Below are 126644 nucleotides of genomic sequence, written 5' to 3' on the forward strand. Positions count from 1 at the left end.
ATATCAATATTGATATCTCCTCCAGTATCCTAATTACTCAATTCCTTAATTTCCTCAACTCCCATGGACAACTTCTTCACTGCACCATCCGTACACTAATGATGTGCTGTCCTAGGAATGGCAATCCCCTTCAGTTCTCTATCATTTCATCTCAGCTACTTTTGTATCCAGCATGAATGCAGTAATTTCTGTAACTCTTCTGGAATGAGATTTGCCAGTACTATGGGGTATACAAGAAAGCCAATCATATTCATACATACATACATATACACGTTAAGAAAACAATCACATGCTATGATTACACACAAATAATGAATAAATGACAGTTCTCTCACAACCCAGAAGAACACTAGCCCCTGCAAGCCTTGAGGATGAGAAATATCCATATCTGAGGTAACTCCTAAGGCAAAAGTCGATCTTTGAATTGGGGATTTGTCTGTAGTAAAGAAGATGTAACTGCAATACACATTATTCCAGGTGCACTCTAATGATTTTAATAATTAATGGCCAAACAATCTATCAAATAAAAAGTATTCTTTATAAAATAAACTTGTAAGTCTAACAATAACATAACTAGTATTATGGATTTTTAAACTTATTGCCAGTCAAATATCAATTTGGTTCAATGCATTTATGAATCATCTTACATAAAACATCACTTCATCCTTATCAATTTGGTATTTTACACCAAAGAGCAGTATAGAGCAACTACACTTTTAATTCTTATTCATGCAGTTTCTAGGCATATCACCTTAATGACAAATATCAAATGGTTCTTTCATTAACGTATGATCTACCTTAGAGGGTAAAACATTATGATTATCTCCCTTTAAATGAATCACATTATAATTTAGTTTGGATTTACAATCACAAATGATCTCATTCAAAATCTCAATTTCCCAAAGACCATTAGCTGCCAGCACCTCAAATTATAGAGGCCACTATTTTAAATTAGCTGTATTCCAAAGATTTATAGTGGAAGTTTCACATTCTTATCTCCTTTTTAAATATCTCAGCATTTGCAAAAATCTTTAAAGTATAATTTTGAAATTTACAGTAAAGATATTTTATTTCAGTTACAAATTTGTTCTCTAATTAGTTTATAATGCCATAAATTTTTACAAACCAAGAAAAATATTTCCTTTCTTTATTTGTCTAACTTTATCTCTGTAACCCCAATCTGACTACTGAAATGACAGAAAGTATCTTGAAGTTTTTTTGTCTTTTTCTTTTTAAATTCCTAAAACCTTATCTTGTGCTAGAACTCTGAAATGGGAGTAAATCTGTGGTTATTGAGAAGGAGAGTTTAGCATCAGATGATAGAAAGCTGTGAGAGCTGTTTCAAGTATGAAACTTCATTAATCTTCCCCACTGACCATTCTAAACTCCTTTTCTGCATGTTTTTTCAGCAGACTTTATTGCTCAGCTGTGTTTTCCCCTTAGAAATCTTCCAATGTAGCAGAATCTACAAATACACCAGACATGACACAACACATTATCCTGAGAACCTCATAGGTGGGAAAAAAGAGGTTTTCTACTATCGGGGTACTGATGTTTTGCCCATAAACACCAAACCCTGGTCAGCAGTTTATCTGACTTACACATAATGGTCCTTCCATCATCAACCTGGGGTTATCCTTAGTGAATAAGTGTACTGCTGACATTAAGTGAGCTGTTTATCAAGGTCACTTAGTCAACTAAAAGGACATTAGGACATGGGAAGACACAACACAAATATCTGATAAAATATTGCCTCTGGGCAGGTCATGTGGTTCAACTGGTGGCCTTTGCATTTGAGTCCTGGATCACAGTGTCATACTCACCAGTATATCAGGGTGGCTGCCACCAGATACAGGTATCTAGTTTATTTCTAATGGCTGCAGTAGGGTTACAGAAAATGCAGGGAGACACAGATAGGCAAAGATTGAGACAAAATATTAATGGCCAAATTTAACAGATGGCAGCATTGCCTCAAGAGTCCTTAGGTAATCAATCTTGTAGGGCTGCTAATTTGCTCATAAAGGTAGCTAGGCTTATTCTAAATCTACTCAGAACATTCTGAGTCAGGGTGTGGTAAGGACTCCTAATGCCCCCCGAATTACGTAGAGTTCAAGCAAGGGAACAAATATTGCGTTCCACTGGATTGTTAAGGTTCCTCACCATACAGATTGATCTCATCTAGCTCAGTCCTCACCTACTTTGTGCCACGAGTGCCTGGGTCCATGGCTGTCGTCTCATCTAATCAGACTGAGTGTGAGGAGAGAAAAAATGCGGGCCAGGTGGGAGATGTAATGAAGAAACTCCATTTATTAATCTGAGGGAAAGGGTTTATATTATCTTTGAACTAGGGGAACAACAAGCATATTTGCAACAATAAGTATATTTCTCCTGGGAACATCACCCAAAGCAACAAGTGTACTCCTCAGTTCCTTGTAATCTCCAAGGTTATCCTGTTCTCAAGAGACAGTACAGGGGGGTGGTGAACCAACATCCTGAGTTTGCACAGCCATTGGATAGAGGACAATGTACAGGGAAAACCTGGACTGGCCTGAATCCTCTGACTTTTCAGCCTGGCCCTCAATATCTCCCCCTTTTTTCTGTACTAACTTGAGATAATGAAGGGATGCCTGAAGCTCACCTAAGATGTGGCTAATGTATCTTTTTTAAAAAAGGGAAGAAGGAAACATAAAACTAATACAAAACATAGCCAAGGTAGCAAATGCAACAGGAAGCTCAATACATTATTAAAAAGATTAAGTTGATGTATCCAATTTAACAGTTTGGTTGCAATATCTCAAGGGTCAGTGCCATCAATATGAGAATCAGCTATCTCATGTTGTATGTGGGATAATTGGATAATTTCCCACGTAATATTTTCAGAGTGTCATGAAGCTGATTCAGTATTTGTTGAATAGTCACGTTATTGGAATTTGAGCACAAACAATGAGTCACACAGATAAAAGAATAGTAATGATCATATTTCAATATAAACATTATTTTCAAGGTTCCTAACTCAACTTCTAAATGCAATACAGATTGCTCTAAGAAATTGACTTTATACAATATATCTCTATCAATAGCTTCTTGTGTTTTAAGCACTAAGCTTATATTTTTTTTTGCTAAGTCATTTACAAAGGGTACAGTTTGAATTTCAGATTGTAGCACAACAGATGAAACAGTAGTAGATACAATAAAAGAAGCAACAATGATTAAACCAGTAATAAGGATACCAATGAATTGTTCTGATTGACTTAAGGAGGAAGTAATAATTTGAGAAGCATGTTCACCAGAGTTCTGAAACTATTTATGTGAGATGTTAGTAGGGAAAATAGCAAATGATGATTGTTCTACCGAAAGTACAATATAGTCGTTAATATCAATATGCTGTTTGAGAGTACAATTGACACAAGTAACATTCTATTCAAAAGTAGTATTAGATTTAGCAAAATTTACATATCCATTAGACAAACTGCTATAAAAAGTGATGTAAGAAGAAAAAGACAGGGGTTCAATACTGTTGCCAAATTTTGAAATACATATAGGTGTCCTTGATGCTAGAAATCTGAGGGTACTTGTAACATTGGCTGTGTTGTGGAGAAAGGGATGTTCTTGTCTTCTGAATATACGGGTGTTATTAGTATATATAGTTCCCAATTTCTCCACATGTGTGAGGGGTCGCAACCAAGGTGGAGAAGGAAAATAAGTCTAGTGCTGAGCACTCTGTACATTATATACTCGAGCAGAAAGTAAAGCTACTATTGCTAAAAATACAAGTTCAGGAGTCTTCCTTTGCTCAATGAGAGGGAACTTTCACTTGACTCCATGTGGGAAGGCAACTCATCACTGTAGATTGGCTCCTTCTGTGCTTTCCCCGAATCCTCATACTTTGCATTCGAACTGTGAGTTGTGGTACACTCTTAGACATTTGATTCCGGTATCCTGACAGGTTTATCAAAGTTTTCTGAAAAAATACAAGCGTACCCTGGTGCCCTTATTAGTAATGAATCTGGGCCTCTGGATGTTTATTTTTCTCAAGATGTTTTTCAGCTGGAGTGTACCCATCTTTATTAATATTATTAAAAAATCAATAGCCAATTGTCAATGAGGGGTAATAGCCCAGATACCCCCCCTTTTTTTAAGAAGAATACTTTTAATATCTTTGTTTTTAATCATATAGAATGCCTGTGATCAGAGAAATGCTATAAAAAGCATAAAAGGAAGAAAATGTTTTGCTAATGTAAGCAGGAGCATTATCTATTTTAATTCGTTTAAGTACACACTTAACTGCAAAGTCTTGTAAAATATGATTGATCACTTATTTAATTGTTCCACTTACTGTAAAGTGGCAAAAATGAAAGAAGAAAAGTATCGATTGTAACATGAATATGAGAAAGCTTTTCAAAAGAAGTCATGTAAAGTTACATTATTTTCCCAAATTTTGGGAGAAAAAAACTCTGGGATTAATGACAAAAGAAGGAGGGTTAATAAAAGTGATACATTTGAAACAGCCTTTTCCAAAAAAATTATTTTCTTTTTATACTATGTTTCTAAAACTGCAGAAGTTTATTTATAGAAAAATAGTCATGAAATGTTATCCTCTCTACAATTAAGGTGGTTATACTGGCAGATAGTTAATAAAAAGCTCAATAAAAGCTTAATAAAAAGTTAAGTGGCAGCCTTCTAAAAGTTGGTGTTCAGCTAATTGTTTTAATGCAAAAAGCTTCTGTTTTCTCAAAAGCCACTGTTCCACCCAAACAGGTTTATCAGATTTCCATTGTATTTTATCAGCTTTATGGATAGGAGAAGCACGGGGGGGGGGGGGGAGAAAATAACAGTTCCCCTTTGATGTAAAATATCGCACCCCCACAAATTAAGGGGAAATATTCTTGGTGAGGTGTCTCAGGGCAGTAAACAGATTAAATAATTGATTAGTGGTGATCTACTAGGCAGGCTAAAGCTAATTAATATCTTGAAGAAATTTTTTGAAAATGATTAAGACTTTTTAAGGAATCTTGCCTAATTTGTAGTATTTTGGGGGTCTAATTGTAGACTGTGAAACAATATGTCGAAAGTAAAGCAAAGGGTGATTTCTTTTGTACCTTTTCAGGGGCAATTATAAATCTATGAGACTGAAGGGCTTGTTAAAGCTCAGGCATTAATAAGGAGAGTTTGCAAGCAGTAGAACAACTGCAAAGTATATCATCCACATAATGAATTATTTTTGTCTGAGAATATCTCTGCCTAGCAAGTTTAATAGTGTTATGAGCAAAATTCTGGCATATGGTGGAAAACATTCCTTCTTAAAGGAACATAATAGAGAAACTTCAGATACTGATTTAATGGAGACAACTATACTCAAATTCAAACTCAAAACAAAATTAGTTACAGTCCTGAGAGTTTTTTACCTCAAACAGCAAGTTTCAGTTATCACAGCATAAAGTTAGATGCAGTTAATTTTATTCTCATCGAGTTGTAAGAAGTAATAAAGATTTAGTAGGACTCACATATGTAAGAGATTTCACTTAACATTCCTTTTTCTCAAATTTAAACTTGTTCTGGTGTAAAAGCCAAGTATTAGAAATCATTTCTATCTATTGTACATTGAGTTGCAACTTCTCAGTAAGCTAAATGAATTGTTTAGGAACTCTATAACACAAACAAGTTATTTTCTCAGGGCAGATGACATTGCTCACACTGATGGTTTCTAGGAACCTGGGCAAGTTTACAAAGTAAAGGGAATTGCCTTATGCCCATCCTTTTCACTCATAAGTAATTAAAAATTCTAGGTTTTAACACTAAAACAGTAACTTTAAATAACTTAATTAACAATCTGGTAATTTTCATAAGTGATAGTCAAATTGTTTTAACTTTTAGCTGTTTTTTGATTACAGATGAAGATGAAAATACCTGATTTTCTAATTGACAGGTATAAAACATTATAAAACAAGATTAGCAGGGGTTGATAAAATAATTTAAAGGATTTTACACAATTCCATATGCCAGCTACTTGGCTGCGAAAGGTTTCAGATTATACACACAGACACTCACTCATACCACATGGACACACATAGAACAGATAACATACTAATGACAGGGAAAATTCAAAAGCTCAGAGGGGTTTGTTAGAAATTCCTTCCACAAATCAAATAATATTTATTTTTATTTTATTTTATTTTATTGTTTCTTTTCATGGTTTTCCAGATGTTATGGAAACCAGGCAAAATTTTCCTTAAAGTCTTGGTTTCTGTAATGGGGCAAAGCAATCTGTAGTTCTGTAGGGACCTCTTGTCCTGTTGCTTGAGCCTGTCTTACAGCTCTGGTCACAATGTCATCCTCCTCCCGACAAAGCTTTAGCTGGGTTGAAGGGAGGAGCTGTAGGGTATGGAGAGTGTGGAGGGGGCTTTGAAACATCAGCTACCTCGTCACTTACTTCATTCTTAATTTCTGTTTTCATTAACATTTCTGCAACTTCTTCCTCCTTCATAGTACCACAAGAGGCTTCTACCTTAATTACTTTTATGGCCAAAGGCAATTCTTCTGGTTTTTGGAGACATGTTTTACGTATCTTCCATACTGAGAAAGTGGACACCAGAAAAGCACCAGGTCCGCATTTTCGATAATATTCACTTAATTGTTTACCTACTATTTCCCATTTTTCCATGTTTATCATCCCTTCTTTGGGAAACCAAGGACAGCATTGTTCCACTGTATCTAAGAATTCAACCAACTGTTCAGAAGTGATCAACAATCCCCTGTCTTTTACTATTGATTTTAACACTTTCAAATAATATTCTCTGTCTCTCTTTTCTACTGGTGAACTATGTTCCATTTTTAACTAGTTATATTTTTCTACACACTCACTTGGTCCGTGTAATTTCACCTTCACTGTGAACTGAATATCCCAAGGCACTTCGATTCAACGTGAAAGTAAAACACACACACCGACCTGTGGCTCTAATCCCCGCTAAACCTGGTGAAAAAACTTACATATAGAAAATTATTGCCATACCTTGTTAGTCGTCCTTTTTTGATGACCAGAGCTCCTTTTCTAGGGCTGTTGGCCAAACAGCCCAACTTGTCCAGGGCCACTCTGCCGGGGGAAGCCACTCTTTCAGATCCCTTTTCTGCACCACTTTCTGCATGCGCCTGTGCCTGCACCATAGTCTAATCTAACCTGACTGAGTGTGAGGAGAGAAAGAATCACACAGGCCAGGTGGGAGATATAAAGAACAAACTACATTTATTAATCTGAGGGAAAGGGTTTATATATCTTCTAACTAGGCCAACAACAAGCGTATTTGCAACAACAAGTATATTTCCTGTGGGAACATCACCCAAAGTAACAAGAAGTGTTTTCCTTCTCGCTTCCTTGTAATCTCCAAGGTTATCCTGTTCTCAAGAGACAGTACAGAGGGGTGGTGAGGCAACATCCTGAATTTCCACAGCCATTGGATAGAGGACAAACTGCAGGGAAAACCCGGGCTGGCCTGAGTCCTCTGACTCTTCAGAGCTGGCCCTTAACAACTTTGGGCTTCTCAAATTGACCATCAGAGATCCCACTTCTGACATCAAAACTTTTTGGCAGAAAGGAATCAAGAGCTAAAAAAAATTTGAAGTTGATCAAGTCATCTAGCAGGGGAAAGAGTTGAAAAAAGGTGGCCTGCTTTCCCAGGTGTCTTGAGTATATTATAGGATTATATAAGATTCAACCAAAGGAACAAGGAAACAACAGTTGAGTGTTCAACACTTTCCAGGACACCTCCTCACACCAATCTGTGGATCTACCTCCACTAGAAGGTTTCTAGTCAGTATAACCTATACTCCTGAGTTAAAAATAATCTGTTCTATAAAAAACAGTCTTGGTCTTTCAGCCCCACAGGGCTCTGTTCACACAGTGCAATAAAGATTTACCACAGCATCATGTATCTTTTTTAGTGTGCCAATCTCATTTCTATTTATTTTGTTACTCAATTTGCCCTCTAGTCCAAGGTCATCTGGGTGGATGAAACACTCCCAGGAAAGTCAATATCCTCTTGCCTGAGAAATTCCCCAACACATGATTAAGTCCACTACCTCAGGTTATTCCTTTCAGACCTAGATAAATAAAAGCAAAAACTAAACAAATGAGAAGTTGAAGACTTGAATAGAATTTTAGAAGATTTAGGTATAATGCACCTCTGGAGATCACTGACTGGAAATAAAAGGGGGTATGATATATTTCCATTGTATATAGTACCTTCATAAGTTGAGCATATACTAGGGCATTAAAACTTCACAAACAAATTCAGAAAAACAAACATATCTTTAATGCACTCTGATGAAATAAAAAAAGTTTAACAAGGGGCAATGAAAAAATTACTTAATTGTGAACTTATCTTAAAGAATGGGTGGATTGAAGAACAAATCATAGAAAAAAATAATTAATTTCATTGAGGCAGCAAGGTGGCACAGTGGAGAGAATACCAGCCTGGAGTCAGAAAGACCTGAGTCTTGTCTCAGACACTTACTAGCAGTGTAACCGTGGGTAAGTCACTAGCTTACATTTGCCTTAATTTCCTCATTTATAAAATGGAGATAACAGCACCTACCTTGCAGGGTTGTTGTGTGGATAAAATGAGATATTTATAAAGCATGTAGCATAGTGCCTGGCACATAGTAGCTACTATATAAATGAGTATTTCTCCTTCCCTTCTCTTTATTAAAGATAATTACAAAAAGACAATATACTAAAAATTTGGGGGTGTAGCCAAAGCAGTCCTTATGGAAAAATGTCTCTATATACAATTTTATCAACGAAAAAGGAAAATAATGGATTAATGACTTCAGCATAGAACTAAAATATCTTGGAAAACTGAATAAATTAAAAATATCCAATTAGATACCAAAACAGAAATCTCAAAAATCAAAGAAAGGACTAACAAAATTGAAAGTAAAAAATAAAACAAAGACTAGGAGCTTTTTTTCCCCCTCAAAACACCAACAAAATAAATAAAATGCAAACTAACTCACTTTTTAAAAAGAAGGAAAATCAAATTACTAATATCAAAAATTAAAAACATGAATCCACAATTAATGAAGAAATAGTTAAGAAATATTTGCTGAGTTAAATGCAAGAGGTCATTAATACTGTCAAATGCTGCAGAGGGTCCAAGGAGAGAAGAATATATAATTCAATTCAAACCAACAAGCATGTATTAAGCACTCATTATGCACAGGGACTAGAAAGCCAAAAAAGAAAGAAAAACAGTCTATCTTTGTCTCTCTGCCTGTTTGGGTCTCTGCCTGACTGATTGTCTGTCTGTCTGTTGATCTCTCTTTCCCTCTCTCTCTCCAGCCAGTAAAGTTATAAGAGGTCAAGAAATAATAAAACATAATATAAAGAATGAAAAACTAGAAGAGAATATGAAACATCCCATAAGAAAAACAAGTGATCTGGAGAATACATCAAAAAACATAAGAATAATTGGACTACCTGAAAGCTATGATCAAAAAAAGAATCTTGATACAACAATACAAGAAATAAAGAAAATTGTCCTGCAGCATTAGAACAAGAACGGAAAGAAGAAATGGAAAAGATTATAAAAGTCTTCTAAATTCAGAAAGAAAGAAAATGCTAAGAGGATAGGGGAGAGAGAGAGGATGAGGGAGTTATTTTTAGCGGGGAGAGTGAGGGAATAGGTTAAAAGTGGATATAGGCAGGTGTTTAGATTAATGGAAATGGAAGGATAAGGGAGGGATCCTTGAAGGGGGGGGGTAGGTAGATGTCAGGAGGTTTAGGAAATAAGAGACACACACAAACATAAAATAAAGATCAGGAATAGAATTTCTTAGGGAAGAAGGAGCAGGAATAGTAATCATAATCTTGGACAAAGTTAAGGCTAAAATAGATTTAATCAAAAGGGAAAAATAGGGAAACTGCATTATGTGTCAGCCAATTTATCAATGTTGTTTTGGACTATTTAAAACAACTAGATAGTGTAAGGTGGGAATATTTCTGTGGTGTATGAAATAACGAGTTGGAGGACTTGGAAAAATATAGAAAGACTTGGACTTATGAAGGAAGAGGTTATCCACGCTCAGAGAAACAGAGGAGAAATTAGTTTAGTCTACATAGATGCATATAAATATATATGTCTATATATGACTAGGATCATCATATCTAAGTATATGTATGTATAAGTAAGTGTATATTTGCATAGGCATGTGAGTGTACATGTATATATGTATATCTTTGTGTGTATATGTCTATATGTGTGTGTATGTATATATGTATGTATATGTATATGTACGTGTACATATCTATATCTATATGTAAATAAATACATGCTTAATTTTAGCCTTCTAGGGTGGAAGGGAAAAAGAACATAGGAAAAAGTGCACATCAGAGAGGAGAAGAAACTTTACAAGGAAGCAAAGAAAAGATGGACAGCTCTCAACACAATGCATAGTGGTTATCATATAGGCTTTCTTGATGTGGAAATTTATTGCTGTATATTTTGAATCTTCTCTCATGTTCTGCTGTGCACATGGCAATGCTTCCCACCTCTTATTTTTATTATTTTACTTTTAACATGTAAGTTTGTTTCTCTTTTTTCTCTTCTTATTTTGTATGTAAGTTTCAAATAAAAAAATGTACAAAAAATGGGTATTTATTATGGCGGTATTATTGGTATAAAACATCTCCCCTTGATGTGAAAAAAAATAGGCACACTAATGCACTGCTGGTGGAGTTGTGAACTGGCCCAACCATTCTGGAGAATTACTTGGAACTATGTCCAAAGAGCTATAAAACTGTGCATACTCTTTCATCCAGAAAGACCATTACTAGCTCTATATCCCAAAAAGATCAAAGAAAAAAGAAAAGGACCTATTTGTACAAAATTATTTATAGAGGCTCTTTCTCTGATGACAAAGGATTGGAAATTTAGGGGATGCCCATTAATTGGGGAGGAGTGCAAGAAGTTGTGGTATATAATTGTAATGTAATACTGGGGAGACTGATATGAACTGATGTAGAGTGAAGTGAGCAGAAGTAGGAGAACATAGTACACAATAACAACAACAGCAAAATGGTAATGATGGTCAACTGTGGAAGACTTAATTACAATAATCAAGATAATGATCCAAGACAATGATCTGAAGCATGACAAAAAATACCATCCACCTCTAGAGAGAGATATTAGAGCAGATTGAAGCGTCCCTTTTTCCATTTTACATTTCTTGCTTTTTATTGTTGGTTTGTTTTTTTTGTTTTTTGCAATATGGCTAATATGGACATAGGTTTTGCATGACTTGTATAATTGGACTGGTATCATATTGCTTGCCTTCTCAATGGGTAGGGGAGTGGTAGAAGGAGAGATAAAATTTGGAGCTTGAAATTTTTAGAAAAGAATATTTAAAGATTCCTCCTGTTTCTGTAATAGTCTCCCACCAGTAAATAAGGAAAAGTGGTCTCAAGTTTGGAGAGCACATGGGGCAAGAGGGGGTAATATGAGCTCTGGAAGTCCTGTTGGAATTCTCAGAACGTTTTCTTTGGGTTACTGTAACTTGTTTGCTGAGCTCCTTGCAAAATCTTGAATCTGCATTTCCTCATCACATCTAGTCTGTCCTGACTCCCTTTGCACCTCTATCAGGTGTTGCTGTCCTATATGCCAATGAAAAATCCATATCCTCTAGTACTCTGAAGTTCACAAACCCCTCTTCTGGCCAAGAAGAGAGGAGGAGACCAAGATAAAGGCTGAATCTGAGGGGCTCTCCTTTCCCCCTCTTCTCCCTTTCAAACTGATATTTTCATTGCTTTCTGCTGCTAAATAATGCAGGTTGGTTCTTTCTGTGCAATGTTATTAAACAGTTGTCTAGAGCATAAACAGGGTAATTATCTTTCCTAGGGTCACAGCTAATATGTGTCAGAGGTAGAGGCTGAACCCAAGCCTTCCTGGCTTTAACACCAACTCTCAGGCCATTGCACCATGTGCTTTTCATTCTAGGACATTCTTTACCAGAAAAATATAAATGCACACACACATTTAAACATAGCCATGTACTAATACCTTTCTCTACTTCCCAGGAACATTTTGACTAGAAGTTTATTCCCAGCCCTGTACAGAATCTGTTAGCATTAATATATAGAATCCAAAGGGGAAAAGCTATGTAGAATTTCACAAATGTTCCCTTTATCCTCACTTGAGAGAATAACCCAACGTCATTCTCCCAGCACTTGCTAGTCAAAAATTTCTGGAATGATCCATGTTCAAATTAATTGGCTACTAATCTATTTACTTATGTAGTTTTAATTGCTTATTGATTTCTTTTGCATTCATTCTTGAAACCAGTCAAGAAGTTTGCCATCTGTTTCCCCAGTTATAACCCTAATAGGTAAGTGTCTACTAGGGCTTAAACATTCTCATAATACCTGGGATGATACCTAAGATCTTCCACATCACCTTTGTTAGCCAGCATTGAGTAAATTAAGAAACATTCTGTTCCCATATTCAAACACTACCCCAACCCCTCCAACTAATCATTGTACTCAAAGGTCGCAAAGCATAGTTGTGGAAACAGAGCCACTTATTCCTGAGCAATCACCATGTTGGAATGTCTGAAAAGGAAGGAGCATCTCCAACACATGTTAAAGATGACACTTTTCCTGTTCAAGAATATAAAGGTGAGGTGCCATCTTTTCAGCTCCTACATTATTGCAGCATCCCAGTCCCACCTCCACTCCACTGGAAGCTTTAGTCAGCTGTACAGATAATCTTTTACAAATCTGTTTTGGACATGTAAGTGTTGAGTGCCAGTATTCTCCTCTTCCACCTCCCTAGTGCATTTACGACATAATCACTCTTCTAAGCAGTGTTTGCCATAAAATGCAGGAGCTCATAGAGGGAACCTTTTGATCTAGTGAATGGTTCTAATTTGGCTGCTGGGGAAAAGAATGAAAAGGTTAGCATTTCAAATTCCGTGAAAATGGAGGAGTTTCCAATGACCTAATGACATCAGGAAGTTACCCATGAACCAACAATATCATTTATGTAACTTACCTTTTGTGTATATGGCAATGGTTTGGAAGTAGTTTGAATACAATTTTCTCTTCACTGTGTATTAGATTAGTAGACAAGGCAATTCATGCATATCTTATCTTTATTCTTTTCCCATCACCTAATTTCCTGTTACCTGTCAGTCAGAAGACATAGGTTCAAATTCCAACTCTGTTACTAATTGGCTATGTTTCATGGACAAGTCAATTCATCTCTCAATTTCCTCATTTTAAAAAATGACAGCATTTGACTGGATGATATCTAAAGTTTTACCTAGCTCTACTACTCTGATTCTGTGGCTTTGCAGTCAGAAAATGTCAATTAATTTGGACAATTTATTGACTTAATTTAAGGAAGCAAATGTATTGAAGAATCATTTAATATATTTCAAAATCAATCTAAATTGTGGAAGGAGGTCCCTTTGTGCACCTTTCAAATTGTACCATGCAGCTGATTGCATAAACTGTATTCATAAAGCTGACCCTAATGTTGATGTGGAGAATTCTGCTAATTGTATAGTAAAGGGGTCCATGATGGTGGGGTGGTGAGGAAAGGGAGGGATTGTTTATTTTCCTAATCTGGATTTGGTCCAGTTTGAAAAATAAATACTTTGGTCTCTGGGTAATCTGCCCACTGGCAGCCTTGGAATGGGAGAGAGACTGATATCCACTGTACTCCTTTTGACAATAAGTTCTCTCATCATGCTCCCATGGCTAAGCTACTCTGCTTTTCCTGATTTTGGCAAGGAAAAAAGTGCCCTGAAAGAATTGCTTGGTAACCATGAGCAAGCTTGTGCATTTCCTGTAATGACTATCATATTGTGAAGGTTCATCTGATACAACGGTTTCCACTAATATTTTCAAATGGTCACATCCAGATGTGCACAAAGTAGTTGAGGGAGAGGAGGTGTGGGAAATAAGTGCACATCTTAAATCTTGAAAAAGCATATAATTTACATGTTTGCATACAATATGTAATCTGTTCTCCAAAAGTTTTTAACACGGCATTTTCTTCTTCTTCTTGTGTCACTGATGATTTTTATTGTTCTTATTCTTATTCTTACTCTCCTCTTCTGGGCACAATCTTTAATTGAGCTAGATCCTCCACACTGTAGAGGCACAGCAAAGAGAGGAAAAGCTTGTGAGGCTTAAACAACTACTAGGTGGTTGAAAATAGGCTTATCAAATCGTTTTTAACCACAAGAAATCTTAGACATCAGCTAATTCAATCTCTTGTAAGGACAACATGTTCTCTTTGGGATTTTTATCCGTGAAAATCTATTTAGAGCATAGAGGGTAATGGATGATACTGCCAACATGTGGACTCTGGTTGAGAGGGAGCCATTTGTACTACATCTGGAGAGAGGCTAACCCCCGTGGGAAAAACATTTTGGAAAATTCAAGTATGAGAGAGCCAGAGAACATAAAAAAGAGGAGGAAGAGAGAGAGAAAGATTGATATAGTGCCAGTAGACTTTGAGCAGGTTCTCTTAATTCCTGCTGTTAATAATAGAATATCTTCATTCTTCTCATGAAGCACTTTGCAAATATGGAAACCAGAATTGCAATAATAGAAAAGCAACAATTCTCTGACCCTAAGATTTCACTAAATCCATCTGAGAAACAAAGTCATCTTTCAGGCATGAAGACTTTAGCATTTGTATGACAAGTCAGCATCAGAACAGGGAAATTTAAACTTGCAGAAATGTAGGTGGGGAGAAGGTTGTTAGATAAATAGATTTTCAGAGTGTTTTATGCTTCATTTACCTTTTATTGTGTAAATATTCTTTCATCATTCTTCAGTAAATATTGTTTCATCTTACTATTTCTTGCTATTAAATTCTCACTGACTTTTGAGAGGTTCAGAGGAAAATGGGAGTTTGAGAAAAGCAGTTTTGAACAGATCACAAAACATAAACCCAGACCTTGATGGGCCTTTAGAAGTCTCATCCAGTGACTCCTTTATAGATGAGCAAATCCAGAAAGGTTCCAGTAGCATTTAGAATTTGAACTCCAGATCCAGGACCCTGGATGATAAAATCAAACAAAATTTAAGACAATGTATAGGTACTAGGGCACCACACTTCATTTTACAAATTTAATTCCTAGGAGTAAGAAATTACTTTGCCAAGTTCACACAGATAGCAAATAGAATCTGGAGAAGTCCAAGCCACAAACAGAGAAAGCTATGTCCCAGAAAGCTGTGTCAGTATGTACTTGTTTATGATTTTGCTATGAATATGATTTTTAAAAAATCTTTATCTTAATGCAAATAGCAAAATTAGAGAAACTGTTATAAAATCTGGTGGGAAAACCCAAAGAACTTATACATTTGATAAGATACCCAAAATTGTGTTTGTGAATCTAGAGATCCCTGGAAAATGAACTGGATGTAACCCTGCTTGCCATATAATTAATATGTACCAAAGAGGCAAACTGCATGGAGAGTATGGGTTTTGTAAGGAAGTCATCACTGGAGCTCACTGAGCAGGAAGTGATGTGATCAGATCTACTGTTTAGAAAGATCATCTTGATAGCAAGTGGAGCATGGATTGCAATAGAAAGAGACTTGAAGCACAGGGACTCATTTGAAGGTTGTTGCAGTAATGCAGGAGGGAGGTGATGAAAGCCTGAGCTACGATTGTGGCTGTGTGAGCAAAGGTAAGGGGACATACATTCTGTTTTTCTTGTTCAGTCCTTCTAGACATGTCCAACTCTTCATGAGCCCATTTTGAGATTTTGTTTTTCACAGATACTGGAGCGCTTCACATTTCTTTCTCCAGCTCATTTTACAGATGAGGAACTGAGGCAAACAGGGTTAAATGAGTTACCCAGGGTCACACAGCTAGTAACTGTCTGAGGATGGATTTGAACTCAGGAAGATGAATCTTCCTGATTCCAAGCCCAGTGCTCTATCCTCTGTGCCACTTAGCTGCCATAGGGGACACACATATATGAGATATTTTGAAGGTAGAAACAACAAGATTTGGCAAAGGTTGGAAATGTGCAGTGAATGATGAGTGAAGTGACTGTGGAGTCAAGGATGACATCAAAGGTGAGAGCTGGGTCCTTGAGAGTCATGGGAAAGTTTGGGAGGGAAGCGGGCTTGGGAGAAATGATAATAAGATATGAGGCTTCTGTATGGCTTCCTAGTGGCCATTTTTACCATAGTGATTTCTACATAGTCCCTTTTTCCTATGCCAAGTCAAACACCACTGGTAAACTTTCAGACTGAAAGTACAGGTTGTGACTTGCTCTGTACTCTGATCACTAGTACACGTGCTTCTGTCAAGTAGCCACCACAGGCATAGGCTCCAAACTTTGTTCTCAGACCCTTCTCTCCCTTCACACATAACCCTACCTTGGATCAGGTGCTCAATTTGTCCTTCAATGTTGCTGTTTATTTCTAATTGGAGAACTGTGTCCAATAGACTCATCAGGTTATCTGGGTCAGCATGCCCTGTGTGATCAGTTATCTTGGAGTTGATCGTTCGTTCCCTCCCATCTTCAAAATCTGTACCAAGACTGACTTTTTTAGCCTAAAAGGTATTGCAAATGTCCCCCTCAGGGACCTTATACCATTTTATGGCCTGTGACGACATCCAAATATTTCCCAGAAATCAACTTTGGAGTGTCGGCAGTTCTCTAGTAAGGGACTCTCCCCTCTAACAAAGATGCTGTACAATCCTATGAAACAACCTTGAGTTTACCTATGACTTTGGTTATTCTGGTTCATTCAAGACAGTCCAGATTCTCCTCTTTTCCGTTAAGGAACTTGCATTTATCACAGGGTTTAGGGTCTTTGTATACACTACACGGGAACCCAGTAGGCAGTGTGTAACATTGTAACCCTGATCTGGTTAACAACCACACCAAATCTCTCTTTCCTGTTTGTTAGTCAATGAGCATTTATTAAAAGGTTATAATTTGCCACATACAGTGCTTAGAGCCACGCATACAAATACAAGCAAAAAGAATGCAAGTTCTTCCCTCAAGGAGCTAGCACTCTCATGGAGGATGGCAAAACATGAAGGAGGAGCTGAAAACTGGGGAAGAAGGAAGGAAACACCTGCATGTGGGCATGGTGGCTAAGTGCAGAGGACAAAATCTGGTCTTTCTTCAAAATGAAGATTCTGGGAAGAGCTCACCAGTGGGAGAAGGGGCCCATTTTGCCTTCCTCCCTCATTAGAAATTTCAAGATAATCAAGAAGTACACACTGACATTTCCTCATAAATTACAACATAACATCTCTTTCATTATTTAATAAATAATTGCTGTGCCCCCATCCCAGTTTTTATGAAATATTAATTAGTAAATAAATTGGAGAATCTTTTCCATCATAAGCTTTTGTTCATCTCTATATTTATATTAAGCTCCCTAATCTCCTGTACTTAAGGAAACATAGAGGTTACTGGCTTTACAACTTACCAAAAGTGTAACAAATACTTATTTGTAATATATCAGATATGAGTACAGATCACCTTTAACCAATGTGACTCAGTTCTGGAAATGTAGTTCCACCATTTAACTCTCTTAGAATGGCAGCCGAAGACTCTTAAGACTTCTCTTCATGTTTCTTTGAAAGATAAAAGTTAAATTCTTTTCTTTTAGGATCTAACTCTTTCTATTTTTTTTTCTCCTTAGCAGTTAACTCTGTCTTCAGGATCGAAGTTCTCTTGGCCCACAATCTCTGTGGACTTTATCCAATCTTTCTCCAGCCATAAAGGTTAACACAACGACAGTTATATTTTCAGTCTTATCTCCATTTTCTTATATATGACAATTAAGCTGTACTCCCTGATATTTCATTTCATTATTCCAGGCATGGGGGATAGGCCATATGAAAAGTCATATAGATAGGGGAAAGAATATTATCTACAGGGAACAGTATAGTAGATAGTAAGATATAAGAAGGGGGAGCAACATGCAATGTCTATGAAATTGGGTAAGGCCAGATTGTGTAGGGCTTTACATGCCACTGAACACTTTATATTTTGTCCTAGAAGTATTAGAAAGCTTCAATTTGACAACTCCATGGAAGATGGGTTGGAAAGAAGATATATTTGATACAAGGAAATCAATTAGGAGAGTAATGCAATAATTAAGGTGAGAGATGTGTTAAGGACAGAAGCAAAGGTGATAGTCACGTGAGTGAAAAAAAGAGACAGATGGTGGAGACATAATGGAAGTGGAATTGAAAAGATTAGCAACTGATTGGATATGAGTTGTGAGCAACAGTGAAGAGTCAGGTAACTCTGGGACAGTTATTTAGACTAGGTGTGATACTTGGGCAACTGCATATATAGACTCTGCATAGTATGTCACTGTAATAATTACTCCCCTACAAGGGATTATCATATTGAATATGTCCACCAGGTGGCAGCCTACTCAAGCCACAGATCCAGGAGTTGAATAGTTTAAAAATTCATGCTGACCAGGTTCTGAAATTAAAGTTGGAGATGGTATTAAGTATTGTCTCGATGCTCTCTCCCTTCCTTTATATTCACAGGACAAAGGCAACCAAAATATCCAGTCACATTAAAAAACAACAACAACAATAATAACAACTCTTGTGCCCATGTCTGTTTTTCGTCTACAATTCATTTTAAAGAAAATCAATTTGTAAAGAAAAAAAAAGCCCTAGAAGAAATTTCCAGAACATCACAAGGCATTATCATAACTCTTTGAGGGTCTGTTAACAAGTAGAGTTAGGTGCTCATGACCTAACAAACCATGAGAGCCCTTCAAAAGACATTGTTTGGTGAGAAAGTAGAAAACCAGAAAGCTGCTCTGAGTTAGAGTTTCTGCTCCTGGGACATGATAGATTTTTTCATATTCATTGCTACTCAAATTAGCGTTCAAAGCAGATGATTTAACAGAGTGAGTTCAGCAAGAATACTTTTCAGGTGGCTTAATCAATGGGGTAATGGGGGTCATAGAGAAGCGAAAGATTTTGTTTCCCTGGGAATGATGCATACAAGAATTATCTGAACACTGGGCCCATGAAAACAATCTAAAGATAAATTCTGCACAGTAGTGATGGAAGTACTTATGTTTTCTGAGGTCTCTATTTCTTTTTTTAAATTAGTATAACCTGGACTTTTGGGTATGTCCTGTCTATCTAACAGATGGGTGAGGTAGACCCCTTTGATCTGTCACCTGCGTCTTTAAAACTGGTGGAACCAAAGTGACTTTTGGCATTCACATTGTTGCCATATGAGGAGGTCAGCACAGAGTATGCAGTGTATACTAAAAATAGTTCATATTTCTGTACTGCTTTAAAACTTACAAAGCACTTTCCTCACAACAACACTATGAGGTAGGAAGTGCAAATATTGTTATTCCCATTTTATAGATGAGAAAGCTGAGGTTCACTGGGGTTCACTTTTCCACAGTCTCACAGATAGCAAGTGTTACAGCTCAGATTTTCATTTTTCATATCTGGGCGCTTTTCATTGTACAGTATAGTACCATGCATACTAATGATTTCGCAGGATGGCGTGGAAGCAGAAGTCTTGTGCATGAAAAGCTTCAGATGCAGGGCTGCATCATGAAAGTTAGTTAAAAAATGTTTTTCTATATGTCTTTCTTTGTTAGAAAACAGGATGTATAACACTTTCATTCCTGAGAAAGCAGATTAAGACTGAAGGGTTATTGTTTTCAGTATTTGCCAGTGAATGCTTATGAATCTTTTGGTATAAGCATTTTTTTTATAGTGGAGGACATAAACGGCTTCCTATACCTGATAATTACTGCTTTCCACATTAAATAACTTTTTTTAGACGGGACCTTGTTAACAGCTAAACTCAAAATACATGAAGTTTTCCCTGGGACTCTAGGCTGGGGGCATGATGAGGTATAGAATAAAAAAAAAAGCTTGACTCCTCCCTTTGGGATCTCAGGCTTGCCCAAGGTAGTACCTGGCCCATAGAAGTCCAGAGCAAGGGAGGAAGGTGCCCACTGACATCCTCTCAACTCCTGTCAGAAGTCCAAGGTATGTAAAGCTCCGTGTTCGACTGAGCAGCTCTTCCTGCACAGATGTCAATCATGTTTGACATAGTCCCCAGTGAGACACAGACCATGGGGACCAACCAGTAGCCTCTGGTCGTACACCTTCTAGGAAGGGGCCTGAGCATGGGGCCAACTGAAAGGGGCCAAGGTGAAGGCTCAGCTTACTGGGAAGTATCCCAAGACTTGGGACAGATTTTGAAGATGAGAGGAAATGAATTATGAGCTCCAAGATAACTGATTACACAGGGCATGCTGACCAAGATAACAATTACCCAGTTAGAAATAAACAGCAACGTTGAAGGACAAATTGAGCACCTGATCCAAGGTAGGGTTATGTGTGAGGGGAGGGAAGGGTCAGAGAACAAAGTTTGGAGCCTATGCCTGTGGTGGCTACTTGACAGAAGCACGTGTACTAGTGATCAGAGTACAGAGCAAGTCACAACCTGTACTTTCAGTCTGAAAGTTTACCAGTGGTGCTTGACTTGGCATAGGAAAAAGGGACTATGTAGAAATCACTATGGTAAAAATGGCCACTAGGAAGCCATATAGAAGCCTCATATCTTATTACCATTTCTCCCAAGCCCGCTTCCCTCCCAAACTTTCCCATGACTGTCAAGGACCCAGCTCTCAGCTTCAATGTCATCCTTGACTCCACAGTCACTTCACTCATCATTCACTGCACATTTCCAACCTTTGCAAAAATCTTATTGTTTCTACCTTCAAAATATCTCCTATATATGTGGGTCCCCTATGGCAGCTAAGTGGCACAGTGCATAGAGCACTGGGCTTGGAATCAGGAAGATTCATCTTCCTGTTTGCCTCAGTTCCTCATCTGTAAAATGAGCTGGAGAAAGAAATGCAAACCCCTCCAGTATCTCTGCCAAAAACAAAATCCCAAAATGGGCTCGTGAAGAGTTGGACATCTGGAAGGACTGAACAACAACAAATTTTATGTTCCCTTACCTTCACTCATACAGCCACAGCCCTAGTTCAGGCTCTCATCGTCTCCATGCTGCATTACTGAAACAACTTTCCAATGAGTCCCCTTGCTTCAAGTTTCTTTGTACTGCAATCCATGCTCCATTTGCTATCAAGATGATCTTTCTAAATAGTTGATCTGATCATATCACTGCTCAGTGAGCTCCAGTGATGACTTCCTTATACAACTCACACTTTTCATGCACTTTGCCTCTTTTGTACATATTACTTATATGGCAAGCAGGGTTACATCCAGTTCATTTTCCAGGGAGCTCTAGATTCAGAAACTCAGTTTTGGGAACCTTATCAAATAGATGAAATAAGTCCTTTGCCGTTTTCCCATCAGAACAGTTTCTCTAATTTTGTTATTTACATTAAGATAAAGATTTTTTAAAATCATATTCATAGCAAAATCATAAGGAACTGCACACTGGCACAGCTTTCTGCGACACAGCTTTCTCTGTTTATATCTTGGACTTCTCCAGACTCTAGTCGCTACGTGTGGAAACTTGGCAAAGTAATTTCTTACTCCTAGGAATTAAATTTGTAAAATGAAGTGTGGTGCCCTAGTACCTATACATTTTCTTGAATTCTGTTTGATTTTATCATCCAGGGTCCTGGATCTGGAGTTCAAATTCTAAATGCTACTGGAACCTTTCTGGATTTGCTCATCTATAAAGGAGTCATTGGACAAGACCTCTAAAGGCCCATCAAGGTCTGGGTTTATGTTTTGTGATCTGTTCAAAACTGCTTTTCTCAAATTCCCATTTTCCTCTGAACCTCTCAAAAGTCAGTGAGAATTTAACAGCAAGAAATAGTAAGATGAAAGAATATGTACTTAAGAATGATGAAAGAATATCTACACAATAAAAGGGTAACTCAAGCAAAAAACACTCTGAGCATCTATTTGTCTAACAACTTTCTCCCCACCTACAGTTCTGAAGGGTACAAGTTTCAATTTCTCAGTTGTCATGCTGGCTTATCGGCAAGACAAATACCGAAGTCTTGATGCCTGAAAGATGACCTTGTTTCTCAGATGGATTTAGTGAAATCTTAGGGTCAGAGAATTGTTACTTTTCCAGTAATACAATGTCGGTTTCTATATTTGCAAAGTGTTTCAAGAATGAAGATTTTCTATTATTAACAGGAGGAATTAAGAGAATCTGCTGAAAGTCTACTGGCACTATATCAATTTTCTCTTTCTCTTCCCCCTCTTTGCTCTCTGGCTTTCTCTTACCTCTCACATTTGAGTCTTCCAAAATCTTTTTTCCCGTGGGGATTAGCCTCTCACCTGATGTGCTGCAAATGGGCCCCTCCCAACCAGAGTCCACACGTTGGTAGTATCATCCATCACCTTGTATGCCCTAAAGAGATTTTCAGGAATAAAAGTCTCAAAGAGAACATGTTGTTCTTACAAGGGATTTAATTAGATGATGTCTAAGATTTCTTGTAGCAAAAATCAGTTTGATAAGCCTATTTTCTACCTCCTAGTTCTTTAAGCTTCACAGGCTTTTCCTCTCTCTGTTGTACCTCTACAGTATGGAGGATCTACATCAATTAAAGATTGTGCCTAGAAGAGGAGAGAAGGAATAAGGATAATAAAAATGATCAGTGACACAAGAAGAAGAAGAAAATGCAGTATTAGAAACTTTTGGAGAATAGATTGCATATTGAATGCAAACATGTAAATTGTATGCTTTTTTTTTTTTAGGCAGTTGGGGTTAAGTGACTTCCCCAGGGTCACACAGCTAGTAAGTGTCAAGTGTTTGGTCTGCGGTCACATTTGAACTCAGGTCCTCCTGACTTCAGAGCTGGTGCTCTATCCACTGTGCCACCTAGCTGCCCCTTTTTTCAAGATTTAAGATGTGGACTTATTTCCCACATCTCCTGTCCCTCAACTACTTTGTACACACCTAGATGTGACCTTTGGAAAATGTTAGTGTTAACTATTGTACCAGATGAACTTTTGCAATATGATAGTCATTACAGGAAGCGCACAAACTTGCTCATGGTTACTATGCAATTCTTTCAGGGCACTTTTATCCTTGCCAGAATCAGGAAAAGCACAGTAGCTTAGCTGTGGGAGCATGATGGCAGAACTTATTGACAAAAGGTCTACAGTGGATACCAGTCTCTCTCCCATTTCAAGGCTGCCAATGGGCAGCATATAAAAGCAAGGAATGTCCAGGCCTCTAAGTTAATGATCTTAAACTGACCCTATAGCTGTATGTGTTAGACGGAAGGAGAAAAAGACAGATGAGCACTCTGTGGTTGTTTAGCTGGGCTATTTGACCTATATCTACAGTTACGTTGCTCTGAATTGTTTTCTTTTAATCTTGTTTTCTTTTTGTTTTTGTTTTTGGCAAGACAACTGGGATTAAGTGCCTTACCCAGGGTCACACAGCTAGTAAGTGTCAAGTGCCCAAGGCCAAATTTAAACTCAGGTCCTTCTGACTCCAGGGCCAGCGCTCTATCCACTTCACCACTTAGCTGTCACCTGAATAGTGCGTCTTAAACATAAGCCAGAGTGGCAACTTGCCTCATGAAGTATTGGACAAAAAAGATGGTTCTTTGACGAAACCTTATGAGACTCTCTCTTTTGGATTTCCTGTTTCAGAAATCATGGGATCACAGAAAGTGATCTGAAAACCCTGCTAGCTTACAAGGAAATAGCTGGTGAGAGGAAAAAGCCAGATCACCAAGAGACCAAAGTGCTATTTCCCAACCTGGACCAAATCCAGGTTAAGAAAATAAACAGTCCCTCCCTTTCCTCACCACCCCACCATCATGGACCCCTTTACTCTGCAATTAGCAGGACATAAACATCAGGACCAGCTTTATGAATAGACAGTTTATACAATCAGCTGCACAGTATGATTTGAAAGGCACAAAAAGGGACCTCCTGCCACAATTTAGATTGATTTTGAAATACATTAAATGATTCTTCAATACATTTACTTCCTTAAATTAAGTCAATAAATTGTCCAAATTAATTGATATTTTCTGACTGCAAAGCCACAGAATGAGAGTAGTAGAGCTAGGTAAAACTTTAGATTTCATCCAGTCAAATCCCATCATTTTTTTAAATGAGGAAATTGAGAGATGAAGTGACTTCTCCATGAAACATAGCCAGTTAGTAATAGAGCAGGAACTTGGACCTATGTCTTCTGACTGGCAGGTCACTACACCATACTCAGGGTTCCCAGAGTAGATCAGTGACCGTTCTGTTGACAAAACCAAGAAAATGAATTAAAAAGCAGTTACCTGGGTTAGGTAAAAGGAAATTAGGTGATGGGAAAAGGATAAGAATAAGATGAGCACGAATTGCTTTGCCTACTAACCTAATACACAACGGAGAGAAAATTATATTCAAACTACTTCCAAACCATTGCCATATATGCTCAAGGTAAGTGACATAAATGACATTCCTGGTTCATAGGTAACATCCTGATGTCATTAGGTCATTGGGAACTCCTCCATTTTCATGGAATTTAAAATGCTAACCTCTTTTATTCTTTTCCCCAGAAGCTTAATTAGAAACATGCCCTAGATCAGGAACATGACAACATGACTTGCATGTGTAAACAACAACAAATACGATAAATGCCAGGAAGCATGGAAGGGTGTAGATGAACAGATATGAAATGAAGTGAGGAGAGCCAAGGAAACAATAATCAAAATGGCTACAACACAGTTAATGAAAAGAATGATAACAAAATAATAGAAAATGAATGTGGTGAGATTTCAAAGAACAGGTTGGTTGAACTGAAGAAATATGAAAAGACACCACTTCCAACTCTTTTTGCACAGATAGAGGATGGGAGAGGGAATGGATGTGCAACATTGAATACTTAAAAAAATTATTAACCAATTTTGCTTCTTTTTTTCTCTTCCTTTTTCTTTTCTTAAAAAAAATAAGAAAAACAAAAACTTTGTTATGGATGACTCCCTAGGTGGAGAGAGGAGGAAGGACATGGGGAGAAATTTAGGTGACACAAAACCAAAATATATTAATATAATTTTTAAAAAAAACCTAAACAACATGTCAAAGTCTGACATTACATGTAGTAGTCCTCAACCTCTAATCTCGCACCTCTACAAAGAAGCAGGGAAAAGCGCTTTCTCATGTCTCTTTGGGATTAAGTTTCATCATTATAATTTTGCAACACTCAGCTTTGATCATTTTGCAATTGTTCTTTCCATTTACATTGTTTAGCTATTGTGCAGTACCCACATATTTCAATGGATCTGTGATTTCATTGTTGTGGTATTCCTGCCATCTATGCAGATCACAGTCCATGCTTGCCCATTCTGTACAATGTTTGTTTATATCTTCAACATGGAGATCCACCCAATGTGCTAGAGGTGTCGCTCACTTTTTCTTTTTGGATCTCTTTTTAAAAAATTACTATTTAATTTCTTCCAATTGCACGTAAAAATAATATTAGCATTAGGTTTTAAAAACCGGAGTTCCAAATTCTTTCCCTGTCTCCCTCCTCCCTCATTGAGAAGGCAATTAATTCATGTAAAACATACTTCCATATTAGTCATGTTGTGAAACAAAACACAGACCTTCCCTTCTAAAAAAATCAAGAAAAATAAAGTTTGAACACTGTGCTTCTAATCTGCACTCAGACTCATCAGTTCTTCCTCTGCAGGAGGATAGCATTTTACATCACGAGTCTGTTGGAGTTGTCTTGGACAACTGTATTGCTGAGAATAGCTAAGTCATTCACAGTTGATCATATTGCTGTTACTATGTACAATGTTCTCCTGATTCTGCTCCCTTCAATTTGCATCAGTTTATGCAAGTCTTTCCACATTTTTCTGAAAGCATTCTACTCATCATTTCTAGTCGCTCAATATTATTCCACATTCTGCAATTGAAGGATAACCCCTCAATTTCTAATTTTTTGCCACCACAAAAAAAGCTGACATAAATATGTCCATACATATAGTTCCTTTTCCTTTTTAAAATTTTTTTTATCTTTTTGGGACACAAACCTAGTACTGATGTTGCTGGGTCAATTGCCTTTTAGTTGTTTCCTGATTCAAACCCTTCCCCTTTTGGTGATCCAGGAAAGAGTTAAATGCCAGCTGTATTGCAAAGTGCAGCCTCTTCCCTCTCTTCACCTTGAAACTTTCACTGACATAGCCCCGAGGGCCGACTCTCTATAATCTGGAAGTGACCTTCTTCTCTTAGACCTGATGGGAAAAGATTTCTCCCTTCTCTTTTTTTTCTTGCTTCTCCTTTTACACTCCAGAACCTGGCTACAGGAATGTAGAGGGGAGAGAAAGAATATTTGTTGAAATTTTAGGGGGTTAATTAACAGGACACAGAAAGATTTGCCAGCCCAAGTCTTCTTTCATACTCTGATGTGACTCAATTGATCTTTACTTCACTAAATATATTTTCTGTTTTTCTCTCTTTTCTGTTCATTCACTCAGGCTGCTGCAGTCAGCTAGGGATGGAGGGAGAGGAAAAGAAGAAAGAGACTTTCTCACCATGACATGTCTTGTTGCTTTCTTGTCCATATGCTTAACTCCCTTCGACCTGGCTAATTGGCAAAACAGCTTTTTTACATGTTTCTTCTAACTGGAATTCCTGCAACTTTCTGTTCTCAAGCTCTTAGTCTAAGAACTTTTGTAGTGGTTTCTCTCAATGCTGTGAGGAACGGATAACCTACATCATTACTAATTGGTGGATATTTTTGGTTTTTTGCTCAGTAATAAGCTTGGGAGTTAAGCCAATGCTATGATTAAACATAAGTTTCTGTATTGATCATGTCCCAGTCACATATAGGTCAAAATATTCTTGTTATGGCTGTCATGGGTCATAGTATCTTAAGTTATGGTTCAGCGTCTAAAATATAATTCAGTATCTAAGTTATAATTGTTAACAGTCACCAAGTTCAGACTTCCACCTTTTACAGAGTTCAAGTTTTCATGGCTTTTCACTTATGACTGTATTTTATGGCTGTTTCCCAATAGAAACCCAACACATGGTAAGAAGACTTATAAGACATTCCTGTTCCCTTCCCTTTGCCCCTCCCCAATGAACTCTCAGGCTCTTCACACCCCCTGGGGCAGCTGGGTGAGAAGAAGGCATAGTTGTATGGAATACTTAGATGCACTAGGAGTTATGAACTATAAAATTTTCAGTGAAACTGAGGACCTCCAAGTATTACCAAGCCCTACCACTATGTCCTGAAGTCTTCTGGGCTTTACTGTTTGCCTATAATTTGCCATCCCCCTGCCAGTGACTCTGTTGCATGTGTTGTCTCCACAATTAGAGTTGAGCCCCTTAAGACTAGAGACTGTCCCATTTTTTATGCTTGTATCTCTAGCATTTAGCACAGTGTTTGGTATGAGCTAAATGCTTTTTCATTCATTCATTCATTCATTCATTCATTCATTCATTTATTCATTCATTCATTCATTCCCCCAAATAACCTGCGGTTCACTTCCTGCCAACAGGTCAGTGTGAGGAGAATCATACTTGAGGAACATGTATAGATGGGTAACTTACATGTTCAATGCTGAAAGATCCCTGATTTCTTCATCATGATATCCCAACACTTGTTCTCACTGGGTGAGATAAATACTCTGGGCTTGTCGCTCAGCTGGACTCATGAAGCCTGATTTCGGTACAGCACATCACTATAATCTCTACAACCTCTAGGCTCTGGCTTAGCTGACATCCTTGGCTGAGGCTTTACCAGATGCCTTCTACAGGATGAGAACCTTTACCAGAGGACCAGTAGGAAGCTCCTTCACCACCTTGGCTCTGGGGCCTGCCATCTCCTGAGCAGCAGGATTCTTGCTGTAGGTGCCAAGCTCCCTCCTTCAACTTCTCTATGCAGAAGACTGGGGTTTAGGAAAAAACGTTCTTAAAGCATATGTATATACAAGCCATATGTGTGTATGTTCCTGCTGTAAGGTAGAGGTAGGGAAGAGAAACTGAGATGAGGAAGAGAAATTACTGCCTCTCCCACCACCTTGTAGCAAGGGCAGAGCTAACTTCAAGTTCATTGTCTTTTCAAGTCTCTTAGATTGGGACTAGATTGTTCATTTGATTTTAATCCAAGTCTCAAGGAGTATGGCTGAACCTCTCAGCCCACCATTAAAAGATCCTTTTGCCCTACCAGTTGCCTTCATCCAGTGGCCAGTGCTCCACAATCCCATCAGATTGATTAAGAAACTTCTTTGACTCCATTTCCCATCTTCATGCCTTTAACCTGACTACTTCCCAAGCCTAGAATGCACCTTCCTCAACTTCCTTGTTAGGAAGTAATCATGGTCCACCTTCTATTTTCTTAGGTGATTTAGGAAACTCTTTGCTTCAACAGATTTTCTAGGGGACTACTCTTTACTTTTACTTTTTTTTTTACTTTTACTTTTTAGCACTGTTTACTACTTTACACTTAATTTCTTCTTCTTTTAAAAAAATTCACCACTCAAAGGTGAGAAAGGGAATAGGGAACTAATTATGTGGGTTACTTGTTCCCCGATTCTCTTCTGACAGAGTTAACACAATGTGCCATTAAACAATTTTCATTGGGTAAATGTAAGAGGAGGGGGGTACGTGGCCAAAACTCAAGCTTATTTGGGAGAACACAAGGAGCAGGTTTAACTGCAAGTGCAAGTGATTTTCCTAAAGTTCAGGTCTAAGCTTGTCACTTCCTTACTCAATAAACTTCAGTTCCTAAATCAATATACTTGGTCACCATGACAAGGAAAAACAAAGGTGGAGGGCTTCTAGTTAACTTCCTATGATTAAGCACGTGAATTTACAATCTTCAGCTCACAGTTCTGGAGCCAAATATACAAAACTTATAATCATTACCTCTATAGAATTATGTCAAATTGATTGATACTAACTGGACAATCATCCCTTTAACCTTGACCTCAGTATATTGGATTTGGGTATTAATTTTATCTTTCTTCCCTGTTTGTTTATTAACTTGCTTAAATCTCTTTGGATTATGGACCTTTGGATTATGATCTAGGAGAGCCCATAATCTGATAATACTTAGCATGGTTGTGTAATGGTGATATTTTTATTTCTCCCTTTCTAAAGCTCTGGAACGAATACCCTCCATGAGAAGGACTTTGTGAAACGTGCTTGCTAAAATAGCCTGAAGGATGTACAGTTGGACTACTTGGACCTTTATGTTATTCATTGGCCTAGGGATTTTAAGGTACACTATGGTAATTACATTCATGATTCAGACTTACTCATTTTCATATCCCTGAGCATGGGGGGTGGGTGTTACTCAGGTTTGCAACCTCAGAGTCTCTTTCAGAGGAGACAGTGAAATCTTGCCTTTTGTTCTCCTGCTCTTTAAGTTACCTTCCCTGTCCTAATTTGTTTAAATTCCTTTATAGAAGGTAAGCTCTTTGATTCCATGGCATTTTTTTGTCTTTATATTTCCAGCACCTAGAATACTCTCTTGCATAGAGTAGGTACTAAATCCATATTTCTTGAATTGAGCTAAGTTGAGTGGGAGTACCTGAGGTTTATTCCCAGTTTGGTCACCTGTGTGGTCAGCTGTGTGCCCTCTTACAAATAGTTTAATCTCTATGTTTCTCAGTTTCCTCATGTGAGGAAGTGCAAGGTTCAGACTAGATGATTTGAAAATCTCTTCCACCTCTAACATTCTATAATTTTTCATCCTCTAAGAAACTCATTCCTATCAAAAATCTGTCTACAGCTTAGATTCTTCTTAGAGCTTTGGTGGTTAGAAACCAATAATAGGCAGTAGAAATAGCATCTCTCCCCTGAGAATACAGCCAAATTCTCTAACTTCTTACTTACTTGCCCTGTTTCTTTTGTGGTATCACATCTGGAGCTTTCAAACATATCCTGAGGTTGTTGGACCAGAATCTCAGATAGCTGCTATCAGAAATAATAGCTTAATCTGAATCAGAAAGTCCTTATCAGTCCCCAAATAGTGAACACATAGCTTTTAGCAAGGCAGCAAGAATAGTCATAGCACCACAGTTACCTAGGGAGAAGGTCAAAGCAGACACAATCCACCATCCCACATGTCTGCCTACTGCAAAAGACAGTTCATGTCAGGGAATCCAAATAATTCAGCCACATACTTTCTACTTCACAGTTATTTACTGGGGTTTGGATAATTTACTTTTTCAAAAAACCAAAAATCTTCTTGGTTGTGGCCAATACAATGACTACTTACAGCATGCACTCTTCTCCCTCCTTCAATCTCTCCTCTGCACAATGCCTCTGCACTTTCCAAATGGCCATGAATTATACCAATTTCCTAAGCAGTGATGCTAACCCACCCAGTGGTTGCTATTTCTACTGCTACCCCATATGTTGGTGCTGTTACTTTGGGAAATGACCTTATGTGAGGGGCATTTTGACCACCATATTGGATCATAGGTTCTGTTAGATTTCTCACCAGGGATATCTACAATATCAACCCATATCTCTCTCTTTTCTCCATCATTGGCCTTCAGCCTACTGAATCATCAGCTATCATGGTTGTGAGTCTCATCACCAGCCTGTTTTCCCTACTCTGCTCCACCTTGTCAGTTCAATCCAGTAACTAGTCAACAAAAATTTATTAAACATCTTAACACAATTCCTACTCTGCTGCCTCCTTGTGATGTAGGGGTGATTCTAGGTCCTTGAAGCTGATACCAGATTAATGTAAGGTACTATCAGGTTAGATGCGCTATTAAGATAATGTAAGGTACTATCAAGATGAAAAGGCCTTGTGTAAGAACCAATCTGGATAAGGTTTCTACCTCCTTTTCACACACAGAGTAATCAATTACCAGTTTTATAGATTTTAGCATTAAAAGAATAAACAACAATCTTACAATTTTCATATGTGATAGCCAAATTGTTTTAGCTGTAACCAAATTATGAAAAGTTACTTGGCATGACTGATACAAAAGTTTATTAGTTTGAAACTTGAAACAAACCCATTGCCAATCAGGTGACTTGAATTTTGTCAAATGCCTTTCCAAATTACTTTACGTAGAAAATCGGCATTTCATCATTAACATGCTAAAGCTACAACTTTTAAAACAGCAGGCTTACCCAAGTTTGGAGGCTGGCTGGCTTCTTACTTTACATTACCTTGACCCATGTCACTTTCCTCTCTCCCCACAGCTGCTGAAGGATGCACTGAACCTGGGTGACACTTGCAGGCTTTCTGGGTGGGCTACAGGGAGCCCAGGGACATTGCCAGTGAAGCCCCAATATAACTGCTGCCCCTTTCCCCTCCTTCCTTTGACCAGGTGAAGGAGGGAGACTCAAATTTCCTACTATTCTCCAGCACTCTCTTTTCTTAGTCTGATCTGGGATGAGAGGGGTTAACAAGAAAACTTGGGGCTGTTTGCAGTTCCCACACTGAGATACCCTCTTGACTCAAGGGAAGGGTATGGGGGAAAGGGAGTGACTGGGAATGTAAGGAGGTCTTCCAAAACTCCTTAATGATCAATCTCAAAACCTCCAGAACCTGCTAAGATGTTTTTAGTTGTTCCAACTTTTCACTTAAGAAAAAAAAATGATTTTGAACGTTTACAATTTTTCTTGGTCCTCTAGATCATATTGATTGTTCGTTTGATTTTTCCTTTTCTTTTTCAAGGTCTTGGAAACTGAAATTTTTTTCCAGTTGTAACCTAGGGGGCAAATCTTAGGGAACTTCTGCTGAGAGGAAGTCCTCCCCAGCTTCAAGGATCTGGTGGCCATGAGGCTGGAAGAGAAGGGGAGTCCTGCAGGCAGAGGAATGGAGACAGGGAGTCCCTCCATGAAGGAGGATCCTGGGGTGTAGTAAGCCTCAGGAAACTAAAACGGCACCTGAAGTTTTCCCAATTCCTTAGCGTCCTAGAGAATTGGGTATCTCTTCTAGATAGGGCATCACCCATGTGGTGGAAGGTCTGCCTTCATTTGAGACAGTTTCATAACCATCTGAGCCAAATGGAACCTGAGAGCATCAGGTCCAAAAGGCCTCTTCAAGCCTACCTGGGTTCTTGGAGAGTGACCTCAACTGTGGAGCAAAAGAAATGGATAGAAAGAGAGGAGGCTTGAGGGGGTCAGACAATTCCCCATACAGGGCCACCAATATGTTGTGGTTTAGGGTGCTAGGACCTCCAAAATATAAGGGTACAGGGCAGGTTGGCCTCAAAAGAATTTGACCACTCAAGCCTTTCAGTCAGAGACAAGGTTTCCAATACAAGTGGGCAGGATTCTAAGAATTTATGCAATTTAATGGGGATGAGATTGATATTTTTATATGGAAAATACTATGGGAAGAGGATCTGGATGGCATTAAGGAATGGCAAAGAGGCTTGGGTGCTCCAGAGGTAGCAGAGAAGGGTTCTAAATGGGATTAAGGAGTATCAAGTAAGATAATTAAGTAATCTAGGTGGGTTGGGGTGGGCCAGATGCCTTCTGTAGAGGCTCCAATGATTTGGGTAACTGTAATGTATGGGGAAATTCAGGGACTGGGTTGCTTTCAAAGACATGGTCTTTTCCTTTATGGTTTCAGATCCCATCCTCATCAGCCCAAAGTTTGCAATTCAGTCAGATAAAACAACTGATTTTTCTAACATGGCATAGTTCTTACTTTATGTAAGATATATTTATGGAGGAAGCATACATGAGGAATTATTGTTTTGTTGACCTTTGGAAGGGCACGCAATAGGGGAAGATATATCTATATATATATATGTCTTAATAAATTTTTCACAAATGAAGGTTGACAGTGGGAAAATTGCATTTGAGTCTGTATACATAGTGATGGAGCAATGATAGGCATGAATGTTGGATTTGTAGCAAAAATTAAAGCTAGTGGCAATGAACATATCACTTTTACTCACTGCATGATCCATCTGAAGGCACTCACAGCCAAAAAAATATCACTAAAGTTAGACATCGTTTCTTGAGATGTTGAGGTTTAGGGTCTTAGGGGCTCTGGGACCCCAAAATTACAGCACATGAGGGGTGCCTGAAAGAATTCGACCCAAGCTTTTTTTCAACCAAAGACAAGGTTTATTAGAATATCATCATATTGGGTGGACTCTTAAGGAGCCTGACCTGTCTGATGCTTCTCATTCACTGGATCATAACATAATTTCCTCCCCCTAAGCACAATTGTGCGAAAGGCTTTGTCCTGAGCTCTCTTCTGTCTCTACACACTCTTCTCTTTCTTTTTTTGCATGCAGAAAGAAAAAATACATTCAGAAAAAGGCAAAAAGAAATCAAGCCCCACCTAACAGAAGGTTACAGTTTATTTACTTATGATATTTATTATTATTTATAGATTATCTTCAGACTATTTGCCACCCTGTTCTACTGGATCCTTACTTTCTCCTCTATAGGTTGTTATGTCACTTCTCACCCTTGGCTCTTCTCCTACCTGTATGACTAGTTCTTCTCGTTCTTCTTTGCTGGATCATCATTCATATGAAGCTCCCTTGTAGTGGGATTAAGTTTGTTAACTTAGAATGAGGAATTTCGTTTTGTTTTAATCTTTCATTTTGTGATTTAGTTGTTATATAAACTGTTTTTCTTTAATAAGATAAACACTTGAGTGATATAGTTTGGCAATCATGGGTGAGTCCTCCAAATTTGGTAAACAACTACTAATAACATGTTTGTATCTCCTAAATTTGGTAAATAACTACTAATGATGTGTGTATCTTCCAAACTTGTTAAACAACATTTGTGCATGTGTATGTATGCATCTGTGTATATGTGTATGTGTGTCCCATATCTGGTAAGCAACTGATAAATATTTGATAATGCCATTAATTTTGATTGATGATTTCCTTTCATAATAAGCTTAGGTTCACCAATCAGATTGCAGATATCATCCGTAAAAGTCCTCAGCCAGAACCATAAAAACCCAGTGGAGACCCCAACCATCAGTCTGCTACTGGTTTGTGACTAGGACAGATAACCTTCCTTTCCCATGTTTGGAAGCTAAGCATCTCATGTTTGCTCAAGCACAGGGCTGCTTGATGATTGATGGAGACTTCTCAGAATACCACCTTGAGGAGAGACTCATGGCTTCTGCAGGGCAGAGAAGAAACCTTGTCCTAAGTAACAATCTTATAGATACTTAGTGGACCTTTAGGAAATAGGCTCATGGTTTGTTCCTAGAAGAGTTGATGCTTATATTATTGAATAGCTAATTGCATGCCCTAGATCAATAAAATTTCATAGCATACACTGGTGAGTGTAAGACTTATTAGTGTACACTCAGCCCTACTAAGTATACATGATGGTAAATTGCTTTTAGTGTGCACCATTCATTACACCTCTAATTACTGGTGTATCCCCAAGACTCTGTCCTGTACCCTTCTCTCTTCCCACTATATACTTTCTCTTTTGATGACTTAGCTTCCATGGACTTTAATTATTATCTTTATACACATTACTCCCCTATCCTAATCTCTCGAGAACTCCAGTCCAGAAGCATCATCTGCCTACTGGACATTTCAAATGATATTTGGTGTGACTCATTTTTTTTAGTCAATTAAGGTTAAGTGACTTGCCCAGGGTCACACAGCTAGTAAGTGACAAGTGTTTGGTCTGAGGTCAGATTTAAACTCAGGTCCTCCTAGCTTCAAGGCTGGTGCTTTATCCACTGGGCCACCTAGCTGCCCCTCAAACAATATTTGGTAGGCATCTCATTCTCAGAATATCCAGAACAGAATTCATTATCTTTCTTCTCCCCTCCCCATCCTCCAAACCACCTCTCTTCTGAACTATTTATGTTGAAGGCATTGTCATCTTTCCCTTCACCTAGGTTTGTAACCTTGGCATGGACCTTTACTCACTTTCCTCACTTTTCATCACTCCACAAATCCAAATAATTGTCCTTTCTACTTTCACAAAGTCTTTGTCATCTATCCCCTTCTCTACTTACACAGCCAATGATCCTAGTTTAGGCCCTTACCACTTCTCTCCTGGATTATTTCAATAGCCTTCCAAATGGTCTCCCTGATTTAAAGCTCTCCCTAGCTCAATCCCTCCTTCAAATGGCTGGTGAAGTGATTTTCTTAAAGGGCAGATCTGACCAAGTCATCTCCTTTGCAGTAATCTCCAGTGGTTCTCTACTACTTCTAAGAACAAACATAATTATTAATACAGTAACACATAAATAATTTATAATTAAGATAAAATTCTCTCTTTTTCTTTCTCTAAGGGGGTGTGCTCAAATTTTTTTTCATAGATAAGGGTGTGGTGCACGATTAAAAATGTGTGAAATATTCCCCCTCACCCCCACAGCCCTGCACTGCTTTTGGTCCCTTGGTTCTCCCCTTAGTCTCCTTAGTTCTGGTCTTTGGCACTGGAATAGAATTTATACGCATCATATCTTTGCAACCACTGCTTAGGGGCAGTTGGTACTAGGTGGTCCTAGGTGCTGATGCATTATTGGGAGCCAGTACCAGAGGGCCCTGTCCTGTGGGAAGTCAGAACGCTAGGTAACCTGGGTACCCCATCTCTGCTTTGTGCTGCACATCAGAGCTTGGCTTCTCATCTTTAGTATCCCTCTTGGTTTTTTACTTTCCTGAGCTCATGGACTTAAACAAGTCTATTACCATGTGAGGGGCTGGGGGAGCCATTGGTTCTGAAATCCCTTCAGGTACTGAGACTCTTTGAGTCTTGAGACACCCTGTGTGTGTGGTGCTCATGACAGTGCTGTGGGCTGTGCCCCAATTGGGCCTTGACCGAATCCTCTTGGCTCCCCTGCTCACCCTCCATCTGGGCCTAGCAAGACTTGTACTCCCTCCATGCTCAGTTTCAAAGAAAGCTTCAGTTACTTGCTGGGCCCCTTGATGGAGATGCTGAGTGAAATCTAGCCTCTGGAATGAAACTATTGTCCCTAGGCTCTACAGTTCTGTCTGCCCCTTCCCCCACCCTTTCCAAGTTCTATTCCCTGAAATCCAAGAGCTATCCTAGATTCCAAGTTCCAGTCCTGAACTTAAGGTTTCCACACCTATTCCCACTTGATAGCCCACCCCTTGAAGCCTGAGGCTACATCCTTTTAGGTCCTAGATGCCCACCACCCCAAACTCTATCTCTCCTGAATTCCAAGCTCTATTTCCTAGATTCCAAGCTTCCCCCCCTGCCTCATGCACTTTAGGCATGATTCTCAGGATATGATATTCAGCTCCCTGGCCTGGAGCCCACACAAAGACTCAAGATTTAGTATCCCTTAAGCCAGGATTCCACTCCTCTAACTAAAGACCCTTCAATTTAATCTAGAGAAAGGTTTGAGACCCTGGGGGAGGAATCAGGCCTGTCCAAACAATAGGCCCCTTTCTACCTATTTTTCTTTTTCTTTTCTTTTCTTTTTTTTTTTTGTGAGGGAATTGGGATTAAGTGACTTGCCCAGAGTCACACAGCTCGTGAGTGTTATGTGTCTGAGGACAGATTTGAACTCAGGTGCTCCTGACTTAGGGCCGGTGCTCTATCCACTGTGCCATCTAGCTGCCTCCCTGCCTATTTTTCTTTCCAAATCTTAGGGGAAGAAGTTGGCTGTGATCATTCTCCTACCACTCACCCCACCCCCATACTCAGGGACCCCTCCTTTTCCTTTATATCTTTACCTACCCCAGAGTTAGCCTGGAAACAAAGGCTTTTCAGCCTTCAGATTGAAGTACCTTTCCTTAGCTCCCTGTCTGCCATTCTTCAGCCCTTCTCTCAGTGTCCTCGAGGTTCTTTCTGGAATTTCTCCCTCACCACTTATGCTCTATGTCCTCAGAGCAGATGTTGGGAGGGTCAGGCAGGGACCTCTCCACTCCCCACCTCAGTGACTTCACGTTTCCCAGAGAACATAATAAGAAGCTGGCAAATAAATCCAACCACTATGCCTTTTCTTAAAAAAAAAAAAAAGTTTAGAAACCAATGACCACTATGTACTTTTCCCCTCCCCCCATTTAATAGTATTTTATTTTTCCAATTATACATACAGATAGTGTTCAATATTCACTTTTACAAGATTTTGAGTCTCAAATTTTTTTCTCCCTCCCCTCCCTTCTTCCCAAAATGGCAAGCAATCTGACATAGGCCATACATATATAATCATATTAAACATATTTCCACATTAGACATGTTGTGAAGAAAGAACTAAAACAAAAGGGAAAAACCAAGAAAAAGAAAAAAGAAAGAGAAAATAGTATGCTTCAAATTGCATTCAGATTCCATAGCTCTTTCTCTGGATTTGGATAGCATTTTCCCATGAGTCTTTTGGAGTTATTTTAGATCATTGTATTGCTGAGAATATCAAAGACTTTAAAAGTTAGTCATCACACAGTGTTGCTGTTACTGTGTATAATGTTCTCCTGGTTCTGCTCACTTCACTCAGCATCAGATCACATAAGTCTTTCCAGGTTTTTCTGAAATCTGCATGCTATTATTTCCTATAGAACAATAGTATTCCATTATATACATATGCCACAACTTGTTTAGCCATTCCCTAATTGGTGGGAATCCTTTCAGTTTCCAGTTCTTTACCACTATAAAAAGTGGGTTCTTTTCCCTGTTTTATGATCTCTTTGGGATATAGACCTAGTAGAGGTATTGCTGGATCAAAGAGTTTTCACAGTTTTATAACCCTTTGGGCATAGTTTCAAGTTTTTCTCCAGAACAAGAAGGGACAGCAATACGTAATGTCTGTGAAATTGGGCCAGGGCAAGATTATGGAGGCCACTAAAGCACTTTGTATTTTATCAATTTGGCAACCCTGTGGAAGACAGAAGGGAGAGAAGATAGATGTGATAAAGAGAATCAATTAGGAGAGTAATGTGATAGTGTGGGCAAGAGATGTTAAGTATACAAGCAAAGGTGGTAGTCATGTGAATGGAGAAAAGGAGACAGATGGTGGAAGCATAGTGGAAGTGGAGTTGAAAAAATTGGCAACAGATTGGACATGAGGTGCAAACAACAGTAAAGAGTTGGAATCTGTGACAGTTATTTGGATTATGTGTGATACTTGGGCAACTGGGTATAGACTCTACAAAGCAAATAGTCTAGATCAGCTTATTGGTTGCTTTTCTTAATTTTAAGGAAAAACAGTATGGAGCTGTAATAATTATTCTACTACAAGTGACTGTCATATTGAATGTGTCCACCAGGAAGCAGCCTACTCAAGCCACAGATTAAGGTGGCTGAATAGTTTAAAATCCATGCTGACCCGGTTCTGAAATTAAAGCAGGAGATGATTTTTCAAATGTACCCATTCCCAGATTATGGAATAGGAAAAAGGGGAAAGAGGTGTGTATTTTCAGCACTATGAATTATGTATCTGACTCCAATAGAAACAATAACCACAGCCAGGACCAATGATGTGAACCTATTTTTTAAACTTTTCATGAAACATCCAATGATTTCCCAAATTTGATAAGACCTTACCTGATACAAGCTGCTCCATTAGGGTCCAGTGTATGTGCATCTCCATAGGTCCATGGGATACCTGTGAAGTGATACTTCATTTAGCTGTTGAGGCTACTATGAACACCTCTGGGTAAGTCCCCATTCTAGTAATGTATCTTTGATTTGGTCATATTGTAGAATACAATGTGCCAAGTCTGACTCATTATCCCACAAATGAGCCCTAACCTCCCTATTTCTGTCAAGGTCAAGGACATCAATATCATTCTAGTCACCCAGTTTCACAACTTGTGCTCAACCAGTTCCTTAAACTGTGCCCATGTCATACCTTCTTGTCTTTTTGAATTATTATTATTATTACACTGAATCTAGAATGCTTATGATGATAACGATTTAACAAAGGCAACTGGTAATATGGTTTATCACTCTATTTGAGGAGGATCCAAACATACAAGATGGTGTTTTCCAAAGCCACAATGTTTGAAGACTCAGATGGAAGAGATCCAACACAGTAGGGCAAGTCCAGGGTGGCAGGAATGGGCAGTTAATGAAAATCCCCATTAATTAGTGACTAAGAAGTTTTTTCCAAGATTAAAAATGAGAGTGATCTGGGCATGTTTGTATCTGGGAAGGAATCGGTAAACAGCAAAAGATTACCCTTGCCCTTGCTACCTTTTGACCCCTTGATACCTTAGTGAAGAGTTTTGATTTGGTCACAGCTTAACTGATCTCTTGGACTCAGGTCTATAAAAGGGAGAAGACAGATGTGCTTTAGGGATGAGAGAAGAAGAGCTGAGCCAGAGGCCAGAGCTAAGAGAGAGTAAAGAAGGACTCTTCATGGGCAGATTTGATTCTATGTGGGAAGAAGTCTAGGCATCATCACAGCACCTCAGACAGCCCCTCAGGCCTGAGGACAGAAGATAGGAAGAAGCTTTGGCAAGTGGCCTAGGAGTTACTGGAGGGAGGAACATTTGGCTTCAAGACAGAAAACAATTTCTCTTCCAACTCTCACCAGGAACTCCTTGTCCTCTCTATTTCTATTCCACCCCTAGCTCCCTGGGGGACTGTGTACATGTATAGGCTGTAACCCTCAGAAATATGACTCCTCTCTGTAATATTTTTTTTTAGCTTTTTCAAACACTAGTCATTGGATCACCTCTGGTCCTCTGAGCTATGTCAGATCTATCTGGTCCCTTTTATAGGGTGGGGTCCAAGAATATGGTTCAATCTATGACAAATATAACTCCATCAACCATCTTAAAGGAGGTGTTAATGGATCATTTGGCACCAAGGCCAAGAAAGTACCTCCTACATCTTCATTAGGAGATATTATCAACCTCCCAAACAAAAATTTAGAACTATACCGGAGGTGGAGAAGAACCTGCAGCCTCGAGGCCACATGTGGCCTTCTAGGTCCTTGGGTGCAACCTTTTTCTCTGAGTTCAAGTTTTACTTATGATAATCCTTTAAGATCATTTGAGCCCCAATAAGGGCCCAAAACCTGAATTTATCTTTTCTCTCTGAGTGAACTAAAAATGTCCCTTCCTGTGTCAGCAGCTACAGGACCAGATGAAACTGACCAGCATTCTTCCTGTTTGTGATCACTAAAGACAGGATGACTGGGACCAGACACTCTCTTGAATAATGGGACTTTTCTTATCTTGGTATCCTAAGGACATATATCATGTAGGGGAAACACAGATATCCTGAGACTATAATTCTAATCGACACTTTGTTACTTTTCTTGTTTTATTGTATATACAACCTATTCAAATAAGAAACTTCCTTTCTCATGCTATATGTTAAAAACATATGGAGGCTATATATTTTTTGAATAACACAGACATCCTGAGTCAGCGCTTAAATGTCCTCTTAAAACTGCTTGAGTCAGTCAGAGTTAAAGCTCTGGCTTCATGTTACATGTCCCTAACTTAAAGGAATAAGTAATGTAAATTTACTTACCATCTAGCTTGTTGACTCTTTAACCAACTTTCAGGTCTACACTTAACAAATCCTCTTATTAAGGGGATTTGTTCTGTGACGTTTGGATCCAGTGAAACAGCCACACTTGAGGACCTAGAGGGCCACCTGTGACCTTGAGGCCACAGGTTCCCCACCCCTGAAAACAAAAAGAAGAAACAGGGGAGTAGTTTGGGAAACATCACAATCCTGGCACAGTCATGATTTCATGGACTTCAATTACCCAGACATCTACATCTGACTCCTCTAGAGAAGGGTAATGAAGAACCTTAACCATGACATTTGAGGATTAGTTGAAGACATTTAGTTTCTTTATCCTGAAGGAGAGGACTCAGGGAACACATAGACTTTTTAAAGCATTTGAAAGGCAGTCATGTGCAGGAGGTGTTTGTCCCCAAAAGGATGAAATAGGAGCAATATGTTGCAATGAGATAATTTTGGCTTGAAGGCAAGGTAAACCTACTGTTAGTTTTCCAAAAGTGGAATGGGCTGCTGTAAGCAAGGTGGATTTTGTTATTCATTTATCTAATACTTGTTCCCAGGATCCATGACCGTAACAATCAACTAGTTCCCAGGATTTCATACTGTAAACAATTTCTACTGCCTCTGCACAGTGGTAAGTCATCAGCATGTTGCTACAGTTAATGTAAACTTGTGAGACTATTGTTGACAAATTGCCTTCTTTGTGTGCTTCTCTATAAATCAAGTGAGTACTGCTCAGTGAGTGGATATTTGGGGAACATGCCAGCTGAATGCTGTGCATACCTTGACCTGCCCCCATCAAGGCTGGGGGTAATGTGAGAGTGTAATGTTGTTTGCCTCAACAGACCCCCGTTGAGGCTTGGGGAGAATGCACAAGCTGGAATGCTTTGCTGCCTCGATTAGCCCCCATCAAGGCTTAAGGGAATGAGATAGGAGTTGTGCTCCCAAGTAGGGGTTGTTGCCCCATTCTCACTGACCCCTACAAGAAGAGTAATTAGGGGTTGCTGTACGAGTTGGTGCTCCCATTATCAGCAACTCCATTAAGAAGAATGGAATAAATTATTTAATCCCTCATTATGTCTCAGTTCCTATCCTTCTGGCTGTCTAGATCAAGAGTGAAACTGCTAGAAGGTAGTGATTTTTCCCCTCTTTGGAACTCTTCAAGCAGAGTCTTAAAGCTGGTCCAAGGCTGAAGAGCAATGGATTAAAGCTAGACCATTTCCAAGTTACTCCTTTTTCTGTTAGAACAAAGAAAATTGAGAAAACAATAGTAATTGTGATTCTTTCAGTAAAAGGGTCAGAGTGACCAAGAAAGTACAAATCCATTGTAGTATGGAGATAAAGAAGGAAAAATTGAGCATTTAGGCATATATCCATTAGAATCTTTCAGGCTGACTTTCTAGGAGCAAGGGTAAAGGCGTGTTCAGATTTGGGACCTGGAAAATGGGAATAGATCAGCAATAAAGCAATCAACCAACAAGCGTTTATTAAGCAAGTATAGCCAAAGGACCTGGATTCTAATTGTAGGAGCACTAGAATAATAAAAACAATAATGTGGTAGCAAAAATAGCTTTTCTTTGAGTTAATATAAGCTCATATTTCCAACAGCAGAGAGGAAAATCCAGTAAAAACCCTGCCAATCAGTTCCTGGAGGGGAATTTTGAGGCTTCAATAAACCTGATTTAGGGTGGTCTCTTTAATGCAAACTTCCCCTGAGAATGCAATCTAGAGACTTATATAGGTCTCTAGGCTGTTAAGGATAAGGGAATTCAACTGGATAGATTTATTCTACTACCTAGCTGGACAAGTGCATACAATTCTTTTGGCTGGGGGTTGAGAGTAGGGTTGTGTTATACAGTGGTAGTGATTGAACTGAAACTAAGAGCCTCTTTATTCAGTTTTTTTTTTCATATATAGTCTTCAGCAAATTCCTTGTCTCCTAAAATGTCAACTCTACACCAGGCACTGTGGATACAAAGACAAAAATAGAATAATCTCTATTCTTAGGGAGCTTACATTCTACTTGGGGAGACAGAATGCACATATATATGTGAATACATCAAATAAATGCAAAATAAATTCAAGGTAGGGTAGACACTAGTATTTAGGGGTTTCAGGAAAGGCGTCATGTGGAAAACGGTGTTTGAGTTGAGTCTTAAAGGGAGTAGGGGACTCTACAAAGCACAAGTGAGGGGGCAGTAAATCCGGGCATTGAGGATAGCCAATGTGAAGGCACTGACAGGGGACATGGAACATTAGAGTGCGGAGAGAGGAGCGCAGTATAATGAGGCTGGAAAAGTAGGCTGGAGGCAGGTTGTAAAGGGTTTTAAAAGCCAAACAAGCATGTGTGTATGTGGATGTGTGTGTGTGTGTGTGTGTGTGTGTGTGTGTGTGTGCATGTGTATGTGTTTTCCTAATGGCAATAGGAAACCACCAAATTCTACTGAGCAGGGGTATGACATGGTCAGTCAGATCTATGCTTAAAGAAAGTCTCTTTTATGGCTATATGGAGGATGGACTGAAGTGGGGAGGAGACTTACAGCAAGGGATACAATTAGGAGGCCATTGCAATAGTATAGGTTGGAGGTGATGAGGGACTGAACTAAGTGGCTGTGTGATTTGTGAGAAGTGGATGGATGTTGAGTAGATAGATATGGCAAGATTTGGCAAATAATTACATACGCTGGGGAGGGGGAAGAGAAGAGTCAAGGAAGATATTGAGGTTGTGAACCTGAGACTGAAAAAATGATTGTGCCTTTAATAAAAATAGAGAAGTTTAGAAAAAATTATGGATTTGGGGGAGAAAGATAACAAATTTTGTTTTGGGGCATATTGAGTTTGAGATGCCTATAGCAGGGCTTCTTGAACTTTTTCCTCTCATGACCCCTTTTCGTGTTTCGGCAGCTTTCCTTGGTGTTGCGTGGCCAGAGGGCATGCCCAGTGCAAAGTGCACATGCTGTGTGTTCAGAACCAAGGCTGCAGTGAAGTTGCACAATGCAGAACAGGCAAGCACTGCCAAAACCCCTCAGACTCATTACCTGTTTGATTTTGAATTGATTTTTGGTTGTTACACGTTCAGAAACCTTTTACTGCCAAATTTTTTGCCATCCCATGTGGTTGTGACCCACAGTGTAAGAAGTACTGGCTTATAGGACATACAGTTTGAAATGTCTAATAGGCAGTTTGTGATTTGGACTGAAGTTCTGAAAAGACTAGGGCTGGATATATAGATATGGAAGTAGATTTCCTAGATATGAAAATTAAAACCATGGGAGCTGATGAGGTCACCAAACAAGAACGTATAGAGTGAGAAGAGGGACCACTACAGAGGGGGCTACATCCATAGTTAGGTAATGTATGGATGATGAGCCTGAAAAAAAAAAAACTGAGACGGGTAAGGAGAGAACCAAAATAAATGTGTCATAAAAACCCAAAGAAGAGAGAGTACCTAGGAGGAGAGAATGTTAGACAGGATCAAATTTCTGCAAAAAGGCCAAGAAGGATGAGGCTTGAGAGAAGACCATCATATTTGACAATTAAGAGAGCAATGGAAACTTGGAAGAGAGATTATTTAGTTAAGTAATGAAACAGCGAGGTTCCCTGAGGAAGAGACAAGGTGCAGCATGTGCAAGTCAAATCAAACTACCACCTCTAACAACTTCAATGGAAACAACTCAGTAGTCAGATCCCAAGATCCCTAAGGATAAGGATACTCCTTATATTGCTGGCATTGCTCTGTCAGCCATTATTCAGGAAAGCAAGCTCTGGATGCAATCTGGCAAATGCTTCCATAGGTGCTGCAATCCTTGACTCCTTGGCTACCGAAGACCTGGAAAATAAAGTTCTTGACACCAAAAGTCCATAGCGCTGTCAAATGGTTCAACATCAAAAGCACATATGGTTTTATCAGTGGAATTGACATTAAATATGTGGAGTTTTTGGCTGAGGAGTTTGGCTGAGGAAGGGAGGAGAGGTTATAAGATGATAGCTTGAGCATAGGGATGGGACTAGTGAAGGTTTTTTAAAGATGGAGGAGAGTTGGGCATGCTTGTAAAGCAGCACGGAAGGAACCTGTAAAATAATGAGAGATTAAAGAATAGAGAAGTAATAGAAATGATTGAGAAAGTAATCTGTTGGAGAATACATGAGGGGGGGAATGGGGAAATGAAAGGAACCCATGGAAAAGGGCCATCTCTTCATCAGATACTGAAGTAAAGAAATGAGAGTGGGAGATGATGCTAAGGTGTTGTGAAATGGAGAGGTGTTGTGAAGAAGAGGGAGCTTTAGGTGAACAGTCTCTCTTTTCTCAGTAAAATACAAGGTAGACAAATAGCAGTTTCTCCATCTCTTCCTACCTAGTTAGTGTTTAACAGCTCCAACTTCTCTAACTATCCCAGACAACTTGGTTGTACTTTATTTTGTTGGTGAATCCATTCCAAATTGAGGAGTGAAGTACAATTAATTTACCAGAAAGTAGTGGGTTACAGTGCTAAAATGGAAAATCTTACTGTTACTCAAGGGCGAAAAGGTATCAGTCATGTCAGGAGTTCAGCAGTCCCTCAGTGACCTCTCTCCCAGATGATTTATTCCTCATCTCACTTCCCTGTGGTGATTTGTTGGGAGAGGGATGACAAGATTATAGAAGACTACTGAGTTTTTTGTTTAGTATGTTGTTTACCTAGGAAACTAAAGGACTGAATCTTCCAGCCAGTCTTATTTCAGAAGTACATGTTACCATATGGTTTCTTTTTAGTAATGGAGAGAGATGATGGTGGGCCCATAGTTGTACTTAAGAATTCTGACTAGACTCTGCAGAGTCATAAGGGTGAAATGTTGTTGTTCTGTCATTTCAGTTATGTCTGACTCTTCATGACCCCATTTGGGGTTTGGTTGGCAAAGATACTGGAATGATTTGCCATTTCCTTCTCCAGCTCATTTTACAGATGAGGAAAATGAGACACACAGGGTTAAGTGACTTGCTTACAGTCATGTAGCTAGTAAATATCTGAGACCAGATTTTCACTCACATCTTCCTGACTGCAGGCTCTATTCACTGCCACCGCTTCTAACTGAAGTAATTTAGGGTTTAATCCTGACTGCAGGCTTGGTTCTCTATTCACCACCACCATTTCTAACTGAAATAATTTAGGGTTTAATCAACTGTCTACAATGAGAGCGGAAGACACTACCAAGTAAAGCAAGGAATACTCCTTCCTATGAATGATCTGCTTCTTCAGACCTGTTTCGTTCCCTTCTTCTTTGAAAAAAAATCATCTCTTTTGCTTTTATATCACATTTTCCTCCAAATATTTCTGTCTTCTTCTCTTCCTCCAGAGACCCAACTTTTGTAACAAAGGATGAAAATGAGAGAAAAAAATTCAGTTCAGCAAAATTAATGAACACCTCAAGTGAGCTTGACAGTACATGTTTAGTGTTCCACATTTAAAATCTGTCAAGAAAAGAGGGAGATGTATTTTCTTATTTCTTCAGGGTCAAGCTTGGTGATCATAATTATGTAGCATTAATTTTCCTTTCTGTTATTCATCTTTCCATTTATATCATTGTAGTCATTGTTTTCTGGGTTCTGCGTACTTCAGTTTGTGTCAGTTAATATGCCTTCCATGCTTCTGTTCAGAGTTAATATTCATAGTTTCTTACAGCATAATAACATTACATTATATTCATGTGCCACAATTTGTTCCATAAATGATGGACATCTACTTTGTTTCTGATTATTTGTTACTACAAAAAAGCACTGCTATAAGTATTTTGCTGTGTTTGGGACCTTTCTTTCTATCTTTGGTGGTTCCTTTCTAAAAGTCTGAGGCACATGTCTCCCTTTTCCAATTCTCAGGAAGCTGATCTCTGGTTATAGTAAACTTCAATGAGTAAACTGATTCAGATCTATACATATTCTGATTACTTATATAAATGCCATATCTGCATTTATTCTATCAGTCAATCAAATAATCAGCAAGCATTTATTTAGCTCCTAATATGTGCCAGGCTCTGTGCTAGGTTCTGGAGATACAAAGACAAAAGTGGAAGAGTCTCTGTTCCCAAGGAGTTTAAATTCTAGGAAGGGGAAACAATATAAGCATAGACAGATGTGTACAAAATAGAGACAAGATAATTCTGTGAAGGTACTAACATGGAGAGGGGATATTGAGAAAGTCCTTATGTAGGAGGTCATGCTTGCACTATGCCTTGAAGGAAATTTCAAATTCTAAGAGACAGAGATGAGCAGAGAGTGCATTTCAGGGATGGAGAATAGCCAGTGCAAAAATATCTATATATCTAGATATATAGATATATATCTAGATATACGTAGATAGATAGATAGATATAGATATAGATATATGGAAGATGGAGTGCCATATATGAGGAACAGTAAGAAGATCAGTTTGACTTGATCATCGAGTACATGAAGGAAAGTAATGTACAATAAGACTGGATAGGTAGATTGTAGTTAGTTATGAAGGACTTTAATTGATTGTATGAGTGACAGTGTAGAATAAAGGATGACTCTAAGATTGTGAACTTGAGTAACTTTAAGTCAAGTACCATGTCTTATCACCTTTGTATCCCTGTTTGGTGCTCAATAACGTTTCTTGAGTGAATGATGTCCTGTATTACTGACTTATTTTGAATCTACTGCCTTGACTTGACCTAAGCTTCTGTCTCAGGATTCAGCTCAGTAATCTAACTCTAGCTCCTGAGGGCTCCCTTTTCTTCACTATGACTCTAATTCCAATTAATTCCAACAAAATGGCTCAACAGAGCCAGAATTCCTTCCTCTATTGGTCTCTGAGTCTGTTGATAGTGTTGTATATGTGAAAATCACCTCCCCCAAGAAACTGTATGTCAGACTATATTTCAAAGCCAAACAGAAAAAACCCACATCTCTTCTCCCCTTCATGCATTGCAAGATAATAATGATAATAACAAGTGACCATAGTGCTTTAAGATATATTATCTCATTTGATTCTTAAAACAACCTGAAGAAGGCAATTACTATATGTATCATTAGTCTTTTTTTTTTGTGAGGCAGTTGGGATTAAGTGACTTGCCTAGGGTCATACAGCTAGTATCAAGTGTCTGAGGCCAGGTTTGAACTCAGGTCTTCCTGACTCCAGGAACGGTGCTCTGTCCACTGCACCACCTAGCTACCTTCCATTAGTCCTTTATTAAAGATGAGGAAACTGAGACTTAGAGGTGAATGATTTCCATGGACAAATAGCTAGAAAGTGTCAAAATAAGGATTTGAGAAACCCCTGTGCTTGGAAACCCCTTTTGAAGGAATCACTCAGGGAGCCTTTGAATGTGCCAAACTCAGCACTCAAAAGTATTTTAAAATAAATATGCTAATGACATCTAGGAATAGGATGCTCCTGCCCCCAGATTTTGTGGAAATGAAGGAGCAGCTGTGAATCAGCCATAATAAAGGACAAGGGGGGATGGAGGTCAAAGTAAAAATTTGCACAAAATCCATCTCTCATGCTAACCGTCAACCAACCCACAACTGTCTTTAACTAAGCAAGACATCTGAGAATAATTAGACACAATAATAATAGTCCTTCTATTGTGCTGGGAAGAATGAATGGTAAATGAGGAAGTGGTGACCTCGACCTGCTGAGGAAGGGGGTCCCACATACTGTACCTGTAGAACGATGAGATCTCAAGAAAGGTGTATCTTTGTAAAGGACAGAAGCCACTTTTGATCACAGGAGGTCTAAAAGAGAAAGAAAAGGGATAACACTATTGAAAAGCTGTCATCCTGTTAAGAAATACATGAGTCAAATGAAAATGACACTGATGCTCCTCCAGTCTCTTTAGATACTTTGGTGAGTCACTTTACTGCTTAGTACATCAGTAACATTTGGAAAACACATCGCAAACCTTAACATGCTATAGAAATCCTAGTTGTTGTTGATATTATTCCCCCATCTCTAAAATAGGGGTGATTTGCCTAGCCAGCTTCTAGTCACTGCTCTTAGTTCTTCACTCTAGGGCCAACCCGAACAAGTCTAATCCCTGTTTTCCATGGCATTCCAGATATTTGAACACAGCTATCATTTCCTCCCTCAGTTTTCTTTTCTCTGAGCTACATAAATGCCCAATTCCTTCAGCTGATCATCACATAACACAGTTTTGAGTCACCTTGCCATCTGGTTACCCGCTTTTGGACATATTGTCATTCATTAATATCACATCCTTCATAGTATATGTCATAACAATTCTCTTCCTCCCACTCCAGCATCAAAGACTTTGGAAAGCTCCAGCACAGAACTGAACCTAATAAGGTGAAATTTGGTAATGATAAATACAAGGTATTAACTTGATTTTTTAAAAAAAGTCAACTTCAGGGGTAGCTAGGTGGCACAGTGGGTAGAGCACTGGCCCTGGAGTCAGGAGGACTTGAGTTCAAATCCAGCCTCAGACACATGATACTCACTAGCTGTGTGACCCTGGGCAAGGCGCTTAACCCCAATTGCCTTGCAAAGAAAAAAAAATCAACTTAATTAGTACAAGATAGAGGAAGTATGATTAGACAGCAATTTTTCTAAAGATCTAAGGTTTTGGCGTATTGCTTTTTTCCCCCACTTAATAGTATTATTTTTTTCCAATTACATGTAAAGCTGGTTTTCAACATTCAGTTTTCTAAGATTTTGAGCTCCAATTTTTTTTCTCCCTCTCTCCCCTCTTTCCTCCCCAAGATGGCATGCAATCTGATATAGGCTATACATGTACGATGACATTAAACATATTTCCACATTAGTCATGTTGTGAAAGAAGAATCAGAACAAAAGGAAAAAAACATGAGAAAGAAAAAACAGAAAGAGAGAACAGTATGCTTCGATCTGCATTCAGATTCCATAGTTTTTTCTCTGGATATGGATAGCATTTTCCATCATGAGTCTTTTGGAATTGTCTTAGATCATTGCATTACTGAGAAGAGCTAAGTCTATCAAAGTTGGTCATTGTACAATGTTGCTGTTACTGTGTACAATGTTCTCCTGGTTCTGCTCACTTCAGTCAGCATCAGTTCATGTAAGTCCAAGTTTTTCTGAAATATGTGTGCTCATCATTTCTTATAGCACAATAGTATTGCATTACATTCATATACCACAACTTGTTCAGCCATTCCCAATTGATGGGAATCCCCTCAATTTCCAATTCTTTGCCACCTCAAAAAGAGCTGCTATAAATATTTTCATACATGTGAGTCCTTTTCCCTGTTTTATTATCTCTTTGGGATATAGATGTAGTAGTGGTATTGCTGGATCAAAGGGTATGCACAGTTTTATAGCCCTTAGGGCATAGTTCCAAATTGCTCTCCAGAATGGTTGGATCAGTTTACAATTCCAGGTTTCAGCATATTGTAAACTTGATGAGAGTCAGCATTATGGTGTGACAGTCAAAAATGCTAATTAGAATAGCCAGTTTTTATAGAGAATTTTAAGGTTTGCAAATAATTTTGCATACATCATCTCACTTGATCCTTGCAACAATACTGGAAGGTAAACATTATTATTATTATTATTATCCCCATTTTACAGATGAAGAAATTGAGACAAACAGAGGTTAAGTGACTTGCTGAAGGTCATATAGGTAGTTAGTGTCTAAGGCAGAATTCAGACTCGAGTCTTTCTGACTCCCCCTTCAGTGGCCTATCCTAATCTGATCTTCAGCTTCATGAAGGGAGGGATAATTTCCCAAAAGAAGGTGAGAGTCCTTCTGTACTCTGCATTGTGTTAGAGCATTGTGTTCAGTTCTGCAAGCCACAGTTTTAAAAAAAAATACATTAATCATCTGGAGAGAGTCCAAAGGAGAAAAATCAGGATGATTATAGGATCAAAAATCATACATTCATATATACCCCCAATCTGAAATTAAGTCTTGCCTAAGATCACAGAGGTATAACAGAGACAAAATTAGAATTCAGGTCCTCATCTTTAGAGCTAATATTATTTCCATTCTGAAAGGTCTTGAGGCCATGCACCATAAAGTCTGGTTGAAGAAACTGGGATAAATTAGCTTGAAGAAAAGAAGTCTCCAGGGAGTCATGCTAATTGTCTTAAAGGATCTGAAAACCTATTGTATAAAAGAGGGATTAGACTTGTTCTGTTTGGTTTCAGAGAGCAGAGTTAAGAACAGTAAATGAAAGTTGCAAAACTAATGCAGACTTAATATCAGAAAACAACTTTGTAAAAATTAGAGCTCTTCCAAAATAGAATGGCCTGCCTTGGGAGGTGGTGGAGACCCCCCTCACTGGAAGACTTCCAAAGAAGAAACTGAAGGACCACCTGTTAGGTACATTAAGATAGGGACTCCTTTTAAAGCATAGGTTGGACTAAAGTTTGGGGGGGGGGCTGTTTTTTCTTTCTCCTCTGCTTTTCTATTATGACCAGCCTGCTATGTTATAGGAACACAAGATCCAAAGTACGAAGTGTCTTGTTTAGATTGAGTTTGGGTAGAGAAGACAGCTCTCAAGATAGCCAGAGATGGATTTTCTTCTTGCTTAGATATTTTTCCTATGTGAAACAGAGGAGTTTTCATAGGAGAGCACCAATCCTTTATTTCAACTTAAAACCATTCAGGAACCAGGGAATATTGAGACAAATGATAATAATTATTGGTCCTTATATTTCTATTTTTCCTGACTCAGTCATGACCAGAAGGCAGTTTCCTCCTTTACAACATGAGAGGTTTGGATTAGATGACCCTCTAAGGTATCTATCTTTCCAACTCTAAATCTGTAATCCTAAATAATGAAACTATATGGCATTTAGCCAAAAACTAAAATATCTCAAGATAGCCATATCAAGGAGCAGATCAGTTTCAAATAATTTTATTTCTCCCAGAAAATCTACCAAGAATCATATTAATATCATAACATTAAGAGAGAATGCCCAAAAGATTTGTTAGCTGTGAATATTTTTTTTCCGGTAGAATGAATAATAAAGAAAGGTGAAGTGGTCTTTTAAGATAGAAATTCTCATTTTCCTGGCAGAGTTTACAAGTGTAGGGAAGAACTATATGAACTCACTTGCTGTAATTATCTATAGATGAAGCCTCATGTGTAATGAGGGCTGTTCCTTGCATATATCATGGAATATTGCTGTATGACTCAAAGGGCTAGCCTCTTCTCTCCCACCTTTCTCCAAGGGATACTCTAATTCCTAACAGAAGGAGAAACAGAAGATTGGATCTGAAGGCCACTTTGCTGTCCTCAGAGAGAAGGGATACCTGGTTAGGATTATATCTATCTGCTCCCTTAAATATTGTTAGTCTATAGGATAGGATCAGGTTCAATCTAACTTCTGATTGCCCTGTCATTATTGGGGGGAAACAAGACCCCAAGCTCTATACAAAGCTAGACCTCTTTGCCACCAAATGCCAGTTCCATAATGAACATTCATAGCAAATAGCAAATTTATCCAAATTGTAGCAAAATAGAAATCAGAGAAAGTTTACATAGGAGAATATATACTGGAAAATACAGGGTGAAGGAACTCTTGCATTGGGATTGAAACAATTCAGCTCAACTAAGACAGAATCCTTGATCTCACCCCAGGGGAAACTCCCTAAAGTCTCTAGGGCAGCAAGCTGATGATAGGGACATGATGGAGACTATCAGCTCCTCTTATGTTTTCCCAGGCTTTTCCTTCAATAATCTTGTCTAGGGCTGACCTTTTCCATCTTCTTTCTCAAGGCTAGAAGCCAGAAGTGTCTACAGCAATTTAAAACTTGAAGAGTCGCAAAGAAGACTGAAGAAGTCTGGAGCTCTTGCACTCTCAACAACTCCACCAAACCCCTTTTGTAGGGCAGGGTGTTTGCTTCTGCAAATAAGGAGAGTGTCCCACACCAATGAGCTTTGGAAGAGGAGTTACATTCCTTCCCTGGGCCAAAACTCTTTGCAATCGCTTGCAAAGATCAGCTGCAACAAGTCCAAAACCTGTAACTATACAGTATAAATACAAATATCAGTGTTTAAAGCAACAAGGATGATTTTCCCAGCATCTTGGGCAACCAACCTTTGATACTGTTGAAATTGAAATAAACAAATGCACATTAACAGCATATTAGTAGTAGAGGTCTATATCCCAAAGAGATCATAAAAAAGGGGAAAAGACCTCCACGTTCAAAAATATTTCTAGCAGCCTTTTTTGTGGTGGCATGATACTAGAAAATTGAGGGGATGCCCATCAGTTGGGGAATACTGAACAAGCTGTGGTATATGAATGTAACGGAATACTATTGTGCTGTAAGAAATGATGAACAGGCATATTTCAGAAAATTCTGGAAAGGATTGTATGAACTGTATGCAAAATGAAATGAGCAGACCAGGAAAACATTGCACACAGTACCTGCAACATTGTGTGATGATCAACTATGAATGACTCAGCTCTTCTCAGCAACACAATGATCTAAGACAAGTACAAAGGACTCATGAAGGAAAATGTTATCTACATCCAGATAAAGAACTGATGGACTCTGAATGCAGATGGAAGCGTAGTTTTTTTTTTACTTATTCTTTCTTGTAGTTTTTTTATCTGTTTCTTTTTTCACAACTGTGACTAATATGGAAATATTTTTAAATGATAACACACATATAAACTATATAAACTGCTTACCATTTTCAGAAGAAGAGAGGGGAGAGAGGCAGGGAGAAAAATTTGGAAATCAAAATCTCGTAAAAATGAATGCCAAAAATTTTCTTGACATGTAACTGGGGAAAAAATACAATACTAAAAAAAAAAACCCCAAAACCAGTACATGACAGTATACAGAGTATTACCTGAGAAGATAGCTACAGTGACAACATACCTCACTACATACAGGACATGTACATGTGTTATATATGTACATTTTGAAAGTATATGCATATCCCTAGTATATAGCAATCAGTCAAATGCAATAAGCATAGCTAACAAAGCAAAACTGACTAGCTGTGGTAACACATTAATAGGCCTGCATGTAAAATACAACTTAATTATAAGCATTAACATATATGCAAAATAATTAACAGTCATTACTACACCATGAACATAACACAAGATAATCAAATAAACATAAGAGCAAAATAAAACAAACATATGCTTAAACATATATTAATTCACATGTATAGCAGTAAGCATAACCAATTATATGCAAGGTGCTTTTTACATGGAAATTCTCTAGCATTGTTACCTAGAGAGGCATGTTTAATTATATCCTCAGTTTACCTGTAATATCAAAACTCAGCTTAGTAACTGGTTTAATAGTTCTCTGACTGATCTTTCAGCTCCTATACCAGAGCTAGTAGCTGGAATGGGCTGACCATCAGGACCATTATAGACTTGTGTCTCTACTCTTGGGCTAATGACCATTTCAGATTGACTATCAGTATTTTCAAGTTCTGTGGGTTGAATCTGTACCCTTGGAAAATTTGTAGTAGGTTTGGGCATGACCAGAGTTGCTTTTGGGTTCAGTTCTACTAACATGTAATAATATACAATTTCCTTCACTGGATTTGTCATTTTCAGTGCCCATATCTGATTCAGAAAGTCCTTTTTTTTCCCCCTTAGGCTGTTCAGGTTAAGTGACTTGCCCAGGGTCACACAGCTAGTGACTATCAAGTGTTTGGTCCGAGACAAGATTTGAACTCAGATCCTTCTGGCTTCAGGGCTGGTGCTCTATCCACTGTGCCACCTAGCTGCCCCCAGAAAGTCTTTGTACAACTGGTGGACAGTCTTTTCCTCAGCCTTTTCCTAGGTTATTGTCCATCAGTTCTCTCCACTGGTTCATTAGAAAGTTCAGCTAACTTTCTTATGGGCAATAGGTAACAGTAGTAAATAGTTCTGAAAGGGTCCCCTCCATTCTCAGGGGCTATTTTGCAAATAGTCTCTCAATTGCTTTTTATGGGTTAGCTTTCCAACAGTCAAGTTGGAAGTAAGTCCCTGGACAAACTGAAAGCTGGCTTTTCTTTGTCTTCCTCACACATAAGAATCTGGTAGTATTCACTATCTAAATCCAAGACGGAAAACTGTTGGTTGTCTAGCAGACAATTCGGGGTATCTTTTACCTGTGGCATAGTATACTGGTCCACTTTAGTCCCTTTTGTTCAAAGTTCAGTAATAAACACCCAACTGTATCTTTCCATTCTCCTTAGGTACCACAACTATGGGTGATGTATAAGGGCTGCCAGCTTCAGTGATGATGCCATGAACTAGCATTTCTTTTCAGATGGTTTCTGAGGTCTTCCATAATAGACAGAGGAATCCTCCTAGATCTTTCTCTGAAGGATCAGGAATCAGTGAACTTTACTTGGTGTGTTAGAATTTGAGCACATCCCACATTCCACTCATGCATTGAAAACACACCTGTCCCCTTGCTGAGTTCCAGCCTCAACCTGTCTTTCCATACTTGTGGTGCTAGAGAGTTCCCAAAGCCAAATGCCTCAGAAACCAGTTCAGAGGATGAACAGTTGGGCTCCTGCGATGTTCATGGGAATCTCTTGCCTCTATCCTCTAAGTAAGTCTTTGCATAGTCTACATCCATAGTCAGGGTGTGATTCACAGCCCTTTTCTTTATTTAGTTCTTTTTTATTCTCTGTATTTCTCATGGACCTAAAACTTTTGAGCTACCTATTTTGGGCTTCCTATTCTAAAAAACAGTTGAGCTAATGACTCAAAGACCCTTAAGTCCTTGATTCAGTCACTATTTATCTGGCACCCCAAAAGTGCAGAGATATTTAAAATATGTAGATAAAAAGACACAAGGAATTTATTGTCCAATAGGGAACAAGGATATATGTGTAGTACCCCTCCCAGAGACCAGTAAGAATGTTAGAGTTGGGAGCCAAATAAATGCAGGAATTTAATCTCTGGATACCAGCTTCACACTTGCTTTGAGAAACATGGTAAAATTCTATAGTTGGGGGCAAGAGAACCAAATGCTTAACCTGGAGGTGGTGAAAAACAGCAGGGGCTTGAGCCAGGTCAGCATCCCAGATGAGGTCCTTATGCTAAACATTTCCACTGAGGGCACAGTGAAGAGGGCACAGAGGAGGAACCCTGATAGCTTGGGATGTGATGAAAAGGGGGACAGTCCAGCGATGCATAGTACAAAGCTAACATGTAGTAATATTTTTTATTTGTGCAATTGACTTAGGGATTATCCACACACACACACACCCATCTTTTCTCTGAGAAAAAGGAGGGGAATCTATTCCCATATACGAGTCCTTCTTCTCTTTGCTTTATCCATTCCCCAATGGAGAATTTCTTCCTCTTTTCCCAACCCCATAAATGAAAACTATGTGGCCCAGTTCAGAACTGTTATCTCTTTAATAATACAACTTTAAGTTTTCTTAGTACGTAATTGATATTCTGCTAAAAGTTGGATAGTCATTAGAGTCTGAACCAATTTTGCTTATTTAAATGTATGTAGTGAGATTCAGTAAGGAGGGAAAACAAAGCCAGAAAGAACGCAGATTTAAATTATTGAGGTTTCAGATACACCATTTAGATTTTGACAGTACAAACTGATTGAGCATTAGAACCACATGTTTAACTGAAATTAGAGTGCATTAAAGGGGAAAAGAGAACAATTTGGGGGACCGTAATTACTCAAGATGTGACCAGTAAAAGAAAGATACTCTCCTAGACATAGGTAGTAAAGCAAGCTGGTTCAGAAAGAACAACCATTTTAGCACATTGGGCTTGATATATAAGTTTCAAACCCCAAATGGAAGTGGGAAGTGAGTCACTGAGAAAGAAAGACATGCCTCCATGAAAAGGAAAAAGAATGAGTTCTTTCCTTGAGCAAGCTAGGGGATTGTTAACAGCCTAGCCTCCTTTGTTTGCAAGCACAATCTGACGTATTTTACATATATATATCATCAGCAAGACTGGCCTTATAAGTAGGAAGAGAAAGTAGTTGCTGATACAGATAAGTTGGGGCAGAGCTGCCCACTCAAAAGCACTGTCACCATATCTGAAATTACAATGTTATATATTCTTCCCTTTGGGCATAAAAAACTTCATAGAATCTCAGACTTGGAAGGGACCCCAGAGTACTGCCCTTAGACCCAAGCAGGCCCTACCCTGGCTCATGCTTTGGAGAACCTTATTCTCATCAAATGCACAATTATTAAGATAAATATGAAAAGTACAAAATAAAACAATATCATTTATGAATGACTTGAACAGCCAAACACATGCTGCCTTATTTGGTATAGCATATGGAAACATCCAGATAAAGCTAAATTAAGCCCAGCAATTTTTCTGGATCATGTGCTGTGAAGGTAGTATGAAGGAGGTAGAAATGTGTCAGTGGTGAAGTGTGGCCAGCTACTGGACACCATTTGACACATCTATGCTTCAGACAAGGTCAGCTCCACTCTCAGCTCTGTCAGATTGAGCTAACTGGGGCTTCAGAAGCTACTGCATCTGGTGCATGAGGTGAGGGTAGAAGGGAGGAAAGCAAATTTTCAAGATTCTGTGAAACTTGTGGAAGGGTTAGACTGGACTTAGGCATCTGCCAAGAGCTAAGTCTGAGGAGAGACCATATACTAAGGACTCAGTTGCAGGTCCTGGCCTCTGTATGACTTTCCCTTATCCCAGGACTCAGATTAACAAAGCACTCTGGGATCACAGAAAAATGACATGGCCCAAGACATCTTGGATGTTCTCTTCAACAGCTGATGAAGTGGGCCCAAAAGTGAAGTGATCTCTCCTGATGGGGGTGGCAACTGAGGGGCGCAAACCAGGAATCCACTCTATAGTCTCTGATGGAGAGTACTAATTCCTCCTTGGATAGGAGCCTTGAGACAAGGACTAATTTAACTCTACTCTGTCTTCCTCTCTTTGAATCCCTGGCTCCCTTATATCACCAATTACTCCAAGCCAGTTCTCAGCCTTGGATCACTCTCACCATTCACTGCCTTCAACCCTAAACACATACTACTGAATTTCTGACTAGGTCCACTACAAATTTATGGTATACAACTTTAATAGGCTCTCACCGCTGCTAGGCAATCCTACTATACCTCCTTTATCAACTTACTATCCCATTGTCTGCCGCAGCTCTTTCAAACCTTTTCATTCCTTCTCAAATCTTTTGTAGCACCTCTCCCCCCACTCTCTCAGCTGAGCACCATGACTCACATTTAACAGAAAAAAAATTGAGGCCATTTGCCATGAACTTCCTTTTCTCTCATCTTCTTCATCTCCTACTCAGATGCCTTCAGCCACTATCTCATCCTTCAACCTTATCTCAAAAGATGAAGTGGCCTAACTCCTTACCAAGGCTAACCCCCCTGCACCTGCTCAAGCAGTAGTATTTCATGCTATCTCCTCCAACAGATTGCTCCCTCTGTCACTCCCCCCCGTATAATTTATTTTCAAACTCTCTCTGTCAATGTTGTTGTTCGGTCATTTTTCAGTCATGTCTAACACTTTGTGACCCCATTTAGGGTTTTCTTGGCAAAGATACTGAAACAGTTTGCCATTCCCTTCTTCAGATCATTTTACAGATAAGAAAACCGAGGCAAACAGAGCTAAGTGACTGCCCAGGGTCACACAGCTAGTGTCTGAAGCCAGATTTGAGCTTAGAAGATGAGGCTTTCAGGCTCTAGGCCCAGCACTCCAAGAGCTACAGTTCTTGGGATATTTGTCTTTCCCTGTGGTTGCCAGCATTCCAACTCAATTATTCGTGTTGATGCTTCTCTGACACTGACTTTTCCTGTTTCCTGGCTTCTTAACCATTCCTCTGCAGCACTCTCCTAAATGGATCACTAGCAAGTGCCTTCTGAGCTTGGGACACTGATCCAACACGTGTATAAGAAGAGTCCACATATGAAAAGTTCAAATTGTTAGGAAGATTCATCTTCATCTTACATCCAAGCCAAATCTGTCTCTTTGCAGCTTCTACCATTTGCTCAGATTCTGTCCTGAGGGCCCAAGCAAGACTAGTCAAATCTGTCTTCAATGTGACAGGACCAAAAGTAAAATCTTCTACTTGATTTTCAAAGTCCTTCATAACTTAGCCCCCCTCTTCCTCTCCAGTCTTCTTATACCTTACTAATGAGGGCCCTTTCAAGTTATTCTGATCTATATCTTGCCACTGGACTTCAAGACCAAAGGATAAACAAAAACAACCACCTTACTAACACTCTTTGATCCTGGCTGTAACTCTGGCCTCCTGGATGTTCCTCAAATAAGATACTCCATCTTCCAATTCTGGGCGTTTGTAATTGTCTCCCTTCCCATCTCTTTCTGTTGGCTTCCCTGACTTCCTTCAAGTCCCAAATAAAATCTCACCTTCTACAGGAAGCCTTTCTCAATCCCTTCTAATGTCTAGGGCCTTCCCTCTGTTGATTATTTCCTATTTATCCCATACAGAGCTTGTTTGTACATAGTTGTTTGCATGTTTTCTCCTCCACTAGACTATGAACTCCTCAAAGGAAGAAATTGTCTTTTGCCTTTCTTTCTAACACCGACACAGCCCAGTACATGCATGGCACATGGTAGGCACTTAATAAATGCTAGCTAACTGACTGACAGCCCTTTAAATACGTAAAGCTAGCTGTCATATCTCCCTATTTGCTCTTCTCTATGCTAAAAATCTCCACTTCCTTCAAGTTGTCCTTAGTGTGATGGCAAATCTCCTCCCCATATTGGTTGCCTGCCTCTACCCTCTAGAATCTAGATATTTTTCACCTTATCAATTTCTTTTCTAAAATTTCATACTCAGATTTATAAATAAATAAATACAATCAATGGGCAATGGACAGCAGGATCGCCTCCCTTATTCTAGACTCAATTAGTCTCTCAATGCAACCCAAGATCATATAAGCAATGTTGGCAATCATATTACACTCATACTGAGTTAGCATTCCTCATATTGTTGGGATGGGGAGTAACAACACTATCATCATTTTAGCGGGCATTGGTTGACACCTAGTTGAAAACAAAAATAATGTCTGATTTGAGAGAGGCAATAGTCAGTGACATTGGAAGAGAGAAGAAGAAGGTAAATCAGCAGAGCTGGACAGGATATTTCAAGGAGTTGAATCTATCTTCAGACTTGCCAGTGCATCTCTCAGGGATTTGTAAGGAATTGACTCCATCTTCACCATGACAGCTTCAATTTTAAAACCCTCCTTTAAGCATTCAAATAGATCCTTCTTCAAGTTCACTAAAATGTTATTTCCTTCCCCATTGACAGTGATGGAAATGAGCATTGGGGTCTATGACTTAAATGAATTTCTCTGTTCCACTAGGATTCGATTTGGCTTCCATTTTATTTCTAAAGATAGAGAACAGAGATTATCCTGTCAAATATAATATAATTGAAGTGCTTACCTCCTGGCCACACTCTACCAAGGGAGGAAGTGAGACTAGAAATCCCTGAAGAGAAAAGTAATCTTTACATGTCAGCCTGTGCAGTTGTTACAGATTTCAGGCGTAGGTCCGAATCTTGAGTTGTCTTCCTTTCTTCTCACTCTCCACTTTTGCTAAAGGCTCTCATTTATTTCCATATCCAAGGCACAGGCTTGCCTTAATCTAGGATTAGTGTGTGCATCAACAGGAAGCATTCTCTTAATGAAACATGGCTCTAAGTCTTTTCTTCTGGAAAACCCTCTTGTCTCATACAAACTTCTAAATTTAAAAAATAACTTCTTTTCAGAGGGTGGAGATCAATTTCCAGACATTAACCCCTACTGTCACAGGAATTTTTCAGTGACTGACCAGATCTGATAATTCAAAAATACTAGTTGAGTAGTTTCTGATCAGCTAATTAATTACTTTACATTTCTCCAGGTTTTTGTTTCAAGTCTTTTGAGTAATTTTATGTTCTTTTCACATTCAAGCCTACTAACTGACTCATTACCTTATTCATTCTCTTCTTATTGGGTACAAAAACAATCAATGGATATGATTTTTATACTTCCTTATAAATTATTACAATTATATAATCTCTCATAAATCGATCAATTATCTTTGAACACCATCCTAGTTTATTTAAACAATTTGCTCTTCTCTCATTTTCTTCCTATCTGGCCTTGAACCATGAGGACTTTCCAAGCTGAATCTTGAGAGTTGGATGGGGGAAAGAAGAGTTGCCTTGTCTTTCATGCATGTGGCCACCTCCACTCCTCTGGTGTTTGTCCTCTTCTGGTCTTAGATGAATGAGTAAATGTTTCAAAAAGTCTGAAAGTCTTGGGAGGCCTATGAAGTTGTCATAGCTTTGGCAGATCAACCATCAAAAAGAAAGGAAATCTTGTCTGTTTGATAGGACAGTGCCCAGAGTTGAGACGAAATGTAAAATACAAAAATATTTTTATTTTCTAATGAGACTTAAGATATCAGGACTACCCACTACAACCTATTTAATAAATGATCCTTCATTCTTCTTTGGAAAATCTCTAATGACGCAATCATTTTACTGTTGCATAGCTCTAATTATTAAGAGCATACACCCTTACACCAAGCCTAAATTTCCCCTTTTCAGCTTCAACTCATTCTTCCATATGACAGTTCTTCATATCCTTGAAAACAACCATGTCTCCCGCCCATCCTGAGTTTTCTCTTCTCCAATGAAAATCGCCAGTTCCTACCACCAATACTCAGCAACTAGGTAGTACAGTGTTTACAGTGTGGGGTTTAGAGTCAGGAAGGCTCATCTTTGTGAGTTTAAATATGGCCTTGGCCACTTACTAGCTGTGTGACTTTGACCTAGTCACTTAATCTTGTTTGCCTCAGTTTCCTCATCTGTAAAATAAACTGGAGAAGGAAATGGCAAAGCACTCCAGTATCTTTGCAAAAAAAAAAAAGAACACCTCAAATGGGATCACAAAGAGCCAGACATGACTGAAATGACTGAATAACAACAACCAATACTAATCTGACACTGGTTCAGGATCCAGGAGCCAAGATGGTGGAGTAAAAGCAGTGACCTGTTTGAGCTCTCCCCCAAAACCCTCTAAATACCTATAAAAAATGGCTCTAGACAAATTCTAAAGCAGCAGAACCCACAAAAAGAGAGAAACAAATTTCCAGCCAAAGACAGCCTGGATGGTTGATCAGAAAGGTTTATTGCGCCAGGTGAGGAGAGGAGCACAGTTTGGCGTGGGTGTGGTGCGCAGGCTGCAGTGAACCTGGAGCAGGCCTCAGAAGACTGAATCATGGGCAGCTGTGGTGGTTTCCAGATTTCTCAACCCATGAACACCAAAGACAACTTAGAAGATCAGTGGGAAAAGTCTGTGTCTGCAGTGAGAGAAAGAAGCGAGGTGGTCTCAGCTTCAGTTCCTGAGCTTGGCCCTGAGGCAGCAGCTGCCTCCTGAGCTTCTGGCCCATAGGCTGAGGGGGAATTGGGCAGCTGATCAGAGGGGGATTGCAGGGATCTCTCTGCTTGTGCAGGATTCTCTTGCTTTGACCATTCTTGGATCTGGGTCACAGTTCTGGGTGGCTGTCCTGGGGCAAGGAGTAGCACTGGCATGGTTGAGCTTGTAGTGGCTGTGAAAAGGTAATCCTCACAGTTCCAAGACAGAAAAGAGGCTTGTGGTCACTCACAGACCAGAGCATAGGCCAGGAAAGGAGTAAACACCTCGCCCTTGATCACAGCACCTTGGAAAAACTGAAAATTTACAGGTCCCTAGAAGTATCTCTGAAAACAGCTGCACAAAACCCCTGAAGCTTGGGACAGTACGTTCTCCACACTGGAAATAGACTCCTACCTTAACGAAGAGTTTATAACTCAAGTAATTGACCGGAATCATGAGCAAGCAGCACAGAAAGAGTCAGACTATATTATCTTACTTTGGTGACAAAGAAGATCAAAACATACAACCAGAAGAAGACAGCAAAGTCAAAGCTCCTACATCTAAAGCCTCCAAGAAAAATATGAATTGGTCCCAGGCCATGGAAGAGCTCAAAAAGGATTTTGAGAAGCAAGTAAGAGAAATAGAGGAAAAAATGAGAGTGATGCTAAAGGAGACCCAAAAAAATACCAAAGAAAATAACACCTTAAAAATAGCCTAACCCAAATGGGAAAAGAGGTCCAAAAAGCCAATTAAGGAGAAGAATGCCCGAACAAGCAAAATTGGCCAAATGGAAAAGGAAGTCCGAAAGCTTACTGAAGAAAATGCTTCCTAAAAAATTAGAATGGAAAAATTGGAAGCTAGTGACAATTTGAGAAACCAAGGCACTGTAACACTAATCCAAAAGAATGAAAAAATAGAAGGGAATGTGAAATATTTCATTGGAAAAACAACTGACCTGGAAAATAGATCCAGGAGAGAGAACTTAAAAATTATTGGACAATCTGAAATCCATGATCAAAAAAAGAGCCTAGACATCATCTTTCAAGAAATTATCAAGGAAAACTGCCCTGACATTTTAGAACCAGTGGGCAAAATAGAAATGGGAAAGAATCCAACGATCACCTCCTGAAAGAGATCCCCAAAGAAAAACTCCCAGGAATATTGTAGCCAAATTCCAGAGTTCCCAGGTCAAGGAGAAAATATTGCAAGCAGCCAGAAAGAAAAAAATCAAGTATTGTGTGAACACAATCAGGATAAAACAAGATTTAGCAGCTTCTACATTAACGGTCCAGAAGGCATGGAGTATGATATTCCAGAGGGCAAAGGATATAGGACTACAACCAAAAATCACCTACCCAGCAAAACTGAGTATAATCCTTCAGAGTAAAAAATGGTAATTCAATGAAATAGGGTACTTTCAATATTCCTGAGGAAAAGACCAGAGCTGAATATAAAATTTGATTTTCAAATACAAGACTCAAGTGAAACATGAAGAGGTAAACAGGAAAGAGAAATCATAAGAGACTTATTAAGGTTGAACTGTTTACATTCCTGCATGGAAAGATGATATTTGTAACTCATGAGACCTTTGTCAGTATCAGGGTAGTGGGAGGAAAAAAAATTATATATATGTATATGTATAGATAGATAGAGGGCACAGGGTGAGTTGAATATGAAGGGGTGGTATCTGGAAAATAAAATTAAGGGGTGAGAGAGGATTATACTGGGAGAAGGAAGGGAGTGGTAGAATGAGGTAAATTATCTCACATGAAACAGACAAGAAAAGCTTTTTACAATGGAGGGGAAATGGGGGAATGTGAGAGGGAATGAGTGAATCTTATTCTCATAGGATTTGGCTTAAGGGGGGAATAACATACACAATGGGGTATGGAAATCTATCTTACCCTACAGGAAAATAAGGGGGAAGGGAACAAGAGAACAGGGGATTCATAAAGGGGAGGGCAGATTGGGCAAGAGGATAATCAAAAGGAAACATTTCTGAGGAGGGACAGGGTCAAAAGAGAGAATAGAATAAATGGGGGGGTAGGATAGAATGAAGGGAAATATACTTAGTTTTTCACAACAGAATGACTATGGAAGTGCTTTTCATGACTACACATCTGTAACCTGTATCGAGATCCTTGCCTTTTCAATGAGGGTGGGTGGGGAGGGAGGAAGGGAGAAAATTTGTTACCCAAAGTTTTTAAAACATATGTTAAAAAATTTTTGAAAGCCCCTCTAAAAAAAGCTGACACTGGTTCAAAGCCTTCTGGTTTGCCTTCTTCAGGGCAATCCATCTCCAGTTTATTAATGTTCTTAAAAGTCCCTGATCTCAAGGAGCTGAGAGTCTAATTGGGGATTAGACCCAGAAAATAACAGGTACAAAGAGAGGAGAAATAGTAATTGGTAGAGAGGATTAATAATTCACCAAAGGTTCATGTTTAGCTTTAGAATTCCTAGGCCTTGGCCTGTTGGTAAGTGCTTCACATGCCCTACAGATCCAGGTTCCCTTTATTCCTTGCCATCTTCTTGCCAGCCATCCTCCTGCCAAGTGGCATCTTTGTTCAGTCCCCTACCAGTTCTGAGATCATCATTAAATCAATGTTGCTCTTGCTACTAGAAAGGTTGAGTTTCTGGGCATGGTGGCTTATGCCTGTAATCTGGGGAGGATGATCTCTTGAGTTATGGAGTAGGGCTAAAAGGTAGGGCAGCAGTAGAGCTAAAGTTGACCAGGTGTGCACACTAAGTCAGACACCAATATGGTGCCTAGGAACTCCTCGGAGCAAAGGGTCATGGAGTAGGGGTAGGGGAGCCCTTGGGCTACCTGGCTCAGTTTGGAAAGAGAACAGATTAAAGTTTCAGTTTGGATCAACAGTGTGGTCAGCCTATGAATGACTGGTGTAGTTCCTAGGCTGGGTGAGATTAGAAGACCCAGTCTCAGGAAAAAAAAAAAAGTAACAATTTACTCATTTTCCCACTGTAACTTTCTAAACCAAAATACTCCTCCCCAGACTAATGCTCTCCTATAAGTAACAGAATATAAGTTCCTTGAGGGCAAGGATTATCTTCCCTTTTTTATTATATCACTGTATTTTATCCTTTTGTATCCCTAGCACTTGGCATAGTACTTGACAGATAGTAAGTGCTTAATGAATGCTTTTTCATTTATTTGTTCAAAAGGGAACAGACCCCTGGCCTCAAAATATCAGCACATAAGTAGAAAGAGTAGAGATAATAAGGTCACATAACTAATTAGTTGAAGAACAGAAGCAAAACTCCATGTCATCCAGAACTCTTCCACTAGACACTAATGCTTCTCCAGAAGACATAAGAAATCCTTTTGTTAATCAGAGGAGTGATATGGCATCAAGACTCTTGGGAAATTAATTGAACTTCACTCATATTCGCTGAATGCTACATAATCCCAGAATATAGTTTGACCCTTCTTAACTTTGTTCCTTTTCTCTTAATTACTTTCATAAGCTTTAATTACTACCACAAACCCTCCTACAGCATACTTCCAGTGCCAAGCAACCCTTCATTATACCAATGGCTACCATTCTTAGTGTTGACTATTTAGGGACCGCACATAGGACCTCATTTCCTCTGGCTGCTCATTAGTTCGTAGAATTTTAATTTAAATTGTTCCTTGATCTTTAGGCCCTTCTGGCAATTCACCTTGAGTCACCAAATGGATAGTTTGTAGTTTTGTGCTTGTAATACACTCCAATAACCAAATGTCTAAGATTAACATCGCCCATCTGTGTTAGCAAACATCTTACTGACTGAATATCACATGCATCTTTCATAACAAACCAAGCTTTTAAACAGACTTAGAATTTGTCTGCTGACTCCATTTCCTGGGCATGTAGCTTTCTCTTTAGGTAGCTAGGTACCTTTTTTGTTTGTCAGTTTGCTTTTGTTTGTTTTGGTTTGGTTTGGTTTTTTTCATGAATCAAAATTGTGAAGTGTTTCTAACTCTGGGAAGAAAGATCTCTGAAAAAGTCATTTCTGTTATTAAAGATGAGCAGTATAACACTACTGGGGAATTCAGGAGATGATGGGTTCAAGGGCTAGCTCTGCCACAGACTCTATGTGTGAACTTGCGTGCTTAGCACAGTGCCTGGCGCATAGTAAGTGCTTAATAAATATTGATTGATTGAAATTACTTGACCTCTATGGATCTTAGTTTCTTTATCTATAAAAGGAAAAATATTAGGCTAAAGCCCCTTCTAGGTCTGAGATTTTAAGATTCTAGTTTTCTTTTTTTTTTTTTTGAGGTAATCAGAGTTAAGTGACTTGCATCACAGTTAGTAAGTGTCTGAGGCCAAATCTGAACACAGGTCATCCTGACTCCAAGGCCAGTACTCTGTCCATTGCACCACCTAGCTACCCCTAGTTTTCATTTTTTCCCCTTCTTGGCTGCTACTTAGCACCATGGAAGCAGTAACAGGGAGCCTAAAGCACCAAGTAATCTGGATCGAATTATTTCCAGGGTTGTCCTTTAAAATTCAACTTTAGACTACAACCCTAGAACATTATATCCAGAAGGCACCTTAAAGATTATCTACAACCCCTTTATGTTGTAGGTAAAGAGGCTGTGATCCAGATGGGAGAACTGTCTTGTCCAAGATCACATAACTGTTGGGAATAGAATCTGATTATTTTATTTCCCAGTCTACTGTTATTTCAAATACATTAACATTTAGTTTCTTTTCCATCAGAGATCCCTGTAAATAGATTGCCAACAGGTGGCCTTGGCCAGTATTGTATCACAGAACCTGATTTTTAGTAAAGTTTAATGTCTAGTCCTATATTGAAATGATTTCTTAAATGACCAATTAAATTTAACAAGCATTAAATAAATGCCTACTGTGTGCAAAGCACTAAGCCAGGCACTGGGGACAAAAAGACAAACTCAGGAGTCCTTGTTCACAAAAAAGTAAGTACAAAATATATACACAGTAAATCCAAAGTAATTTCAGGGAGTCTTTTTTTTTCTTTTTGGTGAGGCAATCAGGGTTAAACGACTTGCCCAAGGTCATACAACTAGTAAGTGTCAAGTGTCTGACCCTGGATTTGAACTCAGATCCTCCTGACTCCAGAGCCAGGGCTCTATCCACTGTACCACCTAGTTGCCCCCAGGAAGTCTTAAAAATGTTAATAACTAGGGAATTTAGGAAAGGTCTCATTTAGAAGTTGATACTTTGGATCAAAATATAAAACAATTTTTATCTTACTGGAGTTTTTGTGTATCTAAATAATAGTAGCAGTAGTATAAGCCAGAAATTATTAATTCCTTTCCCAAATAAAATTTGACCTGTGTTTTAATGAAGTCTCATTTGTTTAATCTCTTTGATTTCATAATAATCATACACTTAATAAATTATCACAAATCTTTTAAGCTGTTACAACAACTATAGTTTGGGATCAGTCCGAAAGTTGACTTTTCATTTTTTTACTTTGATGTAATTTTCAATCATTTAATTTTTAAAAGATTGTTATCAGGTAAAAAAAGACTTTTAAAAAATCCTATGAGTTCAAAGAAGGGGAGAAATTATAGAGAGACAATGCAGTGTAGTGGAAAGAAGGCTGGATTTGTAGCCAGAGGCCCCAAGTTCAGATCTCTTCCTACCTGTCCAACCTTAGGCAAGCCATATTTTTTTTAACCTTCCAGATCTAAATCTGTGATCCTATTGTGAGGAATCAAGAAAGGCTTCAGGGATGGTGTAAAGCCTGATGAAAGATGGGCAAATTTGAATATAGGTGAGAAGGGAGAAGGGCACTTAAGGCAAGAGGACTGGTACGAACAAAGGTGTAGAGTTGGGAAAGAGACAGGTACTTCCAATATTTGTTGGTTGAAATAAAATAGAATCATCTAAAACAGCGTGCCAATAACAATAGCTTATGACATTTTTCAAGTTTGCAGCATATTGATCCTCATAATGACCCTGTGAAGCTGGGATTCAAACCCAGATTTCCTGACTCCAAATCCATTATTCTTTCCCCAACTTTTGTCAAGCCTTCAGCACATAATCTAAGCAAGGTTGGAGAGAAGAGAGGCACATGTGGAGGAGGACTCGGAGTCAGATGGTATGAATTGAGTTTTGGCTTTATCATTTTCTAGCTATGTGACTTTGGACAAATAAATTTGCCTCTCTGGGCCTCAGTTTCCCCCTCTGTAAGATGATTTAGATTCTCTGTGTAACTTTCCTGAGAGCTCCAACATTCTCTAAGTATTCTGCAAATACTTCCTCAGACGTTTAATATATGTGTGTCACAATAGATCATTCATTTTACCTAAACCTTAATTTCCTAATCTATCACCCATGCTATACGAATGGTAAAATTGAGGCTTAAATTATTTTTTTATAGCTACATAACAACACTGCAGCACCGATGGGACTAGAATCCATGTTTCCTGACCCACCAAGATGGCGCATCTTTCTGCATTACCACAGTTAGTACTAGGACCAAACTTAAAGATGGAGGTACATGAAAGAAAGGTAGGAAAGGGTACTGCTTGGACAGTGAAACCATTTCTAAAGCTCATTCCCTAGCCTCACACCTCTAATGATTTGCTGGATAAAAAACAATAAGGCCTTAATTCTGAAGTGAATAAGTTGCAGATTGGTCAGAGCACACAGAAAGTTGTAGCTTGCTGTAGGGTAAGACCTTAGTGGCTTTTGTGCCCTTAAAAATTGGAGCAATTTGAATTACCATACAGTCTCTTGTGGCAAGGAGCTTTGTGCTGAAAATATCATCTCATTAGTTTCAGGCAGAGGAGCACTGACTAATCACTGCCTGGATAAATATGAGGGCTGGTGTAGCACGTTTGCACCCAGAGAAAACAATTCCTAAGTGTGGACCTTTTATCTCCATTTGGCCTTTTCCTTTCTTCCAGGCTCATAAAGGAAGATTTTATTCAGTCGTCTCTCAACTATGACTGTAACAAACTGCAAAAAGCTTTTTGTCTAAACTTGCCTCCTTGCTTGACATGCCTGGTCCCTAATTTTACACACCCTTGCATTGGCCTTGAACTGTTCGTCCTCATATCCTGCCATTTCATTACTTCTGATTGTTCTACCTCAGTCTATAGCTGAGAGAACATGAGAGGTGGAGGGACCCCCACAGCTATTTAGTCTAACCCATAAATAAATGGTTTGACCACTTCTTCTTAGTCTCCTTTGCTGGATTTTTTAACCACATCATATTTGTTACTTATGGATGTCCCCCAAAACAGCATCCTGGCCCTCTCTTCTCTTCCCCTCTATACTTCTTCACTTGGTGATCTCATCAGCTCTCATGGATTCAATTATCATCTCTAAGCTGATCAAATCTCCATGTCTGGCCCTAATCTTTCTCTTGATCTCTAGTCTCACATTCCCAACTGCTTCTTAGATATGTCTAACTGGATACTATGAATATATTTTCAACTCAACATGTCCAAAACTAAAGTCATTATTTCTTCCCCTAAAATCTTTCCTTCTTCCTAACTTCCCAATTACTGTTTAGGTTACTATTGAGTCACTGGAGCTCAAAACTGAGGTGTTATCGTCAACTTCTCATCCTTTCTCACTGCCTCCACCATATCTAATCTATTGCCAAGTCCTGTAATTTTTACCTTCATGACAACTCTCATATCTGCCTCTTTCATACCTCTGGCCTTGCTGCCACTCTGGTTCAGGCCTTCGTTACCTTGTGTCTGGACTATTGCCTTTAGGTTGGTCTCCCAGCCTCAAGTGTCTCCCCACTCTAGTTCATCCACTATTGTCAAATTAGCTATCAAATTGATCTTCATTAAGTTCAAATCTGATTATGTCACCCCCACTTCCCCACACACAGGAGGTCCTCTGTGTGTGTAAGTGTGTGTGTGTGTGTGTGTGTGTGTGTGTGTGTGTGTGTCCCTTTTACCTGCAGAATCAAATATAAAATCTTGTCTTTGGCTTTTAAAATCTGTCACAACCTGAACCTTACCACTATTCCAGTCTTCTTATGCCTTAATTACAATCCAGAGACACTGAACTCCTTGCTGTTCCTTAAACAAGACACTCTATTAATTGACTCAACACTGGCTGTCCTGCATACCTGGATTTCTTTCCTCTCTTGTCTGGGCTCACATCCTACCTTCTGCAAAATGCCTTCACAATCCTCCTTAGTAGTAATCTCTTCCCTCTGAGACAATCTCCAATTTTTCTTTGTTTGAATATATTGGATTATATTCAATATACCTAGTTTACATATTATCTGCCCTACTAGACTCTGGGCTCCTTGAGAACAGGGATTATTGTTTTTTACTTTCTTTATATCCCAAGCATTTAACACAGTATCTAGCACACAGTAGGAGTTAAATAAATACTTCTTGAGTCACTCATCAATATAACATATGTGACAAGTAGTCATCTAGCCTTTTCTCTGAAGAGAGAGAACTCACCACTTCTCTAGGCAGCTCATTTTGCTTCTGGACAGCTCTGATAGTTAAGAAGTTTTTCCTGACATCAAGCCTAAATTTGTCTATTTGTAACTTTACTCATTGCTCCTTTATTTGCTTCTGGCATTTAATTGGAAATGGGAAATTGATCAAAATAAAGCTTCTGATGATCATCATTTCTTAGAAAAGTTTAACTGATATACTCATCTTATGGAGAAGGTCAATAGAGCTCAGAAATCACCTCAGCCAGTAAATACTTGATCCCCTTCCCAAGTAGAGAGATGCAGTAGCCAAGTGCAATAGGAATTCAGTCCACAAGCTCTTTTTTGCAAAACATTTCTGAGTAGTAAAAACCAATTTGACTGGCTCAACCTCAGCCCCAAGAAAGTTCTTGATGTAAATATGCTGAGACTTAACTAACCCTATCAGGTCATTGGCCATTTATTTGCCATGATGTAATTAGAATTAAATCTCCTGGCTCCCTGCTCCTCTTTCCTTATTTTTCATCTGTTTTTAGGAATAGTGCCCTAATAATTCTATGCCACTCCTTTGTCTTGTTCCATTGGTAACATTGCAGTTGCTTAATGGTATCATGTCAAGCTCTCTGTCTTATTTTATGGAAGCTTGTGCCCTGAATACCTCTGTGCCTTTGACAGGAGGGCACGTGCTACTGTGTGTCCCAGACGCTGTCTGTGTACTGCTTGTGGGATTGTGGAGAAATGGAGCCATACATTCATGGTGCTCCCTTTTGAAACTGTTCTCATCTCACCAGAAGTAATTGCTATTCTCTTGTAGTACCCTCATCTTTCCCTTTTGCTTTACAACATTATGGAGAAAGAAAATGGAATAATTAATAATAACAATAATAATAGTAATGGCATTTATATAGCACTTTGACATTTGAAAAGCACATTACAAAGTGCTTTTATTCTCATGACAACCTGGGACGTAGGGGCTGTTACTTTCATCCATTGCCTGGTTGATGGGCATCTATCCCTTCACTTTTCAATTCTTTGATACCACAAAAAAAGAGCTTCTGTGAATACTTTTGTACATATGGGTCCTTTTCCTCCTTCTTTGATTTTTTTGGGTATAGAACTAGGAGCAGTATTGCTAGGTCAAATGGTCTGCAGTTTAATAGCTTCTGGGGCTTAGTTCCAAATTGCTTTCCAGAATGGTTGGCTTAGTTCATAGCTCTACCAACTGTGCATTGAAGTATCTGTTTTCCCATAGCCCCTCTGACATTTGTCATTTTCCTTTTTTGGTCATCTTAGCCAATTTGATGGGTTTGGGGTGGATCCTCAGAGTTGTTTTAATTTATATTTCCTCTAATTAGTGATTTAAGGCATTTTAAAAATATGCTTATTGATAGCTTGGACTTCTTCTTTTGAAAACTGCCTAGTCATAGCCTTTGCCCTTTTATCAACTGGGGAATGGTTCTTATTCTTATAAATTTGATTCTGTTCTCTATATATCATAGAAATGAGACCTTTATTAGGCAAATGATGCAAAGATTTTTTCCCAGGTGCTATTATTATCCCTATTTTGCAGATGAAGAAGTTAAGGCTGAGAGAGGTTAAATGATTTAACTAGGGTTGTACAGCTAATAAATGTCTGAGGTTAAATTTTAATTAAGGTTTTCTTGACTCCAAGTCTAATATTCTATCCACTTGCCCCACCCCACTATAATGAAAAGCAGGGTATAGGTAGAGGAACCTACAAAAAGCTTGGTGTTAAAGACCCAACCAAGCTACATCATCCTGAGAGCATTCATAGATGAAACTGAAAGGGCAGCAGAGGAATATAAAATGGAATGGATTTGCTAGCATCATTATAATAATCTATTCTCATCATTAATAATAGGACAATGCCATATTTGCACTGTAATACTTAAATATCTGTTGTATACATGAGAAAGTGGAAATTAGGGGCAGCTCGGTGGCGCAGTGGATAGAGTGCCAGCCCTGGATTCAGGAGGACCTGAGTTCAAATCCGGCTTCAGACACATAACACTGACTAGCTGTGTGACCCTGGGCAAGTCACTTAACCCCATTGCCTAGCAAAAAAAAAAACGTGGAAATTATGCTTATGATTTTATAATAAAAAAGCAGTGACTGGGCCTGTCCAAATACAGAAACAAAATCTCTTTTGGACTCCTAGCTATTCTAAAAGCTTGACAACATACTTCTTACTTTCATACCTTCATACTAGCTATTCCTCAAGTCAGAAAGACACACCATCAACATCTTCATTTATCAAAATTCTTGTCTTCCTTCAAGGTCACACTCTTGTGTCACATATGCAGCAAAACTTTTTCTTTGCCCTTACTGTCCCCAAATTGTTTGTGCCCGCTCTTTCCTCAAATTGCTTTGTATCACGCTTATCTTTTCACAAATACAAGATGTGGAGAAACTAATCAATCCATATGCATTTATTAGGCACCTAGCATATTCCAAACTCTGTGCTAGTTGCTGGGGATACAAATACAAAAGTAAGACAGTCTTGGCCATGGTGGAGCTCACATTCCAGCAAGGAACACAGTACATCTAGGGGAGTAGTGACCAGAGAAGGGAATTTTGGTCTAGGTACTCACAGAACTTGTGAGTGGAGCCACAGGAGATTAGATGTTGTCTTACTGGTAGCAATGGTAGGAGTGATTTGAATATTGTTGTTCTCAGATCAGGAGCAAAAACTAGAAAGGGACAATTAAACATGGCAGCAGGGCAGATATCAAGAGGCCTTGTTTTCCTAGTGGGTGTTTAGACGGTCTGTGAAAAATGATAGCTTGGTATACTGGATTGAGGCTAGTTTTCATTTACCTACCAATGAGAATAGGTCAGTCCCAGGGAAAAAGAGAAGTTCATCTGAAAAAGATCTGGGGATTCTAGTGTGCTACAAGCTCAATATCCATGAACAAAATAATGTTGCAGTGAAAAAAAGCTAATGCATGCTTAAGCTGCATGAAGAGAGGCATAATATTGAGGACTAGGAAGGAAATAGTTCTATTCTGTCAAAGTCACATCTGGAATACTGTATTCAGTTCTGGATGCCATAATTTAAGAAGAAGATTGACAAATTCTAAAGCATCCAGAGCAGGGCAAACAGAATGATGGAAGGCATTTTTAAAATATATGATATTTTATTTTTCCCCAATTACATGTTAAAACAATTTTTTAACATTTAAAAAAAAGTTTTGAGTTCTAAATTCTATCCTTCCCTGCTCTCTCTCCTCTCAGAGATGATAAGCAATTAGATGCAGGTTATTCATGTGCAATCATGTAAAACATTTCTATATTAGTCATTTTGCACAAAAAGACTCAAAAGAAAAAGAATGGAAGAAAGTGAAAATTATCATGCTTCAGTCTGTATTCAAACAATATCAGTTTTTTCTCTAGAGGTGGATAGCACGCTTCATCCTTAGTCCTTTGGGATTATCTTGAATCATTGTCTTGCTGAGAATAGCTAAGTCATTTACCTTTCTTCATCATACAATATTGCTGTTACTGTGTACAATGTTCTTGTGGTTCTGCTCATTTCACTTTACATCAGTTCATGGAAGTCTTTCCATGTAAGTAAGGTTTTTCTGAAATCATCCTGCTTGTCATTGTACTATAATATTCCATTACAATCATATACCACAACTTGTTTAGTCATTCCCCAATTGGTGTGTATCCCTTTGATTTCCAATTCTTAGCCACCACAAAAAGAGCTCTTATAAATATTTTTGTACAAATAAGTCCTTTTCCATTTTATGTATGTGTGTATACATATATACACATATACACACATATATATATACACACACATACACATATATACATACATATACATACATGCATATACATTTACATTTACATATATACATGTATGCATGTGTATATGTGTGTATGTGTGTATAGATAGATAGATAGATAGATAGATAGATAGATAGATAGATGTATTTGGGATATATACCTAGCAGTGGTACTGCTGGACCAAAGGGTATGCACAGTTTTATAGCCCTTTGGCCACAGTTCCAAATTACTCTCCAGAATGGTTGAATCAGTTCACAGCTCCACCAACAGTGCACTAGCATCCCAGTTTTCCCATATCGCCTCTAAAAAACATAAGGTGTTTATGTATTTATTTTTATTTTATATTTTCAATGAACAAAATTTATTTTTTTTATCCCTCTTATTCTCCCCTTCCCCTTCCTTCACTCAAACCATGGAAGTAAAGAGATGGGCGAGGACATATAGTAAATCAGAGGAGAAGATCTTTCTACTCTTGGGCCTCCTTTAGACTACTCTGTTTCCCAAATAGGAACTCTGAAAAGTCTTTTTTATAAATATTCTGATTCTCATTGAGTTAGTCTCACATTGATGGATTGTTTAATATTCTTTCTCTGGCATTAGCTTATGACACAATGATACGCAGAACAGATGAGCTTCATAAATCCCATGGTCCACAAACTGTTTCTAAATATGTCCATTCAAATACTAATATAGTTATAAACTGTCCAGTACATCACTTGGGTCTATCAGCTCAGCTTCAGGTGTCTTTGCACATCATTAGGAAGAGTAAAATTAAGCAGTCAATTATCCTGAGTATGGACATAATACAAAGAGTAAACTGATAAAGGAGTTGTCAAGGTGGTTGAGTGAAAAAGAAGAGGATATTGTGTATTACTTTCTCATATTAATATGGTATCATAGAACCACCGAATCATAGGAGCTAGAAGATATCTCAGAGGCCATCAAGTACAATCCATATCTGACCCAGAATCTTTCCTCCACCAAGTGATTGATCATTCAGCCTTTACTTGAAGACCTTAGGTAAGGAAAAGTCCAATTCTCACTCCCTCTCTCCAAAAGCTTCTGCAAAGCTTCTATTTTTGTTTATTCAATTAAGATAGAAATACTTATTAAACATTTATTATATTAAAAAAATTTTCCTCAATGATATTTTTACCCATTGCTTTCTAGTTTTGTCTGTGGGAACAAGAAGGTGAAAAAAAAAACAATCTGCATCACAGGCTTTCAGATACTTGAAAATAGCTTTCAAATCCCCTCTACATCTCTTCTCCTGGCTGCGCATCCATAGTTCCTTCCACAAGTCTTTAAATGGCAAGATCTTGAGACCATTCACCATCCCAGTTTGCCATTTTCTTCATCTTCTCCAGCTTATTGATGTTATTTATTTGATTGACTGTGTTTTACCTTAATTTCCATGGCCAAATGTTTGTAATACAAGCAAAAGCATAAGAAAAATAGCATAGAACACAGAACATGAATGTGAAACAAAATTAAGAAATTGTAAATGATTTCATGTTTCTGTTAACTTTCCTTATTTACTAACTCTAACCTTAAAGATATGTATATTGTCTTTAACATATTTATAGTAACCCATCTTTTTTTTACTATTCTGTTTATACCAAGAAGTTATTGTTATTGTTTATTTTAAGTAATTGTAATATACATTACAGCATTTTAGGAGGCTCTGTTTTCTTCTTGCTGCATCATTTCAAATAAATCTTGCCATATTTATATTCTTCACATTTGTCCTTTCTTATGTCACAAGAATATTATATTACATTCAAATATCATGATTTGTTCAGCCATTTCTCGATCATTGGAAATGTATTTTTATTTCAGACAATCTTGTCTGAGATAAAACTTAATACTAAAATATAAGAAAAATAAATGTGAGAGAAAATGGTATGCAATTATAGCAACCTAACCTGACATATTTTTAAAAGGCTATTTAATCCCTCTCCTCTCCCAAGTGGCAATTAGTTAAAAGGATGAGTATTGACACAAACCCAATATGCAAAAGTCGCTGTGCTAGGTTCTGGGTGTACAAGGACAAATATGAAAAAATCCCTGATGTCAAAGAGTTTATATTGTGTTTGGGGAAAACAAAATGTACTCAGAAGAGTCAATATAATGTAATGCCAACTTTAGTAACCCCTCCCATAAAGATTATAAATGCCATTCTGTCTTTAAAAGGGAATTTAATATTGGGTAGAAATAATTTAATTGCATTCTGGAGAAGGTTAACTGAATGAAAGAAACTGAGAGAAAAGGACAGAAAAAAGGACTAAGAGAACTACTTTCCTGAGGGGGTTAAACTGTTATCTTTGAAGAAAAGACTGAACAGACAATTAAAAGAACTGAGTTCCAATCATATCCTCAGGGTTCAAAGCATAGACTGACCTAGTCCTAATCCTAAGAAAACTGAATGTTAGGACACCGATTCCAGTATCTCTGAAGAAGTTATCCATTAATAGTTGCTGGCTAATATGATTCTGAGATGTGATTTTTCTCATTATTGAAAAATTTAAATATGCCTTTGTATTATTTGTTACACTATTAATAAACTACATAGTTAGTGTTTGATATAATGTCTAAGCTTATGAGATCAAGGAGAGAGAGACAGAGAGTGATACAGAGACAGGGAGAGAAAGAGAGAGAACAAAATTGCAAATATCAAAAAATAGAAAAGAATACCCAATAACTGAAGAAAAATGAAGAAAATTATTAAAAATTATTTAACCCAAGTATACACCCACAAAACTGATCGTTTACCTGAGATAAATGTGTATTTTACACATGTGTATTTTAAAGCACCTATATTACCAGGATACAAAATATAGAATTTAATAATAGTAGCCAATATTTATATAGTATTTCAAAGTCTTCAAAGCAACATAGATATTTTTATCTTATTTGATCCTCACAATAATCTTTTTTTTTCCTTTTTGGTAAGGCAATCGGTGTTAAGTGACTTGCCCAGGTTACACAGCTAGTAAGTATCAAGTGCCTGAGGTAGGATTTGAACTCAGGTCCTCCTGACTCCAAGGCTGGAGCACTATCCACTGCGCCACCTCGCTGCCCCCCACAATAATCTTTTAAAGTATGCACTGTTATCTTAATTTCATAGATGGGGAAATTGAAGCTGAGTGATTTTATGATTCTCCAGTGTCACACAGTCAGAATCTAAGGCCCAATGGCATAATGAATAGAGAGCTGGCCTTAAAAGGCAGAAAGATCTGAGTTCAAGTCTTGCCTCTTGGCTATCTGATCCTTAGAAAGACACAAAATCTCTCTGATATAGACAACTCTCTAAGACTACAAGTTTCAGTGAAGGTACTGACCTGCATTGATAGAATGAGTTTCCTTCCCTGGGGAATTCTTTATACTAATGAAATCACACTTCAGTCCCTAGCCTAACTAATCAGATATAATTATGCCATACCATCCAGACCACCATCCTCATTTAAATCCAATTCTCCATCAAGTTGACCGAACAGAAGATAATTTATATGGATTAGGGACGCAGTACCTAGCCTACTGTAAAAACAACAACAGCAAATTAAAAGTAAAATGACAAAATTAACTTATCATTACTTAGTCTGGATATCAGGAGATTTGAATTCCAGTCCCAACTCTGCCACTCACTTGGTAGGTGACTTTAGTTAGGTACCTGGTCCTCTCATCTTTAAAATAAGGTAATTTTTCTCATCTATAAAATAAGGTAACTAGATGAGATCATTGTTAAGGTCTCTTTTAGCAACCAAGAACAGCGACAACATCTTAGAGTTGAAAGGGATTTTGTGATTATAAATTTAGAGCTGGAAAGGACCTAAGAAGTCATATCATCTAAACCCTTCATTTTACAGAGGGGGAAACTGAGGCTTCGTCTTTACAAATCTCACAGCCTAGTCAGAGAAATGAAAATCCTACTCCTTTATTTTACAGATAGGGAAACTGAAGGGACTTACAATAGGTCTTTGGTTAGTAAGTAGTGAAGTCTAGGACTAAATCCACTATTATTTCTACCAAATTTCTGGCAAGGAGGCAATTTCTCATCATTTGTCATTATTGGTGAAATAAAGTGCTTTATATAGTATCTGTGGGAACAGGAAGCATTGGTTATAACTGTAATCATTACTAATTTTGTGAAATTGGAATCCAGAGGCCATCTGAGAGGTGCAGGCCTAGTAACTTCATGCAAGTAAACCTGGGACGTTAAGATGTTCCCTGAATTTAGATAGAAGCATTTTCCCTCAGAGTACTTGTCTGACATGACCACAAACAGAATCACCTTGCCAGAGGGGAAGTATAGACTGAAAATTAGATTCTCTTACAGGTGAAGAAACTAAGAAGCAGAGAGGGAGACTGGCCTATCTTCACATCATATGTGAACTAATGTTCTACATTACTAAATGTCCGGCAAAAGGAAAATATAAGTGTCTGACACTCTAAATATGCCTGGCTTTTTATATTATCAAGCTTTTTATTTAAAGTTAAAATAAAAATTATATTTTATATTAAATCAGTTGAAACCTAAGCCTATCCCATTTCACAACCGTTTTATTATTTCATTCAAAAGTGGAATTTCTATTTCATAATGACAGCTAGCTTTTGGATAGGATTAATTTGAATTTGTCCTCTCCTGTCTTCTATTTCTGCCTAACCTATTCTCACTTTAAAATTCTAGCAGTAGGAATTAATAACAATAAAAATAACAGTCATTTATATAGTATTTAAAGATTTGCTTATTGTTTTATGTTATATATTAACTCATTTACTATGTTAATATAATTTATTATTAATTTAAACAATAATAATAATTAATATTAACTCATTTGATCCTCACTGCAACCCTGAGGTAAGCTGAAGAGGTTAAATGACTTGCCCAGAATCACACAGCTAGTAATTGTCTGAGGCAGGATTGGAACTTCAGTTATCCTGACCCCGTGTCCTACACTCTATCCACCGTGCCACCAAGTTGCCTAGGAATTAGCTAGTTCAGATTCTCAACTTCATGCTTCCTCCATAGTAGGCTACCATACCACAAGCAGCCACAGAATGGATTACAGACATTGAATATCACTCAATTTGTAATTAAGTCTGATTCAAGTCCTAATCCTACAACTTAATAGCTGTGCAACATTGAGGAAGGCCACTTCCTCTCTATGGGCCTCATTTTCCTCATCTATAAAGTGCAAAGGTTATATCAGATAATCTTTGAGGTCTTGTTGAGTGCTAATATACACTAATGACCAAATTAGATAATTGTAACTTAGCACAGTGGTTGGCACACAGTTGGAGCCTAATAAATGCTTATTCTCTTTCCCTTTCTAATATGGTGTGATTTTATGACCAAAACTTACTAGAGAGACACAGCCAGTGAGTCAATAAATACCTACTAATGTGCCAGGCACTGTGCTAAGTGCTAGGGATACAAAGATGGGCCGAACAAAGTCCTTGCTTTCAAGGAGCTCACAGTCTAACGTAGGAGACTACACACAAATAAATATGTACAAGTCAACTAAATCCAGGAGGAAATGAAATTAATCAACAGAAGAAAGATGGGGATGATGAGAATCAACAGAAGGAAGATGTAGAAGATGTGATTTTATCCAGGACTTGAAGAAATCCAGAAAGCAGAGATGAAGAGGAAGAGCATTCCAATCACAGAGGAGACAAAATGCCCAGAGTTAGGAGATGGAGTTTCTTGTTTGGGGAACAGCAAGGAAGCCAGTTGGCAGCTAGGTGGCATCATGGATAGAGCACTGGGCCTGGAGCCAGGAAGATCTGAATTCAAATACAGCCACAGACAATTACTAGCTGTGTGACCCTAAACAAGTCACTTAATCCTGTTTGCCTCAGTCTCCTCATCTATAAAATGAGCTGGAGAAGGAAATGGCAAACTAGTCTAGTATCTTTGCCAAGAAAACTCCAAATAAGGTCTCAAAGAGTTGCATATGACTGAACAACAACAAAGAAACCAGTGTAACTGAATGCTTGGTAAGAGTACTTTGTGGGGTATAAGATGAGATGAAGATTGGAAAGACAAGAGGAGATTATGAAGGGCTTTCAATTCCAAACAGAGCATTTTGTATTTGATCGTGGAGGCAATAGGAAGCCACTGGAGTTTACTGAGTGGGCCAGTGACATGTTCAAACTTCTGTTTTGGGAAAATCACTTTAGTGGCTGAACAGAAGATGGATTGGAGCAGGGAGAGAGAGACTTGAGGCAGGCAGATGCACCAGCAGGCTATTATAATAACCCAGGCATGCAGTGATGAAGGGCTATACTAGAGGGGTGGCAGTAGATTCAAATCTTCTGTCTCCAGATCCCTCATACTTCCCACTGCACCACTACTGCATTACCTAAGAGTCAGGGCTGAATGACTTCTGGGGCCAGCTGGGCCTCTGCTTAATGGTCTTTGGCATCAGCTGCATCTTTTATGTTTTCCCGGGGTCAATGTGGGAAGGAAACTGCAATAATCTGCTGCCCTTAGAAACTCTGCCTAATGGCCTAGACAGATGAGCATTTGTTTGACTTATTCTGTCAAGTGCTCCCAACCCTGCTTCTGGTATTAAAAAACAAAACCATCTGTTTGGAATTGGCAAATTTGAAACATTTATGAACGAAATTGTTTTAACTTTCTAATTCCCTCTGTTTCTCAGAAACTCAGAACCTGATTTCCCAGGTGTCTGATATTGCTGCCGACTCTCATGGGAATCCTAGTATCATAGAGTCAGGAAACAACTTAGAGTTCCTCTAGTCTAACCCCCTTATTTTACAAATCAGTTAAGTGAGGCACAGAGGTTGGCCCTATTAAAGTTCACAAAGCTGGTTTGAGGACTGACTTTAGCAACAGTATTTGGACAGCTATAATTGAACTAGGAAGAAGGGTCCCGACAAGAAAGGAAGATACTGATATAAGGAAATCTCATTTTCACTCTTGAGTCACTGTATTGAGTTCCCACAGAGTGATGATATGCTTGTTAGCAACTTAGTACCAGTCTAGTCCTCACTGCAATCTCTTTCTTGGTAGTATAATAATAACAGTGAGCCTTTCCAAAACCACAGTGACCTTACTACTTATGTGGTGATTTATTGACAAGATGTCTATTTGAACTTATAGTAGACAAAGCTTCAAAGTGGACAAATGAGCTTCCTGATACAGGTTGCATGAAATGACAGTTATGGACTTAATCCCATGACACTTCAATACATTAAAGGAAAAAACAAAGAAGAGAAGCAAGGCAGTAGTTATTTTTAAACATTTAAATTTCGAGAGGGAGAGTTACTTAGAAATCTAAACAATAGACTTAGAAACTCAGAAATCATAAGTGATAATTTTTGGTTTTATTGACCACATTTTTGAGTGCTTGCCATGTGCCGGGCATTGTGCTGGGTGTTATTGATGATTCACAAGAGGTAGAAGATGTTACTCCTACTTTTGAGAAACTTGTAATCTAAGTGGGAAGGCAAGAAACAAGGGATGAGGAAAGTTCATTAGAGAATTAAATAAGAGAGCAAATAATCAACTTTTAGATCATGTGATACAAAGATGAGGATGACTAAGCAGTATAGATATAAAGATGAGGCTCCAATGATTATTCTACCTCATTTAAAAGTATAACAGGGCTTTTCTGTGCATGCCCAATGACTAAAGTTGGAGGAACTCATGTGCGAAATGCCAGAGATCTATTCCTGAGAGAACATATTTCACCTCATTAGTGGGAGCAGCTCTCTCTCTGTGTCTCTCTCTTTCTTTCTGTCTCTGTCTCTCTGTCTCTGTCTCTGTCTCTCTCTTTCTCTCTCTTTCTGTCTCTCTCAGTGTCCAGTAGGGGCAAAGGTCTTGTGAAACTTAGGTACCATGCACTGAGCTGGGAATAAGGAGAAGCAGCTAAGTAGCTGGTGGTGTAGTGGATGAAACATTGGGCTACACTCAGGAAGACCTGAGTTCAAATGCAGCTTCAGACACTTAATAGCTGGGTGACCCCAGGCAAGTCATTTAACTACTGTTTGCCTCCATTTTCTCAACTGTAAAATGGGGGATAATAACAGCACTTACTTTGAAGGTTATTATGAGGATCAAATGAGATAATATTTGTAAAAAATAAATACACATTGAGCACATTGCTTGGCAAAGAGTAAACACTATTTAAATGATTTTTCATTCTTTAGGTCTTGGGGCTTTCATCTGTTTTGTTTGTCTTTTTCAGTTCTACTTGTAGGTGGTGGAGCAGTGGTGCCCATGGAAGGAAGGTTCCTGCTAAGTAGTTGAACAGTCTGGACTCTTGTGATGTCCCTGGAACCTCTTATCTCTATCCTCTTATTTACCTCCACAATCTGCACAGATGGTCAAAGTGAGTAGGTATTGGGTCCCAACTTTACAGCATCCTGTTAGAATTTTGAAAACATTTGAATTATCTCCAAGCAGTGCTGACATTTCAGCGAGTGCTGAAGGACCTGCACAGGCCTTAAGCTCACCTTGCTGTATCTTAGTCTTTATTTTCCAATCACCAAGTCTAAGCCCTGTTTTTTGGCTTAAAGGTATTCTACTCAAATATCTGTCATAAAAAGATTGGAAAATAATGGTAATCTGAGATCCACTGTCCAAGGCAGCACTGCAGTCTGCATTCTCAGTTTTTCCCTTATCATCTCTGCATAAAGTTATGTAAGTCCAGATGAAATAGCTCTATAAGGAATCGATGATCAGCATGACTGTCTATGAAAGGTGCAAGATGACCTCCTGCCCTGACCCTGCTCTAGTTTCCCAAGCTGGATCAGAAGATTTTAGGTTCTTCATGACAAATGCTACATTCTCTTTGGTAGCACATCCAACCTAAATACAATCCACAATTATAACAAAAAGTGGATCTGTTACTCTGGTGACCACTTGAAGGACACGTTGTTATGGTGGGTGTTCATGCCTTTCATTCCCTTGGTCCTCTACCAAGGGAAAAGGAAAAAAAGATTATGAACTATTCCATTTCTCACCTGATTATCGCTGGTCCTGTGCCTGCAGCTCAGCACTGGTGGTGCTATTGTCCTGCTTTGTTTCTATAGCCCACACTGGAGAAGCCTGGACCCTGCTGAAGGTGAGCCCTGTAAATTATATTGACCCTTGAAGCTCAGCAGTACTGGCTTCACATTGGCCATTGCTGGCAGTGGTTTCTTTATCTGCACAGATCTGATGACATCAGCTGCGTGAGGGTCATGTGCCTAACCCTTGAATGATCCCTATTATATAATTTTTCCTGCATCTTCAGTATCCACAGAGCCTATCTATATCTGTCTCTGCACATGTTACTCAACCATAAGGTGAAACTCAATCAATCAAAACTGAATGTTAATTGAGCCTATATACCTTCTTGAAACAATCAAAGCAATTGCTGAGAGAGTTGTACAAAAAGGGGAGTTCTTTAAGAACCAGCTAGAGTTTCTAAGGGTCTGGAGAAAAAGAGGAAGGAGCGGGTCTGCAGTCCAAGGACATCAGCAAAAGAAGAAAGAGAATTTAAGCTCTTGGCAATTGAACTGTGGCAGAGAAGGGAGATACTAAAGAGAGTTATTAAGCCAGTAGACATTTTGGAATAGAATACTTGAACTGATGCCACCAGTTATACTGACCTACTCAAAAACTGAGAGAGATTACAAGAAAAGATCCGCTCTTTCTCCAGCTTCTCTTTTCAATGCTTATCTATCCATAAACACCATAGTATTATCAGCTGCTACATTACCTAAATGTTTTTGGCTACCTGATTTTTGCCTAAACTATGAAGAGGGCATAGGTTCACTAGAGACAGATGTAAATGTAAATTAAGTCAGATAACCAAACCACTGCCTAAATTTTAGAATTTCCCTATTTGGGAATTGGAAAAATGATTTTACTACTAAAAATTTCAGGAAGAGATGGAGTCAAGATAGTGGAGTAAAAGCAGTGACTTACTTGAGCTCTCCCCCATAGCACTCCAAATGCCTGTTTAAAAAAAATGGCTCTAAACAAATTCTAGAGCAGCAGAACCCATAAAAAGACAGAATGAAACAAATTTCCAGCCTAAGACAAAGTTGGATGGTTGATTGGAAAGGTCTATCATGCCAGGCTGGGAGAGGAATGCAGTTCAGCATGGGCACATAGGCAAAGACCAGTCTTCAGTGAACCTGGAGCAGGCCTCAGGGGTCTGAGTCATGGGCACCTGGGGCAGTTACCAGACTTCTCAACCCACAAACAACAAAGGCAACTTAGAAGGTCAGTAGGAAAGGTCTGTGACCATGGTGAGAGAGAAGCTTGATCCCAGCCCCAGTTGCAATGTGACCCCTGGGCAGTGGCTACTTCCAGAGCTCTCAGCCCACAGACAGAGAGAGGGAATCAAGTGGTTAATCAGAGGGGAATTGAAGGGATCTCTTTGTTGGTGCTGAGGCAGGATTCTCTTGCTTTGCCCTTGCTTGGATCTGGGTCACAGTTCTGAGTGGCGATCCTGGGGCAGGGAGGAGCCCTGGTGTGGTACAAGTTGTAGTGGTGGTGGTGAAGAGGGAATCCTCCTCTCAGTTCCAAGGCAGAAAAGAGTGCTACTGGTCACTTATAGACCAGGACACAGGCCAGAAAAGGAGTAAACATCTCGCCTTTGATTATACCACTTTGGAAGAACTGAAAATTTATAGGTCCTTAGAAGTATCTCTGAAAACAGCTGCATAAAAGCCCCAAAGCTTGGGACAGTACATTCTCCACACTGGAAACAGACTCCCTATCTTAACAAAGAGTTTAAAACTCAAGTAATTGGCTGGGAACATGAGCAAACTACACAGAAAAAGTCAGATGATACAATCTTTCTTTAGTGACATAGAAGATCAAAACATACAACCAGAAGAAGACAATAAAGTCAAAACTCCTACATCCAAAGCCTCCAAGAAAAATATGAATTAGTCCCAGGCCATGGAAGAGCTCAAAAAGGATTTTGAGAAGTAAGTAAGAGAAGTAGAGGAAAAACTGGGAAGGGAAATGAGAGTGATGGAAGAAAATCATGAAAAATTAGTTAACAAGTTACTAAAGGAGACCCCAAAAAATACTGAAGAAAATTTTAACACCTTAAAAAACAGCCTAACCCAAATGGCAAAAGAGGTCCAAAAAGCCAATAAGGAGAAGAAGGCCTTAAAAAGCAGAATTGGCCAGATGGAAAAGAAAGTCCAAAAGCTCACTGAAGAAAATACTTCCTTAAAAATTGGAATGGAGAAAATGGAAGCTAGTGACTTTATGAGAAATCAAGACATTGTAAAACAAAACCAAAAGAATGAAAAAATATAAGACAATGTGAAATATCTCATTGGAAAAACAACTGACCTGGAAAGTAGATCCAGGAAAGATAATTTAGAAATTGTTGGACTATCTGAAAACCATGATCAAAAAAAGAGCCTAGACATCATTTTTTCAAGAAATTATCAAGGAAAACTGCCCTGATATTCTAGAATCAGAGGATAAAATAGAAGTGGAAAGAATCCACTGATGACCTCCTGAAAGAGCTCTCCAAAGGAAAATTCCTAGAAATATTGTAGCCAAATTCCAGAGTTCCCAGGTCAAGGAGAAAATACTGCAAGCAGCCAGAAAGAAACAATTCTAGTATTGTGGAAACACAATCAGAATGACACAGGATTTAGCAGCTTCTACATTAAGGGCTTAGAATATGATATTCTGGAGGGCAAAGGAGTTAGGATTACAGCCAAGAATCACCTATCCAGCAAAGCAGAGTGTAATCCTTCAGCGGAAAAAGGTGGGTATTCAGTGAAATAGAGGACTTTCAAGCATTCTTGATGAAAAGACCAGAGCAGAATAGAAAATTTGATTTTCAAATACAAGACTCAAGAGAAGCATGAAGAGGTAAACAGGAAAGAGAAATCATAAGGGACTTATTAAGGTTGAACTGTTTACATTCCTACATGGAAAGATAATATTTGTAACTCATGAGACCTTTGTCAGTATTAGGGTGGTTGGAGGAATAAAATTTTGTGCATGTGTGTGTGTGTGTGTGTGTGTGTGTGTGTGTGTGTGTGTATATATATATATATATATATATACACATATATATATATATGTGTATATACAGAGAGAGAGAGAGAGAGAGATGGCGCAGGGTGAATTGAAGATGAATGGGTGATATCTGGATAATAAAATTAAGAGATGAAAGAGGATTATACTGGGAGAAGGAGAAAGGGAGAGGTAGAATGGGGTAAATCATCTTACATGAAACAGACAAGAAAAGGCTTTTACAGTGAAGGGGAACTGGGGGAAAGTGAGAGAGAGTGAGTGAATTTTATTCTCATTGGATTTAGTTTAAGGAAAGAACAACATACACACTCAATTGGGTATGGAAACCTATCTTACCCTGCAGGAAAATGGGGGGGAAGGGAATAAGAGTGAGAGGATAATAGAGGGGAGGGCACATTGGGGGAGGGGGTAGTCAGAAGGAAACACTTCTGAGGAAGGACAGGGTCAAAAGAGAGAATAGAATAAACAAGGGGCAGGGTAAGATGAAGGGAAATATACTTAGTTTTTCACAATATGATTACTATGGAAGCGTTTTGCATGACTACACATGTATAACCTGTATCAAGTTGCTTACCTTCTCAATGAGGGTGGGTGGGAAGGGAGAAAGGGATAAAATTTGGAACCCAAAGTTTTAAAAACAGATGTTAAAAATTGTTTTCACATGCAACTGGGAAATAAGATATACAGGAAATGGGGTATAGAAATCTATCCTGCCCTATAGGAAAATAGAAGGAGAAGGGGATAAGAGAAGGGGGGGTGGGGAGATAGAAGGAAGGGCAGATTGGGGGAAGGGGTATTCAGAACGCAAACTATCTTGGGATAGCAGGAGGGATGATATGGAGAGAAAATTTGGTGAGGCAATTGGGGTTGAGTGATTTGCCCAGAGTCACACAGCTAATGAGTGTTACATGTCTGAGGCCAGATTTGCACTTAGGTCCTCCTGAACTCCAGGGCCAGTGTTCTATCCACTGTGCCACCTACTTGCCCCATTTGCTAGTATTTTAATTAAAATTTTTGAATCTATTCATTACGGATATTGGTCTATAGTTTTCTTTTTCTGTTTTGAGTTTATGTATCAAAAACACATCTGTGTCATAAAAGGAATTTGGTAGGAACCCTTCATTTCCTAATTTTGTAAGCAGTTTAAGTAATATTAGAATTAATTGTTCTTTAAATATTTGATAGAATTTACTTGTGACCATTTGGGTTCAGAGGGTTTTCTTTCCCTTGGGAGTTCATTTATGGCTTATTTAATTTCTGTCTTAAGATTGTGTTATTTAAATTCTCTACTTCTTTTAATTTGGGCATTTCTTATTTTTGTAAATGATCAGCTATTTAAGTTGTCATATTAATTGGCATATATTTGATCAAAATGATATCTAATAATATCATTTGTTTCTTCATCATTTGTTGTGAATTTTTTTCATCTTTCACATTGATAATTTGCCTTTCCTTTATATTCTTTTTAATCAAATTAGCTAATGGGTTTATTTTATTTTAAAATAGTTTTATTTATTACTTCCTAGTTTTATTTATTAATTCAATGGCTTTTTATCTTCAAGTTTATTAAATTCATCCTTGATTTCCTGGATTGCTATTTTGTTGTTTAATTGGATTTTTTAACATCTTTTGGTTTTCTAGTGTTTATGGGTTGTTGTTTTTTGGTTTGGGGTTTTTTGTTGTTGTTGCTGTTATAAGCCCAATTCATTGAACAGTTCTTTTTCCTTTTTTGTTGTTGGGTTTTTTTTTAGGCAATGGGGTTAAGTGACTTGCCCAGGGTCACACAGCTAGTAAGTGTTACATGTCTGAAGCTGGATTTGAACTCAGGTCCTCCTGAATCCAGGGCCGGTACTCTACCCAGTGCGCCACCTAGCTGCCCCTCTTTTTTCTTTTTTTTGTTAATGAAAGTGTGTAATGATATAAAATGTGCCTTATGGACTGCTTTGGTTCCAGCCTCCAAGTTTTGGCATGTTATCTCATTGTTGTCACTATCTATGATAAAATTATCAATAGTTTCTATGATTTGTGTACGTTGACCCATGAATTATTTAGGATGAAATTATTCAGTCTCCAGTTGACTTAAATACAGTTTTAAGTCCAAATTCTCTCAATTCTCTCTTCTTTTCCCCAATGTGAAAGCAAGGGGAAAAAATCACCTTTGTTACAAACATGTGTATGTAGGCAAACAAAAAAACAAAAAAATCCCTCTGTCCATCAATTGGAGAATGGCTGAAAAAGCTGTGGCATGTGAATATAATACTATTGTTCAATAAGAAATGATGAACATCTATTGAGAAAGACCTGGAAAGACTTATATGAACTAATGCAGAGTGCAATGAGCAGGACCAGAAAAACATTGTACACAATAACAGCAACTTTGTGTAATGATCAATTATGCATAATTGAGCTCTTCTCAGAAATACAGCAATCCAAGACAATTACAAAGGACTCGTGATGCAAAATGCTGTTCACATCCAGAGAAAAATCTGATGGAATCTGAATGCAAATGGAAGCATACTATTTTCACTTTTTTTTTCTTTTTTTTTTTCCTTTTTGGTTGGTCTCTTGTTTCACAACTATCATTGATATAGAAATATGTTTTACATGATTGCACATATATAATCTATATCAAATTGCTTACCATTTTAAGAAGAGGGGAGAGGAGTGAGGGAGGGAGGGAGAAAAATTTGGAGCTCAAAGTTTTGTAAAAATGAATGCTAAAAATTATCTTTATTTATAATTAGAAAAACAATATTTTAAAAAATCCTTCATTGGTTGTATACAAAAAAAATCTCAATCTGCAATCTAGGTCTACTACCTCTCTATTAGGAAATAGGTGGCACGTTTCATCATGATTTCTCTGGAATTGTAATTGGCCATCGTGTTGATCAGAGTGCCTAAGTTTTCCAGAGTTGTTGTTCTTTACAATATTGTTGCTATCGGATAAATTTCTCCAAATCCTTCTAAATCTATTTTCAGTGGCCTTTTAATTAGTATAATTTTATTGCATTGTGGGTGGTAAAAAGATATGGATATGGCCTTGGTCTGGAGTCAGGAAGACCTGAGTTCAAATCTGTCCTCAGACACTTGAAAGCTGTGTGACTCTGGCGAAGTCACTCAACCTCTTTTTGCCACCATTTTCTCACCTGTAAAATGGGGATAATGAAATTGTTGTTCAGTTGTGTCCAACTCTTTGTGACCCCATTTGGAATTTTCTTGACACTAGAGTGGTTTACCATTTTCTTCTACTCATTTTATACATGAGATACAGAGGCAAACAGGGTTAAGTGACTTGACCAAGGTCACATAGCTAGTAAATATCTGAGGCTGGATTTGAACTCAGGAAGATGATTCTTCCTGACTCTGGGCCTAACACTCTATCCACTGCACCACCTAGCCTCCCATAGGATAATAATAGCACTTGCTTCTAGGATTTTTGTGAGGATCAAATGTGATAATAATTATGAAGCACTTAGCACATAGTAAGTACTATATAGATGTTAACCATCACTAGCTATTATTATTTCTGCATTTGTTTATGACGTTTTTATCTCCTAATACATGATTAATTTTTGTAAAGTTTCCACACACAGCTGAGAATGAGGTTAGTCTCTGTCCCATCTCTTAACATTCTATGAATTAGTTTTTAAGGATGGGTAGCTAAGAAATATGTGGACTCCATTCTATTCTCATTCAATAATCACCAGATATCTCTCATATCTAACTTTTCTAAAATTCTATTCAGGTCATTAATTTTTATCTTATTTTTTGAAGGGGGACAGATTTATCTAGGACTGAAAAGTATACCTTGATGTTCCCCACTTATAGTTTTGCTGTCTATTGTGTGGGGATAATAACTATCCAATCTACAACAAGAGAAACTGAGGCACAGCTTGAGCCAATAGCACTTTATTAAAGGGTCCATGGTCCCCTTTAATGAAGTGGACCTCAAATCTTCCTCATGATCTGAGATGCCCCCTCCTTCCAGGGCCCTTTTTTTATAGGTTTTGATATCTAAACATTCAAGAACAGCTATCCCAGACACAGAATAATTCCATTCGTTGACATATGACACATAGACTAAAATAAGCAAAATAATATATCAGCAGAGTCAAATGTTGAGCAAAGTGAGGAATATGTCTACTGACTGGGTGGTCACATTATGGTCATGATGGACAACAGAGAATGGTCTAGAGTTCCAAAAATTATTTTGGGGGACTTTCCATGTAGTTGATTCACCTCCACCACACTGGGCTTGATCACCATGTCAAGGAAAAACAAGGGTGGAGGTCCTCCAGTCATGATTATACAAGGGATCTTACAATCCACAGCTTATAGCTCTGGGCCCAAAAATACAGAACTTATCATCATATCATATTGAATGACATTGATTGGAACAGAGTAGGGGGTCTTCAATGAATCAACTTCCTCAATTGCACATTGTAAATCTAAATGATTTTCCTTTATCTGTGAGGTGCTATGCCATTTGGTTCTCATATGTTAAGTACTGAACTTAAGCCTATTTTTACTAATTACTTGGTCTGAAATTTTAATTGCTGCCACTGCTGTATTCAGCTGAGGCATAATAGATTTTGTTTCAATCCCTTATTTTAACTCGGAGTCTTTATGTTTCTTTTTCCCCCATAATAATCATTCTGTGAAAGAAAACATAGACAAAAAAAAAACTCAAGAAAAATAAAGTGAAAAAAAAAAACAGCAACAAAAGTTGCTTCATTTACGTTCAGACACCACCAGTTCTTTCTCTGGGGTTGGGTAGCATTTTTCAGCCTAAGTCTTTTAGAGCTGTCATGGATCATTGTGTTGATGAGAATAGCTAAGTCATTCACAGCTGATCATCTTACAATATTGCTGTTACTTTGTACCCAGTACATTTCACTTTGTATCAACCCATGTAAGTCTTTCTAAGTTTTTCTGAGAGCGTTCTGCTCATCATTTCTTATAGTACAATAGTATTCCAACATAATCATATACAACTTGTTCAGCTATTCCCGAATTAATGGACATCCCCTCAATTTCTAATTCTTTTGCCCCCAGAAATGAGCTGCTATAAATATTTTTGTACATATAGGTCCTTTTCCTTTTTTTTCTAATCTCTTTTGGGATACAGACCTAGTAATGGTCTAAGGGTATGCATGATTTTATATCCCTTTGATCATAGTTCCAAATTGCTCTACAGAATGGTTGAATCAGTTCACAACTCCACCAACAGTATAATAATGTCTCATTTTTTCCACATCCCCTCCAACATGTGTCATTTGCCCTTTCTGTCCTGTTAGCTGATCTAATAGGGATGAGTTAGTACCTCAGAATTCTTTTAATTTGCATTTCTCCAATCAATAGTGAGTTAGAGTATTTTTTATATGAATATAGATATATCACCTGAAAACTGATCATATCTTTTGAACATTTATCAGTTGGGAAATGGCTCTTATTTTTATAAATTTGACTCACTTCTCTATATGTTTGAGAACTGAGGCCTTTATCAGAGAAATTTACTTCAATTTTTTTTCAGTTATTGTTGCTAACTGTATTTCATCCATCTTATTCCTTTCCTCATTTATTCTATTCTCTCTCTCCTTTCACCCTGTCCCTCCTCAAAAGTGTTTGCTTCTGATTATCCTCTCCCCCAATCTGCCCCCCCCTTCTATTACCTCCCCTTCTCCCCTTCCCCCTTACTTTCCTGTAGGGTAAGATAGTTTTCCATACCCAGTTGAGTGTGCATGTTATTCACTCCTTAAGCCAATTCTGATGAGTGTAAGGTTCACTCATTTCCTCTTGCCACACCCCTCTTCACCTCCACTGTAAAAGCTTTTTCTTGCCTCTTTTATGCGAGATAATTTACCCTATTCTACCTCTCCCTTTCTCCTTCTCCAAGTACATCCCTCTCTCATACCTTAATTTTATTTTGTAGATATTATCTTTTCATATTCAACTCACTTTGTACCGTGAAATTAATTATGAACAATTATGAAATTAATTAAAACAATATTGATGATTTGGATATATTAAAATGAAAAGTTGTTGCAAAAATAAAAACAGTGTAGCAAGCATAAAAAGAAGATACCGATTGGGATAAAAACTTTTACATTAACCATCTTTGATAAAAGTCTGACATCCGACATTGAAAGTGAATTGACCTATAGATATAACCATTTCTGTTTCCCAAGCATTACTTGAGAGGGGTCTGCCAGTAAGAGATCTCACTTCTTCAACAGGCCTCTTCACTGAATGGGTGTTGCCTCACTCAAAGTGAAAACTTGGAAAGACCTTATCTTAAAAAGGATGAGGTCTCCCACTGCATCCTGGACCATCTCCAGTCATCCTGATCTATATCTGTTCACTGGACCCAGAGGAGAAAGTGTGGCTGGTGACTTTGCACAGCCCTCCCTCCCTCAAATCCAACTCAATGCCAGTCATATCATCATCTACCTGATATCACGATCCTCTTTGAGAATGAAGGACAAACTACAACCACAATCTATTTCCCAAGGATTACTTGAGAGAGGTCTGCCAAGTATACAAATGAAGCAGAGAGAGGAGAGGGAGTCAAATCGTCATAGGAAAGTCTGAGGAGGGAAAGAATGATTTTGGTTGAAGAAATCAGCAAATGTATGAGGTAAAGCTTTTTCATGATAGATAAATATAAATAGGCACTTTTGAAAGAAGAAATAGAATAATATGAAAAAAAGTGTTCAAAATCCCTTATAATCAGAGTAATGAAAATTAAAACAACTTTGAAGTATTGCCTTAAATCTAACCAAATTAGCAAAGATGGGATAATCTAATTTGGGCAGTGTTGTGAAAAACTAGACATGCAACTTCAGTTCTAGTAGAGCTTTATATTGGGCTGACCATTTGGGAAAATAATAAAAAAAATCATGCCACAAAAATCTGCCAAATTATTCATACTCTTTGATGGTTAATTAACAATCTAACTAGTAGATTTGTGCTGACAGGAAGAAAAGGCTTACCTTGAAAAAATATTTATGGCAACACTACTTCTAATAACAAAAAAGATGGGGAAAATTAGGTACTCAACAATTAAAGAATGGTTGGAAAAAATTGTGATATATGAAAGTAATGGTTACTATAATAACCTCGTGTTTGACAAGTATAAAGACTTAAGTTTTGGGGATCACAATTCATTATTTGGCCAAAATTACCGGGGAAAGCTAGAAAGCAGTCTGGCAGAAATTGGACATAGACCAATATTTTACATAATGGTAAGATAAGATCGAAATATATACGTGACCTAGATATTAAGAGAGATTACATGAATATTTGAATAACATGGAACATATTATCTACCAGACTAATAGATAGGTGAGCAATTTATGAATGAACAAGAGATAGTGAGCAGTATGAAGTGTAAAACAGATCATTTCAATTACATTTGATTAAAAAGGTTTTGTACAAATAAAACAAATGTAGCCAAGATCAGAAAGAAAGCAGAAAATTTTGGAAGAAATTTTTTAGCTAGTTTCTCATGTAAAGGTTTCTCAAATATATAAAGAATTTTGCAAAACCTATGAAAATATGAGTCATTCCGCAGTTGACCAAGAATAGGCAGTTTTCTAATGAAGAAATCAAGACAATTTTACTCACTTGAAAAAATGCTCTACATCATTGCTGACTAGAGAAATGCAAATTAAACAACCTTAAGAAATCATTTTATACTATCAAATTGGCTAAAATGATTGAAAGGGAAATTGACAAATGTTGGAAGGAATGTGGAAAAATTGGGACACTAATTCACTGTTGGTAGAACTATGAACTGATCCAACCATTTTGGAGAGCAATTTGGAATTATGCCCAAAGAGTTATTAAATTTAAGTGCAGCTCAGTGGCGCAGTGGATAGAGCACCAGTTCTGGATTCAGGAGGACCTTAGTTCAAACCCAACCTCAGACACATAACACTTACTAGCTGTGTGACCCTAAGCAAGTCACTTAACCCCCATTGCCCAACCAAAAAGAAAAATTGCCTATACCGTTTGACCCAATAGTACTACTACTAGATCTATTTCCAAAGATGAACAGGAAAAAAGTAAAAGAGCTCATGTATTCTAAAACATTTATAGCCACCCTCTTTGTGATTGCAAAGAACTGTACATTGTGGGGATGCCTGTCAATTAGGGAATGGCTGAGCAAGTTGTGGTATATGATTGTGATGGAATACTACATGCTATAAGAAATTATGAGTTGATTATCTTAAAAAAACACAGATAGACTTGCACAAAATAATGAAGAGTAAAATGAGCAAAACCAAGAGAACGTTGTATACAGTAACCGCAATATTGTTTTAAGAACAATTGAGCAACTAAGTCATCTTGACTGCTAAAAAATCCCCAAATTAACTACAAGGGGCCTATGAAAGAAGATGCTATCTACATCCACAGAAAGAACTGATAAACAGAAGAATGTATAGAATGATTTTACATATATGTGTGTGTGTGTGTGTGTGTGTGTGTGTGTGTGTATATATATATAAATAAACATATTTGTGTCTAATGGTAGTCATCTCTAGGGTGGGTGGAGGGAAAGAAGTAAAAAAGAAAAAAAGAGAATGTTGCATGATAGCTTTATTATACATTTAAAAGGAATAGCAAGTTGTACATAATAGATTTGGAATTTCATGTGCAATCATCATTTTTTTTCTATTCTACTATGTTAGGGAAATGCTTGTTTTATTTTTTAAGTTCAGAATAAAAATCATAGAACTGATCTAAACTGAACCTTTTCACATTCACCTTCTAACCTACACTTGTTGTTGTTGAATTGTGTCTGATTCTACAAGACCTTATGGACTTTGTCCACGGTTTTTCTTGGCAAAGATACTGAAGTATCCTCCAATGTGTTCCCATTTTACAGATATGGAAGTAAGGTAAATAGGGGCTGTGATTTGCCCAGGTTTACACAGCTAGTAAGTGTGTAAGGCCATATTTGAACTCAGATCTTCCTGACTCTAGGCCCGGTGCTCTATCTACTGTACCAGCTAGCTGCCCCAACCTACACGAATAACTCTCTGTAAATAACCTACTTCTCTAATACTGAATCCAATAAAATACATCAATCACTCACACAGGTCAAGGAAAAGTGGCTGGATAGCAGATTACAACCTTAGCACTTCTCTGATGGGTAGAAAGGGAAATCACTGTTCAATGGAAATTTCACTCTGGGGTTTAGGTTCTTTGTTCATTCCTCTCCCATCTATCTTACACCTACCGACTGACCTCAATCAGTCATTAAGTACAGGCACAAGCACTGGTAATTCCTGAATTTACCTCTTCCTGATGGCAGAGGAAAAAGATTTATTCCATAAGTGAAACACAAATCAGGACCAATCAGTCATTCAAGAAACATTTCTTAAGTACCTACTATGTGCCAGGCACTCTGGGGAGATGGAAAAAAAAGGCAAAAATCAGTTACTGTTCTCGAGGAGCTCATATTTTATGGGGGGGGCTAGGCAATGGAATTAAGTGACTTGTCCAAGGTCACGCAGCTAATAAGTGTTATGTGTCTGAGGCCAGATTTGAACTCAGGTCCTCCTGACTCCAGGGCCGGTATTCTATCCACTGTGCCACCTGGCTGCCCCTAAGGAGCTCACATTCTAATGGAGAAGGTAATGTATAAAAAGAAGCTGAAAATCAAGGGCAGGGAAGTAAAGACAGGACGAGTACTGACTGTTGGGAGGGGGGGCATGATGAAATACTGCAGGCAAGTAGGAAATGATGAATTGGCTTTCCTGGATCCATTCCTTGAGTGGAGGGTCTGAGAAGACCTCTATGATGTCTATCCTCCACCCTCTCCAAACACAGGGGCCTGAGGAACAGGAAGTATTGAGGTGGTGCAAGTTTCATAGTTGATTTAATTTTGCAGAAAGATGAGCTTCTTGAGACAATGATGAAGTCAGGAGAGCAGCCAGGTGGTAAACAAATGAGGTTCCCCCTTAAATGGAGGATCTGGGAGGAACACACAGTTGAATAGCACAAAAACAAGTGTGTAGAATCTACTTGCCCCTCCACACACACACATACACACACCTCACAGGACAGAATCTCCAGAAAATGAGTGCCCCAAATTCAAGGTTGTCTGTGAGCCTTCATCCTCTAAAACCACAGAGCACATGCCACTACTTTTAATCTTCAGAGGACACAATTAGTTCAAAGCAGAGATTTAATAAAGAATAAAAAGGCATAATAACAAAAATAACAATAATAACATTTCTCCCACAAACTCGAGGCATGATTCCCCACAAATACACATACCAACAGGAGAAGTGGCAACACAGAGGGAGCATGCAAAGAAAAGATGCAGCCATGTCACACCCATGGAGGGGCACCTCACCACTCATTCTAATTAGTTGCTGCAGGGCCAGTGACAATTTATAGTGATGCCTTCATACTGCTTTGGCCTGATCCATTATTTCCAACTTCTGGCTAAGCTGAAATCCTAGGCTTGCTCTTCCTCATGGGAAGCAAAGTATTCACTTTTTTTAAACATAGTCTAATGATTGTTCTTTTAGAAAAGGCAGGAAACCTTGCAAAATGCTTTCCCTTAGGTCCTCCTTACTTGCTCCCTTCAGTCTTGTTTAGGTTACAAAGTCTTAACTTCCACTGGAAGATTCTTATCCTTACGTGCCAACTTCTTCAGAATGAAGAATAGTATTCTCTCATTTAATACCCTCAGGCTTAATTTTTTGGTTTGGATTAAACTTCATGATCTCACGTTAGTTCATGGCAAGCATTCTATTTATCTCTCAATTTTAATCTCTAAAGCCAATAAGCCAGGTAAAGGTATTTGTCCAATAACTGCAAAACAGCTCTGGGATTTGGGTTCCCCAGTTTTATAACCCCAAGTCTTTTCTATTCTCCTGTGTCGATGATCAGACAAGGGAAAAAAGTATACAGACACAAAGCTAAATTCTGGAGATAAGGTCAAGGTCTCTTCCACCAGCTTAGACAAATTCCTGGTCCTTTCACATACAGATAAAGCCAAACAAAGCCAAGAGGAGGCTTTGAGGGACACCCTTATATCCTTCCCTTAGTGAAAAATTTATAGTCCCTGATATAATATAGAATGCATTAAAATATCTGTAAGTATACAAAATTGCATTTAGAAACTAATATATCACATAGATCACAGAATTAAGAGAGCTAGCACAATGAACACAAATTTGGTAAAAGGTACGTGGTCAGTATTTCACGTTTACATTACAATTGTGCGTCACCAACTAAGGTTCATTCAAGATATACATTGAAATAGTGCACATCATGACAGCATTGATGGCAACTTTGACTATGAACCATGGAACACATGACACACAGCATACGTAATAGATTTGTATAGAATAACCAGATAAACTACACACATGCAGAAACAGCACACGCACAGAGAAAAATTGCGAATGTATAACATCATATGTGTCAAAAAACTATATGTCAAAGGTACATACAAAACATTGTATACTACCATATATATAAACGCTGTATTCAGATCAATGAAAGTTCAATAGCCATGTTGCATGACATAGTAAAACATTTCATAAATAGCATATGACAGAAACATATTGCTATTGTTCATGGAGCATGCTGCCAACGAACTCTGATGACACAATTATTGTTCCTGTTTTCTTAAAGCATCTTAAGTAAATTTTGTCACTAGATTAATAGGCCTGGCATGTCTACCATTACACCCTCCTGAGTTTTGGCACAGTATGAACAACCACAGACTCACTGACCTGTGGTCAGAACCCTAAACTTGTGCAGGTTGTGCAAGCTATCCACCCCATCTCCTATGGTCACTCTCTGTTTCCTAGAACACTTCAAAATTAGAATATTATATTGGGAAGGAGCTGCCTCTGGGTTCAGACATGTACTGTTTCATTTTTGTCTTTGTATCCCCGATACTAAGCACAATACCTGTTCAATAAATGCTTGTTGATGGTCTGAAAAGAGGTGCCACTGAGCCTGGGAAAAAATTTGTGTAGTGAGAATGTTCTGACCCACTTTCCCATAGCCAGGCTGCTACATCTCCCCTCAGGTTTCCCGAGTATGCTGAGGGATTTGAGGACATCTCTTTCTCTACTGCCCTCAGCCATAGTCACCATGTGCTGAGGTCTCCCACTATTAGACATCAATGAGTAGGGCACTAGTTACATTTAACCACTTAACATCAAAGTAGTTTTTACAAAGGAGCATTTATGTGAAAGATTTAGTAAGAACAAAATACAAGCGTTTCCCCCCATATGTATGTGTGTAGGGTATGTAGGGGAGACCCCATACCGCTTAGGTGTCAGAGAAGAGTAGTACGCTCTTAGTGCAGTTATTACATAATATTGATCCCACTAAGTTCATGTCTAGATACAACTTGACTCAACTCAGCAACCCCTGACCTAGATCCAGAAGGAATGAAGGAAACAATCAATTTCAAGTGCCCACCATCTTCCAAGCACTATGCTATGTTATAAACATTATCTCATTTGATCCACACAACAACCCTGGCAATAGGTGCTATTATTTATTATTCCCATTTTACAATTGAAGAAACAGAGAGATAGAGGTTAAGTGACCTGCCTAGGTTCACACAGTTAATAGTGTCAGAACCCAAATTTGAATTCTGGTCTTCCTGACTCTAGGCACAGGTCTCTATCCCTGTTGCCCAAAGCCTACCCCTGGCTCCCTGGGGCATCACTGCTCTGATGGCTGAAAATCTGAGTGCTCTCCTGACCTTACAAAACTCACAAGACTGGAGACTGCAATCCCTTCACCTGAAATGGAAGAGAACGAATGTAGAAGTCAAGGACAGAAGCCTTTTCGCAGGGCTACATGGCTTTAGTAGGGAGATGACGTCAAGATCTCTTGCCTTGCAACATCATCTCTCACTGAACCTTGTGCATGAAAGTCAAACCACCAGAATACAGTTGGAAAGAAATGGGCAAGAGAGCAGACTAAGGTTACATTTTTAATATCTTTTGAATGGCTCTTGTCCTGAATATTATTTTGAATGATCTGCAGCCAAGGAGCCTCCTATTCACTAGTTAGCCAAGTAGAACCACTTACAGGTCTACACAGGCTCCACGGTCTCTCCAATGCACTTTCATTACATATAACTACAACTTTACAGCAAAGAAGGCTCCTAGCCTCTTTGTTTGGAGAGGTCTTGTCCAAGACATTCTACCTACATTGCACTTAGCTATCATCCTGTATCTCTCCTCCTTTTCCCAAACAAACTCCTAGAAAAATGCTATATACTCTCTTTCCTCAGCTTCCTCTCTCACTGCTTACTGGTGTCTCAATCTTTTACAACTGAAATTTCTCTCCACAAAGTTATGAATGATGTCTTAATTGCCAAATCTTATGTCCTTTTCTTAATCTTTACCCATCATCTTCCTCTTTGACACTACTGATGACTTGCTCCTCCTAGATACACTCTTCTCTGAATTTCTATTGCACTACTCTGTCCTGGTTATCCTTCATTTCTCCTTTTCATTCTCCTTTGCTGGATCATTTTTAATATTATGCCTTCTAACTCTGAGTGTACCCTAAAGTTCTGTACTGAGTTCTCTTCTCTTTCTCTAACCTCTCTGATGGTGACCTCATCAGCTTTTATTGGTTTATCTCTATGCTGATGATTTCCGCGTCTATATATCTAGTCCTGGTCACTTCTGAACTATAGGGTCGTTGCCAACTGCTTATTGGATATTTCATATTAGATGCCCTGAATGCCATCCCAAACTCATGTCCAAAACAAAACTCATCATTTTTCTCCCCAAATCCAGTTCTCTAAATTTCCTATTTCTGTTACAAGCCCCACCCTCCTTCCAGTCACTCAGATTTGTAGTTTCAGAGTCATCCTTAATTACTCAATTTCCATCACTCCATACATTCAATCAGTCACTAAATCTTGTCATTTGTATCTCCATAACATTTCACACATTTGTCCCTTCTCTTTATTCATATGACCAGCATCTCCATCATCTCTCACCTGGATTATTTCAACAGCCTCCTAATTGGTCTAACTTCCTCAAGAATCTCCCCTCTTCAATCCATATTCCATATAGTACCAAAGTGGTCTAACTAAAGAACAGGTCAGACCATGTAACCTCCTCCCCTTCCCCCCACATATTTATTCCAGTGGTTCCCTATTACCTCTTGAGTCAAATACAGATGCCTCTGCTTGGCATTTAAGACCCTTCACAGCCTTGTTTCAATCTAATTTTCCAGCCTCCTCTTCATATACTTCACAGCCTTTTTAAAGGCTGTCCACCATGCACAGAATGTACTCCTTCTTCACCTCACCTCTACCTCTTAGATTGTCTAGTTTCCTTCAAATTTCAGCTCAGATGCCACCTCCTACATGAGACCTTTGCTGATTCCCCAACTATAAGTGCCTCCCCATTCTACTGTGCTTCTGACTCTCTAGGTAGAGCTGATGCTCCCAAAAATAGCATGGGATCTTGGCATTTCCCTAGACAAAATCCCTCAATTCAGACTATACTGCCTTTAGGGAAGTTCTGACACCCAGAGCCTTCTCTCTGATCCCTATACTGAGGTATTACTGTCTAAACTAGCACTTTGCCTTCCCAGCATCTAGACTCACTCTCTTCTGATTCAACTAACTCACATCACATTTTCCTTCTTTTATGGTTTACATGTTCATAAGAGTGTCTTTTAGACACTGTCTAGAAGAATTGAATTTAATTAATTTTAACACAAGAAGTATAAAGGGTATAGTTTCTGACCTTAAGATCAATTCAGTAATCTGATTCAATAACTCAGCTAGCACCAGCACTCGGCCCTATGGTCCTGCAAAGCTAAATAAGCTTCCAACTCCAGGCTATAACACACAGGGAACTTGTGGCTTCATTGTTCTGTTGTCTTCTGTGAAGAGAATTAAATTGAAAGAATGTAGGCAAAGCTGTTGTTAGTGAACACACTCTCGGTATTGCATCTCTCTACTTTCCAAAGCAACACTGTTTCCTACTTTGGCAAAGCATTTTTATCAATGAACTTGGTTGTGGGGGAACGACAAGGGAGGGAGGGCACCAGGGATGAAGAGAAGGGACTGAGAAGAATGATAGTTCCATGACGTGAACACCTTGTTCTGATTTCATTTTAATGAAATCACATCCAAATGAAGGTAGTACATCTGGAATTATGATTCAACCCCGTGATCTATCACTTTTATATATACACAAGAGAGTAAAGCAGTTTCCATAGAGAGACAATATCACAGCCCACTTAATAAGAGCACAAGAAAGAGAAGACGGTGACCATGACAGCAGCATAAGTTCAGACAGATGTCAGATGAACATTTCTGATATATCATCCCTCTCTATACTGAAACTGCTCTCTGCTGTTGTCTGAGCCTCCAGAACGTAGTCAACTTATCGGTGAGTATTTGACTTGGGACTCATTTCTGAAATGCAAATTAATTTTTACCAAGTAAAACTTAACTTAGAAGTGTGAAATCTTATGCTACTTAACGGTGTGTATACCTACATGAGTGTGCAGAGGCATTTTTGGCTAAGCCCTACTGAAGAAAAGTAATTCTTTTTCAATAATGAGAAAATAGGAAACTAGAAAACTGTTCAGAGGACAAAAATACTATTTCATTTGTTGGCCTGAAGGGAAAGTAGAGTTATCTTGCCATGAGAGAAATAGTAACTCCAAGGTCAGAAAAAGTGTGAAAAGTCTGCTTGTCTAACTGAGAGCAAAAAACATCTGTTTACATGTAGTCTTTTTTTCTGGTTTCTAAACTTGGGAACCAACCCAGAAGTAAAAGGGAATCATTCTACAAAATCCAGCAGGACAATTCCTTTCAACGGTGCACCAAAAGGAAGAGGAGTATCAATAGTGACTTAGCAAAGCTGAAAGTTTGAATATCCAGGAAGTCTTAGCACTATCTGAGAGATCCGATTTGCAATCTTTCCCCCCAGTTGCTACCAATAACAAAAAAATGCAGAATTGCTGAAGAATTGCTGAAAGTTAGCAGGGACCTCACTAGCTTACACATTCAAAAATGAATTACATCACTAATATATCCACTTCCCTGGTACTGACATTCTTTAGGTAAAAGGCAACAGGATACATCTGCTTTTCACCTCAGCCCTACAGTATGACAATTGTTGCTGCTTAAATTTATATATTCTTCCCTTCTGCCTTCTTGGACCTGAAATTTTCATAGTGTCATAGGCTCTAGAGCTGGAAAAGATCTTAGAGATAATGTAATAGAATTCCCTTGTTTTATAGGTAAAGAGACTTGCTCAAAGTTATGCAGGCAGTAAACAGCAAGTCAGCGTTTGAACAGAGAATCTGCTGATTGCAAATATGTCATTCTTTCCACTACACAGTACTTTATCTTAGAAATGTGAGAATAACTTGATTCCACATGTCTTTTACAAAAGACTGAAAAAGAAAAAAACAAAAAACCTTTAAATGCTTTATTTTTTAAATGTTCCGAATATTTTTTCAGAAAAGTTCGACTGTGTCCTTATCTTCCTTATTCCCATGAAGACAGGGCTGATTCCTTGCCAAATCTGTGAAGTAGGTAAAATGTATTTTTGGCTCCTCGCTAAAATCTTCTTTTTCTGGCACTATTTCTCTTCTTCCAGGGCTTAGCACTCTCATCCTGACCTAGGTCTTTCCTGTCATTAAATTTAAGGGAATCAATATATTACTTCTCTAAAGATTATTATGTTATGAAGTATCCTAGAGTGGTCACTGCTTAAACCCAAGGGAATGCCTCTCTGGGAGTGGAATTTCAGGCATGTGTAGGACAGGTAATTTGGGACAGAAGAATTTTCCTGACATTCCTTAAATTAGATCATATAGTTGATTACTACAGCCTGCACCTCCTCCCTTGCTCCTCTTCTCCCCTCTATTTCCCACTTCTGCCTCCCCACCTCCCCCCAGGAAGCCGAATAGTTGAACTTGCAGTAGTAGTTGAAGTAGTAATTGAATTTGAAGACAGCACTAAAGGATTTGAGTAGTAGCTAACAGGAAAACTTTTAAAAATCTTTCACTTTGGCACTTTAACAAGGACAGGGAATCTGAGTAGTGGAGGTTCTAGGACCAAAGATTTAGAGCTAGACGGGAGGTCATATGGTCTAACCCTCTCATTTTACAAATAGGTAAAGTCAAAGAAGTTAAGTGACTTACCCAAGGACATGCTGTTAATAAGAAGCAGAGCCAATATTCTAGGTCCATGTCCTCTGATTCTAGTTCCAGTATGTTTTCTTTCCACTGTCAAGTGGCAGGTTAGAGACACCTGGTTAAAACCAGCCTTCTAAGGGGAGCTGTATTTCCTTTGTGTATGATTTCCTTTTTCCTACACAACATCTCCCTTCAATAACACTGATAATAAAAAAGATTTAAGAACTGCATCCTAGCCTAGCCTAACTGCTGGTGGTATGATTTAGGTTTCAAATTAGCCTATTCTCTTTACCAGATGGCAAAGAAAATTATTTCAGGTACAAAGTAGCCAAAGACAGCAAAGTGTTTCTAGATCAAAACAATTCAGGAGAGACATTTCAGAGTAGTTCTATTTGCTTCATAATTTTGCACTGAACTATAGGATTGAGGAAACTGCCACCTCCTCCCTTCCTCCTCTTTTTCCCTCTATTTCCCACTTCTCCTTATCCCCCCTTCACCCAGGAAGCTGAAAAATTTGACAGAGAAAGAGAAAATTGTGTGACACTAGCCCAGATCTGAATATTTTGGGTGAGTAGAGAAAGGGGCTGAGAAAACATGAGAAATCACCTAGCATACCCTCCTCATTATAGATGAGATCACTAACGTGCCTGCTGTGTGCCAGAATAGTAAGTACTAGGGATACAAAGAAAGAAAAAAATATGGACCCTGTTCTCAAGGAGCTCAAATTCTAACGGAGGAGTGTTCAGGGAAATGCTTCCTAGAAATCTCCCTATATAATCTGTGGAAGCTGTTTGGCAAAAATAAAGCGGAAAGAACACAATTTGAAATCAGATCACCTAAATTAGAACCCCAGTTATAATACTTACTAGCTATGAAACTGTGGACAAGTAATTCAGAGTTTCAGTTTCCAAAATGGAAATAATGATTTTGTCACTACTTATCCTACAAGGTTGTTATGAAGAAAGCAACTTGTGAACAATAAGTGTGAACAGTTAGGTGCTGTATTATTACTTTGTGTTATTATTTTTTATGCAGCATATAACTCTTCAAGAAAATCTTTAATTCAATTTTATACTTAAGGTACCTAAAAGGTATATACAACCATGATTGTATTTCTGTAATTACGACATCAATAGCTACTTAGTTGGCAACCAGTTAATGAATTTATTAGGTACATTTCTTCATTAAAGATTGTCTGTTAAGGCATGGAGAGATTGTGGTGTAGAGGAGGACCTACAGGAAAGAAGTCATTTATCTTCTCTAGTGCATGTGCCCTAAAGACAGGCAGAAAAAAAAAAAGATGTTTTGCCAAAGACAATAAGATAGCTGAATTAAATGCTGGATAAATATTTTCTTATCTATAAAATATAAGGATGGAATTATAATCAAGGGTTCTTAGTGTGTGTGTGTGTGTGTGTGTGTGTGTGCATGTGTGTGTGTGTGTGTATGTGCGGACTCACACGCATGCATAATTATGGTAAACATGTGCCCCTTGGGGAGTCTGGTGAAGTCTACAGACACCTTCTCTGAATATTTTTTTTAAATTTGTTAATTGAAAGAAAGGCTAAATTTCAGTTAGAGATTGGTGAAAATAAATACATATATTTTTCTTGATCCAAGTTCACAGACCTCCCGAAACCAATCCATGGACCCTCTTAGATTAAGAACCCCTGCACTAAAATGATTTTTAAGATTTCATCCATAATTGAATCACTTGCCAAATCTTGTTATTTTTAACTCCACATCATCTCTTGTATTCATTCCTTCTCTCCACTTACATAGTCACTATCCTAATTCATAACTTCATCACCTTTATTTGAAGTATTGAAATACCCTCCCAATTGGTCTCCCTGCCTCATTTTTCTGCACTCCAATTCATTCTCCACACAGATGCCAAACTGGTTTTCCTAAAATGAAAGTTGATCATGTCTCTCTCCTACTAAATGAACTGCTATGTATCCCTATTACCAGTAGAAGTAGAAATATACTCCCTTGGCATTAAAGCCCTTCATAGCCTAACTCCTTCTTACCTTTCCTTAATACACATTACTTTGCTTCACATACACTACAGTCCAGCCAACCTGACTTTACCATTTCTCTCACATGGTACTACTTCATGTTTTTGACTGGCTATTTACCTTTCCTGAAATGCACTGTCCCTCACTACCTCTGCCTCTTAGAACCCCTGATTTTGTTCAAGGCTTAGTTCAAGTGCTACCTCCTACATGAAGCCTGTCTTGATTTTTCCAGCTGCTGATGCCTTCCTCACAAATGATCTTGTATCTGTCTTATTTATGCATATATAGTACGTGTTATCCACCCAGCTAGATTGTAAGTTCTTTAATGTCAAGGATGGTTTATTGTTGTCTTTTTTCCTCTCCCCATTGCCTTACACATAGTAGATGCTTAACAAGTCGTTATTGATTGTTTGTAGAAATCAGTACCAAGGAAAGTCATTATGAACACTATACTGAACTTCTGTAGATCCTTTGGTTCATTCAATCATATGTAATTGGGATATTGCTCCAGGTTTGGGTTAAATCCCTTTTGTTGTTGTTCAATCATTTTTTGGTCATGTCCAACTTTTCATGACCCCTTTTTTTTTGGGGGGGGGACAGTTCTTGGCAAAGATGCTAGAGTGGTTTGTCATTTCTTTCTCCAGCTCATTTTACAGATGAAGAAACTGAGGCAAAGTTAAGTGACTTGCCCAGGGTCACATAGTAAGGTCTGAGACTGGATTTGAACTCAGGTGTTCTTGACTCCAGGTCTGGCACTCTATTCAGTGTGCTACCTAGCTGCCCCATGAACAATCCCTACATGAAAGTTTTTCTTAGTGAGGCACTATAGTCAAGCAGAAAAAGTCTATAGACTTTCCAGGATTTATGCTCCTTTGCTACAGCTTTCAAGAATCCAGAGTCTAAGATAAGGACTTTTAGCAGGACCTCACTAGTAAGTCAACTCCCCTCTTCTCCACACACACACCCCAACTTTACTAGGTCTGTGACTTTGGACAAATATGCAAGCTCAAGTTTCTTCATACAGATGAAAATGGAAATAATACAAATGTACAAAGTTGTTATAAGGAAAATGCCTTGAAAACCTTAAATATGAATTATTATCCTTTGTCCTTTTAGTCCTGACCAGCATCCACTTGGATTGGATCTTTTTTCACCTTTGTATTGAATAGAGATTTCAAATCCAGCCTCAGACACCTACTAGCTTTGAAATCCTGGGCAAGTAACTTAACCCCTTTCAGTCTCAGTTTCCTCATCCATAAAGTAGGGATTATAATAGCACTACCTCCCAGGGTTTTTGTAGAGATCAAATGAGATGATATTTGTAAGAGCCTGGTAAATCTTAAGTGCTATAAAAATGCTTAGCTATTATTATCAACTTCTGTGATTTCATACCTAATCACAGCATACCAAAGGGTGGTCAAGAGTCTAAGAGTGGATTGTCACAGCCTTGAATGAGAGAAAATACAACTGCTTGGGCATTGAAGCAGTATCATTCTCCCATGTCTCCACATACCAAAAAAAAAAAATGTCCTAAATTTAAGAAATACCGAATAAAATAAGCATTAACATATACAAAGTAGAGTAAATGAGAATTATACATGAAATAATGAATGTCCATTACATATTGCCTGCTTTTCCTTTTAAACAAAGAATTCAATATGTTTTTCAAACCTGTTCTGCTTATCTGTGCTTCTTTTTAAACTTTTGCAAATTAAAAAAAAAGTTTCAATGACTGTTTTTTTTCCTTTTCTTCTTTCTTTGACAATATTATTGTTAACCTCCATTTCTTTCTACCTTTTCTCCCTCCTCCAATTAAAATAAAAACGTAAAACAAAACCAACACAACAAATGTGCATAATCAAGCAAAACCAATCTTCTTGGTTAGGAGGTGGGTAATATGCTTCATCAATGGTCCTCTGGAGTTGTGTTTGTTTCATTAATCAAATTTGTTATGTATTTCAAAGTTGTTTTTCTTTACAATCCTTTTGTTATTGTATAAATAGTTTTCCTGGTTCTGTTCACTTCATTCCGCATCAGTTCATACAACTTTCCCAGGATTTTCTGAAACTATCCCTTTCATTATTTCTTATAGTCCAATAACATTCCATTACATTTTTATACCACAACTTGTGTTAAATCATTTCCCTAATAGATGGGCACATCTTTAGTTTCCAGTTGTTTTTTTTTTTTAAATTATGACAAATAGAGTCCCTATATATATTTTTGTATACATAAGTCTTCTTGATCTCTTTGGGGTATAGGCAGGGTTATGCTAGTAAATGTTTAACAACATGAAAAAATATATACATGATACACTTTAACATTTAATCTGCATTAACATCTTCTCCAACACTTTCTTAAGACTAAACCAAGAAAACCATAAATCAAACTCTGATTTGTGGTGTTTGCTGATTTCCAAAGGTATAAATGCTTACACTTATAGCCCTCATAGTGGTAAAAAGGTATTTTCCTTAAGTGCAGGTCTGACAGTGTCGCTCCTCTACTCAATAAAGTGGCTCCCTACTGACTCTGGGATCAAATATTATTTTCTCTTTATCTCATTGTATAAGTTTTATGAAGTGTATAATTATCAGTACAATACTAAATGTATATGCTTTATAAATAAGTATGCACATATTGGGAATGCATACTCAGAAATTTCTTACTGCAGGAGACCCTGTCCAAAATATGTGTGTGTGTGTGTGTGTGTGTGTGTGTGTGTGTGTGTGTGTGTGTGGAGACCATGGGTATAGTGGCTAGCTGCAGTCAGGAAAACAGTTAGTGGTGGCATTGTTTCCAACTCTTCCTGACCCCATTTAGGGTTTTCTTGGCAAAGACACTGGAGTGGTTTTCCATTTCCTTCTCTAGTGGATTAGGGCAAACAAAGGTTAAGTGACTATCAGGGCCTCAGAGTTAGTAATTGTCTGAGGTCAGATTTGAACTCAGATCTTCCTGCTCCAGACCCAGTGTTCTATCCACTAAGTTACCTAGCTACCTCAAGGAAAACTGTGTTTACATGCAAAAATTTAAGTTCAGAGATAATGGCATGACTCAACTTTTTATGAGTTTCAAACACTTAACCTAACTAAACCTTGGGCAACTCCCTAAAATATAAATAAATTATAGAGAATTTGCTATCAGGTTCTTTATATATGTAGAGGTATATTAAATCCATTATTATTATGCTATTTAGAAAGTGGCACAAAATTAATTTTTTCTTTCCTTTATTGAAACAATGAGGTTTTAAGTAGAAGAAAGTATTTGGATTTGGAATTCAAGCACCTGGGTTTGAATCCTGATTCTTCTACTTGCTTTTGGTGATATCCTGAACAAGGAACTTACCTCTCTGGTCTTGATATACTTTGGTAAAATAAGGAGGTAGAAAAAAATACTGTGTAAGGTCTCTTCCAACACTAAATCTTATGAACTCTTGTGTTCTTTCTTCCTTTCTACAGGCACAGCTGTCCAATTTGCTTAGGAGTGGTACACATCAAACACACACCAGCCTCCAATTCTTCAGGTCAGCTAACTCCTTCTATATGACTTTTCCCAATCTAAATGAAAGAGGACTGGGAGCATAGGGACTAAAACAGTGGTGTCAAACTCAAATAGAAAAGTAGGCCCACTAAATCTTACATAAGGATCCCTGCTAGCCTCATAATGACTTAGAAAACCACGTATTCACATTAACTATGTTCTATTATGTTTTTGCTTAATGAGAGAGACAGAATCTAGGAGAGAGCCTTGGGATGTAAGCGTATTAAAGTGGTGTGACATGAATGTCACAATCAGCAAAAGAGATTTATAGGGAATGAGGAAACAGGTAGAGGGAGAACCAAGAGAGAACAGTGTCACAAAAACCCAAATGAAGTAGAAAGTGTCAAATGCTACAGAGAGATAAAAGAAAAAAAAAGATGAGGATTGAGAAAAGGTCAATAAATTTGTCCATTAAGAGATGATTGGTAACTTTGGATGGATTAGTTTCAGCTAAGCAGTGAGGTCAAAAACCAAATTGCAAATGACCAATCCAGGGAACAAGAACTGGATCCTTAAGGTTTGAGAATGAAAAGTCATAGGTTACCTAAGCTGTTGTTCTGAATCCTGCTGGATCTTTCTAGCATCATTTTTAGCACTTTCAGCAGCATCCGTGTGAACCTCAAAAAGAAGATAAAACATGGATGCCAAATTAATTGGCAAATAATTCACTTCAAAGTGCACTGCCTTTTATTTGTATTTGGAACCTTTTTTTCCCATTGGTAGTACAAACCTTTTCTCACTCAGTACCTTTTGCAACTGAGAGCTTATGAATTTACAGCTGATCAGCAAAACAGAGAATATCATAAATGCCATCAGAGTTGTAATAATATCCTATTTCTTTTTCTTCTTTGTCCCACCTTCTTCCCCGTTATAGGGCAGAATGCTGCTTTCTGCTCAATTTCTGTTCCTACTGCTACTTCTAGGAACCTCAGGAACAGGCAGCTCCCACAAGCTCTACCAGACAGAGTCCATCTTCAGCTGTATTAATACAGCTTTATCTGGGGCTAAGAGTCAGCTAGGTGATGACTCCTCACTGAGCAAGAGGAGCTTTGGTTACATTCCCAGTGAGGAACTATCATCTGAGGAGGAAGCCAAAGAGGAGAAAGAAGAAGATGAAAAGGACAAGGAAAAAAGAACTTTATCTGGGGGTAATGGTGGGATTGGGGCAGGGATTGAGGGTACCAGGTATAAGTACCAGTCACAGGCACAACTAACAAGAAAGCTCTACCAGAACAAGGCCCAGAGTGATCGACACACTAAGTTCACCCTGTCCCTGGATGTCCCTACCAACATTATGAACATCCTCTTCAACATAGCCAAGGCCAAGAGCTTGAAGGCCAAAGCAGCTGCCAATGCTCACCTTATGGCACAAATTGGGCGAAGAAAATAAAGATGCTTCTAGAGGTAGTCTAGTAGAAGCTGTAGGGAGTGAGAGTCATGATATTTAGAGAGTCTGAGCATGTCTTTATGGTGAGGGGAGAAGAAGGGTTGGGTAATCTAATTGGTGTTTGTGGTTAGGACCTACCCCTGATTAATCTATGGCACTTATTCCCTCCTAGCTCTGCCTAGTGACTACCTTTTCTCTGTACATATAAACAAAATTGTGTTTTTTAAACTTTAAAAGTCCCAGTTGCTGATGGCTCTTACAACCTGCTATGTTCCCTTCCTCCATCCCTCTGACTTTAGGCAAAGTTAATGTTTCCCTTTTCTCTGAGCCTTTCCCATTTGAGCCCTTATCTATGAAGAGAACTGCCAAGGTTTGTCTCTTTCTTGCCCTTCCCTACACCTACATCCTTCTGACTTTTCACTGTCTTTCATCCAAATCCCCATTCCCCATACATTAAAATCAATATATCTTGAAATCATTCTGATTTATTTGAGTTCTTTTTTCTGCTGTGCTTCATTCCCAATGTCAAGAAAAATCAAGACTGATGGTTCTGGTCACTCATTAGTAGACTGACTTCCTACTCAATACCAAAAAGAAGATAATGTATATATATATATATATATGCTTTGGGGAAAGTTTGTGGTGTGTGGTGGTTGTGTATGTGTGGTGGTGAGGGAAATGTTGAGAGAGGCTAGGCTGGCTTTAGATTATATATGCTACTGACTTTTGTATTGAAGCCATTCCCAATATCAGAAACCACCCATGATAATAATCTAGATCAGTTTCTGAAAGGAGTTAAAGGGGAAGAGCCATTTGTGTGAAACACAAATTACAAAGAAAGAGAAAACATGGAAAGTGTGTTGTATTTGAAGTCAGAAGATCTGAGTTCAAATCCAAACTCTGATATTATCTCTGTGACCTTGGTCAAGTCACTTAAATTTTTCTGAGCCTCAATTTCCTAAATTGTAAAATGAGGGCTTTAGACAAGATTATTTCTAAGGTGTCTTCCAGCTGAATTTTTATTATTCTAGGACAGAGTCATGGGGCAATACTTTTAAAGCACCCTTTCTCCAATGTATAACTCAAATAAGACTCAAGAGAACAGCACAAAATCACAGAATTTGAGAGCTGGAAGAGACCTCAGTGGACATTTGGTCCACCTCATAGCTTTAAAGAATCCCTAGTACAATATACCCAACAAGTGACCATCCAATCTCTGCCAAAGGATCTCCAAGTAGGAGGAACCTTTCATATCTTGAGACAAGTCTTTTAACATAAAGATTCCTCTAATTGTTAGGCAAGTGTTCCTGACATCAGTTCTAAATTTCTTGGTTCTACCTTCTGGAGCCAAACAGAGCAATTCTAATCCCCCTTTCACACAACAACCTTTCAGATATTTGAACACAGCTATTGAGAGGCAGAATGGTAGATGGGAAAGAATTCCTACTCTGAAGTTAGAGGTCTTGGGTTCAAATCTTGCCTCTAATGCTTTTGTGAGTTTGGGCAAATCACATGGCTACCCATCTCATTAGTATGAAAATTTGCTTTCATCGTTAACAAATTATAAAATGATATATATACCAAAGAATTATTTTAAAATAAATTTCTTTATGATTTATTATCAGCAAATATTTGATTTGTATACCTATTTTGCATGCCTGTATAGCCGAGGTTATGTAAACATTTCTTGGGCAAAAAGGGGTCACAAGTGGAAAAAGTTTAAGAAGCCCTGCTCTATAGCATTAGAGAAGTTTGGAAGGAAGAAGGGTTTAGGGACAAAAATAATGAGTTTGAGGTGTCTGAAAGGACAGCAGAGAGGTTAGAACTGGACAAATAGATTTGAGAATCATCAGCATAGAAATATAATTAAATCCTTAGGAGTGATGAGTTCACCAAGTGAAGTAATATCGAGGGAGAAGAGATAAGGCTGCCTCAGTGGAAGGGATATTACAATGATGAAATATTTGCATGCTAAGAGGTGGGAAAGAAATTTGTTGTCTCAGAACTCTAATGTCTTCAAGGAGGAAGCAAATAAGACAGAAAGCCTAGGAGCAGTTTTGCCATATTTTGATCATCTTAAGAAAAAAAAAAGAGATAGAAAAAAATAATATATTAGGGTAGAAAGAGGGAAGAGGGGGATAGACCTTATTTATGCCATATAATTGGTTTGCATAAGATTATACAAAAGTAGAGGAAGGGGTGGGAGGAGTAATTTACACATGAAACTCACTTTCATCTGAACTGAATAAAGTGGAGTAGAATACCCCACCCACCCACACAAAGTTTGGTAAAGAAACTAAACTCATTAGAAATAAAGAAACATTAAAGGGGCAGCTAGGCGACCCAGTGGATAGAGCTCTGGCCTTGGGATCAGGAGGACCTCAGTTCAAATCTGGCCTTAGACACTTGATGCTTACTAGCTGTGTGACCCTGGTCAAGTCACTTAATCCTGATTGCCTCACCATTAAACTCAGGAAGGAATCAGGAGAAACAGAAGTGGGGTGAGAAGGGAATTAAGTGGGAAGACTGACTTATCAAAGGATTAATGAAAGAAAAACAAACTCTAGCTTTAGAGGGTGAATTGTGAAGAAGAGAATAGAAGAAAATAAAGAGAGGATAAGAGTCTGTATTCAGGTTCTGAGCAAGGGAAAGAGAAAAAGAGGAATAGAACACAAGCAGATTCTATCAAATATAGATATCTAGTGTTAAGCACACTCTTCCTCTCTCACCCTTATCTTTTTTGTAAAAAAAAAAAAGGAAAGGGGATAGAGAGTGAAAAAAATGGCATAGAGGTAAATACACAATAATTATTGTGAATGTGAATGGGATTGAACTCACCCATAAAATGGAGGATGGTAGCAGAATGTGATAGAAAGCAGAATTTAACACTGTGTTGTCTATAAGCAGCACACTTGAAACAGGAAGATCCTGTAACATACAGTGCACATACTAAACTGATTTACTATTATTTATTCTGATTAGTGAAATAATAGTCTGACTAGTACCAACAATGTACGCAATCAAATTTTATTAAACTATAATGTTTAATTATCTATTCAGAAATACAAACATCAGCCCCACTAAGAACAAATCACCAGCCTAGTTCCTGGGTATCCTAGCAATCATGTCCCTTACTGGTGCTCACTAGAACATTTCCTCTCAACCTAGCCAGAGATTATGTCTCTTTCCAGGAGACAAGTCTGGTAAGTCTCTGCTAATCAGCATTACCTTCAAGCAAACATTAGGTGCCAGATTATCAAATGCAAGGGAATGCTGGAATCTGTCCTACTCTCAATCTAAGGTATGGCTGATAACTGGGAACTCTGGCTGGCTCTTGTGATTCTCGGTGGACTACATAGCTATGCTCAAGTTCCAATTAATGGTCTATTATCTAATTATTTTTTTTACCACATAAATTGAATGGTATAAGTTATTGATAATGACATTTACTTCATTGGTCATTGGTCCTGAAGGTTCACATATGTGTTACCAGTTGTTTATGAACACACATATGTTGGTTTCCAAAATATACCTCATAAGTGTTATCTCATTGTTGAAAAAACAACTTAACCTAATCTAAATGATCTAATAGGAAAACAACTTACAAGTTACAAAATGGAGGCTTAAAACAAAATGGAGTTGGTTATACTAAGTTAACAAAACTTATTCTCACTACAGATCCACATAAAAAAAGGAGAATGAAGCAAAATCTACTATGTTTTTGGTGGACTCAAAAAAATAGGGACAGAAACCATGACTTCAAATGAGGCAAGTAAAAACAGACTTCATCAAAACAGCAGAAAATGAATTTAAATCAATATTTAACACATATGCACTAAATGGCATGGCATCTAAATTCTTAAAGGAAAAGTCAAAAGATAGTAAAACCATAATATCTGGGGGTCTCAATGTAACCGTCTCAGATCTAAACAAATCTAAACAAAAGATAACTGAAAAAGAAGTTTAAAATCTGAACGGAATTTTGGAAAAATTAGATATGGCCACAGACCATAGCTCTAGAATTAGAAAAGACCTTATATGCCATCTAGTCCAATGTCTGGCAGTTGCTGAATGGGAGCAGAAAGGTTTATAAATATTTCTTAATTGTACAAAGTACCTTTGCAAAAAATTATCCAGGTACTAGGGAATAAAAATTTCATAAGCAAATGCAGAAATGTTAAATACATCCTTCACTGAAAGAAAGCAATAAAATGATATTCAATAAAGGACCTTTAAGTAAAGGATTAAAAATTAATTGTAGGCTAAATAATTTCATCCTAAAGAATTGCTAAGTCAAAGAACAAACCATAGGAAAAACAGAATGTTTCATTTAAAAAAAAATAACAAGACAACTTATCAAAGGAGACTTCAATGCCTGCCATCCTCAATGTGGGGCATATAGGGATTCACTGTTTCAGTTGAAGAGAGAACAAAATTCCCTGGTTATACAGGTCTAATTCTGTTTTGGGTCGATAGAAGAAGGAGCCTGTCAATGGATAACAACTCTCACTGCAATCAAAGTCCAGTCCAGAAAGGAAAGCACTCCAAATGCAACTTTTCAGAACACTACACATTGATTTTACCTCAGCTTTGTCTCTAGAGTTCCAGTTCAGATTCTTCCTATTCCACTTTGTGCTTTATTCAAAATATATCAAACTACTATACATGAATTCAAACAAGAAATGACTGAAATTTCCCCAGCTGGTGGCTCTGATAATTATAATCTTATCTCTTATCCCTAAAATTATAAGGCAACAAATTTATGGCCAGCTAATAAGCATTAACCAACACATAGGATGGGGACAATGTTTTACCAATTTTTTTTTATTCTCCCATCTGTCCTGGTATTTTTGGTGCTTGATTAAGAGTATTAAAATGAATTGAAATGATAGTTGGATAGATCCTACTGGCAGACCCTACTTCCAGGGGCTTTTGAAACTCCATAGATTCAAGACTGACCTTTAGAAAGAGGGAATTCTGCCAGTACAGCAATGTTTGCATAGGTTTGGCAGTAACAGATCTGTTTACCCTCTAGAAATACTTTGATCAGCAAAGTGCTGGAGATAATGTCTCCTTTTAGGGATCAGTAAGCAGTGAGAGCACACCATTATACTAATTATTACTGAACATATTGACACAGAAACATTTAGATTTAAAAGACAGTTGGCCTAAGGAGCTTCTTCTGCATCTCCATCTTTACTATCATTGGAGAAATAAATGGTGGACTTCAATCTTTATGACTTTATTAGGAGCCTAGAATATTCCACTAAATTGGTCTCCAATATCCTAAAATGTGAGAGTACCTTTACTAACGCCTCTCCTTTAACAATCCACGTAAAAGCAACTTGACTCCCACTTCTACAAAATTGCTGACAATAATAACAAACAATGATATGTCAACTCAAGTCAATAAATATTTATTAGATGACTAGTCTATTTCAGATACTGTGCTAAGCAATGGGAACATATAAAGAAAGGCAAAATGGTTTCAATCTTCAAAGAATTTACAGTCTAATGGGAAAGACAACATTTAACAGGATAAATTGAAGATAATCTCAGGAAGATTAAGGAAAATTGGGAAAGACTTCTTACAGAAAGTGGAATTTTAGATGAGACTTGAAGTCAGGGGACCTAGGATGTGGAGGTAAAGAGGGAAGGAATCCCAGGTATGGGTGAAAATAAGGGAAATGTGTGGAGTAAGGAGATGGGTTATCTTATCTGAGGAATAACAAGAAAGCCAAAGTCACTGGATCATAGATTACATGGAGGAGAGTAAGTTGTAAGAAGACTGGAAAGGTAGAAAGGACCATATAACAGAAGACATACGTTTGGCTTTAAAAGCCAAACAGAAGACTTCATATTTAATCTGGGAGGCAATGGGGAGCAACAAGAGTTTGTTGGCAATCATGTTTACTTACCTAGGACCTTTAGGAACATGATTTTGATAGATGAGTAGAAGAGGTACTGGTCTGGGGAGCTCCTTGATTCTGGAAGACCACCCAGAAGAATATTTTAATAGTCCAGGAATGAGGCAATGAGGGCCTATATGAGGGTGGTGACAATCTTGGAGAAGAGAAGGGAATACATACAAGAGATGTTTCAAAGGTAGAACTGACAGAACTTAGCAAAAGATCAAATGTAAGAGGAGAGAGAGAGATGACACCTGGGTTGTGAGCCTTGAGTGACAGAGAAAATGGTGAATATGGGTTCAGGGTGAAATGCATAATAAATATAATTTAGAAATAGGAGCAGCAACTGAGTCTGTGGTAGAGCTGTAGAGTGTGTTCAGGGAAGACTAGTACCTCTGGTATAAGGGCTGCTGAGCTGCTTTCCACTTTTGGTGTATACCTGATCTACGTAACTCTCACCTATGACTCCAAAAAGCTGTAGCATGCACAGTGGCCACACCCCAGTAAACCATTTTGGTAGACAGGTTAAACCAGGTCAAGGGTAACTGGGGGATTTCAAACCTGTAATGAGTTAGGGGGGTGCAATAGTAGGCACAAACTACCACACATGGCAGGGAATCATTGGGAGGAATGGAGTCAGAAACAGCAACAGCAATGGTCTCTTGCTACTTAAGACTTGTGCATCTCATGACCTTCTCATCACTAACAACATCTTCTGTTTACCTATATGCAATAAAACTTCATGGATGCACTCTCAAAACAAATGGCATTTAATAGACTATGTTATTGTAAAGATAAGAGACAGACAGGATATTAGAGTGACAAAAGTGATGTGTGGTACAGAGTGCTGCACTCATCATAGACTTCTCTTCTCCAAGCTAAACAATCACACTCAACAAAAGTGGGGGCCCAAGGCAAGATGACTACCAGAATCAAGAGATTAGAGTGTTTCTCCATGGTGAATAGTTTGCTCTTAACTTGGAGGGAAAGCTGAGCCAACACACGGTTGGCAACAGTGGAGATGAAAAGGAATGGTCAGCTTTCAGAGATTTGTTGTACAACATTGCATTTACTTATCTGGGCCAGAATACTGGCAAACATCAAGACTGGTTTAATGAAAATGATGGGGAAATTCCGAAAGTGCTAAATGAAAAATGAGAACTCCACATGGTTTACCAGCAGGGTGGTTCATCCACCTCTAAGAAGGCAGCATTTAAGTCCATCAAAAATAAAGTTCAGGGGTAGCTAGGTGGCACAGTGAATAGAGCTTCAGCTTGTAGTCAGGAGGACCTGAATTCAAATCTGGCCTCAAACCAAACACTTGACACTTACTGGCTGTGTGACCCTGGGCAAGTCACTTAACCCCAACTGCTTAAAAATAAAAGTAAAGTACAAGTGAAGCTTAGAGAGAGATGCAGGATTCTTGGCTCAGTAAGAAGGCAGATGAAATTCGGTTTTATGCTGATAGCAACAATCTAAATTGTTTTTATGATGTCCTGGAAGCTATTTATGGACCAAAGACCTGTGGTGCATCTCAACTACACAGTGCTGATGGAGCCACATTGATTAGTGATAAGGACATGATCCTAGAGAGACGGGCTGAACACTTCCATAGTGTTCTCAACAGACTTTCATCAATCAATGTTGAAGCAAGCCATCGAGCATTTAGCTCAGGTTGCAGTCAATCCCTCGCTAGCTGAAGTTCCAACTGAAGAAGAGGTTTTGAATGCCATTGGGCTCCTTTTGCATGGCAAAGCACCTGGTGTTGGTTCTATTCCAGCTGAGATTTACAAGGTGAGGGTTCCATAGCTCATACAAAAGCTGACTGAAATTTTCCAGGTTACATTGTTGCAGCTTCATGACGTGTTGTGGCAGAACCACCTCAAAGAATTCAGAGTCAGACCACCTCTAATCTAAGTATAGGCATTTATTGAGATTGATACCTCTCGTGAAGTGGGCTAAGTTCGAAGAGGAACCAGCAACTTCAGTAAAAGAAAGACAGATTTTTATGGGGTAAAGATGCAATTACATAACAAAAATTGTGGTTTGTTAAAGGATTAGGTAATAGGGAAGAGGTCCCAGCCTGAGTGGAATTGTGCCTGTGATTTCCCACAATGCAAACAGAAAAACCCAGTTGGGAGGATATGTATGTATGATAATGATAATATAATGAGCCACTCTACATCATAAGTTCACCTAAAGGACAGCTTTTGCTATTACTGCACAGGTGCCTACTTAGGGAAAGTCCCTTCTATTGTTTTGGGGTCCACATCCTGCTTGGGCATCCTGGTGGTGCTGCTTTCTAATTGGCTGAGTATTGTGGTCCTGTCTGAGACTGGATGGATGTGGTTGTGGTTGAGTGCATGGATATACTTGCTGTTTCTGTGGGAAATATGAGGAATGGTTCTGGGAGCAGTGGCTAAGTAGAGGCAGTGGTTCCCATCACATGGACATGCCTGCTATTTTTGTAAGAAATATGAGTTCATGGACACACCTGTTGTTCTAGTGAGCAGATAAGCATATATGAGGAAGTTAGGCTATTTATTGGGGGGGGGGGCAGTGGCTAAGCAGGAGCAGTGGACTTGCTGTTCAGTGATTAACTCTAACAAGGAAGTTAGAATATTGGGGCTGGGGGCAGCTTTATTAGTATACCATCATTCCCTTCTCAAAAAGCTGGGGCCCAAATTCATTTGAGAAAAGGGATGAAGGTCTCTGCTTCTGTAGCTTCTTCAGGCTGGCAAGGGTGTAGAGCTGTTCCTGCCTCAATGGGTCCTGAGGAGGAGGTTGACTGGAATTGAGCATAGGTCACATCCAAGGGATGATGGGTGAGTATGGGCTGGTATCCATTGTTTTCTGCCAACTGTAGGTGAATTGGCCTGTAGTCTAGGAGACACAAATCTGACAAGCAAGTTCAAGATGCAGGGCCCCAGATATAAGGAGAAAGAAACCAAGAGCCCCAATGATGCTATTATTTACTTTCCATATACAGGATTTTCTGATTTTGTTACTTTCTCAAAAGTTTCTGCTCCAATTCCAGTTTCTTTAGGAGGATCAGATGCTATTGAGGAACCAATCCTATACATGTAAATATTAGTAACAACACTTTTGCAGGTAGAAGCTTTCCACTCCTGGGTTCAATAGTTATACAAATGAATTTGCTTATAGGAGGTTAACTTTACTCCAATTATAATAAAAAAAAAACTTGTGAGGATACTTTAAATAATTAATTCCAAAACAGTACATATACTTTCTTTAAGAAAATTGGTTGCAGGGCAGCTAGGTGTCATGGTGGATAAAGCTTCAGCCTTGGAGTCAGGAGGATCTGAGTTCAAATCCAGCCTCAGACACTTGACACTTACTAGCTGTGTGACCCTGGGCAAGTCACTTAACCCCGATTACCTCACCAAAAAGCCAAAAAAAAATTGGTTGCACTGAAATTCTTTTCCCCAAACCAAACTGAAGATGTTTCTGATTTAGTTTCAGTAGTTAATAGAATAACAGCTAGGTCCCTCAATCAGTTGTACCAATACCCAATTATTCTTACAGCCATTTTGAAACATTTAAAAACCTTATTTCATACAGATGTATTTAGTAACAGGCAGTTAACTAAGCCAAGTACCCGTGTGCTAAATTGTTTAGGCTATAGGAAGGAATACAATTTTAGGCTGAATAGCTCAGATCTAACACACATTTTGTTATAGTAGCTCAGAGGTATCCAAGCCTTATTCTATGGGATAATGATTAACATTGTGTTTTACCTTTGTTTCACAAACTTTGTTTCCCTTTGTCTAATTATTACCATATCATTCAGAAAGAATGTTCTATTCCAGGGATTTAATCTTTCACTTGACTATGCAGGCAGGCAGATGATAAGCCTGAGTACTAATTTACCCAGTTATTTGGGATATGGAACGACTACATATTCAGATTGAAAACAGCAAGATTTCATATACTTGCATTGTACTCATATCTTTCACTGACTACTTTCTCTGATTATAGAAGTTTGCTTTACAAAGAAAAAGCAGGAACCTGCCAGATATGACAGGGTTCTTTGCTCTGTTTGAATTCAGATAAGAGTCACTTTAATTCCATCTCATAGCCAGACTCAGGAATAGTCAGGTGGGAAACATTCCTTTTCAAAGGAAGACAATAGGGAAACTGAGGCAGAAGGGTCCCATCTTAGATCAAGGTTAAAATTGTCCTCTTGCGTTTTCCCAGAAGCAAGCCTCCACCTGTAGTAAGATCACATTCCCTCTGAGTAGCTTGTGGCATTTCTCTCAGATTCTGATTACTATTTCTAAATTCAAATTCAGAATAAAATCAGTGTAGTCCCAAGGGCTTTTACTTCAAATGGCAAGTCTCTACAATCACAGCTTAGGTCTAGATACAATTATTTTTACTTTTATGGAGTTGCAATAAGCAATAAAAATTTACCATGATTTACATACATAAGAGGCTTTCACTCAACATGTTTCACCTGTTTTTCTTTTCTTCTTCAAGTTTAAATTTATCCTGGTGTAAAGACAAAAATCATTAAGAATCATTTCTATATTGTACAAAAACTTGCAGATTCTCAGTAAGCCAAGTTCATTGTTTAGGAGCTCCAAAACCCAAACAAGCTTTTCTTTTCCTGGGGCTGATGACCTTGCCCACCAGATGGTTTCCAGGAATCAGGCAAGTTTATAAATAAGGGGAATCAATTTAATTTGTTTTGCCCTGACTGATTTTTCTTTTCCCTTGCCAGGATGTCTTTTGGGTTTCCCATATTTTATTTTTATGATCCCAGTATATGGTAGCTGGCACATGTGGCCTCCAATCACCCTCTACAGCCCTACATTGGAGGCAACCTTGGCTGTCTTCTTAAGGAAGGGGAGTAGGGAGTGTCTACTCTGTCTACCCTTAAAGCTGCTGTGGGATCAATTTTAGGTTTTAACATTACAACAATGATCCCAAATAACTTAATCCACAGTCTTACAATTTTCATAAGTGAGAACCAAATTGTTTTAGCTGTAAGACAGGGTTAGCAAGGCTTAATAAAATGATATAAATTGTTTTAAACAATTTTTTCCACTGCCTTTTAGTTTCAACAAAATTCAGATTAAAAATTGCTTTGTCCAACACCATTTCTGGCTCACAATGGTCATTCAAATTTTACAATATAAGAGAGTTTTACTACAATTTAGAAATACAATAATAGCACAAACAGTAAACTTCAGATGACATTAATTGCATTTCCAAATCATCACACATAAAAATTATGGATAGAAGGTTACCAGGTGCAGAGGCTGGTTGGTTTCTTACCTCATACTGCCCTGGCCCATCCCCTTTTCCCCTCTTCCCACAGCTGCAGAGCCTGATTGTGGAGGTGGTTGAGTCTGGGATTTGGGAAGGAAGGAGAAAGGCTCTTTGTGTGGGAAGGACTAAGGACCAGGGAGTGCTGGGAGGTTGTAGAGTCTAGCACCAGAATTAAAGATCCAAGGGGGCTATTGAGAAATGGGATTTGGTGGATGAGGAGGGTCCTCGAGGAACCTACAAGCTTTCTGATAGGAGTTTCTCAGCTTTGGGGAACTTGGACCAGAAGCTTCAGGTTCCAGTGGTATAGAAGCAAAGATTTGGGGATTTGAGGGGAGAAGTTCATCTGCTTGCCTAGAGGAGTGGGCTTCAGGGTGCCCAAGGATTCAAATAAACTTCACTTCTGTGTCCACTCCTTAAAAACTTCTGCCAAAGTAGGAGCTTTCAACCTGCCAGTCAAAATGAATGGGACTGTGGACAAAATCCAGGGGCTCCCAGTACCCTTTCCCCCATAATGGAGAGCTCAAAGCTTCATCTCTGAGGTGTCGCTTTTTCAGCTATGCATTTTCCCAATTTATCTTAATGCCAAATAGTATAACAAATTCTGACTTTTCTTAAACATCAAATTAGGAGAGACAGCATTTCACTCAAACTATAATCAGATTCAACTACTTTTGGTTGTATCCTGACTCACACAAACCTTTTCTCTTTCTGTGACCCAGGAAAGGGTTAAGTGTTAGTCCTATTCCAAAGTGCAGCCTTGAAAGCTGCCTCACTTTTATCAGTGAAGTTACCCTTTTTCTCTTAGATAGATCTGAGAGGAGAAGTTTCCCTTCTTTTTTTGTCTGTCCCCCCACCTCCAGAACTTGGCCACAGTCCAAGGAAGGAGAGAGAGAGAGAAAGAGAGAGAGAGAGAGAAGAGAGAGAGAGAGAGAAGAGAGAGAGAGAGAGAGAGAAAAGAGAGAGAGAGAGAGAGAGAGAGAGAGAGAGAGAGAGAGAGAGAGTTAGGTTTTTTTTGGTTGGTTGGTTTGTTTGTTTTTGCCAAGAACCTTTCTTTAAGAGACCATCAATCTTTCCAGCCCAGGTATAGTTTTTTCTTTTCTGGGTGGCTGTGTTTTAAATCTTAGAAGGTGGCAGATTTAGAGATTTTTACATAGATGCAGAGCAAATAAATACAAACAGATCTTAGTAGTCCCATGGGATGGGAGCTGGGACTGAATGCCAGTAAGCCTAAGGAAATCCTCCCTATAGCCACATTCATCTCTTCAGTAGCATCCCACTGAAGGATGAAGAAGAAAAGGACAATCCATAGAAGAAAGGTGTGCTATGAGCTCAGCAATTGTGTGGATCCTTTCAACAACCTTTAGGCGTGTTACTGCCAGGCAGCAGAATGTTTAGAAAGTCTTGAGCAAAGTCTTGAGTCTGCAGTTTCTGCTCAAGGTTGCCCTTGAGCTGGTCAAGACTGGTCCCATGGTTTCTGGCAGCTACAAGCATCTCCAAATTTGGCTAGAGTTCACCTGCAAAGGATTATTGATATGTCAAGCAGTTCTGAGATTCAGAAATCTCTCTGATTGCCTATTTGTTGTGTATTCTCATCATTTTGCTCTCCTGCAAAGAAGGGAATCTCCAACACATCTAACAAATTATTATAATCATTACAGAGCCCTATCCACATGGGGTATCTTTCTCATTGTACTTATAATGTTTCTTTGTGTATTTCACTTATTTTTGTGTTTTATACAAAGCTAGGTGGCACAATGAATGAAATGCTGGGCTTGGAGTCAGGAAAACCTGAATTTGAATCCAGCCTCAGATACTTGCTAGCTGTGTGACACTGGGAAAATCACTTATTTGCCTAAGTTTTCTAATCTGCAAAATGGGGATAATAACAGCATTTACCTCCAAGGGTTGTTATGAGGATCAGACTGCAGCACCTTCAAAGACCTTAGCACAGTGGTTTTCACATAGTAAATGCTATATAAATCTTAGTTATTCAGCACCTATATAGCATGGAAGTATATGAGAGAAGGAATTATATCTAAGTTCCTTCTTAGGAAGGAACCTTAATCTAAGGCTTATTGTCTTTCTCAGCACTTAGTACAGTGCAATAAGCATTTAAAAAATATTTACTGGGGGCAGAGTGAAGATGACAAAAAAAAAAGGCAGGGACTCATCTGAGCTCTCCCCAATTCCCTTCCAAACAACTTTAAATAAAACCTCAAGATGAATTCTGGAGTGGCAAAACCAACAAAAGGACAGAGGGAAACAATTTTTTAGCCCAAGGCAACTTAGAAGGTTGGCAGGAAAGGTCTGTCTCACTGAGGTAAAAGTGGAGCTCAGTCCAGCACCGGCCTGTGCAAGCTAGGCCCCAACAAACCAGCAGTAGGCCTTGGGAATGACTGAATCAGTGCTGGCAGCAGCAGTTCCAGGAGCTCTCAGTCCATAGATGGTAAGGGGGTCAGACAACTGGTCAGAAGGAGATTACAGGGGCAGCTAGGTGGTGCAGTGAATAGAGCTCTGGCTTTGGAGTCAGGAGGGCCTAAGTTCAAATCTGGCCTCAGCATTTAACACTTACTATCTATGTGACCCTAGGCAAGTCACTTAACCCTGATTGCCTCACCAAAAAAAAGAAGAAGAAGAAGAAGGAGATTACAGGGGTCCCTTTGCTGGCAATGGTTGCAGGACTCTGTTGCATTGCCCATGTGTGGATCAGGGTTGCAGTCCTAAGTCGCAGTCCTGGGGTGAGGAGAAGCACTAGTACACTAGAGCTTGTAGCTGCTGGGGAGCTGGGACCCTGGTCACAGCTTCAGGGTAGAAAAGCATGCTTGTGGAAAAAAAAAGAGTGCTTGTGGTCACTCACAGACCAGAGAGCATAGGCCTGAAGAGCAATGGCCACACCTCTCCCTAGATCATAACATCTTGGAAGAATTAAAAACTTACAGACACCCAGAACTAGCTCTGAGAGCATCAGCAAGAAAGGACTGAAGCTTGGGACAGTGCCCCTTCCATCCCAGAAGCAGAGGTCTTCTTTAACATAGAGTTAAAAATCAAGAAATAAGCTGGAAAAACAAGCAAACATAAAAAAAAAAGAACCTGACCATAAAAAATTATGATGGTGACAGAGAAGATCAAAATACAAAATCAGAAGACAATAAAGTCAAAACTGCTATAGTCAAAGTCTTAAAGAAAAATGTGAATTGATCTCAGGCCCAAACAGAATTCCCGGAATAGCTCAAAAAGCATTTTTAAAATCAAATAAGAGAGATAGAAGAAAAATTGGGAAAAGAAATGAGTGACTCAAGAAAATCATGGAAAAAAGAGTCAATAGCTTGGTAAAGGATGTACAAAAAATACTGGAGAAAATAACACCTTAAAAACAGAATGGGTCAAACGATAAAAAAAAAAAGGTACAAAAATCCACTGAAAAGAATTCCTTAAAAAATAGTGTTATCCAAATGGAAAAAGAGGTACAAAAGCTTGCTGAAGAAAACCATTCCTTAAAAGTTAGAATTGGGCAAGTGGAAGTTAATGATGCCATGAAACAGCAAGAAACAATAAAATAAAACTAAAAGAATGAAAAAAAAATAGAAGAAAATGTGAAATTTCCTTGGAAAGACAACTGACCTAGAAAATAGATCCAGGAGAGATAATTTAAGAATTATTGGACTACCTGAAAGCCAAGATCAAAAAAAGAGCCTAGACATCATCTTTCAAAAAATTATCAAGGAAAACTGCCCTGATATTCTAGAACCAGAGGGTAAAATAGAAATTGAAAAAAATCTACTAATCACTTCCTGAACAAGATCCCAAAATGAAAAGTCCCAGTAATATTATAGCCAAATTCTAGAGCTCTCAGATCAAGAAGAAAATACTTCAAGCAGCCAGAAAAAAAAAATTCAAATATTGTAAAGCCCTGGGGGATCACACAAGATTTAACAGCTTCTACATTAAAGGATCAAAGGGCTTGGAATATGTTTTTCCAGAAGGCAAAACAGTAGGATTACAACCAAGAATCATCTACCCAGCAAAACTGAGTATAATCCTTCAGGGGGAAAAATGGATATTTGATGAAATAGGGGAGTTTCTAGCATTCCTGATGAAAAGAGCAGAGCTAAATACAAATTTTGACTTTCAAATACAAGACTCAAGAGAAGCATAAAAAGGTAAACAAGAAAGAGAAATCATAAATGACGTATTAAATTTCAACTATTTCTATTCCTACGTAGAAAGATATTTGTAACACATGAGACCTTTCTCAGTATTAGGGTAGTTGGAGGGGAATATATATATATATATATAGACAGAGGGCATAGGGCGAGTTGAATATGAAGACATGATATAAAAAAATAAAATTAAGGAGTGAGAGAAGATTGTACTAGGAGAAGGAGAAAGGGAGAGGTAGAATAGAGTAAATTATCTCACATAAAAGAGGCAAGAAAAAGCTTTTATAGTAGAGGGGAAGAGGGGGGAGGTGAGAGGGAATGTGTAAATCTTACTCTCATTAGATTTGGCTTAAGGAAGAAATAACATACACACTCAATTGGGTATAGAAATCTATCTGACCTACAGGAAAATAGGGGGGAAGGAGATAAGAAGGGGGATCATAGAAGGGAGGGCAGATTGGGGGAGGGAGTAATCAGAAGCGAATACTTTTCAGTAGGGACAGGGTCAAAGGAAAGAATAGAAAAAATGGGGGTGCAGGATAGGATGGAGGGAAATATAGTTAGTCTTTCACAACATGACCTTTATGGAAGTGTTTTGCATGACTACACATTTATAACCTATATCCAATTGCTTGCCTTCTCAATGAGGTGGGTAGGGAGGGAGGAAGGGAGAGAATTTGGAACTCAAAGTTTTAAAAATGAATGTTAAAAAATTGTTTTTACATGCAATAGGGAAATAGGATATAGAGGCAAAGGGGTACAGAAATCTATCCTGCCCTATAGGAAAATAGAAGAGGAAGGAGATAAGAGAAGGGGGAGCGGTGATAGAAGGGAAGGCATACTATCTTGGGGTGAGGAGAGGGGAGAGACAGGGAAAAAATTTGAAACTCAAAGTCTTGTGGAAGTGGATGTTGATAACTAAAAATTAATTAATTAAAATTTTTAATATAAGAAATAAAATTTTAAAAATATTGGAAAAATATGCACTTAGTTTAATGAATTAATATTAATACATGTTTTATGTATTTTATATTTAGGGATAATTAGATACGGTTAGACAGATTCTTTCTTATATTAGGCCCCCAAACTTTAAACTGCAGGTTATAAATTTCACTTGACTAACCACAGAATGCTGACTAGCGGACCTCCACTCTTTTGTCCTGATCATTAAATGGCAAAGATCAGCATGAGTGAGAGGACCTCTGCATCTCCGCCTTCTTTTGC

General features: G+C 38.4%; 1 protein-coding gene and 2 long non-coding RNA genes across 12 annotated transcripts; 1 reads left to right on the forward strand and 2 right to left on the reverse strand.

Annotated features, from left to right (window-relative positions):
• Positions 1-14785: 14785 nt before the first annotated feature.
• LOC144455621 (uncharacterized) lies at positions 14786-20287 on the reverse strand. Its single transcript, XR_013484342.1, has 2 exons — positions 19957-20287; positions 14786-15062 (listed from the first exon to the last, which is right to left on the reverse strand). It is a non-coding gene; the product is annotated as an uncharacterized LOC144455621 (long non-coding RNA).
• An 18890-nt stretch (positions 20288-39177) lies between these two features.
• On the forward strand, positions 39178-110534 carry UCN3 (urocortin 3). 10 transcript variants are annotated; one of them, XM_078156296.1, is made up of 5 exons: positions 39178-39344; positions 40931-41004; positions 82122-82265; positions 108588-108652; positions 109544-110534. In XM_078156296.1, the coding sequence occupies exon 5, from the start codon at positions 109550-109552 to the stop codon at positions 110057-110059; it is 510 nt and encodes a 169-aa protein (XP_078012422.1). In that variant the 5' UTR covers positions 39178-39344; positions 40931-41004; positions 82122-82265; positions 108588-108652; positions 109544-109549; the 3' UTR covers positions 110060-110534. The 10 variants fall into 10 exon arrangements, 8 of the variants coding, with proteins under 8 accessions (XP_078012422.1, XP_020829352.1, XP_020829354.1 ...); XM_020973693.2 differs by lacking the exon at positions 39178-39344 and adding an exon at positions 39352-40841; XM_020973695.2 differs by lacking the exon at positions 39178-39344 and adding an exon at positions 39352-40644.
• Positions 110535-117874: 7340 nt separating this feature from the next.
• On the reverse strand, positions 117875-121345 carry LOC110199038 (uncharacterized). Its single transcript, XR_002321911.2, has 3 exons — positions 121267-121345; positions 120414-120477; positions 117875-118863 (listed from the first exon to the last, which is right to left on the reverse strand). It is a non-coding gene; the product is annotated as an uncharacterized LOC110199038 (long non-coding RNA).
• Between the last annotated feature and the right edge of the window lie 5299 nt (positions 121346-126644).

This window comes from Phascolarctos cinereus, unplaced genomic scaffold (genome assembly GCF_003287225.1).
Source record: "Phascolarctos cinereus isolate Bilbo 61053 unplaced genomic scaffold, phaCin_HiC Scaffold_1;HRSCAF=81, whole genome shotgun sequence".
Lineage (NCBI taxonomy): Eukaryota > Metazoa > Chordata > Mammalia > Diprotodontia > Phascolarctidae > Phascolarctos > Phascolarctos cinereus.

Bases quoted from the DNA above. Each gene is read 5' to 3' on its own strand.
- UCN3 (XM_078156296.1), top strand. From the start codon at position 109,550: ATGCTGCTTTCTGCTCAATTTCTGTTCCTACTGCTACTTCTAGGAACC.